Here is a 144179-nt window from a genome sequence, read left to right as displayed (position 1 = left end):
CTTCATCTTACCAGATGTCTGCTGGAAATACAATACAGCAGAGAGGAAACAGTCTCGGAGGTTTCTGGAGCGTGTGGCAGATAACTTCCTGACACAGCTGGTGAGTGAGCCAACTAGGGAAGGTGCCCCACTGGACCTCTTGTTCAGGAACAGAGAAGGACTTGTGAGCCATGTGATGGTTGGAGGCCATCTTGGGCAGAGTGATCACGAAATGATAGAGGTTTTGATTCTTGGAGAAGCGAGGAGGGGAGTCAGCAGAACTGCTACCTTGGCCTTCTGGAGGGCAGAATTTGGCCTTTTCAGGAAAGTGGTTGAGAGAGTCCCTTGGGAGGCAGTCCTGAAGGGCAAAGAAGTCCAGGAAGGCTGGACGTTCTTCAAGAAGGAAATCTTAAAGGCACAGGAGCAGGCTGTCCCCATGTGCAGAAAGATGAACCAGTGGGGGAGAAGACCGGCCTGGCTGAACAGAGAGCTTTGGCTGGAACTCAGGATAAAAACTCAGGAGAGTTTATGACCTTTGGAAGAAGGGGCAGGCAACTTAGGAGGACTACAAGGATGTTGTGAGGTTATGCAGGGAGAAAATTAGAAGGGTCAAAGCCCTACTAGAACTTAATCTGGCTACTGACATAAAAGAAAATTAAAAATATTTCTATAAATACATTAGCAACAAAAGGAGGGCTAAGGAGAATCTCCATGCTTTATTGGATGTGGGGGAGAAACTTAGTGACAAAGGATGAGGAAAATGCTGAGGTACTTAATGCCTTCTTTGCATCAGTCTTTAATAGTAAGACCTGTTGTTCTCTGGGTACCCAGCCCCCTGAGCTGGAAGACAGGCACGGGGAGCAGAATGAAGTCCCCATAATCCAAGGGGAAATGGTTAGTGACCTGCTGCACCACCTAGACATTCACAAGTTTATGGGGCCTGATAGGATCCTCCCAAGGGTAGTGAGAGAGCTGGCGGAAGTGCTCACCAAGCCCCTTTCCATCATTTACCAGCAGTCCTGGCTAACTGGGGAGGTCCCAGTTGACTGGAAGTTAGCAAATGTGACACCCATCTACAAGAAGGGCCGGAAGGAGGATCCAGGGAACTACAGGCCTGTCAGCCTGACCTTGTTGCTGGGGAAGGTTATGGAGCAGATCCTACCGAGTGCCATCATGCTGCATGTACAGGACACCCAGGTGATCAGGCCCGGTCAGCACGGGTTTATGAAAGGCAGGTCCTGCTTGACTAACCTGATCTCCTTCTATGACAAGGTGACACACTTAATGGATGAGGGAAAGGCTGTGGATGTTGTCTATCTCGACTTCAGTAAAGCCTTTGACACTGTCTCCCACAGCATTCTCCTGGAGAAGCTGGCTGCTCATGGCTTGGACGGGTGTACTCTTCGCTGGGTAAAGAACTGGCTGGATGGCCGGGCCCAAAGAGTGGTGGTGAATGGAGTTTACTCCAGTTGGCGGCCGGTCACAAGTGGTGTTCCCCAGGGCTCTGTGTTGGGGCCAGTTCTGTTTAATATCTTTATCAATGATCTGGATGAAGGGATTGCATCCACCCTCAGTCAGTCTGCAGATGACACCAAGGTGGGTGGGAATGTTGATCTGCTTGAGGAGAGGAAGGCTCTGCAGAGGGACCTGGACAGGTTGGATTGATGGGCTGGGGCCAATTGTGTGAGGTTCAACAAGGCCAAGTGCAAGGTCCTGCACTTGGGCCACAGCAACCCCATGCAACGCTACAGGCTTGGGGAAGAGTGGCTGGAAAGCTGCCAGGCAGAAAAGAACCTGGGGGTGTTGGTCAGCAGCTGCCTGAATATGAGCCAGCAGTGTGCCCAGGTGGCCAAGAAGGCCAATGGCATCCTGGCTTGTATCAGAGATAGTGTGGCCAGCAGGACTAGGGAAGTGGTCGTGCCCCTGTACTCGGCACTGGTGAGGCTGCACCTCGAATACTGTGTTCAGTGTTGGGCCCCTCCCTACAAGAGAGACACTGAGGTGCTGGAGCGTGTCCAGAGAAGGGCAATGAAGCTGGTGAAGGGTCTAGAGCACAAGTCTGATGAGGAGCGGCTGAGGGACCTGGGGTTGTTTAGCCTGGAGAAGCAGAGGCTGAGGGGAGACCTTATTGCTCTCTACAACTCCCTGAAAGGAGGCTGTAGAGAGGTGGGGGTCGGTCTTTTCTCCCAGGTAACAAGTGATAGGACGAGAGGAAATGGCCTCAAGTTGCGCCAGGGGAGGTTTAGACTGGATATTAGGAAATTTTACTTCACTGAAGGGGTTGTCAAGCATTGGAACAGGCTGCCCAGGGACGTGGTGTAGCCACCATCCCTGGAGGTATTTAAAAGACGTGTAGATGTGGTGCTTGGGGACATGGTTTAGTGGAGGACTTGATAGTGCTAGGTTAACAGTTGGTCTTGACGATCTTAAAGGGCTTTTCCAACCTAAATGATTCTCTGATTCTATGATTACAAAGAGTTAACCTACTTTTGATAGATGGTCAAAAAGGAAGTACATACTAAGAAAAACACTTTCTTTCTAACTTGATATAACCACCTGTTAACTTTGAAATAAACTTCTCTTCTCCAGGATGCTGCTACAAGTATGAGAGAGGGCAGAAAAAATGATTCAACTTTCAATACTTTAAATTAGTGGAGACTCTTCTAGTTTTAAGAAAGCTGAAGAGAACTTCCCTCCTGAGTAGATGCCTCATGAGACCTCCCTTTCCATTCAGAGCCCTTACCTCTAAGCTATTTGTTAGCAGAAACCTCATACATCCTTCCATTTGAAGCACAGTATTCCTTTTCACTTGGTTAAACCAGGATTTTCAACAGCTGTTGAGGGAAATACAGCTTAATTTAATCTAATGCTTAATGATGGACGCAATACTAAATTTAACAGCATCTCTTGCACAGGACCTTTGGTTCTATCCTTGTTGCCATCCCTTCAAGTCCTCCACTTGTTAATAATGAAGTGAAAAGCAGCAGTGATGGCAGGAGTCAAGGTGCTGTTTAATAAGTCATCTGGCTGCAAAGCTGAAATTCAGGCTCCAAGTGTCCTCTGTGAGTTTATGAAGCACAGAAGGTCTCTAACTCTGAGTGAATAGAGCCCTAAGCCTTTACATGTTAAACACATTAAATGTTTCCAGTTAATTTCATCTGACATCAATCAAAGCTCCACTAAAATTACTCTTGGGGAAGGTGGTGGGGAGGGAGGGGAATGGCAATACTTCTTAGTTGGCTTTCAGTTCTTTGCATTAAGAAAAATCGCTGAGCACATTTGGGAAGCAGGAAAGACCTGTGTCAAAACCAGTTCTTTCTGAAGGCTACGTTACCTGCTCTGCTTTCATTGGGAAAACGGGAGAACAGGAAAAATTGAGTTTTTTACTATACTGTAACAAAATAAGAGTTTTTAAAAACATGCTTGTGGGCTGCTTTTCTAGGCAAGTTCAAATAAAAATACCATGAGCTGACTAACATCCTTCAGTCTGAAGAACTATTAAACTGGATACAGTTCCTTGTTGCCAGACTAAATGGTAGCAAGTTCACTCATTTGGAAAACAACTGAAGCAAGGTGCTCTGAGTTGCCAAGATCTGTCCAGTTATTAGCTGGGCAGTACTTGTAGAAAGCAGTAATTCTTATTTGGTGAATTATCTGCTCACAAATGAGGAAGAGAGATGAAGGAAGGAGAAGAAAGGATACTTTAGCACTTATAAAGAGAAAGCAAGGTGCAAATTACCTCTTGATAGCCTGTTCTGTGGAGCAAATGAAACAGCTATGCATTTAGATGGTATGAAAATGCATTTGAACTATAACATAAAATGGGATGCAAGGCTTGTCAAGGGTCCTTGTTATGAAACTAACAATAAAAGGAGTGATGGAGGTCAGCTTTTTTTGATGAAACTGGGGGAGCTTTAATGAGTTACACCAGCATCCCCATCTGATCACCTACACCATACAGAGAATGAATCCATACTTTCCACTAGTCTGTGGAGAGATAAGCCTCCACTCTGGTCACAACTTTGAGTATTTTAATGTATTTCCCAACTTTCTTATCCTACTGGCTGAAAGGTTTCTTGGCCTGCAAAAATCCCCAGTGGCTTCTAGCCCATCAGCTGAGTTAGCCTGCTGTGGTTCATCCTGTGGTTTTGCCCTCCATTCTTTTTCCACATAGATGCAGTCAGACTTGGTCCCTGTGCTGTTTCACCTGTCTTAGTTCCCTTCATTTTTTTTTAAGTCTCTCCCCTTTAAGAGAAGGGGCTCGCACAAGGAGGTTGGGATATGGCACCTGGAGAAGAAAGCACAGGCTGCAAGAGGCACCAGAGGGAGAAAAGGAGAGGAGGGGCTGCTCCTTGCCTCATTAGGTGGCTCTTGTTCTCTTCCACTGCTGCCACGGTCACGTTACTCCATTACACTCTTCTCTGCAGGTGCCAGTTCCCACTTGACTGTGCCTATATTTGATCTGTTTACTGCATTCACTGGGGCTGACAGCCATCGTGTCTTGTTGGTGCCTCGTAGATCACTTTTAAGTGTTAAATGAGGTATATGATTCTATTATGATTATTCCTGCCTTCCCTCATTTTTTTCCCCCTCAAATTAAAATTGCTTAACAACTTTAATCAAACTCAACCAAGCTCTTGACTAAACTAGGAAATGTTGAGAACATCTCATTGCATTTCGATTTAGTATATTTTAATAGGAAGTAGGAGGTACAGATGCTATTGAAAAGCACGAATAAGCCCTGAGAGACTTGGCAGAATACTAACATGAGAAGGAAAGAGTTGAATGCACAATTCTATAATCCATGTGTTGCCAGAAGCAATGGCCACATGCCACAAGCCTTCATGTGCAGCCAAACTCTATCAGCTGTGCTAACTGCTATAACTAATCCTATTTACTGTCATCACTGACCCTAAAAAAAAAAAATTAAAAAAAAAATAGGGAAGTTACAAGGTCTGAGCTTCAAATTACCTGTATCTTGCCTTTCCAATGTGACTATGTAGCTGAGTGCTGAGTTCTTTGCTAGATGTACTGGAGAATTTATTTGAGAGGGAAGTATTGCCCAGTAATTCTAGAGAAAACATCAACTCACGTATCAGTGCTGAGAGAAGGGTCCTCTGTAGAAATATGTAACATGTAAGCAGAAACAACTAAAAAGTGCTAAGGAGCTATGAAGACTAAGCAAAATTAACCACTTTTCAACAGAACTGCTGATACTTGTATTCACTCTGAACAGTAAACCAATGTCACCTGAGTCAGCTCATAAATGTTTCAAAAGCAGGAAACTCTCTGGCTGTTAAATGGGAGATACAATGCTAAGCATTTGTTTAAAAAAAAAAAAAAATCCAATGCAGATTACTCTGTTCTGAGCCACAATGTATCTAGCGTTTCCTATGGAAGAGATAGTCTTGAGCAGCTCTTAATGGCTCTAGAGGTGACTACTTTTTATCTCAAATTCTTAGGAAGGGAGAATATTTAGTTTTGCATTGTTCAGCTAGTAGTTCAAAGCTGTGTGGAGGTTTAGACTGACTGTAGAAAGGTTTCATGTGCCCTTAGTGTGAATGGAGACCTGGTAGCTCACTTCAGGAATGAAACTGGAAGCTATGGGGATTGCTACTCAAAGGCAGGAACAAGCAGTACCAGAAATCTGCACACGAGGTCTGCTAGTGAAGGAAGCACCGTGCTGTGTTGATGTAGTTGATGTAAGGACAGTTACAGAGTCTAACGCTAGACTTGAAACCTGAAGGGTGTGAGGATGGGTAAAACCCATTCACTGTGGCTGACACAGGTGAGCTTTAATGGGGCCATCTGCAAGGACTGGAGTTCACCTCCCCCATGATGGGTCTGTGCCTCACCCCAACTGCCCTCTTGCAAGTGGGTTTGAACCAGTCTGCAAGTGGGCAGCTGAATTCAAGGCACATACTTCCATTTACATGCAATGGAAGCACATGCTTCCATTGGTCTCGTTCTAATAAAAGAGTGGATATTTTCGGGTATTTTTTTCTCGCTTCACAGTTTATCCTGTCTGTGTTTGGAGTGTGCAATGGCAGATCAGGCTGACCATCCTGATGGCGCATTCCTACCCTGCAAGCTTTCAGTCTTCACTCCCCCCGCACCCATACATCTCTTAATAAATGAAAGTATTCTTATTCCTCAGATCCAAAACATATTGGGCCATAGTCCTTATGTGCTGATCTACTGTTCTGGCTCATCTCATTTAAATTGCATTCTAGCTCAGCTTATTCAAAGGGAAAATGAATTCTGACATCTCTTCTTCATTATTGTGACTGGTGTAAATCTAAAATCTATGTTTTGAATCTTAGCAAAACTATTGGACTCAAAATAGGACTCAACTCATCCTATTATCCATTTAATAGAAAGTAAGTATTCTAAGTGAAAATTTGAAGAATTCTCTTTTTTCTTATTTAGCTTTGGATTTTTTCTCTTTCTCCGTTCAAAAATGTGCCAAATAATCTACTGTTTGTGCACCCTATGAGTGAAACTGTTATAAGACATTGTTATGCTCACCAATTTCTCTCTTAATAGAATTCAGAAAACACGCAAACAGACAGGGTTTCTGACTACTAAATGTCCTATGCGGTCAAAAATGAAACAAGGGGTGAAAAGTTCAAGGAAAAATTAGGAATATAGAAGAAAGAAGTAGGAAAAAAGAGATGAAGAAAACGACTTTGGGGGAGGAGGGAGCCTTTGTAAGTATTCTAGAAAACTGGGGGGAAGAAGGGAAGGGAAGAAAAGAAAAGAAGGAAGCACCAGGAACTGTGTACATTTGCTGTACAACTGTGTGCACAGAAACTGTAAATCAGGGTTAAAGCTGTGTGGATGCCTTTGTTCTGATACCCGATACATCTAAAGGCATCTAATTATACAAAATAAGAACAGCTTCCACTAAGAATCTTTTGCGTTTATTTTAAAGACATTTCTTAAAGAAACTGGAAACTTAATGAGATAGAAAAATTCTCCATGTATTATTTAAAACCTACTCCTCTGCCATCATAACAGTTCACAATACCCATCTGTTCTGCAGTATGCAAGTTTTACTCTGAATGCAAGTAATACAAGCTGCTCTGGCACATTCATTAACTCAACAAAGAAAACAAAGATATTTTCCCAGAAATTACCCCTTGTGTAAAAGCAAGAAGAAAAGCAAAACTTACATTAAAAAAAAAAAATCATCCTATCAATATGCAAGCATTACACTGACACAAGTTTTTATTAATTTATGCATCTAAAAGATCATCCATGCAAGAAAAAAAAGCAACACATGCTTATTCTTATTTTCCAACAGATCAATAGAATGACGCAATCGATTACTGTTTTATCTTAAATAGAAAAAGGACTGATAATCCCATGTTAGTGGTGGGAGTAAACAAGGAAGATCAGGATCTTTAATCGATAGTGTCACATGCAATCTAGTGTTAAATGTTTAGATAATTTTAATTGGTGCACTATAAGCTTTACGTTTAGGAAGGCATAGTTTATAGCCTGTCTATGCTTTATAGGTTGACATTCCTTGAAATTTATAATGGGATTATTTGAAGGAACCACTTCTGGGACACAATAAGGAACATTTTGTTCCTTAATTTGATAGCTCACTGGCTTTTGCACATTCATAAAGTGTCACAGTTCCTGATGAGTTTTGACTTAAACTTTTCATACAGATTTAAAGCTTTCTGTAGAATAGAATAAATGCATTTTAGGATTCCTGCAGCACAAAAGGATATAGCTTAAACAGGAAAGGATCCTGAGGTTGTTCAGAGGGTCTCCCCGCTCCTTCATTGCATGGTTAATCTCAGGTAGAGGTGGGATACAGCTATGAAATATTTCTGTGATGTAGAAAATAACCAGCCTTACATAACAAACTTGATAAATTCATGGTCTCTGCTTCTTACTAAGAAGGAAAGTATGAGCTAAGGTTTGTTCAGAAGAGTAAAGCTTATGCAGACACACATTTACAAGCCTGTCTGCTGGACTGGACTCTTGTATTGGAGACTACATTGCAATATTCCTGCCGTTTCTTAAACATCCTCCAGTTGAGGACTGGAGCAGTTAATGAAGTGAGAGACAGAGGTACATGCAGTTAAGCTGTCCACAGTGCCAGGCAAGCATATAAATGCTTGGTGTGGTGGCAAGGGGAAAGAAGGAGGAGACCAGTAATGTCCATGAACCCACTTTGCATTTACATGGAATGTTGTTAGGGAGGGATGGGGAATGGGTTTCTTAGCAGCTGCAGACCCTTCTCGTGTTTCTGGCATCTGGATGCAATTTCCAGCTTTATGCATTTGGATTGCGTTCTCCTCAACCTGGTGTATGTGAGAAGTGTGTATTCAGGAGAGAGATGTAGATGTCTGGACTCAGAGCAGTTTGCAGGCACACACAAAGGTGATTCTTTTCTGTGATTGTGCTATGTGAAAACTGAAGACCAAGTTTGATAGATAGCCTACAAGGCTTGTTTCTAGTTCTTATGCTTTCTATGTCTCCCAGTTAAAATCTTATTCACGTTACTCTGTGAAGCTTTTTCTAAAGAAAGTATGAGAGGACCAATTCCCACTTAAATTCACATTCCTGTGTCTTTTACAGATAATCCATGAATTTCCACAAATTTGTTCAAGGTCAGTGGTTGTGCAGTCAAATTTTAGACAGTGATTCTGTGTTGTTCTGTGATGCTGTGACACTACCCTTTGAGCAGAGGGAAGGGCAAGCCTTTATGAAGTCCAAGACTGAACTTTCTAGGATAAATATTTTGTAATGGAGGGTTTAGAAGCGGACAGTCAGCATCACAGGTCGGACATCATGGCAGCTTCCCTTTGAATTTGTACCTAGAAGACCACACTTTTGACCACACTTTCAACCACACTTGCCTCAGGCATAGGCTGTGGAGTAATCAGACTAAATGATTCAAGGGTCCTGAACTCTTACTTCACTCCAGTGGTTAATTTACATCTAGAAACCTTGGTACTTTGCCTGATGACTCACTGCTGAAGTAAACCTTTAGGCAGGGCAGTCACTCTTTTTTTAAAAGTAGCTCCTAAAAACACCTCTGCTATGCTACTGGCTACTGGACCCTGACAGATAGAAAGGAGAGTTGGCTGTCTTCTCTCTCAAACTATTTTTGTTTTTATTTTCATTTTTGTAACAGTAGTATCAGCCAAGCATTAAATTATAACCAATGAACCTTGGTAAATTTTATAGGGGACCATGTTCTAAACTTTTCAGGTTTATAAAGAAATTTCTGCCCCTTATAAGTAGACTTTCTAAACAACTTCTAGGGTACTCAAGTTACAATAAAATTATATATATCCTGTTCTTTAAATGTCATCATCTTGTATCTCTAGCCAGGCATTTTGCTGAAAATCTTTTCAGAAGACACTTTGTCTCCCAGTGTGTTGTAAGGACCCTTCCTTTGGTTTAGAAATTGTTTCACATTCAGGCATGGTGGCAGCAGATGTGAATGCAAAGACTGTCTAATAGAATATGTATGAATATGTGTGATGAATCCTTGAAAGCATCCTGTACTGATGAATTACAATAGCAGAAAAAATATAGTCCTAGCTTTGATGCAAGTGGTCACATGGATCTTGCTTTATAATTTATAGCAAAGAGTCTCAGAAAAAAAAAGACTGCAGAACAGGCATCCTCGTAGGGGAATCTTATGTTTGCACATAATATATTTGTGAATTAAAACTATTCATTTCAGGGGAGTTGAATGGGTAAGGTTTTGGCTGTCTGGTACAACTCTGCTAGGAAGCAATGAGAGGGAAGGAGACCTCTCTCCTCTTCCCCCCTCAGTGAGCATGGTTGCCCCACTGCAATGCCAAAAAATCAGGTGATTGCAGTGGTCCAGGGTCAGATACTCTTTAACGGGATGAAGAAGGACAAAGGAAGAGTGGGTACCACCCTGACCTCCACACTGTCTAGTAGCTCAGGGAGCACATATGCTGTAACTTACCACCAACATTATAAATTATTGCCTTCCACAGAAATAATTTTGCCTGAGATGATATTTCCTCATGCCCATGTGTCAGTGTCTCTGTTTGCTGACACCCAGCATGGGAGCTGCCATAGGAAGAAGGGTGTGCTGCATGGGGGCACCCTGAGTTACACAGGCTGTGGTGCCATGTCTGGCTGTAGTATCGTGGCATGGGGAAAAGCTGCTCGGCTCGCACAGTTTACATCAAATTAGGATTAAAGTGGCTTAGTGACTTATTAGTGGCACATAATTAACAGGTAATAAGTGAACTAAATATTCAGGATCAGTATCAGTAATACAAGAGCTAACATTTTGTCTGCTGTTGTGGTTTAATAAACAACTACGAATTCCTCAACAGCCTCCTGTAACTAATCCAGAACAGCTCATGCTCCCCTTACATGGTACTTGCACACCCCTTCTCACAGACACGGGGTTTACAAGCACCCCCTCTCCTGCGAGCATGGGGTCGAGCATCCTGTGGGAGCCGCAGAGGCTGTAGCTTTGTGTGTACCCATGCTGCTCCCTACAATCTGCTCACTCACGCAGCAGTGAGAAAGCGTCCCAAGAATTAACATGCTCACACCTGAGATGAGGGTCCATAACATGAACATAATTCATTGATTCAGCATCGTATTTAAACAGCAAATCTTAATTCCTTCAGCACTCACTTTGTGACACAAATCACCCTTTGCTAACAAGGCACATTTTACTATGTCTTAATATACCAAGATTAATGTTGGAAAGTTCAACTTTGTGCAAGCCATTAGTGAGACAAATTTTTCATTAGTTTTAGTCAACCATCAAATTATACTGAGTAATTTCATAGTGCAGCAATGATTTAAATTAAGGAGATAACCTATTCACTGATGCAGACTAAACTGATCCAGTGTATACCAGCCTAGGCTGGTATAAATTAGCGTAGTTCTTCAGAAGGCAAGGTAGCTGACGTCAACGGAGCTGCACCAGTTCGTGCTGGACGAGCCCATGGCACAAGGACTCCTCCTTGGCAGGGTCACAAGGCTCAGTTGGTGGTCGGGCTTCAGCGTGTACTGCTGGGGGCAAGCTGGAATTAAAGCAGACATCCCAGGGTGGTAGGTGGAAGGCTACAGGCCACAACTTCGTGAACGTGCTTGAGCGTGACGATAGTATATTACTCTGATACAAGCTGGCAGGCAGTCCTTGCCCCCCTTTAAAGGTTCAGGGTGTTTTTCTGAACAGGGATGATTTCAGTTCTTATCCTACTCTAAATTAACAGAGAAGTTGCTGTGCATTTCAGTGGGTCAGACCTTGTCACTGTTACCCTGTTGGGATGGGAGCTTGTTCCACAAACACCTATATTAAAAACAGTAAAGACACTCAGGGGTTTAAACAAGTAAATAAGAGTCAACCTAGTTAACCCTGATACCTGCTAAGACTATGGGTCAGGTAACACTTGTCTCAAGTATCAGACTCTACAGGTAGCTGCTAGTTGTAACTCATTACCCACAGAAGGATAGATCTTGATCCCAACACCCATCTTTTGAGCCATGATTGGATAGATATTAATTAGGCATTCAAATATAGAATCCATCTTTTCAGGAGTTTGTAGAGCAGAGGAATACTCCCTCCCCCACAGCTTTTTGCTTGGTTTCTCTGAAACTACAAAAACCCAAGCCTTGTTGCCTTGAGAGAGTCCAGTGCACCACAGGGACAGCCTTTCCCCTTTGCAGGGATCAACTTAAGTTCTGTTAGTCTGACTGTTTCTGGTTTTGCCATTGCAAGCAAGCCTAGCAGCTCTTGGTGGCTCTGAGCCTGATGAAAGTCAATTTTTCTATTGATTTTGGGGGAATTTAGACCAGGCCCACATCCTGACACTGAAAATTGATAGAATAATCTGTTTATTCTCCTTTGCTATTCTACTGTCTTGGCAGGAATATTCTCTCTATCAAAGAAGAACCTAGAGTCTGAGTTTCAACTCAGGGCTCCCACTGTTTTTTTCTGGCAGAGTGACCCTATTAAATGCACTGAGAGCAGAGAGTCTGTGAACCTTTCTCAAATTACTGCTGGCAGATTAATGTTCCTGTAATTACACTAGAATGTCTTGGAAACACAAATATTAATTAAGAGTATTGACCCAATTTAGAACAGTGTTCAATAGTGTTGAACAGAAATCCTGTAAAAATTAAACAAGATATAATCGTTGGGAAAATAATCTGCATTAGTCATAGCAGATAAAGCAATTGTTAAAGGTAAAGTGATTTTGGCTCAGAATTTATATCATGGCTATGAAAGCCTTGCTAGTATAGATCATGTAATATAGCAATAATAGTTTTTCTAAGTTTAATTTTATGTCAGATTTTGAGTAGCATCAGAAATACATGCTATGTTTTAAGGTATGCTTCAAAGCTCTATGACTCTGCTTCTTTGAGCTATTCCATGGCTGTGCTGAGGTTGGGAGGACTACTAGTCGGTTGACAACTCCATAAATGCAGATCCTTCCATACAGTGCATAAAAGACCAAGTGCTTACACTTGTAAAATAGAAATGAGTGGTGTCTTTTCTAAATACTAGGGATATTTTGTTCTCTTTCTATATTTTGTCCCATAGCTATTTGATTTATGCTGGAAAGGACTAGGAAACTATAGCTAATGGGTCAAATCTCAACTGTAGAGAAAAGACTCTCATATTTAGCCCTTCTTGGCTTCCCCTCATGTTCACACATTGCCTGCTTTCCTCCTGCACAACACCCTGAAGGCCCACTCATTCTCTTCTTACAGGTCAAAGTAACAAGCAAAACAACATGAATTTTTGCCTTAGTGTTCAGTAATGAAGATATGAGAGCACACCTTCAGTTGAAAGTATTGACTATCTTTTTCCTTCCCATACTCCTTTGTTATGCTTTGTACAACAAAATTTATGTATGTTCTTAACTTTGTAGTAAGTACGTGATGACAAGGTTCAGTGAGTCTGCTCAGTGTGAATGAAAGCAAGGATGTCTGTCACAGGTTAGCGGCAGCTACGGGTAAGCTGTGGCTACTCCAGAAAAGTACTCAAGTATCTGTCTGTTCTAACATTAGGACTGAAACAGGTCTTATACCTTTTCTTAAGTATGTGCTTACGTACTTTACTAAATTAGATTAATTAGCAGTCCTTTCATCTGCTTTTTATTACATGTGGCCTTACGATAGAGCTTAATTAAAAGAATGAGATTGTTAACCATATTACAATGCCAAGATTAAAAAAAAAAGTGAACATTTTTTCATTCATTTGCATCTCCTGAACATCCTCTAATTTTCTAAGTTTATATTCTGTATTCAGAGCCATGTATTTTCATGCTGTATCTTCCCCCATTTGCAACAAACCCACAAATTTAAGAGGAGAAAAATCTAGTATAAATACTAAAAATATTCCAGCATGGCTGAAATAAATGAAATCACAGCTTGCCTTGAATATTGTCAGCAAGAGAAATAACCAAAGAAATGTGTGTTCTCTTATCTATACTAAAGCTTGGATTAAGACAACGAAATAAGCAGACCCTAACATTCTGTTCTATGTATATTTTAAAAGCATAATGGTACTTCAAATCAGTATATCTATGTATGAATTCACATCAGATAGGTAATTAACCTTATGCCTCAAAATATTTCAAATCTCCCTGTCCTTGAGAATTTACTGATGGCATATAAACTATTTACATCTTTTTGAATAATTTATCCTGTCCTTCCATTATGCCAAATGAATTTATAATCTTGGATAATGAAGCATTCCTGAGTGAAAGTTAATATAGAGCTGCACCTCCTACTGAGTACAAGCCTGTGAAAATACTTTTTTTTTTATTCCACAGAACTTTATAAATTCTTTAAATGTACTTATCTCAGCAATTCTAGGATCAGAGCACTTGGTTTTGAACAGCTTTTGCTGATATAAAACAAGGTAATCCCATTTACCTCAAAAGAACAATTCCTGATTTTTCACCAGTGTTAAGTCAGAGAATTGAGCCCAGAATATTTAACTCTACATGTGGATCTTAACTTTATTCAGATGCATATTCTATCCCAATATTACCCTTCATTTCATGACATTTAATTAAGAAAGGTCATTTTTCTCTTCTTCAGAATACTTGTAAATATTAAACTGTTTCCCTTATGTATAGTTTCTTCTGCACAAAGGGATTAACATCAGCCCAGTTAAGGTCACTTTAACTAATTTTGTGCTGAAGAAAAAGATCAGAGCAAGCTCCCTAGAATTAAATTTTCCCATGAAAGTTTGACTTTGTGCTTGTGTTTGATGACTTACGAGTATTTAAAGACCCACATGTACGTCTCTCTAGGACGCAAAAATACGTAGGCAATAACTTCCATACATGATTATAAGCCACAAGACAAGCAACCCGCTTTTGTTATTTGCATGTTATTGTTTGTAACAGTTTAATAAGGTTATAGGAAAGAAAATACTACTAATCTTATATTAGTTTTTTAAAATAAAGCCTAGAATAGGATGTAGGTGCAAGTATTTTCTCTTTATTGTACGTGTGCCAGTAGGAATGAATTCTTGATGTGGGCTGGTGATAGGGTTTCTAAGCCCTGAAAACAGATCTCTTTCTTCCTCTGTCTTTCCTCTGCTGAATGGAAGTTCCCTTCAGCAATTTATTAGCTTGTTTGACAGCAAAGCTTACCACCCTCTATGTTCTCCTTGTCCTTGCCCTTCATTTTGTTAGGTGTGCAGTGTTCTCCTCCTCCTTTTTTTCTTTTTCCAAGTAATGAAGATGTATGCTTTTTTTTTTTTTTTTTTTTTTTTTTTTTTACATTTGTCATTTACAGGCTCCTTCCCTTTGGCCTCAAGTTTCCTTTGCTGAAGCACACTCTGTAGGTAAGGCACCAAGATGCTCCATGCTGACAGAAGCTCAGTCTGCTCCATTATTTCTATGGGCATGGCAGGAAACGAATGCTGATGTGACATATAAAAAGTTTGTCAGTGCCTTTCACCATCCCTTTCTGGAGCCTTTAAGTTTTCCAACAGTGTCTTTGTATAAAGGCAGTCTTTGAGATAAGGAAAAAGCGATATCCAGTAATGGTATAACGTAAGGGCAGCAGGAATTTGGTTCCTGGCTCTGATAAACCTCCCTCAATGGGACATGTTGTCAAAGTTGTAAACATTGGCCAGGAAGACAGATAAGGAGAAAGTCAGAAATGCTACTTTTGCTAAATAACGTTATATTTTTAAGCCTAAATTCTAGGAAAGATTGCTAGCAATGGGAAGGCCACTATCCATTCCTATTTTTTTCCACCTAGTATAATAGCATTAAGTTGACTTTACTGACGTAACACATACAACAGCATGCACCAAAGACAAGCAGAGTGTTCCTTGCTTTTCCATCTGTAGTATCTGCATTCAGACTCTCCTGTTACAAGATAAAGATTCAGATACCTCCCACATGGCTCAGTACAGAACCACAGCATTTGACACCTCTTCCCTGTTCCTTTGAATTTCCGTTTCAGAACTAATGAACAACTCGCAGATTTAGAGGTACAACTTCTGAAAGTCCTGGTCTCTAATTGTGCAAATCTTCTTTTCTTTTTCTCCCTTGCCTGGAAGCAGTGTACAAGCTGGTTTGTACTCCATTTCCTCTTTACACTTGCTTGTATCCACTACTGAGATCCAGAGAAGGCTACTTGCTCCCTTTTTCACTACTGCTGATAACCTCACATTTTGAACCCTAGCACTTGATGAAAAATTTACAAAATACTGCATGTAAAACCAAATTTTTTTGCAACAAATGGTCAAATATTGATCACTTGGAAACAGTTAGTTTTCTCTCTCCCCACTCTGGAATTCCTGAAATATTACATTTTTCACGTAATTGCAAAAACTAGCAGAAATGAGTAATGTGATGGAAAAGTAATAAAGCTGAGTAGAAAAGTTCACTTCTAACAGCTGAAAGAAGGGATCACAAGGCTGGATAGGAAAAGGGCCGATACCCTACAGGAACATGTCTCTCCAAGTGATGCAACACTTCAGTAACTGGAGTCAGTTCACAGCTTCCAAAGGGCAGGTCACTTGGATGAAGATTCCAGTATGTGACTTAGAAACATGATGTTGGGCCAAACAAAGGAAGCTTCTTATTAAAGGTCACATTTTGCTTTCTGGATAACTTAATGAGATTATTTTCTTTTCCCCACTCCTGAAGCTTTTCTCAAATGACTAGCCTAAATGGGAGGAAATTGCTGGTTGTTAAATGATTCTACAGCATGTTGTTATTATGATGATATTTTAGGAATACAAATTGGCTGATGGATGGATGGAAAGATGAAAAGAAAGAGCCTTTTTCCAAGAAAAGAGTATCAAGCAGGCTTTACATTTCAGTAATATTTTTTGCCAAAAATGTTTTGAATGTATCATTAGGACTTTTCATATATTTCAAAACCACTTTATTTATTTCATACGAAAATGCACCTGTGAGATTTTTTTCTTCTGGGCAAGTCTTAGTCCTGAAACAAAAGACTTTTGCTGTAAGCTGAAGATACCATAGGCCATGAGTGTGTTCTGCTATTTTCCATTAAATTTAAGATGGCAGTCAGCTGTCAGACTTCTGTTTCCTATTTAACCAGAAGACATAATTCATTCTGTGAGCTGACTTAGAAGTGGATTTTAGCAAGACTGGACAACTTGGATTTGAGGACATATGCTTTCCCTTTTGAAAAAGGTCACTTTGTGCATAGAACACAAATCTCTTTTCTGTTCTTGTTCTTTTGCAGCTTTGGAAAGTGAAATATTCCACAGAATTTGTGGGACTATCTAGAGCAAGGAGATATATCTGACTAATAGTTGTGATAATTATATCCCTACTGTTGTCCTCCTGATGAAGTGTTTCCTATTTACCTATTTTCCCATTAGCTCCTTTAGAGTTCAGACCAATGGATTCTTCAATTTACTATTTTTATACACCATGACAAAGCCCAGGTGCTCAAAGAGCTTTAAAATCAGTAAACCAAACAGACCAAGCCTGACTCGGAGGTTAAGTTATTTTAATCTGGAGAAAAAAAGTCAGCTATGTCCGTTATCTATTGCTATGTTGATGAAATATTTTTTTTTTTCCTACAACAAATGGTAAGAGACAAAAAAACTTTTTAATACATACCTGGGTCATAAATGAATGTGACAGATCCTGTACTGTTAGACATTAGCTCTTTTCCTGGCCTTCAGAGTATGTACAGGTGGGTGAAACTGGTAGTGATATGAAAGGGAATGATATTTTTTTTCTTATATGTGAAGAATTAAAGTATTCCTTAAGAGAAAAGAAACCTTGGACCCTGTTAACTGATTCCATATTGATGGTGGCTAGCGTTTGTTGATATAAACAATCTTACTGATGCGGACAAGGCTATTTGCAGCCTCTTTTGCAGTGGGGCCCTGAGGGTAAGAGCCTCAGCTCAAAAACTGCCCTGGGGCAAAAGAAGAGGCCTGGCAGAGCTCTCTGGGGTGGGGAAGACCCCAGCCTTCCCCCAGCCCCTTGTCAAAGACCCCAAGGATGGCCAACTGCTAAAGCTCTGTCTTGCAGAGTAGGCCTCGGGCACAGCCCCAAAATGCTTTTCACAGGGGAAGGCTTGAGGCGTTTACTGTTATCAGGTTCATTATTTTGCCCTTAGTAAAAAACACCAATAATTATGACTTGTCATTCTTCTGTGAACAAAGTGGCCAGCCTGGTGATATGCAATAAAAATAACTGAAGAAGTCAAAGACAATGTTTCAAAGTAATTTTTATAAAGGCAAGAGATCAAGTGACACAATCTTTCTAGCCACTTCAATAAATATAGGGTGGTGATTAGCAAATAAAACTAAGTAATTGTAGTTTTCTGCTCAACTCAGTATAATTTACTTAAGTATCTATGTCAATCAAAGTTATATTTAGATTGACACCGTAGGGATATGTAAAACCTATTTATTTCTGAATAAATATTTAAAGAGATTATATAAGCAGTAATGTCCAAAGCACAGAGATTTTTCCCTGAAAAGATGAAGATTAGTTATTGATAATAGCCTAATATAAAACTATTCATCTGGATATCTAGAAGAGTCTAAGCATTAATAATTATAGCCCTAGGCTTATGAAACAGAACAAATCCTCCCCCCTACATTAACGTCTGCATTTATTTGCCCTCACAGAGCATCTCCAGTGGCATTAGAAATATCCACTTGGGACTGTGGGATACACATGCACTTCTAGAATGATAGCTGGAAGGCATGCAGAATAGGCTAGGGCATCTTAAATAACATGCTTTTAAGTATTCAGTGCTAACTGAATCCTGTCTTTCACAAAATAAATAAATGCAGGCAAGGGGATAAAAAATGGTTTGGACTTGGGTTGACTTTCTCTAGTAGCTCCCACAAAAACAGAATTCGGAACAAAACCTGCAGATTTCAAAAGTAATTAGGAAGCAAGCCATTTTGTTTTAAAATGTTATTTTCCATATATGTACCAACCCTGATTTTCAAAAGGGAAAGTGGGAAGATACTAATAGTATCAATGCAAGCACAAAATTTTAAACTTGTAAAGAAAGTTAACACAACATGAAATTTTGGGTTGTCCCATTTTGCCAAAAAAATTGAGAATTATCGGCACTGAGACTGGAATTTTATTATTTTAATGTGGCTACTAAAGCAAAAAAAAAAAATTATCATTTCCCTCCTTTTTTCACATTGTATTGTGCATACTTGCTCTGAAATATTATCACTTTCAGAGTTAAGGACAGTAGTATCCTTGTAGTAGCCCCCTGTCAGAAGTAGAAGTTTCCTGCTCTCAATCATTTCCTAGCACTAAAGCTTGTAATGCTTGAAGTGTGTTTGTCTGAAGCTATTCATTTTCTTCAACTCTTTTGGAAGGAGAACTATCAAAAATAGATACATGCAAATGTATCATTTAACTAAGAAGCATAATGCATGTAAAATTTGGCCTTGAGTAAATGATATCAAGTAGGTCATTTTAATCATTGACTTGGATTTTGTTTAGCTCCTTTCAAGTCTTTTTGTCAAAATTTCAGAGCTGTGTAACAAATGAAGGAAATGTGAGTTTTCCATGGCAGAAATTATGATGGCTTGATCCTTCCAGTTTGCTCTCATTCATGCAGAGCACTATTTTGTTCCTGAATCTGATAGTCTCCACATCGGTATGTTTTATTGCTCACTGGCCAGTATCTCCTGGGCATGCTATCTTTTTGGTCCCAATTGTATAGAAATACCAAATGTGGGCTTTTTAGTGTTCTGGATGGACTAAATACCAGATTTCCAAAGCTGTCAAGAACTCTGGATGCTCAATTCCTGTTAAAATTAAGTGCTCTCTTTCCTGTCTGTTGTTGGTATCCAGGACCTGTCTCTTAAACTGTTTCACAAGTGCTTTTGGTAGTTTCACATAATTTCTACTGCCTTTCAAGTGTCAGCTGAGCCTTCACTAGCTGTAGTGATGGTCAGATTTCAGTTTTTCAGGCTGAAATTTCTTCCTAGAAACTCCGTTTTCTGTCATGGCTACATTCCCATTCCCATTCAGGAAGAAGATCTCTAGGGTACACATTTATTTCTTATCTTTCTGAGTAAAACAAAGCAATAAAAACATTTTCACTGCTTTTTAAGCTCTATTGTAATTGACCCAGCTCTCTTTGATGGTTCACGTTTGTCTTAACAAGCACACAAAAACATCTGGGAAAAAAAAAGAATTAACTAACTCAAGCAACATTGCTGTAATACTTTTAATTTACAACCAGATAAAACATAACTTTAAATACCTAAGCATTGTAATTATTTTCCCACATTTAATCCCATAGCATGTGTGTATTTGGAAAGAGGCATATGTCTGGTTTATTTGTTTTTACAATTGTGTCATATAGCCTTTTCTGATGTTTTGTGGATCACAGATGGAGAAACATTGGCCAAGAAGCTGTATATCTATCCCACCAGCCCTCACCTACATGCATGAGTGTCTGTAAAATCTTAAAACTACTTAACTTTTTAATGTGCTCTTGGAATTCTGTTTTCCCATTGAAAGTTGAAAATGCATATCATTTTTAGTAGCATTTAATTATACTATTCCTAAAAGACTTGTGTTTAAAATCAGTGAAACAGATGTTTTGATTCCCCTTCCCCCCCCAAGATGATACCTTATTAGCACAGTAAACTTCCTCTTTATGTGACTGTTCAGAGCTCTTTTCATTATCCCAAATGGACTCCTTGTGTTTAGATAATACACTTACTTACAACCCCACTCAAACCATCTGCTCCTTTTAATGTACTTTTTTTCCTAAAGTAACTTCAGGATTAACCTATTATTGTGATAAGGAAAGGTTGATGGTTGTAGAAAAATAAGAAATCTGGAAGAGATGGCTCCTCTGGCTCCTGCTTAGCTTGCTGCCAACACCAGCCACCAGGGCCTTTCCTGCAGAGCCATCCCAGCCTGTACTGGTGCATGGGGCTGTTCCATTCCAGGTGCAGGACTTCTCATTTCTCCTTGCTGAGCTTTATGAGGTCCCTGTCAGCCCATTCCTGCAGCGTTTGACGTCCCTGTGAATGGCAGCACAGCCTTCCTGTGGATCAACTGCTCGCACCCCAACTCAGTGCCACCTGCAAACTTGCTGAGAGTAACTCCCACCCCATCATCTAAGTCTTAGATGAAGGCATCAGGCAACGTTATGCCTGGTACCATACCCTGAGAAACTCTACTTCTGAACAGGAAAAAGTTAGATTTTAACCAATGGCTACTATTGCTTGAGCCCAATGGTCCCACTGGTTTTCAACTCGCTTGTAATCTGTTCATCCAGTCTGCTTGTCTTGGTTTGACTACTGGGAATCTTTGGGAGATCTTGTCAAAAACCTTGCTAACAAGAAAGAAAATTACATGCACTGATCTCATCTACAGAGCCAGTCATTTCACAGCAGTTAGCTGAGCTGGTCAAGAACAGTTTCCTCTTGGTAAATCCATACTATTCCTCCTCATTGTCTTGTCCTTCATATACTTGGCAGTGGCTTCTGTGAGGACTTGCTCCACAACTTTCTCAAGGAAATGAGGTTAGACTGACCCACCTGTAGTTCTCTCTGCCTTTTATTGAAGATGGTTTGCCACAGCTTTTCAAAAGTCATCTGCCTTGCTATGCCATCAATCAAATATATCGCCAGTCTTGGATACAGCCTGTCTAGTCCCATGGACCTATACGTGTCCAGCTTGTTTCTATAAATCCCTAACTTTATCCTTGCCAATCGTGGGTAGTACTTCTCCCCCCCCCCAAGACTTTGTTAGTACATCTTAGGAAAGGGCTCCATGTTAATGCTTCATGCTGTTAGTGCCATTGATGAACGCCAAGGTTGAAAAGAAGCGCTGGGATTGAACAGCTGGGAGGAGACAGATGGAGTAAGAAGTAGTAAATGGCTGACAGCCATATCAACAAACAAAGGATATATGTTATTTATTTTGAGTTGTTGATGCTGAAGACAAAGCAGATTTAAGTATTTGGGAATGAGGCAGATGGGATGGAAGTGGCTTCTAGAAGCATAGGGAGAAGACAACATTTTACCAAATGCGTATGTCAAGTCATATGCCAACATAGATAACAAAAATAGATATTTACATTTGCAGTAAGTCTGTAGCAGCTTTCTGTGAGGTGGAAAAAAAAGCTTTTCTGTTGTTAACTACTGGTGAATGAATACGCTCTTCTTTTTCCAATGCTCTGTACTTTAAAATTGCATATCTGGTGCTAGAAGTAAATTGATAGAGTTAATAAAAACAATTACAAGTTACACATTATTGTAAATCATCTTTTTCTAGAATCCATATGCTGCAGACATGAAAGACATAAAGTTTTAGGCAGCACAAGATGAACTGCAGTATTTTACCAGGCATTTGACTGGCTTGTGCTCCAGCTTCTGCCACTGACTCTCAGCTTATTCCCTTGTGGACACCAGCCTCTCCCATTTCCCATCTTTCCTTCCTCTCACCAACTATTTAGATGCAGAGGTATAAGTTCTTTCTCAAAATTCATTATACCATGGGACTTTGGTCTTGACTAAGCTGCCAGGATCTATGACTACACAAAAATGTTATTTACCTCTGAAATTAAACACTTTTTAGTAAGAATAAGCACTCTACATTTCTCTACGTTATCTATAGTGGCTTCTCCACACTTGGAGAATACACATCATGTATAGAGCTCACAGCATTCTTCAACGTTGACTACTGTCACTGTAGAGGTTACAAGGTATTAATGATTTGACAAGAGAGAAAAATAAGCCTGATACGTTTGAATCAACTGATCAGTGAATATTTGCTCTAAGATTTAGTGATTTGGGCCATATATGAACGCTTTAAGGGCCTGATGTGAATAACAGGAAGAAATTAGCTGGCTAACTGTATATAATGAGGATAGGAGAGAAGCATATAATTAGATTGAATAGACACAAAACCAGCTCTTTAAAAACCTGCTCATTATTGTTTTAATAGTTGGAATGTGCGTTTGCTGTGGTGGTTGTGTGCAGCTACTGTTAAATTGTTGCTACAGTGAGGTTTTCATTCAAGTCCTTGGGTTTTGTACTTGGCTCTTTTCCCGATGAATTCTTTTCTATCTTAGTTTTAAATATTTTTTTCAAAAATAGCCCCAGAAGCAAAGGGAAACTGAAAAAAAATCTTCTGTGTTAGTCATAGAGGAATATCTTATAATTCCCTAAATCACCTTTTTCCCCTATGATTGTTACGATATTTTGTGGAAAGTCAAAAGCACATTGAGGGATTGCTACAAGCTAGTAAAAGGGTGATGTAGGAGAAATTTTTAAAATGCTGTAAAAGTTACTTTTAAACCATGACCATCAGAAATTTATAGGGTTCTTAAAGAGGCTTCATACAGAGCAGCACATTTTCTACTTAAGCTAAATGTAGTATTTGTCAGAGAAAGCCATTCTCCTGTCTATTTGTATTCATCGTGTTTATATATGCCGTGTTATGCTCTTGCATTATAAAGAGCTGTGTTTTCCCCTAGGTATATCATCCATGACTACTGTACAGGAAAAATAATTGATACTCTCTCTCTAATTTTTTAAATGAACTACAGTCTTACAGATGCAGTCGGGTTTGTAACCAAACATATTGTGCTGTGCTGCAAGAATGGCAGTCAGGAACCAACCTTTGAGTAATTTATGAAAAATCAAGACATTTCCCTAGTATTTCAGAAATAAGAATGTGCTTTTTGTTTCTCAAAAGTTGTCCAAAGTTCAACAATTTTTTTTTTTTCATTTTAGGCAAGTTCAAGGGTGTTTTGCCAACTTTGTAAACAGTCATTTTGCATTTATTAACTTGATATTCTTTAGGTAATTTGAACTACTTCACTGAAACCACCTCCTAATGTTTTGATGTGTAATTGCACAGCAGTCTGCAGTTAATAAAGCACAGCAGTTTGCAAAGTGAACCTCCTAGCATCACATCCATTTTTTTTCTTTCTCTGCGAGGAATCATGGTTAGGACTTCATTTGGGAAGAGCAGTGGGTCTCCATCTTTCTAAGACAAACATGTCACTTTAAAGGGGATGCACGGAAAACTCCCGCCCTGTGCTCTTCAAACAAGTGTATCTCTGAAGACAATAAAGTGTCTAAATCGTTGCATTATTAACGATATACCAAAAAGCCCTCTCTTTCCAAGTGGAATGCTCAGTCATTTAAACTTTTTACTCTGAAATTATCAGCAGCAATTTTAATGGTGCAGCTGACTATAAATGGAGGCAGGTTGCCTGTGGCAATGTCAGATGGGATCATGTCAGGCTGACGACCCTGGCAGTAATCCGGGCTGACAGGTTCCCCCATTACTGCTTTTTCCTCGCTGCTCTGTCGGCACGCAGCGTGATGCAAACAGACAGGCCATGCGCTGCGCGCACAGTCGATGTATTGGCATCGTGCGCTCTGTGTGTCAGTCCTGAGCTCGTGGCATTTCTGTCGCGAAATTCTACAGATTTGGTAAATAAGTTACAGACTTGGCAAGGCCAGCAAAAAGATAGTTTTCTGGATAATGGGATTTAAATAACAGAGAGAGTTGTTTTTTGTAGTCCAGGAATGGTTGTTTCTCAGCTGTGCTGTATTCTGACTTGCCAAGTGTCTTCCCTGTAGAGCTAAACTGCTTTCAGGAGCAGTAACTTGTCGAATCATTAAAATGATGAATGGTAGAGGTAGCAAAACTTAGGAAGTAGCTTTAGAAACATGGGGTAATCTATAACAATTCTCCTTTTCAATGAGTTTGTGTGCTTTTGACGGACACCATTCCTGTTTGTAGCTCTCGGAAGCTGCAGCACTGATTTAGCTGTACTGACTAAAAATAAACCACAAGTCTACATCTCACTCAAATGTGCTTTTCTATATATTTACTGAGTTTTTTACTTTTTTCCACATAAGTCTCAAGTACGTTATTACCAGTGTTTATCTGCTTTGGCATCCTGAATGTTAAAGCACATGGATTTCTAGGAAACATCATGTTAATCAATAGCAAAATAACACATTCAACTTTCCCATATTCAACTACCACTTGATATTAACATCTATAATAAATTTAATGGTAAATATTAGATTCTGAATAGATATTTTAAGAAAGGGATGCTCCTGGTAATTTGAAGAGAAAATCATGGAGAGAAATGGGAAAAGTAATACTTCATAAACAAGGTCACAGCAAAATCTCTCTCTTGTATATAACTCTACGGTCTCTCAAGTCAAATGAAGCCAAATCAGCTAACTTCTATTTTTTGTAAAGAAGAAGTGTATGTGGTGTATAATACATTGCTATCCATGTAGGAGAAGATTCTGCCATTATTTGAGAGAGACTTCTTGTCCTGGTTTTGGCTGGGATAGAGTTAATTTTCATCCTAGTAGCTGGTATAGCGCTGTGTTTTGGATTTAGTATGAGAATAATGTTGATAACTCGCTGATGTTTTGGTTGTTGCTAAGTAGTGCTTACACCGGTCAAGGACTTTTCAGCTTCCCCTGCTCTGCCAGGGGCACAAGAAGCTGGGAGGGGGCACAGCCAGGAGAGCTGACCCCAGCTGCCCAAAGGGCTGTTCCACACCATATGGCCTCACGCTCAGTATAGACACTGGGGGGAGTTGGCCGGGGGGCGGCGATCGCTGCTCGGGGTGAGTGGTTGCATCACTTGTTTTTTTTCCTGGGTTTTGTTCCTCTCTCTCTTGTTGTTTTCCTTTTCGTTACTTTTTTTTCCCCCCCAATTATTAAACTGTTCTTCTCTCAACCCACGAGTTTTCTTACTTTTATTCTTCCGATTCTCTCTCATCCCACCAGGGGGGAGGGTGAGCGAGCGGCTGGGTGGGACTCAGTTGCTGACTGAAGCTAACCCATGAAACTTCTCCATAGTAATTGCTTTAGATAACCTTTTAATTTTTTCTTTGTTCTCTCTTTCCATTCTCTCTTTCCTTCCCCCAGCATTTCTATTCTCACCCCAGAATATAGACTGGTCCCTGTGACTTAGTTTTAAAGTCCATAGAAAGATACTCCAGGGCCATTGCCACACTCTGCATATTGATGGGGCTATGCTAAGTGACGTTATCTGAAGTTCTGATCTCCTTCATTCATAGACTAAGTGCTGAGTAAAGTAGTACTTAAGTACTAATAAAATAACAACTCTGGATTTTTATGAGAATTTATTTAAAACTTGAAAGAAACCTCTCTTCAGTATAGGCATTTATCCTGCAATTTATCTCAGCAGGTTTGAGAAATTGTCCTCACACTTTCCAAAGAATAAGCATATGAATGTTGTTATAAATGTTGTTGCAAAGTCACTCTTGAAGCTCTGAGAATAAAAAGAGAGCCTACATTAATAGAAAGGTTAATTTCCTGAAGAAGCTTCCATGAAATGCTGTCAACGTGTCTTTATGCTGGACATTAATGATCAACTTCCTAGACAGGTACTGTTAAATAGAAAGGTATTTTAGTGCCCTGTGAGATCAGATGGCACTGAGAGGTAGTCTCCCTTTGTTGCACAGAACAGGACTTCCCAGGGAATCTGTACTCTTCGTGTCATATTTTCAGAAGGGCATTTCTGTAAAACTTCCTGTGATGTGGGAAAGTCCCTTTTGGTTGGAAATGAGGCACAATCAAACTTAGTCAGGATTTAGAATGAAAAGTTGATTTTTTTGATTTGTATGACTTAGAGCTCTGGTTAGTGTATGCATTATGATTGGCAACCTTAGCTAAAGAGACAAGATTGAAAAGGTCACAAAGTTATCTGTCCTCTAACTCCAGATGATAAATCCAGGCAATGACTGAAGCAGAGAAGTAGATGGGCTGAAGCTTATCTCGTAGTTTGCTGTGCTGTGCTTCCTATCTGGGGATACAGATAAGTTATAATCACAAGCAATAAAATAAGTCTTCAGGGGATGTGAAAGTTATCTGTCTCAGCATTGTGGTATGTCTACCAGAGCTTCCAAGAAGTCTGAGAGTGTGGAGGTAATCTTTGTACTGCAAACTGTCAGGCATAGTGACGTCCAGCACGTGGAACCCAGTGAAATCTGTTTCCCAGCCCTTTGCCCTGGGGTAACAAGCAAGAGCTCTTCCCAGGGGTTAAAGATCACCTTAATGTGCCATTTGGTGAGGGTCAACACAAACATCTGGCTTGCTCATTTGCTGAGTATGAAAACCAATTGCGAAACGGGAAGCCTGATGCAGAGCATGTGTATGGTCACATCTCTTCATCAAGCACAATGTTGCAGATAGTCAGGAGCATGCCATGGTATTTCTTATATCCTCTAGAAAGCCTGCTCGTCCCATTGTGTCAGGACTTTGACCTTCACCAGCGGCTGGACCACTCAAAGAAGTTTGTGCTTGTTATTGTTTGCAAGGAAGAAGGACTGTCTCTTGGCTTTGGCAGTAGACGAGTCTGCTTTTTGGTCCAGGAGTGCTAGCTTCTCTGCTGCTGCAGCAGCACTTGCTGTGGTTCTTTTTTTTTTAAAAAAAAAGGTTTTGGAGTTGTGGTGATTTACTTAGTCGAGTAATGGTTCATCTCTGCTAGAAATGCATTACTGCTTACTGTGTTCTGGAAAAACAGTATAAATGTTTTTGCATGACATTGAGTAAAATTGATTACAGCTAAGAATGTCCTGCTCGGTTATGAGAAGTGATGGTCTTAGCTCACTAGGATAGAGATGTGCACATTTATATGGCAGGCACAGACAGCTCTAGGGAGAGAGAAAGGTCAGAAGGGGAAGAAATGTGGCTCTTAAAAGATGAATATTTTATCCATTTTACCTGAATTGTACCTTACCCAAAAGCCCAGACAACACAATAGAAAAGAGAGCAGCACCTCTCTGAAAAGAAAAGGCTTTCAGTTCACTAAAACTTCATTTATTATGGGCTTGAGAAGCAGCTGAAATAGGAAAATGCTGAATGGTCATGCTAGGAAGCATAAAGCAGGAAAGTAATTTTTCACTTACTGATTCCATTGTGGTTACCATCCTTCTCCATCACTTTAACGCCTCGAGAGCGCAGGCCAGGAGACCTCTTCCCTGGCACAGTGCCTCTGCCAGCCCTCTTGACCCTCTAGGCATGGCTGCAATACAGATAAGACCCAAATCCAACTAGTTCCTCCACTTCACAGAGTGAATAGCTCGGAGAAATACAGTGTGCTGGAGAGGCGATGCTGAGAGCAGGCATGTCTGAAGCTCACAGGGAGAGTGTGGCTCTTGTCATCAACAGTGATTCCAGACATTTCTCCCTGTCTTTAGAGGTGCTTTTTCTTTTGATGTTTCCTGAGTTATCTGAGCCTCTTTCTGCCATAGTCATGTGCGGATTTTTTTTAATCCAAAGATTTTAATTTTTTTTTAATGTCTTCTCCGATCAAGCCAACTTTGCTTACTTCTCACTGTGTCAGCTGGGATATATGGTGTTAATATCAGAGGGAAATGTGGGCAGCTGGATTATTAGCACCTAGGTATAGTCAAGGTGGTATAATTTAAAAAGAGAAAAGAACCATCTGAAGTGGCATCCATAGATCTCATCACAGTCACAGCTTTTTATAGGAAAATAAACAATGGTTAAAGTACACATCATCAGAAGGGTAAAGGTTAAACATATTTGTGATTTCCATTTTAACACCTCTTTCCAATTCATTAATATGCATTTGAAGAAGGAAAATGTGTACAATGCTTATTTATTTACATGTGCATAGGTGAAGTGTGTTTGCAATGTGTTGAGTCCTGGCCGGGCATAACAGCACTTACACTTCTCTCCTGAACCTAGTCCTGCCCCTGAAATGAGTGATTTTCACCCTTCTAATCCCCAGGCAAAACAAAAAAGCTATATAAAGCAAAGTGGGTGGTGGTTTTTTGCTTTCCTGATTTGACTTGAAAAAGAGATGTAATTTAATTGAGCTGTGGTCAGAAGGGTATCTTTCTGTTGACCCCAGCTGGTTTTGGACCAGGTCCCCTCAGCAGATTGATTATATACACTTCTCTGAAAAATATTATGATTTACTGGGGATTTTGGGATCACAGAATTTAGCACCTACTCTGCAGTAAGTGCACTAGATGTGTCATATAAAGCCATCTGGCTGGTTTCACTGGGCACTGGAGGCTGGTTCACATCCAGCCTACCTGCAGCTCTTCCTCAGGACACAGTGCAATGGTGGTGGACCCCTCAGCTCTTCTGGGAGCCTCGGGAAGGGCCAGCACTTCTGGAGAACTTGCCTATCCGAAGGCTGAATGTCTGCTTGGAAAGGCAATGCTCTGACCATTTTACTGAGAGCTAGAATTCAAAATAAAGTTCTTTTAATAGATCCTGTTGGATGATACATTTGCATTCAGCAATCTTTCATGTAGTTCCATAAATAGTCCACATACAGAAACGGCCCAGAAACACATTTGCAGTTATCTCTACTCAGTTCTCCCATCCCCCCTCTCCCCCGACCTTTTCTTTCAGAGGGTTTGGCAGATTAACCTCATCAAGTTGAACTCAATAGGTACTGCGGCCCTGTGTGCTCAGAAAGGTTGTTCCCTTTTCCAGCTTCATCTGTCAATCCAGTAAGATGTCACCTCTCACTCTCTCTGCCATTGCCATTATAAATTCAATGTCACTTTGCATTGTGTACTCCTTCATGCAGAGCATGTATTTCTACACCCTTCTTTCTAGCATTAAGTGAGTACAATAGTGTTTATATGTAATATGAAAAAGAATTGCTTTTAAAATATTTATAAATAAATTTTATGGACAGTTAGTCAGCAATTAAGTACATGGAACATAAATACTCAATTTTTTCATGGGGTCACAATTAGGCAGCTGACATGAGGAGCTACCTAGGATCAGACTGGGGTGGTGCAGTGGGAGAGAGCTGCAAGGCATCAATGTGAGTCTCAGCAGTGACAGCACTTGGAGGGGAGCAGAGGAGGTCAGAGACATACAAGGTGGCAGGGAGACAGTTAGGAGCCAGCTGGAAGTGTAGAAAACTCTGGGGTCTGAGCTCAACATTGGTGTGATAATACACAGGGGGGTTGAGAGGTCTGGAAATCCAGAAGTACTGTGGAAATTCAGCAATGGAATACAGAGGCAGCTACAACAAGGCCGGGAGAACTTGGAAAGGCTAATGAGGACAAGTTACTAAAGTATATTAAAAATTATGTCCAGGTGAACTCAAGAGTTGTCAAACACACTCCTAAATAGACTGACCCTTTCCTAGGAAAACATGAAAACATAAGACCACACATTACAAGATATACGATGGGATGCTGGTGCAGAGTGATGGTGCATGTATGAACTAGAATAACTAAAACCTTCTCGTGGATTTATTGGAAGGTTTAAAATAAAACTGTGTAAATAGGCAGCAAAAAATCTTCTTGTACCTTGCCACAAATGCAGTACAGTGTGGTTGCGAGTAGGATCTGCAGACAGTCAAGCCTCTGCCTGGCTGTCAATGAGCTACTGGAGGAACGTGTATCTTTTATCCACTCCTGTCCAGACTGACAGTGAAGCAAAAGCTGCGGAAGCTGTAAGAGCAGTAACCTCTCAGCAGCTCTACTTTTATTTCTGATGGCAGGAAACACTTTGAACCAAATTTGGACCAAATCATTCTTGTAACAGTGGATGTGAGAAACCATTTGAATAAAGAAAATAAAATTATGCCAGCTCTTCCCTTGAAGTAAACACCAAACCTTATCTTAATTCTCTGGAGTACTGAGGCTCCTGCCATTACACTCCCTTTCCACAGGTTTGAAACTACATTTTTCTCACAGTTGTAATCCATATAATCCTACTACGTGAGCTTAGATAAGAATAAAATTAGTGACAGAGTATTGTAAGTGGAAAATTGGCTTGTAGCATTCTGCACAAAGACTGGGCACTGCTCGTTTCAGGTTCAGTAGCAGCGTTATTGCAAGACGGCTACCACAAAGGGGTCAGGGATGTTAATTGTAATGAGGTTTCAGTTTCCTCAATGACTCTGGTTTTTCACCTTGTGTTAAATTGAGAAATCCATGAAATACTAATCAGTATTTGCCTTTCAACTTCATTGCATAAATATTGGAATGCTTGAAATAAAAATGAAAAGTCTTTCTGCTCCCAGTTTTTAACATCCTTTAGTTTCATATAATATAATGGCGTTAGAAGTAAATAACTACGTTTTACATTTAATTATAATTAAATTATAGTGCAGCATGAATCAACCCTTCTTTGTGACTATTTTTCTTCTTAGAAGGTTACTAAGAATCTGACTGCATATACAAGTTGTAATAGTTACAATAACCAGATTTGTAGTGAAAATGTAGGCTGCAAAGCAATTTCTACTGAGAGCACTGAAATACCAACTTCTTAAACTAGCACTTTGCTTTAAGGGAAGGTCTGTGCAAGACGTGAGGTGGCGGTGAATCTGTTCTATATGACCACATAGCACAACCAATGGTCTGCACAGCAGTGACAAAATCCTCTCCTCTCTTGCAAAGATGGGACTCAGCATGGCACTACTGTACAACACACAAAATGGTTAGAACAGACTATTTACTGCCAATCTCTCTTCTGGAGTCAAGGAGTTTGGAGAGTGGTTAGAGATGTCTGAGGAGCTTCGGGTTGTTACCTTTCATTTTATTCTTACGTATGAAAGCTAAGAAATGGTGCAGCAGTATTGTCTGTCTTCTGACACATGTTGATCTCTGACAGTAGACCTTCAGCAGCTTTAGATCTGTAAACTCCAAACTCCATAGGGCCCAAAGCAGCTCAAGTCCTGAACAGGTGCTCTTTGGCTCATCAGGCCATAAAAAAGAGGCCGCAGTTCAAAAAAGTACTTTGCAGGTCTGATTTTAATAAGCGTGAATAAAATCCCGTTGTTTGTTCGTACAGTTCAGATGTTAGCTCAGGAAAACCTTTGTAGCCTAGAAGGCAACTGCAGCCCTGAAATACGTGAACGTCAAACATGCTGAATTCCCCAATGCTCAAAGTAAAGCCTGTGTTTAAGTTTCTGCATGAGTAGGTTGCAAGGAAAGATGTGGGGCTGAGATTCCAGAGTGCATTTCACAAAGTGCCAGTAATTCAGATCAAGCAAATATCCAGAGGGTGCTCTGATACTGTGAATTTAGGAGATTTATTTCCTCATTCTTTATAAACTGTGTGTCTCTCTGGGGTTTGGTTAGTGAGTTGCACTGTAGGACACAAATATTAATTATTTCTGGGCATTTTCTTACATGGTCCAAGACAATAATAGATCCATTTTGCAGAAATCTTTAAACCAGGCTCAGGTTCTCTTCTCCTCATGTCAGGAAATCCTCTGTAACTCTTAACCCTTTCATCACTTAACTGCTTAGCCCACTTGATGAATAAAACCAATACTACTTTGAAAAAGTTAAGTGTCTTGGTTGGTTGGTGCTCATTCAGACCAGTGCATTGCAGAGCCAAACGGCTGAGCTTTTATAGTACTAAGGTTTGCAAATGATGCTGGAGTAGTTTAGTGATTCCCAGTGCAAAACCAGCAGTGGGTTGCAGGCTGGAAAGTGCATCTGTCGCCTTCGTTTGAAAGAAAAGCAGAGTGGATGAAAGAGATTACAGCTGTGGCTGTTACCCTCAATGGCACAGCATTAAACCACACTGGAATATTAAGTCTGGACTTTGATCTCCCTTAAACTTCAGTGGTTTTAGGGCACCTCTGTATCCACAAATGTATTTTTGGGGTACCTCCTTGTGGTCTGGCCTCCCTGCCCAGCTGTATCACATTCTCTGTGAAAATAGATCAAAATAATCCTTAAGTGTCTAAGTTATTTAATTGTTAAAAGCTAAGCAATAAGGATGCTTCTGAAAGCTCATTCTGAGTGTATCCTAAATTCATGGATTTGCAGGTTCAGGCTGAGAGGATATTGTGACACTTAAACTGGGAATAATTTAAAATGTTTGTAGTATGAAATCTGAGGAGTCTTAAAAAAATGCAGGATGTCTAACTCAAGCCTACAGACAACCTTTTAAACTCTTTACCTCCGATCACTTCACATTCCCACCGGCTTGCTGGATCTGATGTTATTCTTTGTTATCATATCAGTTATGCTCCCTCATCTCCCTGTCTTCGTGGAGCTCTTACGTGCACATGGCAGAAAAGGCAGAGCGCGATGGCCTCTGCTTCGATCCCGAGCTGAACTGTGGCAACACAGCACATTTCAGTCTGGAGCAGGAAAATTAAAAAAAAAAAAAGAGAGCAAAAAAGAAAGCTGAGATTGTTAGGAGGAAGTGGGCGACCTGGATTATAACTGGTTATAAAAAGAAATTCTGTGTGGGCTGGATCTGCCTTTGCAGTAGATTAATATGTTGCCAGGTTCCCTCTGCAGGTGGCCGGAGGAGTTTGTGTGGCTGACGGGGCCTCCCTGTTCCCACCTTGCTGGATTTTCCAGGTGTTATTGTCCCTGTCAGATGGACTTCATTTAAATTCAGAGCCATCTCTGGTGATACTAGTGCCCTTCACCACCACTGCCCCTGGCCCACGGGGAGCTGGCACCCCACACTGCACCAGCACTTTCCTCTTGCACAACTGCAAGTCTCTAGTCACCCTGACCTCAATTTCTTTTACAGCCTTACTTCTTAAGAAAGTTTTTCTGCAGAATGAAATGTCAGCAGATAACATCAGTGCTACTCCATAATTTAATAGTTCCGAATATGGGTTGGAGTCTGACTCAACATCCTTTTTTAGTAGAGAGTTTAATATTTTGATAATATTTGCCTATAACTCCCGACACTGGGGACTAGCAAGTACAAGAAACATGACTTCAGACACATAAATATCTTACATTCCTCCCCACCATGTTTTTGCCAGCTGTCAGAGGTAACTCTGCTGTATTTGTAATGTCTGGCCCAAAAGGAGGTGGTAGGTGCAGCTGTGCCTCTGGCTCAAGGCACCCACCTCTGCAGCGGCTCCATTTCTCTCTTGGGGAGTCCCTGCGTGTCCGCAGCTGCTGACTTACTGCTTCCATTCAGCCACCTGCATTTCAGGTGGTTTGCCTTAATGCTGGTATTGTCTTGGCTTCTGGAAGGGTAACTGTACTGGGTGAGGCAACTTGTCTTCTTCAGACAAAGTTTTTTGATATCTTTCTGAGAGGAGCCACACAGAAAAAAAGATAAGCAAATGTCTTCCAAAATCCCTGTTTTTCAGACCAGACTGTTTTGAGGATCAGAACTGAAAACGAAGAGATGCCATTTTTCACAGAGCTGTGAGAAAGCTTTAGGAGAACCAGTTTCTCTACAGCCACAATGATCCTTTTTCACTGGAATTTGACCCCTTGGCAGTAAAAATGAACACTTTTGGTTGGATGTGTTCTCAGCCCTAGAATAGATACTACGTACTCTGGAGAAAAAAAAAAAATCAAAAGCTCTTTTAAAGACTGCTTTACCTGTAGGCCTCACTCACAAATACCTATAGGAGGAACCATTCCCCAGCCTTAGTATTTGACCTTCACATTTCGGACCAGGGACAACCCTACTGAAGTCTTTACACTCTTTACTGTAACTTGGAATATCACATTAATTATGATATCAGCTGCCAACTGTATCAATAATGCTATTGGTCATAGGATTCTTATTAATTCCTGTAAGTGCCTTTAGAAATCAAGTAGTAAATGTACTGTAATAAAAGCTAACAAGACCTAAACATTTTGCAGTCACAAGACGCCATTCATATACTTAGTGAAAAAACTTAGGTTCAAAAAGAAGTTTTTGCCTCTGAAGCTCCTTGCTTTCATGAAGCGATGACTGGTGGGGTTACAGGTCGCAGCTGCAGCAGCCGGAGCCTTCAACTCCTCCCTCAAGAGCAGGGAGATAAAATCTTAGTCTTCACATTTAAAATACAGCAAGACACGGTGCAGTGTGTTAGAGGACACAGAGCTGATGGAGCAGGACCTCAGACACGTGCTCAGAGGTTTCACAAAGCGACGGGAGTCCAATGCCTGTAGTTTCCCTTTGGAGCGGCAACTGTCCGGTAGAGCCATCTGCCCCAAGGCTGTAGCAGCAAGACAGCTGCCGTCAGCACCAGCGAGTGGCATACCGCTCCTTTCCTGGCCTTAGCAAGCACTTTTCTCAATTGCAGTTTATGCAATACAGTAAAAACTCTGGACATCGGGCTTTTGGGAAGGCCTCCTTAGGAAGCCATGCTTCCACAAGAACGGGGTGCTCGTAGTGGCGTGCTGTTTTTATTTTCTGTATCAACAAAGAACTAAATGGATTTTGTTACATATAAACCACACAGGCGTATTGTGAGCAAGTGCTGACACAGTAAATGTACCTGTAAGAAATTGAATTGCAAGTTGCTAATCCCTCTCTGTCTCTCCTTTTGCATGAGACTACATTTTTACAAGGTGTAGTTTAACCTGAAACTTGACCTATCTTCCTAAGAAATTAGTTAAATCAATAATTGCTCTCTACTTAGGGACTGAGGAAAAACAGTGGAACTTGCAAAGCTGCTTTGAAATTCATTTCCAGTGAGGTGAAAGCTCATCTTAAAAATTGAAATTTCTCTCTGATTATTGCTGCAGGTAGAAGATTAAAAAACTCTCCTGGTAAGATGGCAGGAACTTGTCACAGCAAAGAGCTTAATGATATTATTTTATTCTCCTTGCCACATTAGTGTTTCCATTTAAACTTTAGCACTTTAATCATTAAGAGATGCACTTTAAGCATTAATTGAGATCAGAATTATGTTTATGTACAGAGCAGCTCACTCTGAAATGACCTTGGCCCTTGTCACTGGTGCATGACACTACGAGTCCATTCCTGTTTCAGTTTTTAAATAGACACAAGGCTAATGTCATGTGAGGATTTGTTTTGATGCACTACTTTAAGCAGCAATTTTTGCCAGAAATGGTAAAATAAGCAGGTTTTGCAGAGGTCAGTAGTTGACCATTGACTTCTGTGGCTGTGCGGGGCTGAAGGAAGCAGCACTGGCTGCTCTCCCGGTGCTGGCTGGCTTAGCTGCAGCGTGCCCGTTCGGTGTCTGGCAGGGGACATAGTGCAAGTGGAGAATTCGTCTTTCAGTGACAAATAAGGGATTAAGATCCCTTGTTATCATTCAGGTCCTTGAAGTACATTTTTATGAATAATCTTACCATGGATTAACCACATCAAATCCACTTCAGGCAATAGCAGTATGCCCCCTCTACCAAGATGATTCCTGTCATTTAACTTGCACTTCTTCCCTCCTGCAAAGTCCTTCTTTGTGCTGTTAATGCAGCCTAATAAGTGTCTGCATATCCATGTAAGTAACGTTGCTCATACATGGCATGAATGTCAAGAAATCTGTGCTCCTAGTAAAATCTCTCAACCATTATAGGATTTGCTTAGATGACAGACTTTATGTGAATGGAAGATATTAAATTTATGCTTCAGCATAGCTGAGTACTTCTTAAAGAGAAAGTGGTGAAGCATGTCAGATTATTTACCAAAGTACTGTAAATATCACCGGCTGCAATTATGTGAGTGCAAAGAAGGAAAATGCATTAGTGCTGTCCTCTTAGCCAAAACCTCATGTTCCCAGCTGTATGCCATGCACTTGATATGGTGCTCATCTAACAGGCTTAATAATTGAGTTGCAACTTCAGTTCCAAAATTAAGGAACAGAGCATATGAACTGTGATAGCAAAATGAGGGATTAGTCCTCTCTGTCTCTGCTTTCTCCCATTCTTCAGTCTTCAGCATTGCCTAGTAGATGTAGCCACTGTACAAAATCAGGGCAAATGGGTTTTAACATGGGGAAGTGGCTTTAGTTCTAAAAAACATGCATCTCATGCAGCAGTAGCTTAAACTGTGATCACTTGGTTAAAATCAGGAAATTTGACTTGCATTATGACCTGCAAAAGATTAAACTTCAGTAAAATTGGAGCAAGTCTTCACAGCATAAGGCAGTGCTCTTCTGAAGTTATCCAAGCAAGCTTTGAGCAAGTCCAGCACTCTGCTTGGACCAACACTCCCTGCTTCTTAACTAAGGTATTAGCTTGGGTAAATGCTAATGTTGACATGCTTATGTGCCTTCTGGTTCCCATCCAAGCTCTGAACAAGTGGCATCTAGTGTAGATGTTGTTACACATCTCTGTGTGTGCTGGGTAGACGACAAACCCATGTGATTCAGCTGTTATGGAGCAGGAATGAGCCAACAGCAAGTTTTCAGACTGAACTGAATCCTCCAAATGGTCGCTGGTGGTAACTCTGAATCTTTGAGAAGACAAATGTGGCCTAGCACTCTGCACAAGCCCAGGGTACCCAGCCTCATGCCAACGCTCCTGGGCAACCAGCTAGAAGGCAGCTCCAATCCTTGAAGCTATTACGACCCATTTTTGAGTTATTGTGTTGACAGTAATAAGTCACAGCTGGATTTTTTCAGCATTGAGATAGTCACAGTAAAGCATCTGTGAATGGCTTCGGACCAGAAGTGGGTCTGCAGTCAGACAACTGCACCCAGCAATGGGGACGTGCCCTAGATGTTGTGTTGGGGTTGTTGTGAACACAACTGGGTGGTTGTTTCAATCAAGCCAACAGACGCTGCCTGAGTGTCTGTCAAAGGTAGTGGGAAAGGCCAGAGCTGCTGGAAGATGCTCCTGCCTTTGCCCAGGCTCCAGCTGCTGCCTCTCCCCAGTGTGAGCAAACGTGTTTCTGCTCAGGTGCTGGCCCTGCTTGATACCATGCTGCCTAACTGCTGTAGTGATGAGGCATATGATGCTTGTGCCCACCTTCAAGAAACTGTGTAGGCCTACTCTCTTGTAAAAAACAAGGCTGGATGAAAAACAGAGAGGTTTGGACCTTTTGATGCTGAGCTGGAAACAATTGAATCAACAAATAAAAATCCAAATTGTCAAACATGCAAGAGAGCTGAAAAACAGGAGGTGTCCTCAGTGTCTTCTCCAAGACATGGACTAGCAATTTCCCTGGTGAACACTGGGTTGAATCTGCATTATTTTGATTTTTCCCTAGAGCCACTTTGTCAAATAAAAGTAGATCACACCTCTGTATAATCCATTGATTCAACAAGGTGAAAAAGCTGAGCACAGCTCTTTCTTATGTTGTCTAGAAATAGCTGCTCAGTATTGGCAGAGCCAGTCCTGCGTTTGCCTGGGAAAGGCCAGAGTATTTTCTCTTGAGCCCTACTTGCTCCTGGCAAATGGCACGCAGGAAATGAGAAATATCCACAAATCTCCCACGTGCTCTGCTCTCCTAGCCACAGCTCACATGGGCAAGGACTGTTTACTGGTTTAATCACAGATGCCCTTCACAGGTGGCACAGCCACCTTTGGAGAAAAGATAATCTTCTGAAGCTAAGATGTTTTAATGCCAAAATCTAACAGGCTGCTTGGAGAGCGCTAACTGGTCCTGTGCATGTCTGCTTTTTCAGTAGCGTGAGGCAGCCATTCCTGAGACACAATAATCCTCAGCACTAAAGACATTTCTCTCTCAGAAGGTGCCATATTAGCTACTATAATTACAAACTTTGCTAAAACTAAAGATGATTTGGAGAAAAGTGTAAATTATTGTATTTTAACAGGACCTCAACCAATTAATAATTCTAACTCACAAAGTTAAAAAGCGCAGTGAGTCTTAAGGTCCCTATACATTCTTATCACTGTCTGGGATGCCCTAAATGTGCACCTTCCAAGTCCATAAATGTCTCAGAATCACTAGAGAGAAAACACATAAAGTGCTGATGGGTTTTCTTTTGACTCTTTAATGAAGCTAATAGACTCGTAAAAAGCATTTGTTAAGGTGGGAGAGGGAGGGAGATTTAAAAAAAGCATTTTGAAATCTAACATCTTCAGAGTTTTTCCCTGAGGTGCTTGGAGGCTTCCTCTGTTCAGAATCACACTGTGGAAAGGGCATCAACAAATTAAAGAGCATCAGTAAACAGATGGAAACCAGTGCACAAAGTAATGTCAGTGCAACTTGTAAGCATTTCCCTGGACTTCAGTTCATGTCTATAATATTGCACAGTGACTTCAAAGGTTTCCAGTATTTTTAGTGGTTGCATATACAGCACTTTCAATTAAAAAAAAAAAAAGCTGAAGCTTCTTCTCTGTTTTAGACTTTACTTTAAACCGAGCAAACTAGCTCAGGTTCTGCCAGCAGTCCAGGTTGCAGATGGGTGGGCAGAAGCAGAGGCTCACGCTGCTGCAGCTCTTACCTTTCTATACCAAAGCTGCCTGGTTTAAAGCCACCACATGTATGAGATGGACTTGCATCTTTGGAGAGCAGAGCAGACAGGCATGCTATTTGCCCAAGGTCACACAAGAGCTGAGCCAACCTTCAAAGGCCTCCCAGGGCTGCAGTCTGCCACATCACTGTAATGCTGACCCTATGGGGGAAAAAAAAAAGAAAAGACAAAAAAAGAAACGAAAAGAGAAAAGAAAAAGAAAAGGAAAAGGAAAAGGAAAGGAAGAAACAAGCAAAACAAAACCCCCAAAGATCCTATTTGCACACCTGATGCCTTTCAGTTTTTAGAACAGGGCAAAAGAAATGCAGTGCAAGCAAACCCTCGAATGAAAACTGATTAGGAGGGCACCTGAGCTGGAGCCACACGCGCCCCTGGGTTTGCCCGGCTGTGCGGCTGCCCGCTAACAAACACGGATGAACAGGTCTGAGACACAGCTGAGAGGGAATGCACTCCAGAAGCGGCGGGGCAGCCCGGGCGGGGGCAGCCAGCCCCGAGAGGTGGCTGGCAGCCCGGGAGGTGGCTGGCAGCCCCGGGCGGTGGCAGCCCCGGGAGGTGGCAGCCAGCCCCGGGCGGTGGCAGCCCCGAGAGGTGACTGGCAGCCCCGAGAGGTGACTGGCAGTCCCGGGCGGGGGCAGGCAGCCCCGGGAGGTGGCAGCCAGCCCCGGGAGGTGGCAGCCAGCCCCGGGCGGTGGCAGCCCCGAGAGGTGACTGGCAGCCCCGGGCGGGGGCAGGCAGCCCCGGGAGGTGGCTGGCAGCCCCGGGCGGTGGCAGCCAGCCCCGGGCGGGGGCAGGCAGCCCCGGGAGGTGGCTGGCAGCCCGGGAGGTGGCAGCCCCGGCCCCGCCGGTCGCGCGGTGGCAGCACGGCGACGCGCTCCGCGCCTGCGGCGGGCCCCGCCGGCCCAGCTGGGCAGCGGCAGCGCTGCAGGCTGCAGCTCCGGTTTGCGAGTCTACTGAATTAAATTGTTGCTGTTTAACTTCCTGCATCAACACATCAGATCTATTTTGGAAACAGTTTCGTTCATTCAATTACTTTAATAGCAGTTAAAATACTTTATGAGCAAAACTGGAGTGGTTATGAATGAGACAGAGAATAATTTCCCCCCTCCGTTTTAGCAATTCAAATTTTACCTAAAGCAGCCTAAGAGGTGAATGTGTTATTCTACTTCTCATCCTTCTCCTTCTTTCTGTCTTCCTCTATTATCATTAAGCATAATTTACGTTGCCGTACTGCAGATTGCTTTGCTGCTGGATGTGCGGTTCTTGCATGGTTATTTGGTTTCATCTTTGCATTTCACTGTATTTAATTGCCACACGGGTTGGTGTGCTGTAGCTGTAGAAGTTATCAGTTTTTCATACTTCTCTGGTTATTTTTCAGTATGGTCTGAAATCTTGTAAATTAATATTTAATTCCCTGCTCTGTTCTTTCTTCCATTTAATTTTTCTAAAAACAAGCAAACAAATGAAAATACCTCCAGTGAAATCTTTATTTCAGGTGTTTCAGTCATTCCTGACAGTGATTTCTGCTGCAAGCATCCCAGCAGCTGATTTGCATTTATTCTGCGACTGACTGTGAATATGGACAACATCCCTAAAACAGTGTTCAGCTCCATAAATATGGCAGAAGATCAATTTCGCTGTATCGGAAGTCTTGCTTTCCCTGATTTGCTGTTATTTGATCCCTGACCGCTAGGATATGCTAGCTAAGGGAAACCAGGCAGATAATGGGTACTTAAAAATTACTAATCTAAAAGCATCTGACAAATTCCCACACAGGAGATTAATGACTGAAGCAAAGAGTTGTGAATGGGAAAATGACTCTTAACTGGCCGCTGATTTAGGATGAGAAATCAGGCTTATTAAAGGAGAGAAAACTTTTAGTAAATAATATCCGGGCTTGTCAGAGATATCTTGCTAAAGTCTGGACCTCGCTTCCCACCACCAGACAAAACCCCGTGGTGTGTGTTTGCACAGGGACATACACGTGGCCATTGCAGAAGTACAATCTTCTTCGCCAGAGCAGCCACTGTTGCTCTGACTTCCCCTGGCCATGAGGCAATGTAGAAGGACTGATTTCTACCTAAATCACACAGCTGGACCCGCAGCGCTGCTGAAATACCTCCCAGAGCGGCTGTACGACCCTGGCAGCGATGGAGATGGGCCGGGCTGGGGCTGCCTGCTCTGGGCTGTGAAGCAGGGGTGGGTTGCAGGCAGGAGTTGCAGACAAACCCGTTCTGCATGGGCAGCTGGGCTCCAGCGAGCGCTGCCGCCGTCAGCTGGCCTCTGCCGCCAGAGCGGAGGGTACGCAGCGTGCCCCCCACCCCAGAGCAATGCCAAGTACTCGGAGTACTGGCAAAGAGCTAGGCTGCTTTGATCCAAATATCCTACTTGTTAGCCAGATCTAGCTGGATCTGAGTTGTCTAAGAGATTGTCTTCTTTTTTCCTCTTTTTTTATATGCTGAAAATTAAAAATATCAGAGAGGGGTTGAATTTAGATCTCACTCATGACCTGTGCAGTACATTACTGCCTCTGCCACTGGCCTTCATCTTTAAGTTGCACAATACCAAACACATACAGGGCGGATTTATTTTCCCGTATGTCTTTCTATTTGCTAACAGTGTGATATAGCCACCAGGGGCTCTTCTCGGTTAATTATGTGATGTAAACAAGGGCTTTCTGCTGAATTTTCAGAACAATAGTATATGACAGACATTTCTCTGCTGTCTTCTAAACTTCCATGCTTGCCTACGTCTGGTGTGAGAAAATGGTCTGATGAGTCCCAGTGCTGACCAAGACAAGATTTCTCTGTTGAGAAATTAGAGTGCTGCAGGAAGGAAGGCCTGCTCCGTTTCTGGGATGCAGCCAAACTTCAGGTAATGTGGTCATAACAGGGGAAGATACTCCATGGTGTAAACATTTTTGATATGCAAAACTTTCTAGCAGTTCATTTAAAAAATAGGAAGTTTCAAAAACTATGAGAGAGTGGTAGGGAAGAGATAAAATTCCCTTTAAAAGGTTCCTCAGGAAAGAGTTACTGCTTTTCAGGCAGACCTATATATGCCTTTGCTGTAGATTATGCAGGAGGCGCGTGCATAGGATGCAGCTTTGCCTCCTTATTTACAGATGGTAGAGTAGTAACTTATTCAGATCCTCCACTATTGTCCCTGCATAATACACAAAATTAAAAAACCTTTTGACTTGAAAATTATAGCCATGTGCATTAATTTTACCAGGGCTGTGAACAGCACTCATATTGGATTACATAAACTTTCCTTCATCAAGTAAAAATGTCTTTTGCAAAGACTCTAATAGCCTTTTCTGGACATGTTCAGAACCATGTTACTAAAGATTACTTTATGTAATGGCCCTTAAAGATCAATTTATATTGAAATATGTTGAAATGAAATCTCTGTTCTTGCGGTATGAGCAGCTTTCAATTCAGTGGTGAATGAAAAGTCAGCTGCCATTTGACATTTCAATATAAGATATGACTTACTTGCAACTTCTTTATCTAGTCTAATGAAAGGCAGATTTATTGTAACATACTGCTCATTACAATATTTTTACTTCAGTCATCTGAGCTTGAAGTATTGAAGCAGATTTCTAAACATGATTTCGACTTATTCAAAGTCTGGTCACCTGTGACAGCAAAAATAGCAGAAACATTTGTCTTTGGCATGGGTTTCCTGAACTATTAATATTTTCTTTCTCTGGTATGCAGACTGCTCCTCCATTGGGACTATGGATGGCGCTGAACATCTAAATCCTCTAGTCTACTGAAGTCTAAATTCCTTTACTCTAGAAGTTGTACAGATATATATATTGTAACTGTTTTGATCGAATAAGCAAAAATCCCACTTACCCAACCAGATTTATCTGAGAGTAAAATCACAAAGATGAGATACCACAAAGTTACTCCAAACATCATTGTTTAGATTTAAAATCTTACTTCATACAAACAGAATATGGCATAGCAAATTGTACTATAGATTATTTATAGAAGTTTCTCATTTAAAATATGTTCTATATAAATGTCTTTAAAAGTGCCTTTGAAAAAGCAAGGCTTGCTCTCAAACCAGCATCATTCTGAAAATGCTGTGACACATAAGATAGCAGGTTTCATATAAGTTGGAACACATACCAGTGGTTCATCGTCTTGAATTTCTATTCAGGTTATTAGTCATAGCTAATCTCACATTTTATAGAATTGTTTCCTGATTCCTTTTCAGTGTTGAACAATTTCGCTAAGTCTAACAAATGGATCTTTTGGGGTTCTTGATAACTGAACCTGAAAAAAAACAGGAAAGTGTTTTGGCAACAATTTATTTGAAGTCAATTTATCTAGAGAAGAACAATTTATTTGATAGCCACCTACTGCAAAATTACAAATGATTATAGAATTGCATAAGATGTGTGCTGCACTGTTGAACTGCAATTGTCAAAAGAGAATTGCATTTAAGCTTATTGGAGGGCACTTACAACTTATTTGATCTGAATTCTTTGATATTTTTATCGTAATTACTTTTTGATTCATAATGTGGTTCTTTAGTCCACATATAACAGCTTCCAGGAGCGGAGATGGCTGAAGAATGGCAATTTCAATTTGTGACATCTTTTGTAGATTTTTCTTTTTTTGTTTCCATACCATTTCCCACTCACACTTTCAAAGGTATTTTTGGAGCAGGATTCTGTCAAAGCATCCATTTTCCGACTCAAGAAGGTCAGACATTTTATTCAGAGTCTCTTTTTTTCTGAAACTGGCCAGAGAAATCACCATAGTACCCAGAAACCTTCTCATCAAAAACTTTAAAATCAATACCCTCCTTTGAAACAGTTTGACTTTAGCAAAGCAACTTATTTAGTTGAGGAAAAAAAGAAAAAATGCAACACAGCACTGAAGATGTTGCAGCCAGCTGTATCCAGAAGTACTGTAGCTGACAGTTTCCAGAATGCAGAATAGCTAGTGAAGGCAAATCAATGTTTATATGATTATGCGGTGCTAAAATGATGCTGTGACTACATTTGAAATGCACCTTTCCGTGTCAGGAAAGAGTAAGCCTGCCAAGCAGAGCATGCCCCACCACTTGATGGGGTGCAGTTCTGTCTGGCCCCAGTGTGTATGGGGAGGCAGGCTCAGGAAAAATCCCAGGCTGGACTTGGGATGGTTGTTTCTCCTCTAACAACTTGTATTCAGTCATTTTGTGGCTCCTGGATTACACATCCTACCAATGTGCAAATGTTTCCTCTTGGGCGCTCTCACCAGCTGCTGGAGGTCGCAAAGAGCAAACCAGCACTTGTGTAATCCTGTTGTTTTCTGGAGATGACTTCAGAAAACTGCTGGGGGTCATCTCAGACATGAGATGTTTCCTAAGCGGTGAAAACCCAGCTGCACCAGAACAACTGTGTTAAAATTTTCCTACATTAGCAAAGATGATAAGTTCTCAGCCAATTGTAGGCTTACATCCATTGCAAAGTCTCCTTCTGCATGACATTAATTGTTCTCAGTGTGATTAACGGTGATTCTCAAACCCACTCAGATAGGAGCTGGGGTACAGAAAGTTGTGATAAGTTTTCAGTGGGCTCCCAGAAATACAAATCATGACCTGGACAAGGTTATACTTGCAGTATTATGACTAAAAGAAAAAATTACAGTCCTTTCTGATATATTTTACTGTTGTTTTTTTTTTTTTCTTCATGCATTAAAAAACCCCTATTCTCTGTTAAAAATCTTTCTGTTACAGAAATACTTGCTATGTGTTCTTATACTGCCAACAGATCAAAATACTGAGATCTTGGTTAAAATAATTTCAAAAAATCAGGTTTTGTACTAGCTGATAAATACTGGTACTAGTTGAAAAGTATTCAAATCAGCGTCAGCTTGAGCTGTGGCTCTTGGAGTCACACAACCACTGCTATGTTGGGAGATGTACTGGAAACAGGACATTCTTTTCCAAAGGTTTCCACAAATATTTCAGAGAATATTTCTTGATCTGATATTCAAGGCAAAAAAGCCCAGTAAACTTAAATGTGGTATCAGTAAAATAGCCTGAAAACTTTTATTCATTTTGCTGGATAGTGCAAAGAAATGGGATGAAGAAATAGCTGCTGCACAGATGAACTCTTTTTAGCTGTCACTTTTTTCTGTATGCATAGTGGGAAAATACTATGTAAGCATTAATTTACTGTCATTAAAATCCAGTGATTTCTAGTTTTATGCAGTCGATGTTGCATGTTTAAGAACAAAACAGACTAAAAAACATCTTCTGAACCTCTTTTGAAGAGATTGCTGATGGCAGGTTCATTTCTGTTTATTTGTTACTCCAATCTAGAAAGAAATTAGAACTATCCCAACTAAAAAAATCTCACCTATTTCTCCAAATGACTGGCTTATAAAACAAACAGATCACGGTTTCTTCATGATAACTTGTAGATGCCTGTTGCTATGCAGGGACTGCCATGGGCTTCATCACTGTGCTATCTGAATACCAGTGTGACAGTGCCTTTCCTCGCCAAAAAATGACGGGGAGGGAAGAAAGCCTCAGAAAAATCAGTGAACCAGCCAGAAATGTGACACAGACACCAAGACTTTCAGGCAAATGGTCTGAGCCACACAGTCATGTCATGCAAAATGTGCTGCGTGGTTGGATAAGGTGAGGTTGCAACATGCATAGGAGACCTCACAGGGGCAAGGGAAATAGCAGATGGAAAGTTTCTCTGTGATGAAGGGCAGAGCAAGGCCTCAGTCTGGTCCTGTTGGACATTATGTTGTCGAAAGTCCCGTCTGTCAGGTTCAAAGGAAAGCCAAAGCCTCATCTACGTATTAAAAGTTGTTTAATGCTTTACCCAAGAGCTGGAGGCCGGACATTAGTGTTGTGCATTTATGTGCCTGGTCTTGCTATGCCCAGCATGTGCATGGGTTGAAAGAAAAGATTCAAAGCCTTTATCCGAGGGGGGATATGATATCTACAGCAATCCCTAATGGCCCATTGCTTCCACAACCAGTGTGCTGGGAAGAGAGGTTACTCAAATAATGCTAATGCCAAGATTAAAATATTGGACGGGGACTGAGAAATTCTGAGTTAATTTTCTGGCTCTGTCAAAAAACAGTCTATGGGAGTTAGTTAAATCATTTAATCTCTGCTCCTCACATCCTTATCATCTGACAATTTTGTATCTCACAGGGCTGTTATGAAATGCAATGCATTAATATGAGTCATTCACATTTTGCAATGATGGTTACCATGTACATGGGGAGATTTAGGCTTTCTGTTTGCATGGAAGCAGTTGTTTGCTCCTGAAGTGTTAGTCACAAAACAGCACTAAGGCAAAAATGCCTATCATTCAGCAAACTGTGAGTAATGTTGTTTCCACATCTGTATCTACAGTAGTACAAGTGGAAATTATTTTCCATTTAAAATGCATTGGTTTTTATTTGTTGCAATAAAGTCAGGTGCACAAACCCTTTGATACCAGAGGAAGGGCTCAGACAGATGGGTCTGTTCGGTCTTGTTTGCTCAGCTTAAGCAAGAATGAAATCAGAAAGACCTTATTATCTAGAGGTGGCCATTAGGGAAGAGGCAAAGTACATTTAAATTTAAAAGATATTTTTCACTGGCTGTATTCTAAGGTTCTGACAAACTTGGACTGAAGGTGGCTCTTCCTGAACATGTAGCTGGACTTGTTATTTATTTGTTTGAAATTGTTGTCCTCAAGTCCTTGATATAAAAAATATGCTGAGTATTTGGCAGTAGGTTATAAGCACATTCTTTAAGAATGTTCATAACATTAAAAAAAAAAAAAATCATGGTTTTGAGTTGTGCAACCCTGAAATCTCTTGGTCTTGACTTGGGGGTAAAGCTTATTCCATGGCTCCTTTGACATTCCCTGGGTATTAGGAACCAAACATATCCAAACCCGAAGGCACTGTTGGGCTGGTGTGCCTGTTTAGTTGCCCACAGAGGGTCCCAATGATGCTCTCCAGCATCAGTCCCATGGTCACCCAAACCCTGCAGCATCCTGAGGTGCTACAGCAGCCCTGTGTCTGTGAGCTGGTGTGATTCTGAAAACAATCCTGCACCCGAAAGGCCATCTGTAATTGAGATAACTTATAGTCTGACAGTGATACATGCATAGAAATAGATGGAGTTTCTTTTGAATAGTAAAGCCCAGACTGAAAAAGGAAATGTTTAGTGGAGGTTAATACCATACCTGAAAGAACGTTAATAAAGGAAAGTAAGAAACAGACTACGCAGCATTTTCTGACTGAAATAAAATAACCTCCAAAACAAATACTCTTCTCTTACTTTGTTCTCAAGCTTAGAGCTCCCGTAGTGTAATAATTACTTTGATGATTTCTGAAGGCGATTCTATTTTTCTCTAAAAATGTTTACAGCCGCATCAGATCTAATTATTCCTGGCTTTTTCTTCATCAGTTTTTCAAAGAGATTGAGCACAAGAGCATTTATCTTTTCAAGATAGGGAGAGAGGAGGAAAAAATGGTGAGGTACCTATCCTCCTGAAATCTGGGCTCTTACATTTCTAGATAAATGAATATATTTAACTAGGTCATAGTGAGTAATAAGGAAAAACTTGTATTTCATCGCCTTGAAATAGACCATTTTGGTCTCTTATTATCATTTATTATTTATTTTAATTAGTCTTAATTGCTGTGACGATTTGCATTTTAATGGATACTGGGATGATTAAGAAGAAAACTTTCCCAGGACCATAATCACAGTATTTCTAGAGCATTGAAATTCAGCCCAGCCACGAGCCCTCGCCCAGCTGTGTCTGCACAGCCCAGCCGTGATTAGCATTCGGCTTCAGCACCGAGGTTATCGCTACAACTGTGGTAAGCGCTTCACCCCTTCTGGCAAAGCATCACTCGGCGCTGTTTTCCCAGTAGACTTGCTTCCCTGCAGGTGCAGAAGAGCCAGTGTAGAGATAGCACTTATATAAAGCTAGTTCAAGGCTTTTATTAATACTGCGACACTGCATTTAAGTGCTCCGTTTAGTGCGAGTCAAGTTTTTTCTGAACTGCCTTTATAGCTTCTCTGTTGGCTACTCTCACCATCAAGGAATCGTATGATAAGTCTCACTTTACTCATGAGTGCCAGAGGATAGGAATCAGTTGCATTATAAGTGAAGAAGCTGTAGCTCTTTAATGTAACTAGGAGCTTTGGGGTTGCTTGCGAGCTGACAGCATTTATGTTATGGTGGTGGAAGGCATAGTCTGAGCTCGTGTCGAAGCTGTAATCTTCACTGTGGTGCAACGTTTGCCGAGCAGCTGGGTAGATTAAGTCTCACCATGAAGCGGTGAGCAGCAGTTGGTATATGACTAATCTCATTTCCAACTAGCCTGGGCACCCCTGCACTGGAGAGCAGCCTCCAGCCTAGAGGACAGCCCTCAGCCATTGAGTATTAGCCCCCTCCCCAAGACCCCATGGGTCAACAAGAAGATGCATCATGCCTGGACCAGCATAAAATGCAGATTTTCGTCAACAGAGCCATAGCGCGGGCAAGGAGCCACACAGAAAAGGTAGAAATAGAGCGATGGCATCAACAACTCTCCAGAGCAGCCCTGGGACTTTCAGGCTGCAGCCTGGCTGTCCTGCATGGAGGGAATGAGCCAGCAGCTGCCCCACAGCCTGACTGGTCTGACACGGCTCTGCCTATGGGCTGCATTCCGTGGGATCAGCCATTATCACATGGACGCAGCCGTAACTGCTTTATAATGAAACACAGCAACACAAAGCTATTTTCTGTGCTTATTTTTAATGGGCTATTAATATATGCTTGATTTGATATACCAAAAATATTCACTATATCACACAATTGGGTTTTTTCAAGTATGTGGAAATTCTTAGTTCTGAGCTTTTGCTGTGAACAAAATTGATTCTATTTTTAGAAACAAAAATTCAAGTGAGACTGCTGTTTCTGTGGGGTTTTGTGGAAGTTTTTGTTAGAAGTCTTGCTGAGAGTTTTTTAACTTGCAACAATTAGTAAGAATCTTATGACTGTAGGGGAATTCTGTGGCCAGGAGGAGAGTTAGTCACACTTAAAATAACTTATTTCAACAACAGAAACATAAATTTCCTTTCTAGGATTTTTACATGTATTTGTGCCTTTGTACAGTAGCATTTGTATTGTAATTATGTATCCTATTATTTCTCTACTGTTAAATTAATTTGGCAGTGGTAAAAGTAGACAGAAGATGAAAACTAATACTGCTACTTGTAAAAAAATGCAATCAGCAGTGCGATAATTCCCTACTAAGTTACTTCAGTCAAATACATTAGCTTTTCAGTGTTAAAAAACAAGCCTATTGTGATCAAAAGGAAGGTAAGACTTGTACTCATATCAGTTTACCACTAGTCTTGCCTTAACAAAGCTGAGATATGAACTTTCATTACAATTCAGTCTATTTTAAGGGAGACAATGAAGAAAAATAGGCTATGTCGCCTGGTTGCCTTGTTACTATCTTTTCTCTCAGTACAGATCAAGAAAATATTTGCTAAAATATGTCGTTGCTTTTCTGTTTGCCCTCACAGCATGAAGCATCATTGCAATTTCTATATTCTTATTACCCAGACCTGGATAGTCTGGCATTTCATTAATCTAATTACAGAAGTCAAATGATAACAGTTCAGCTCTTTATCCTCACAACTTCTGTCTCTTCCCTTGTCCTTGTTAAAAAAGAAATCTGAAGCAAACAAATAGAAGTACAGTTTTACTATTCCCCACTGTCTGCATTACGCTGTTCTGGGAATTCCCACGGTCCCTCTCCATCCCCCTGTGCTGCTCCACTGGGTAGTTCAGCTGGCATCAGGGTCTACACCCCACTTTTGGGAGTCCTCTGCCAATAAATAATTGAAATGCTAAGAAGCTGTGTCACAGCTCCTCTTTCCCTGGGAGGAGTGTATGTGAAAGGAAGGTGGTGCCAGTGGGAGTTGTGCCGCTGACTCCAGCGAGGCTGGGACCTGCTCCCACGCTGCTCTGCCAGCATCCGTTCTCTCCCTCGCTGGTACCTGCCAGTGCCAGGGTGGAGCCGAAACCAAGGCTGCTGGAAACTGCCGTGCTCCCTTATGCATCAAACCGCTATTTCATAATGTGACCTACATTTCTCTGAAATAATTTATAATATTCTTAATAACTCTGAAGCACAATATTAACATGCTTCTTTAAAGAAACCTCCATATGATTTAATATTAATATTGAGGGTTTTTTTCTCTCTCAGCAGTGCCTTGCTGTGCTCAGCAAAGCTCCCTCTAATGCCTATGGACATGCTTGTGAAGGTTTAATGGTCTTATGTCCTCTTTGTCTCGCTCTGTGGTTGCTCTCACGCAGCTGTGGTACCCAGAAGCCAGTGGCACACATTGCCCCCTGTGCCCAGAGGGGAGCAAGGAACTCTCCCAAGGCAAGGCCACCTCTGCTGCAGACACCCATCTCCCGCCATAGCTTGTTTCCTTGCTCAGAGGCTTTCTCAGCACCCACACTCTAAATAGCCCCCAAATCCTTTCTTCTAGGAGATGGGGAGAGGGGCTATCAATGCCAGCTGAGTTTTTAGAGGGAGCTACATGAGCTGGTCTTGGACTGTTATGCCATGGAAACCTTATACCGATATCTACGAGTAAAAGAATGTTTTAAACACATGGGAATACATCCAGCTATTTAAACCCAGGGAAAATATTGATATTATTAATTATTATACAGTACTTTATTTATACAGTACTAATGATTTATACAGTACTTTATTTAGTCCGAGGGAAAGTTTTCTAGAAATCTTGGGTAAACAATCCACAGAAAAAGCCCTCTGCTTTAGCTGGGAGCAGGACAAGGCAACCTAATAGATCTTTTCCATTTCTCACCTCCAAAACCCAGTGCAGTCTATTTTTTTTTTTTTATGTCGGTGATCAGTGGAGCATATCTGTGCATGCTAGAGAAGAGATTGGCTAAAACCATTTTTTACTTGCTTTGACACATACTTTGTCTTTTTATAAAAAACAAACTTTAAAAATTCATGGTTAATAAGAGGCCTCAGATTACTTATAAGCAGTCTAATCAGGCTGTGCCAGTACAAGGCACATGCTTAAACAGTCTCTTCTAAGTAAGGGCATGACTTGCTACTTTTAATGCATGTATCTTTTGCTGTTGGGCCTCTGAGCCTTGACTTATGTTTAATCTTTCTATTAAATTCCCTTCAGACATGTGAATTTTGTCAATGCTTATTTCTCCCACACAAAAATCTGATTATATTATGTTATGTTTTCTTCAGATCTTCACTATTTTGCATGGAATATCCCAGCCCCTTTTTTTCCCTTCCCTCTGCTGGAAGGAAAACCTGGTTTTAACCATGCCTGAAGCTTTGTCTTTTATCCCTCACCAGTGTCTCTCAGACAGCAAATCTCTGTCTGCATAGCGGGTATCCCACCCGAGCCCCTCTGCTCCCCCCTGGAAAGGAGGTCTGTGGGCAGCCTGCTCCAGGCAGGGGGACAAGGAGGACAGGAGGGCTCCAGCAGCCACGGGCAGTCACCCAGGTCCCTAAGCATGCTGGTGTTTCTGGCCAGCGCCTGCAGCTCCACACCACCGAGCCAGGAGCATTGACTGGGGGCTGTTTTCATTGCAAGTAGACCCTGTGCCCCTTTCCCAGGGGTGACCTGCAGCCTCAGCTCGCAGCGGGCTCAGGGCACTCAGCTGCTAGATGGGGCTTCCTCTTTGCTTCCACTAACATGAGTGAAATGATGACTCTTTGGACTGTTTTTTCCACTTTCTGGTTTTTGAATGATTTTCTGTCCAGAGAAGGTGAGGGGATTTTGTTAGCTTTCTGATTAGGGACAATTTAGAGAAGGAGGAGATTAAAAAACCCAGGGAAAACAAATGAGGAAACTAATGCAATCTGTTGTCTGAATGAATGAGAGACATTAAAAACAAGCACAGTGGGTTGGTCTCATGCACACCTCTGGGTCATCCTTCAGCTCCTGGGGACAGGACTGGTGCATGGCCTGGGCTGAGTGTGGTGGTGGTGCACCTCTATCCAGACTGTGGCTAAAACAGCCCTGGAAAGCTTCATACTTGACTCTCTTCTGTATTTCATGTTGGGTAAGAGCCTCGATTTGTAGGTTTATTTGTGTGTTCACTTTCCCAGTTGGTTCATAGTGTGGTACCCGAGTAGCACACAGTTTTTAGAGAGCTCCTAATTCAGAAATGTTTTGTGCATTTCTGTAGCTTTCAGGAGCCATAAAAGAAAACAGTTATCCCTTCTTGGACATAGTTATATTTTTTTCAGAGCTGGGTTTTGATGCCTGCTTTTATTTGTCTTTTGAGCTCTGTCAGTGAGTAAAGCCACTCGCAGTCGGAGAACATAAAAGGATGGGTGGTTTTACAGGTCACATTCAAGCATATGGATAACTTTGAAGTTATCCCTTTGTTGAAAAAGAATGCTTGGTTGGTTGTTGTTTCATTATATCTTAATTACAGACGTAAGTCTGACCGTTAATGAAATTTCTAACAAAAGTAAGGTCTTGTTTGCTTCAAAGGGAGTTTCACACAGAGATGGGCCAGCCAGGAGACTAGGACTAACACAAGGACCCAGTGAGACTGACTTCTTCTCCCTTTACCTACCATTCTGGTAGGAAAAATGCTCAAAGAGCTCCTGTGTACCAGCCCTTACATACCTACACATGCAGGATCTCATCTTAACAGGATCTTGAGGGATCTGGTTCATTATATGTTAAAACAGGTTCAATTAAACTACTCCTTGAGGATACAGAATTTCTCCTACTGTCCTACTATAGGAAATTCCCAATTTAATGATCTCGTTGAACTTCAGCGTAGGTTTATAGTGTGAATGCAGAGAGCCTATCTGTTAACTGACCTCATCCCAGAGACCTGGAAAGATAAATGTTTTATTATCCCTCCCAGTTGGACTCCCAAGAGACTTGCTCAAAAAGTCTTGTTTTCGCAACATATTCATGTATGAGCCTTGAACTAAAAGATAAAATCTATCTTGAATTCACAGGGGAATGTAACAGGAAGAATTGGCACGTTCCAACCCCAATTGTACCTTTTTTGAGTGAGGTGAATATAAGCAAATTCTGCTTTCAGATAAGCTGTTATTGTGAGGGACCTCCCGGAACAGAATAATTACTCAAAATTAACCACTGCATCTAGTTTTAGCCACATAGTTCTCAATCCCTGGTTTACAGATTCAAAGATCTCATCTAAGATTTAACACATTGATTCAGCTTGTGAAGCAAGTTGTTTGAAGTAGCCAAAGTGTTGATTCTTTTCCCTTAATTCTTTTGAAAGGCTAATTCAGTCTGACTCATTAACTAGAGATCACTGCAAATTTGGATGATGCATTTAAGTGGAGAGGCTTGATCTATCTTGATTAAAAGATTTTTTGTAGCTAATGTTTAACCTCTGAAGTTCATACACTGAGCTACAGTTAATGAGTGTGTTTCATTCTCAAATGTTTAAGCATCCTCCCACTTCTTTTTGCCCCCTGAAATCAAAAGGGGACGCTTCCTGAGCTGCAAAATGCAACATTTATGCTAATTTAATATCATTATAATTATTTCACAGTAACTGAAAAATCTATGTGCAAACAGTTACATAAACGACATGAATAAATACACAAGCATATTGTTTGCTTCACTAAGTAAATCAGTACATTAGAAGGATAAACTACTATATTACCTAATTAGCCATCATCCAGGAAGGGCATTTTCATGAGCAGGAAGCCAGGTGGGCAAAAACTGTCCTGGATCACTTGTTCTGAAAAAACATTGCAAGAAGACTGATTAGCACTCATTTCTGATAACTTTCCTTGTATTTGGAGCAGGCAGAGATGTGGAAAAAAAAAATCTTAGGGCATGACTTTGAGGCACAGAAGGGGATTCTACCTGCTTCTTGCATCATCAGCATAAATAAAAGAACATATGCATAAAAACATATGTTTGGGGGCTGTATTCTAGGTTACAACCATGCGGACCAACACTTCCTGAAAATGTCATCTGTGGTGTTGGGAATGCTAGAAATTGGGCTTGATTACAACAAAAAGGGATTACCATGTACAGCGGGGTCTGTTTCCTATGAATCTAATAGGATGCACTTTATAGTGTTCTGTTTACACCAAAATACTTGCTTACTCTAAAAAAGTAAACAGTTTACTGTAAAACAGGCTTCTGACTGTATTGATCACATGAAATGTGGACAGTAGAACCGGGTGAAAAAAGTTTGCAAATAATAAATTTTTTCAAGAGTTTAGCATGTGCAGGAATTGTTTGCAAATTCAAATAAATATCTTCAGACACAAGAAAAATGAAACTGGGCCATAGTCCAAAAGCTTTCAGAGAATAACTCCCAGCAGCATGTGATAGGGCACCTGCGAGGCAGAAATTTTCTCCTCCCTGGAGAATTTTCAAGCTTCCCTGGAAATCCCAAAAGGGTTTTGAACACACCTTTCACATCACTGACCCAGGCACTAGGTGAAGGAGCCTTCTGCTCCTCCAACTTTGCAAAGTTGGCTGTAGGCAGAGGACAGACCCACAGCTGCCTAGGGGTTTGACCTGGTAGGGCTGTCTGCAAGGTTTTTCTTTGCTAAATCAGTGGTATAGCTGTATTGGAAATGACAAGTTTCTCGGTGGACTTAAGACAATGTGTCTTTGTGAGTATGACTGTGTTTGTCGCAGTGGCATTGTCCGTGTGGTGTTTAGGAGGCTACGAAGCACCTCGATAGGGAGCTGACCCAGTGTTCATACACAAGTGAAAAAAGATGTGAGCTGTATGACATGCCACTGAAACAGCCGTCGTAATGTCTTTCTGTAATAGGAAAGGTCTGACTGATGAAGTGAACAATTTGTTGCTTGCTCACAAATGATATCCACTCACTGGCATGGATGCTTTGGTCCTGAAATTTTATTTCTTATTTATATCTCAACAGTTAATGCGTGAAAGAAAACAATAGTTCTTCAATGTGAGTCGTTGGGAAATAAAACTGTGGGAGAAAGCTTGTGTTTGTGTTTAGATGGTCTTGTTTGCTCTTCAGTGTGTATAACCAATTTTGAATACTTCATATTCAGGCTACATTGAGGTTGTCCTAAAAGCCATTGTCAGGATGCAAGTAATTTCATCCTAGAGAAAAGAAATATGAGGTCTGGTTTCTTTTCATTGACTTAAGGGAGTTCAAGTTCAAACAGATTACATGTAAATGTCTGTATTTTGGACATTTAAAGAAAAGGGAAGTGACACCTGCCTGCTGTATCTGGAAACAGATACTTGAGGGTCACCAGCTTGTGTAGCCAAGACAGGCTCTCCCAGGGTCGCTTCCCTGGCCATCCCCATACAGACCTTTGAGTGGTCCTCCTTTTGTTCATATATTAGGGAATACTAATTCCCAGCATCTTGTCCAGCTCTCCAAAAATAAAGGAGCCCCAAATTGTAGCTGATGTAAATCAGCGCAGCACTACTGACTTCCATCAAAAACTGTGCCAGGGATCTGGCTGTGAAATGCTTAAATTGCACTGACGCATGAGTTCAGGGAAGCATCCCTGTCTTCTGCCCTGCTATGACGTGCTTCACAGGAGGCACGATGATAGCAGGTTGTACAAGGGTGACAGCACTAGGAGATCAGAACTTTGCTCATACACCATCCTGCAATGGGGAAAGAAGCTGAAGTTCACGCAGGGAATAAATCACAGGCTTTAGCAGCAGCGAGGTGTCTCTGTGCCAGGCAGACATGGAGTTTTCCTTGCCTTGCCTTTCCCTGCCCTTTCCCTTCTTACGCTGCACCTCTGCTGGGTGAAGTGACAGTACAAAGATGTACGAGACGGATAGCTGCTGCTCTGGTCCCCAGCCACCTTCTCTGATACAATGCTTTTTTTGACAAAGTAGGTTACTAGATCTGTGTATAATGAGGGCAGGGATCGTAGTGCTGCTGCTCACCTGGTGCTTCTGATGCACGCCCAGCGCCAGTTGTGGGATCCCTCCTGAGAGCCGGCGTTACCTGCACAGTCCCCTGCCACGGCCGAGGCACCAGGAGCTGCCTTGTGCCACTCACTAAGCAAAGGCGGGCACCATCTTCCTGCACTCCTCCATGCTGCTAAACATGTGTCATAAGTTTCATGCTAGTGAACCTTCATGTTCATCTAGACCCAAAATCTGAAGATCAGTCTTCTAGTGGTGGGTGTTAACCTGCAGAGCTCTGAAAGATTTCCAGCAGTTCTGTGGCCTCTGTCACCTTCTTTAAGTCTACTGGCAACTGCCTTGCTTTTCTACATGTCACTTCCAGACTAAAATTATTCTGTATAACTCAATATGGTTTTCCTACATACATATATAAAACATGCAAAGATGCATACATAAATATATACATATGCATTGCAAATGTATTTATCCCTGTAACATCACTTGAGAGATGATACTTTAACACTTTCATCTAAGTTTTTTTGCTTATTAGGATATAGAACATCCCTCAGGGCTCTGTGGATGATTTTACATATACATGGCAAAATTGTCCCTCCAGCAAACTGTTTCCTGTCTGAAAGACAAGGCAAACGGATTTAGAATGAAAACAGTAGTAAGCTGAGTCAAGGCTTGCACAAAGATTTTTCCTGATTTCCAGACTCCCAGATTAAGACGCCACTCATTGGATTTCATCGCTGGAAGCCCTGCTGTTGGCAGCACGAGGCTGGAAAGCAGGGCGAGCAGCTCTGCACGGCTCCTGCCGTGCCCCCCAGTGCATTGCACAGCCCCCAGCTGCAGACTGGTGCTTCAGGAGACATCTCTGAAGAAGGCAACCCTGTTAGCAGAGCATCTTCCTCCTCCTTTTCCTCTTATTTTCAGTCCTTCATTTCAGCAGAATTATTAACTCCTGTTCCTGTTTATTGCTTTGTGCTCACTTTGAGGAGAGAGCTGCATCACACCTCCACAGTACCAGGCTCAGCAGTACCTGCGGGGGCTTCCTGCGGGAAAGCAGCTCACCGTCACTGACCGCGGCACTGCCTCGCGGATGTGGCACCACTCTCGGTGTGGCAGCTTTTGCAGAGGAAGGCTGGGGACTGCAGCAGGGGAGGGACGAACGAGTAAGGTGAAATGAAGAGGCTGGTGAGCAGGGCATCCAGGGTGCTCTCCCGTGGAGCTCAAGCTCAGTTTGCAAAGATTTGGAAGATGTTCTAAAGCCATTTTCCAAAACTAATACTCAGAAAAGGATTACAAGCCTGCATGTGCTTCTGGCAAGCAATGGTTTTGTAGTGGTTTCCAAGTCACAGCAAACCGTTTTTTTCATTAAATGCCACTTTCAGCCATGGAGTTGGGGAAAAGTGATTTCTCTAATGACTCCGACAAACCCTGTCATGCTGGGTACTTGTTCCCCCTCCCTATGCCTTGCACGCACAGCCAGATTCATTAAACTAGGGCCAGTTATTTTCCCCTTCAATATACTACACTTACCTTTAAATAGAGGTCCTCTGAATCCCCAGGGGCAGCATCCTTGAGATTTAACTTTTCCTACTGCTAGGGACAGCCACCTTGCACGATGCCTCTGCAAAAGTGATCCTGGGGTTATCTTGTCATCTTTGGATGTAGTGCAGCTACATGTTAAGCAGATATTTGTAACCCCAAATCAGCAATCTGCTGTTGAGAAAGTTAGTGTCAGCATGAAGAAAGGGGACAGAATCTGATCTTTTGCAGATCAGTCATCCTGAATTTGAAAGATGTAGGCAGTGTATTTGTTCAGAGGCAGGTCTGAATACGAGGTGACTTGCTTTAACGTGACTTTATACAACTCTTTGTTGGAACATCAGGATTAGTAGAGGGATGATTAGACTTGGCCAAAATGCATGTGAAACTTGCTTTTTTAATTTTGCACATTATTCTGTATGCTTTGTGTCATCTACGTGCCAAATTTTTACTCAGTCTATAGGTTTGTGAGCTACTTGCATGGAGTTTACTAAAATGTAAGGGTTTAATTATACCCTCATTCGATTCAGTGGGAGTTTTGCCATTGACTTAAATGGGAGCAGAGCTGTGAAAAAGGATTTGCATGCATTGATTTAGCATGCTGCAAGGGAAGGTTGGATGTGTGAACCTGGAGAAGAAGGAAAGTTCAATTTCCTAACAATCATGACGTCCCCTTGAGATCAGATTTCTCCTGTAAATAAATGTATCATATAAATAGGGTATATGGTTTGTTTTGGATCCACAAATATTGATGAGAATTTTTGGCTTCAAGGGTGTATGATTTGTTTCAGATCCACAAATATTAATGAGAATTTTTGGCTTCATTGTGGGAATTATAGAGCTGAATAGACCCCCCCCTTTTTTTTTTCCAAAAAATATTTTGGCTTTGCATTTCAGTGGTGGTTTCCTTTTTATCTAGCAACATAATCCCTGACCTTGCTTTACAATAGCAACACTTTAAAAAAACATCTGTAGATATCCATGTAGCTGAACTTAAATCTGGAATAAGTCGCTTAGGGCTGTATGATTTCCTGCTTTGAAGGATGTAGTGAAAGATAGACCTGAGACAAAGAACAAGAAGCCAAAGCTGCAAGGCTTGCAGCTCTTGGTAGCACTTAGTGTCGCATATGGGCCGTGTGGTTTGCCAATAATCCTGAAACAGCATTCCCTTGCTCAGTTTGCCATCCCAGGAACCGGGAAACATCTGATCATTTTGTCCTCCCCATCACCTCTGCCATGAAAGTCCTGTGACTGCTGAGATGCAATCCTGGATTGTCTTGCAGCGAGAAACCAGAGGATTGCCATGAGATGTGTGGTGTTTTAAGATTCACTTAAAATCTGCTCAGAGGCACTTGAGCAAGTCCCAGTGCCTTAAGTGGGGACTTCAGGTGGGAGTAGGGTGATGGATCAAAGTTGTGTCATCCCCTTGCATGTGGGTGAATGCTACCCACAGCGAGCGTCTGCAAGCAACCATCACGCTGGCGTTCCTTGCCCTTAAGTTGTGGTTTTTCTTAGTTTTGAAAGAGATTGGATAGAAGATGACTGTCACTGCAACCAGGGCAACTTGGCTTCTCCAAGTCCTTTTACAACAAATAGCTAAAAATAAAAGATGAGAGAGCAACAGTGGCTAGAGAGGAACAGATGAGTACGATGACACCAGGTAGCAGCAGTGCCCTGACTCCTGATGTGGAGGAACTCCTCTTCCCTCATCAACCCCATCTGAGCCAGCCAGTGGACCCCACTGCTCTTAGAGAGGCTTTGCAGACAGCACTTGCACAGATAAACTGATTTAAATGTGTTCACGACTCACTTATTTGTATGTGATTAGTGGATACATATTCTGGGAATCCTGAAACGCTGCCAGCTCTTTGTCAAGCTTTTGGGAAACACGTGCACTGCTGGAGATAGCCTGCTGTGTTTTCTGACTTCATTTTCCAGCTTATCAGGCATACAGTGTTTATTCTTCACGGATCTCTCTTGGCAAGTTCAGCTTTGATTGGTCTAGCTTTTCTCCTAGCTTTTTCAGTGGTCCTCTCTACATGGTCTAACAGCTGTATTTGCCTTCCCAAAAATCTCAATTTCCTGCTTTTGCTAAATTCCATATAATATATTGATACTTTCATTAATCAAGCATAAGGAACACCTAGGGCTTTAATAAACTGAGTTCAGCTGTCTCTGAACCTGAGAAAGGTGCTGTCACAAAACATATTATAAATGAAATTAAATTGATAAAGCTGATTACAAATCCAGAGAGTCAGAATGAATAACAGCTATTCCAATTTTTAAAAGGCATTGCTTTCCCTATTTCAGCTTTCATTATATTGGGCTATACATATAAATCTTAAAGTGCATTTATACCTACTCAGATAGGGCTAAATCCTATTTGCCATTCCTGGGTATATCCCAGTAGGTAGCTTATGGCACTTGGGCACTTCCTTCAAATCACTGAGGAGAATAACCTTGATTTTTCTCCTGACTCCATTACAGCACAGGTTTTCCAGCCTCAGCTGGGCAAATGCAGCTGCCCCGGTTTGGGCAGGAGAGGATTTCAGTGGAGTCAGGCAGCTTTCACAGAATTCCCTGGGAGCAGGATTAGGCCATCGAGCGGAGATAACTTGAGGCACATGTTAATCTATTTTAAGGGTTACTCTTGCTTTAATTGGCAGCTGGATCTTTGCTTCTTAACCGCTGAGGATGTAATGACAAAGATAAATGTCACCACAGGACCTGGCTACAATTTCTGACTGTCTGGACTTCATATGAGCTCAAAATCATGTCCACGCTTATGGAAAAAAGCTGTTGAAAATAGAGCATTAACATTGTCATGTTATGGACAAACGAATGGCCCTGTGGGGACAGGCTTCTGACAGCTTTATTTATAATCATTTTGAAACAGTCTCCGAGACTTCTACACAGCTGCGTATGGAGTTACATATAAGACACGAGTTATGCTGGGTCTCTTGTGGTAAATCAAATCCAATAAGAAACACATTAAAATTTGAACCTACAGTTTTCATACTCGGTTTAAACCATGATGATGTTCTCTTCTGGGATTTTCTGGGTGACTAGCATTCTTTAATGCAGTAATCTGTAGCAGGAGAAGTTGCACATGAGCCACTGTACTTTTAAACTGATTCATTGCATTGCCCGCAGCTCAGTGGCAATTGTTCACCATGGGTAATTAAGATGTACTGGAAGATTCCAAGGAGCTGGAGAAGGATGCATCGCAAATGGAAATCAGAAAAAAATCATAGAAAGAGATTAACTGATCATAGCTGATGCTAAAATATCTTTTTTTAATGGAACAATTTATTTTCCAGTTTACAGCAGTAGCTGAATTAATCAATTGCATATGGCTGGCTTTGCATACGGATTCACTGGGACGGACAGACTCGACCAGTGCAGGCAGGGTAACTCCACTGACTCTGCCACTGGTAATCTGGCACCATCTCTCTTTAAGATCTCTGATCCATTTTATTTGCATTTCCTTCCTCATCACTTCTCTTTCCATGCCTGTTGATCTTTTTATTTTTATTACTCAGCCTTCTTTCTAAAACTGCCAACTTTTCTGCTATAATAACCTGGCAGTGTTCAGAGTCAGGAACTTGCCACGCAACATGAAAAGAGATGCACGAAATGGTTTATTTGCTAATACTTTGGCAGACAATTGGTCTTTAGCAACTAAATACCCATCTCAAAATGAATGGGCTTTTTGTACATCTAAGGTTAGGCTCTATATGTTTCTTAGGCTCTGTATGTTACTTTACTGGAAGGTCAAATAACCGAGTAGCTTACTAGCAACACATGAGAAAGCAAAATAGGAGTTTCTCTTTTTGCATCCAGGCTCCTTGATGACAATACTTTTAAAAGCATCTGTGAAACAGGCTGTGAATCAAATAAATATTCATCTGGAGAAACAAATTAGGAACAGGCAGTACCAGACTTAACCAAGCATGCAAAGCCCTCTGTTGATGTAGAAATTAGAGATTTCCATAGTCCTCTGAGCACTTCCCAAAGAGTATCTAAATGTTCCCCAAGGTTGATTTGAGAATCAAAATTATCTATAATAATTATGATGTGGTGAATAGTTAAATTAGATTAAAATAGTTGGATTTTTAAACTACTGTTTAAGATACTTATAGCTACATGCTGGGTAAAATTGTGAAAAGCCTTGTTTATAAAGGTGTCTGTACTCTGATGAAAAACAATAATGGAAAGTAAATCCAATTTGGGCTTTGTTGTTTGGGGGGTTTTTTTGAGTGTTTCTGGGTCTTTTTTTTAAAGATTGTTGAATTAGTCAATTTATATACATATCCTAGCACCAGCCTTCCCAAAAGCCTGAGCTGAACACCAGGAGTCAATGAAGTGATTTTACAGAATTCATTGAGCTTTTGATCAAACCCAGGAAACGGGTTCATTCATGTTTTAATTTCTTCAATTCAGGTCACTCTTGTAGCAGATAATACAGGGATAAGGAAATGCAGTTGTGGAAGAAGTGTCAGACTTGGATTTCCCCATATGACAGGTCCCAGGTGAAATCATCGGGTTTTGTAATGGAAAAGTTACCTTTCTTTTGTGTCTTCTCAGTCCCTTTCAAACACATTTAAAGGACTGTCCTACTCCAGAACATGCTGACTATAGTCTAGAAAAATCTTTATTTTAAGTAGGGTAGTCAGACTGCTGCTTCTTTTAACTTAAATACACAGTGGCTGCTCCAATTAACACTCTATATAGGTAGTTCCTCAGCTGTGACTGGGATATTTTGGGTGTGCATGGCAGCGATTGCCATTCATGTAGGGAAAATAAGTCCAGAGTTACATGATCTGAGGTACAGCTGGCAGAGCTCAGAGGGGACTTACCCACTGTCCTGGACGGAGTTTGCACTCTGTGCTGCTTTCCCTACAGCACCTAAGCTGCTACCTAAGCTAGTTAGTTTGTAACTGAACTTTTCTTTTTTTCAAATATTTTCTTTACAAAATTCTTTACAGACTTATCTGTACACAAATTCTCATTTACACAGAAGAAGCCCTTGGCTGCTTCGAGCTTATCGCAATGTTCCCATTCTTTGTGTTTATTCATAAATTACTGCAAGTCCATCAAGTTCTCCCAGACCGTAGTAATGGCATGATGGTGATTTATGTTTTAACTGTAATAGCAATTCACCAACTGACTAAAATGTTTCTTGTCATGAATATTTTAATGAGAGCTACAGTCTTTATATCTGGTGAAAGAATATAATTTTCAGATGTCTAAAGTTGCCAGATGACATAGTAGAACAGAGGTATGAACTGTTCAGATGAATAAATGTCTAATAGACTGATCAGAAAATTACACTGTAGCCACTTCATTTTATGTTTCTTTGCTGCTAGAAATTTTCTAAGCTAATGACCTGATTGACAAGTAACACTTTGGTGCATTTGTAGGTTTCGTTGAACAAAAATCAGGGAAATAAAATAATGAAAACAAATATATTCACCACTAGCAGGAAATGTGAAGGGACAATTTGTGTGTTCTTCAAAAACTGTGTTTCCCAGGGAAAAAGGCAAAGGGAGTGGGAGTGAAATGATCTGAATCCCCTTTGTGACTTCTCCTATTTGAGCTGTCAAAATTGAGCAAATCACTCAGAGCTACAACCTGGCTTGAGTTACATGGTAAAAGTCTTCAGAGCACATGGGCAGAGAAGTGCTAGGAGTCAGCTAGATAGCCTCCTTGGGGGATGACAGAAACAGGGAGGGATAATGATGGACAAGGTTGCCTTCAAAGTGCAGTGTTTCTGGAGAGGAATGACACAACCCCTGATCTGAACTATCTCAGCAGACACAAGCTGGGCCACAGCTGCTTTTGCATATCCATATAAACAGGGTCCATGAGGACTTCTCAGGGTTGTTGTAGGATATTAGGAATTGATGTTTGTAAAGAACTTGGGAAGCCTTTTTCTCCTATTTGTTTGTGTGTTTCTCACCAGACTCTACTGCAAGAGGCGGAGAGCATAGTCTTTAATGAGAAAGATTTTTCTTTCCTCCTGGTTCCCACTAAAGGAATTCCTTCTCCTTCACTGTTACAGTGGATGAAAAAGGATGACAGTAAAAGTGAGCTGGAAGATGGGTAGCTATCGTTGTAAAGCATTACCTTCTAAGAGTGACATGCACCTTTTAGGAAAAGAGAGCCTGGGAGAGAGGTAGAATAATTTCTTTAGTTTTAACTGAATGGTTGAGATTGATAGCAAAAGAGAAGATAGTTACTGCCAGCAAGCAGAATACCTGTCCACTGGGGGGTAAAAAGAGACCAGCAATCATATATAGACAACCAGGTAGTTACCACGTGACTATAACTGTAGGTCAGTTTGAGTATTGCCCATCCAAACTGATGATCAAAGCGTGAAAGGTTCCGTACGTCATTATTAGCCCTCTGAATCTTAGCACAGTTCATTGATGCCTATCTTCTCAGCAGTGGCTGACAGTTTACTTTTGTACATTTGTCATTAGCAATGCCAATAGGAATTATTTACAGGGCTCAGAAAGAGGTTGGATTTTAAAATATTGAAGTAAGATGAAAAAAAAATTAAAGGGAAATGAAAAAGGACTGATTTGCATATGAATGTACTTTTTATCAGTTTTAAGGCTTATTGGATGATGGTATAAAAGATTAAAAAATGTCCTTACCCACTGAGTGAGAAATGTATTTTATTAATGCAGATAAACTTAACTGAAGTCAGATATCAGGCATTTAAAAAATATTTCTGTGGAGATTTTCTTGCTTATGTTGAGCAGCCAAAATTCAATGTGTTTGCAATCCACTTGATAGTCCTAAGCAGGAGGGGCTGGGAGAAGTGTCCCAACAAACCTCCTGCTCGCTAGAAAGAGGAGGAGAGACACAGGTATGTCTTGGATGGAGGCTGTCTGGGTGCCTAGGCTGAATTTCTTGCTGTCTCAGAGACTTTCTTGTATGATCTGTCTCCCTGTCTGAGTGGTAATGTAAGATGCTCAGGTGACAGACAGGTGGGAGCTAGAAGAAGATTAAATATGGCTAGATATTCAGGTTTTAAACATTATAGTAAAAAAGGCAGGGGTTTAATGTTAGGTAGAAAAAGAAAGCAGATAAAGTGGGGCTTAATTTTTTACTTACTCAATCCCTTTGATCAGACCCACTGGATTTCAGGGAGATGTCTTCAACTTTTCTGAGCCAGCCAGGTTTTTAGTCCAGAGATAGACAGGACAGAGACAGTAACCACCTGGTTACCACTGTTTTGTTAGATGTTGTCTGATCATTGAGCTGGATTCCCCTCCTTCAGAGAGTCTATGAAAGTCAGCGTCAACTGCCTTTCTCCTCATTCATGTGGAGTATTCAGGAGAGGATCATGCTCCTGAGAGTTTGTTTAAATTAGGAGGAACCTGAATAGGCATATTTAGGTCTGAAACCTGGTAGCCAAATGTTCATTAAGCAAGTTTTTGTTATAAATGGGTGGGCTACCTCATGTAGCAGTAAATAAAAAGGTTAGACTGTACTAACCCAAATGGAAATCGTGTTCTCCCTCCTCCACAGGTTGCGCTGGGACTCTCCCTTGTGTCTTCATGATCTGGTTGCTTGAGCTGTATTGCTGCTAACATGCTCTAGTGACTGAGGGCTTCAGTATTTTCTCCTACGTAGAGGTGCTTTACGGTGCCGGGAGCTACCTACAAGCTCTGTCTCTTGACTGACCTACTGCTCACAAGTGATAGGATTTCATCCAGACCTCAGCACAGTGGTGGAAAACACCTCAGTGCCTGGGAGGCAGAGCACTCCTTGGCCTAGCATAACACAGAATACAAGATAATAGACTACATCTGTTCAAAGTCAGGAGTTTTTCCACTAGCTTCGTGAGTCAGACCATGAAGGTAACTTTGAGAAGCAGCAGTTCTGATTTTTCTCTAGACTTTCGTCAGATGTTTAACACAGTGCTTCATTATATTTTACCCATTTTGAGATCAACTCTGCTTTCTAGGAAGATGCTGCATAGTCTTTTGAGATTGCCATTGTTTTTGTTTAATGCTTTCACAGTTACCAAAGCTCAGCATGTAAGACCACAGGTGGGCAATGAGGCATAGCTCCACTCAGTGTCCTCGGGTTATCTAATGGCAGACTTCCCTGGAGAAAATGCTTGGTAAGGAATAGTCCTGGGATCAGCTACGGTGAACAGGGAAGGGAGAGATAAAGGGCTCAGCTAGGCTTCAGTGGCTCTCTATTCCCAGAAAAGCTCAGAAGTGATGAAGTTTAGATGGTTTGGTGCTCTCACAGCCCGGGTAGGGTAGGGTAGGGTAGGGTAGGGTAGGGTAGGGTAGGGTAGGGTAGGGTAGGGTAGGATAGACTTTCTGTGAGGCTCTTTAGGAGAACACTGTACACTTGAACATTTGTCTTGTCCTTACAGAACTGAAACTGCCTGTCCAAAACATGAAAGAAAATTGAAGTGCTTTCTGCAGACTCTGCCATGGGAAAATACAATGCTTGTGATTGCCGCCTTCTGCTACTATTTATGCCAATAAACAGGGGATCCTTTACTAGAATTTATCAGTTACAGCTTTACAGCAGCATTTATTATGAGTGCTTATATTTAGCATGTTATCTTTCAGACAGTCCTCCAAAAATCCTCCTGTTCCAGACAGTTTTGTTAGACTATTTTGTTCTTGGTGGAATAATCTCAGGTTGTCACGCTAATTTAAGATAGCTGCAGGGCCCAAACCCCTTACCTGAACATCAGTCTGCTTGACAAAAGCTTGAATTCTGGTTCTGACCCAAAGCCTTTCTGAAATCAGTCAGAGTCTTTTCACCAGCATCAGGGTAGTCCAGATGTGTCATGCTTGTTTCTCAGATATGCTTTGGATTTGAAGGAAGAACTGGACTCCAGCCTTCGGAGCTTGCATCCCTTTCAGTCAAAAGAGCTCCGTGCTGCTTTGATATGGTACTCTTCCCCCCCCACCTCTTGTTTTCTTGTGGTGCTTTCTTTTCTTTAAGCAGAAGTCAAGGCAAGTTCTTTTTATCCCAGCTGATTTATTTCTCCTGATTTCAAACTGGTATTGTAATATCTTTAAAATATATTAATATGATTTTACCAGGTATTTTTATAGGGCAGATTAACATTTAAAAGACTAAATGTAGTGGGTAAATTGTTAATTATTTGCTTTTCCCTCCATTAACTCTTTCATGGTATTTCAATGGCATGATTTTATACAGGCTTGAGAATAGCTGAGCCTCTGCTTGGGCTTAATGAGAGCTCAGTTTCTGTCTTCAATGGGAGCTGGATCCAGCCCCAGATTCCTCCTTTATTTTGATGTATCATTACCCCCAAAATGATGCATTCCTCTAAAGACAGTAATTGTTTGTACCTTCCAGTTTAGCATTTTGTGCACTTTACAATTTCTGCTTTGTTACACGGTAATACTCTGTATTGCCCATCAAATTCCAAGTCTCTTTAAAAACACAAATGATGTGCATGTCCCAAGCATGAATGGAATGAAGTATGTGAAGAAAATGCTCAAAGACATTACAATAATTTCTCTGCTCCAGGTCAGAAAATTAGCAAAGCTGGGGGAAGTTACAGGGAGAATGTTGTTATTCCCTGCTTCATGGAGGGAAATGGAAAAAGAAAACAAATTGATTTTCTAAGCTAAGACAAGATCTTTGAAAGCAATTTGCCATCATATGATGCCAATTCAGATCTTTTTCTCTTCCCTTTCCTAATTTTTACAATGATATAAATATGTTATTGCCTTGTTCTTCACTGTTTTTATTAGAGCAGCATGCTGGCTCCCATACAGTTATGGCTGAGAACAGCTTTCTGTTTCATGGCTGACACTATTAAGTGCTGAAAGCTCTCACACATTTATTCACAGCATCATGAGGTACTGTGTCCTGTGAATAAGCCTGTTGGACCTCCAGTTCCCACTGTGGAAATGTGACTTGCAGAGTGAGGGAGAAAATGGAATGAAACAAGTTAAACACACAAGGTCTTCCTGGATCAGCTGAGCCAGCAAGTTCCCGTCCCTCAGCTTTGGGGCAGCAATACTGAGGATTGTTAGAGGAGAGGATAAGACCTTGCTAGAGGTGGCACTGAGCGTTGGAGCTTTGACGCGTCCTCCCACGGTGTTTAACAGAGCTGGGTGGTGCCTCCTGGGCTTCTGCACGCCCACGTGTGGGCTGCGTTGCTCCAGCCAAGAGCAGCTCAGAGGTGCAAGGAGCCAGGATGCCACGTGCCAGGTATCACTGGAAGGAGAGAGGAATAAAAGTTAGACCACTGGATCCTTGTGTTATGGTTCCCAATATTTAGAGGCTTAATTTTGAAATTATTTCATTCTTTCTTTCCTAGTTTTTCAGATCATTAAGTTTTGTTAAAATGAGTATTGTGGAAGGGTACAAGACAGCTCTGGGCTGAACACGTCAGGGCTAGAACATTTTGTAGAAAACAAAACACAACAAGTATGTGCCTATGCTCTGAACCTCCAACCACCAGCTCTCCAGCCACCTAAGGAACAGCTGATTCTGAAAGAAAAGCTACAGAAAATGCCATTTCTGAAATCCTGCTGAAATTTCAAGCAGTGGCAGGGACAACAAGAAAGGACATCTAAATGGATCATTATCCCATAGGTATCTTGGCAAAGAGGCATTGCTCTCACAGATTTGTGACATAACCACCTTTGATTTTATTTTATTTGCCCAGAATTGAAGCTGCACCAAAACTTCTGAGCCTTCTTGACACATACGCCATTGTGAGATCGGGGCTTATATCTCTAACATCGGTCAATAGTAGGAAACTGAGCAATGGAGCATGGAATAAAAAACCACCATGAAAAATATTTTGTTTCAGCACTCTTTAAATACTTGCAACTGCTACTTTTCTTTTTGCATGGAAAATGTTTCTCTGAATTGCAACAGGCGAAGCAATCAACAGCTTCAGCACAAAAAATCAGGCAGCTAAAACAGAGAATTGGGTGCAATTTGTAATCTGCACAACGTGCTGAGTCCTCTGCCAGAATACATTTTCCAGAGAACATTTATGTTTATTTATATCACGTCCCCTAACCTGGGATTCCTCAGGAAGACTCAGCAAGCAGCTTTTATCCAACATGACAAAACCATTTCTGCATTTGGGCAGAGAGGTGCTGCAGGGAGGACCTCTCCAGCATCAGAAAGGCGCTATCAGTCTCTGCTTATAATGAAGTGTCGAAAGACAAAAGATAGACTGTGGAGCATTTCAGGAGAGAGACACCAAGACATCTGCACCCTCGCAACACTCAGAGCCCTCTGCAAGTTAAAAAGTGATGCTCATCCTGAGAAAAAAAGGCTTTTATCCAGTAATACTATTTCTAATCAGGTTTCTCTCCCTGCTGTCATGTTGTATCGACCCCTTGTCAGCAGCTGAAATGCAATGGGCTCTGCCTATAGCACCTACACGCACACCGCACCGTTGCCAATCTGTGATAAACTGTTTCCAGGACAGGTTTAAAGTGTCCGCTTGCAGCAGGAGTTGTACAGCAGAGTGGAGAAAAATGAGAAACAGAAACTTCTTTTTTTCCATTAAAATCCTGGCAAATCATTTTATTGCCTGTGGTGTGGAAGACAAATAACACAGGTTAGAGTCTGTCAAGAAATGGGGCAAGTATAGTTCAGAAAAGAAGAACGAAACCAGTCTGGATTGTTTTCAATGCAAAGCAGATGAGCGCTCAGTGTATTTCCTTCAGGAGCCCTGCTCCTCTGCTGTGCTCTTCAGGGTGAGCTGGGCACAATATAGCAATGTGATCAAACTGTGCTGAGGTGACAGTACACCTATTAAAGCAACCCAGATATAGATTTATGCTTAAATCAGTATTTGTGGTCACAAGCCCCAAAACGGAAATGTAATCTGCTGAAAACTTCCTCAAATATATATGTAGCAAACTCAGAGTATGCTCCTTCCACCTGTAACTCCCACTGTGGCAGTGGTAACACTGTTCTGCTTTAGCTTCAGTTGGCAACTAAGCACCACGCAGCTGCTCGCTCACCCTCCCCACCCCAGGTGGGATGGCGGAGAGAATCTGAAGAGCAAAAATAAGAAAACTCATGGGCTGAGATAAGAACAGTGTAAGAATTGAAATAAATAAATAAATAAATAAATAATAATAATAATAATAGTAAGTTGTAGTGAAAAGGAAAAGAACGAGAGAGAGAGAGGAAAAAAACCCAGGGAAAAACAAAAAAACCCCAAGTGATGCAACCACTCACCACCCGCCAACTGATGCCCAGCCCGTCCCCGAGCAGCGATCGCCGCCCCCCGGCCAACTCCCCCCAGTGTCTATACTGAGCATGAGGCCATATGGTGTGGAACAGCCCTTTGGGCAGCTGGGGTCAGCTGGCCTGGCTGTGCCCCCTCCCAGCTTCTTGTGCGCCTGGCAGAGCAGGGGAAGCTGAAAAGTCCTTGACCGGTGTAAACACCACTTAGCAACAGCCAAAACATCAGTGAGTTATCAACATTATTCTCATACTAAATCCAAAACACAGCGCTATACCAGCTACTAGGAAGACAATTAACTCTACCCCAGCCGAAACCAGGACAGTTCTTCAGTGGCCTGACGCTTGGGTATCCACCCCTTATTCTGTACCATCTGTGCCATGCCCAAGTCCTACCCTTTCCAATACATTCCAATTAATCACCACCATCTCTCCTGCTCTGAAGGACTATTATGACAGACGGAACCCAAAGTCATGCACTAAATGAATTCAACGGACATTTTAGGGGGATGGACATAGACTAAGGGAATGCCAATTTGCAGAAATAAAGGCCATCCAGTTGGCTTTAGACATTGCTGAATGAGAAAAGTGGCCAGTGCTCTACCTCTATACTGACTTATGGATGGTGGTAAATGCTCTGTGGGGGTGGTTAGAGAAGGGTACTCTGAAAGACGGGGCAGGGTGGACTGCTGTTTAATTTCCTCTGTCTCCAAGGCAGTTATACCAAAAGCCCACTGGTAACCTTTTGTTGGCTGGAGTAGCTGCGGTGCCTGTTGCAGGGGGGGGCTGGAGTGGCCACAGTGTCTGTCGCAGGGGGGCTGGATGTTCAAAGGGAGGGTCCCCTCTACACATCATGCAACTGATGCTACGTGGAGTAAGTGGGTCGCACTGATCACACAATGGGCTCAAATAGGAAACCCCAGTCGCCCAGGAATCTTGGAAGTGATCCCGGACTGGCCAGAAGGCAAAGATTTCGGCATATTGCCAGAGGAGGAGGTGACGCACGCTGAGGAGGCTCCACTGTACAATAAACTACCAGAAAATGAGGAGCGATATGCCCTGTTCACTGATGGGCCCTGTCGTATTGTAGGAAAGCATCGGAGGTGGAAGGCTGCTGTATGGAGTCCTGTAGGACAAGTCGCAGAAACTGCTGAAGGAGAAGGTGAATCGAGCCAATTTGCAGAAGTGAAAGCCATCCAGTTGGCTTTAGACATTGCTGAACGAGAAACGTGGCCAGTGCTCTATCTCTATACTGACTCATGGATGGTGGCAAATGCCCTGCGGGTGTGAACACCATGTATTTAAGATCACCGTAAGCTCACCAGGTCTGCTTAAAGGGCACAGCTCATCAGCAGAGGTGAGAGCTGCAAAAGAGTTTCACAGGTACTGACGCTTCTACAAATCTGGTTTTTAATTCCAAACTCAAGCTGTGCTTTTTAGACCTGGTTTCACCGATATCATGTATTGCAAGATTTTTTTGTTAAAAAGACCTCACATAGTTATTTTCTTGGGAGAAGAAAAAAAGAAAGTTACTTCCAAGCAATGTCAGTGCTACATCTCTGTGCACATCTGGAAAGCACTTAGATACTATGTAAGGTACAAAAAAAAGTGGAAAACAATGTTTTTTATTCTTGTAGTTCATATATAAAACATATACATATTCTGGTAGAAATAACAATTTGTTAGTCAAGGGCAAAGCAAGCTGCCTGCAATTCTACTAGTTACAGGCAGTAACAATTTATGTCCTGCTCCTTAACGCCTTCATATACAGAAAGTTTATGTACTATAGTCCAAAATCCTGTGTGGCCTAAGGCTTGTTTACAGTATCAGCATTGGTCTACACTGGCTCTGTGCCCAGCTGAACTGGTCCTCCAGCTGTGAAGGTGTAGCTGTGACCGTGCGTGGGAGACTCAAACCCGTTATGTAAAAGGACCCCTTCCTTGCACATACACAATGCAAACACTCCGGAGAACATTCTTTGTATGTGCACATACTTGCAAAGGTATTAGGCTAATGAACTAGAGATAGTTATCTCTGGAAGATCTGTGCCGTTTTCTTCCACCACTGTTTTGAATATTGGGCTGGTGATACCGAATCTTGAATATTCAATTTTGGAAATACCGCATTTTGATTTTTTTTTTAATATTGAACTGGAAAGCTAGTTATTCACTGTGATCCAAACCAGAGTGGCTTTAGAGTTTTGTAGATAATCATCTAAGCCACTTTGTGAGCAGGTGCTGGCTATTTTCTTCTCATTTGGCTTCCACCCCTAACTGTACTTCATTTCTCATAGTACCATACATTGAATCATACACCACATTTTTGTTTGAATTTGCAGCTGCACTGCCATAGTGAGCACACCTGCAGGGGCCTCACCCACAACCAGGCAATCACCCTCATTCTTCATTTCTAAAACACTCTCTGCTTTGGCCACACTACTGAACCTAACCTTGCACTGCTCTTACTGACAGACTCACTGATTTACGACACGTGTCTGATCCCTCCATCCCCATGGCAGCACTGCACCATCCCATTAGCTTATACATGCTGCTATTTCCTCTTATACACAAACCTGAAATCACGATTTCTGTTCCTAATACAGTTGTTCTAATGAGTACTACAAGGTTAACTTGGCTGGTTATAACAGGTAGTAATTGTCTGCTCTTAAGTGGTGATCACAACATGACCATAATGTTACGGTAACGTCACTGCAATGTTATGGTAATATGGTGAGGTCAAATAAGGTCTGTATTACCTTACCTATAGGCAAGTAATTTATTCATATGAATTGCACTGTGAGGCAATGTAATGGGGATTTTACAGCAGGAGCAGTTCTGGGAGAAGTTTAGGAGTGCTCACACATGATGAACCTTTGCAACAGGTTAAAGAACACCTTGACTCCTTTGCATACGCATTGATTGATACATAGGACAAAAGCTTTCATTTCCAGTTGGTCTAATATTGTATGTAATCCATGCACTTTTCTTTTGGTCCTTTGAGGCCAAGGGAAGGGAGGGACTTCATTGCAGATACAGATAAAGTGCTTTGAAATCACTAAGAAAGTCTCAAGGAATTGAACCCTGATACTTTCTGCAGTCCTGATCACATAATCCATCCTTAATTTGAGATGTTACAACTGTTCCCTAAGTTTCTGTTGAAAATGTCTGAAAGCAAGCAGAGGCCCCCCCTCCTTTTACCCTTGGAGGAGGCAGAAGGGACCAGCTCCTCGCAACAGAAATGCCTGTGGAACAGCTCTCCAGAACCAAGGTCCAATTAGCTGCCCATAAGCAAAAAAAAAAAGCTTCCATTATGTGCCAACATGGTGCTTACTAATTGTATGTGACAGTGAATTAATTGTGTTGTGCCTTTAAGCGTGTACAGTACTTGAATGGGAATGGTGACCCTGGTTTTGTTCTTGACACAGTCTGTGGAGTAGATGATTTCGTTGGATAAATACGTACGTAGTGGGACAGCACCAGGCTGTGCCAGGGCCTTCTCAGCCTGGACCGCTTCAGGAGTACACAGTGACCCCAGCTCAGCCACAGTAACCTAGCATGTCTGTCAGGGGCAGGAGTATCTGAAAGATATATATTGTTATTTCTAGATTTTACTACAGTAGGTGTCAAAAGTAAGATTTTTTTTTTTTAATGAAATGATAAAGCTTTTTTTGGTGTTTTTATGCCATGAGGATTCTCCAAAGAACGACTTTCATAGGTACTGACAGATAAACCTGGGAAAATAAGGTCTCCTGCTTACTGCCATACTGGGCAAAGCAGGAGGGGGTGGCAAAGCAAAATGTCATTGCACTTCCTACCACAAGAACTCTCTTTCATCTGACTGGTCGCCTGCTAGGGACTGCGTGATAAATCTTGCTCCCCTGAACGAGCCTCAAGTGACACTGTAGGAATAAAAGTGATCTGGCCCCGTTATGAATGAGCCTAGTGCGTTGAAAGAGGGATGATCAACTGAGTGAAATAGGGGTATAAGAGAAGATTTTGTAGATGGCAGACTTTGTAACTCCTGGCAGCATTTCTGCAGCTGTCCTTGCCCTGAAGCAAGGGAGCCCAGGGCAGGAGTTTTTTATAGTGAATCAGGAAAAAATAATCATCGAAGTAAGTCAACAAAAGCCCATGGATCACACTGAAGTCGCTCTATAGGCACAAAGGATTGCATACATCTGGGAGCTCAGAAAGAGCTTTGAAATGTGTATACCATCGCCCATCAAGTCAGTGAACAGAGATAGTACAAAAATTCAGGATTTGTAGTATTTCAGAGAAAGATTACAAAGTAAATGCAAAAAAACCTAATAAGTTACATTATCCACCAATGCAATGTCAAAGTGAGCATTCAATATTAATGACATTTTAAAATGTACATGTTCATTTATATTTGCTAAAATTGGTAAATCATGTAATAAAATAAAGCAGAATATTTTACCTGCTAGGTGTGAAATGCAATTGGAAAGGTATTTACTACAGTGTAGCCTTTAGTAATAAATGGTTGGAGGAAGTACATCACTCATAAACTTTCCTTGGTGAACCAAGTACTTTCATTTATGAAAAGATTACTGTGGTCAAAATGATCATATTCTGCACAGCAGGACACAAGCACTGCTCTGGAGAATTTCAGCCTTTGTGGAAAAAAAAATCATATTATAAAATGGGAAACCGCCCTCAGTCTGACAGAGAGCTCACCTCTGTGGGTATTTTCTTAGAAAAGATTGTAGAAAAAGATTGTCTGCTTGTAATCATAGTTATTTGAGAGCCTTTTAAATTGCAGAATTCCCTAATCCTGAAGAAAATCAACGATGTATTTTACTATCATCCCCTTTCTTAAATTATATCCTAAGGATATGTTTTTCCACTTTGCCAAGTTAATTCCAAACTATTAAAGAAAAGACTGTTTTTTTCTTTTTATTTGAAAATTCTTAATGTTAGGGTTTACGCCAAGACACTCGGCAAATTTTGCTTTCTGCTTCATTGTAATGTATTCATTCAGCAATGGCTGAAGGAATGGTATAGTAAAGGTGTAGAAAATTCTATGTTTTTCCTAAAAGAAGGGGATAATGTAATCATTTGTAGTGAATAGCAGTTGATAGCCAATAATCACATGCTCATGTGAGGTAAACAAATTATATGTTATCATTAATTATAAAAAAAGTGTGATGTAATGAAAATTCCTGTGATAGGGCAGATGAAGGATAACCCTCATCTATTACAAAAACAAAGCAGAGTGCCTGTAAGTATGTATATTCATTTGTTTGGGGGCCAGGAGGCTCCAGCTGAGGTCGTGGCTGTCTTGTGCTGGGCGTTGTTCAGACACTTGATGGAAGACAGTCTGGATGGGGTTAGAAAGGAAAACCTGAGAGGAGGCAGCAAATTCAGTGGGGTGGCTGGGGTCACCAGGCAGGAGGTGGTAAAGCAGCCATGTCTCTTCCATCCTTCTCCAGTACTCTATTTGTTAATTTTTGTGTTAAAATTCTGTTTCTTCTGAGTTTTGGCAAAATTAGACATCACTTCTCTCAATATGAAAATACTGTTTTATCAGAAATGGTTCTTCAGCATGTTTTGGATGACAAGCGCAGGGTGCCTCTGGGCACTGCGCAAGTCAAGGACTCCTCTGTCTTTCCCACAGTGCTGAACCTGCTTCGTGGCCATGCAGCTGCGTGGGAAGCATGATCTCAAGTACCTTTTTGCATAGAAACGAGAAACTATTTAAAAATGAGATTAGTATCATATAAAGCATTATTGCTGGTTCTCATCTGTTCTACCTTTCCACTTACATTCTTTTTATTGCTGTTAAGCTTCTTACCATGCCAACGTCTTTTAGGATCGTGATTATAAGTATTTAAAAATATCCATGCTGTACTGACTGATATCCAGTTGAAAATAATAGCCTCTTACTGGAAAAATGAAAAGCAGCTAATGTATTATTTAGAGAAACATGATGTTTACTGATAAAAAACCAAGTTTGTTTTCCTTTATTGCAGAATCTGGTCTTTCCTGTTTATTATCTGATATATTTTATCTCTACATGGTACATTTTACCTCTATAAACATAGATTTTTTTGACAATTTAAAGCATTAAAAGATGGGTCTTTAATCTAGAAGAACATGAAATTGAAATGAGAATAATACTTGCTGATGCAGCTAGCTGGTACCAAATCCCATCACTCAGCCTGGCTGTTCTCACGCTCTGTGAATACTCAGATGCTCTTTGCGTTTGGGCATTTTCTTATTACTTTTCTTAGAAAAACCCTTATAACATCCTGCCAAGGCTCGCCACTTTCTGGAGTGTGCAGGTACCCTCCTGCACTTGTTCAGACTTGGAGAATAAGGCTGTATTTAAGGAGAGGTTTGGCACATTGCTCACCTGTCTCATTCTTGGGTGCTTATAAACCCCAAAGAAACCCAGGGCTGAAGTCAAGAGGAGCTGGTCAAAAAAATCATAGTGGTTGCATGGAAACTTGCTGAAGTTGCAATAGTGTAAAATAAGTAGGAAGTACAAGTTAAGGTAACAATTCTTTGGATGTAAGGATGTAAACAAGGATGTAAACAAGGATGTAAATACCAGCCTCTACATGCTTCTCTCATAGCCGTGCAAGGCAAAGCTAGAGTACTGCTTTCCTTCTTCACACAGTATGGGGAGGAAAGATGTGGGAAGACTCATCTCCTCCGGTGTCAGCTTGACTTGCACATCAGGACTGGCCCAGCACAGGAGCAGTCATCAGCCTCAACAAAACGGCTGGCGCAATTGTTATTCCCACAGCGAGGAGCAGGGTTGCAGAGCAGGACTTCCCAGGTGTTTCATTTCCAGTGCCTCTGTGATCACTTTGCTCAGCATTGCTCACCATTTATCAGATGCAATCCTTTGAAAAGGAAGAGGAATAAAACTTTCCTCTAATTTCCACAGGCATCAAGGACCCTATGGTGTCAATCAAGGATGCATAGCTGTGTGCCCCTGAGCAAGACAGAGATCAAATAGTCTGATGGGACGCAAGGGCTATAATGCAGCCCCTAGGAAATGGCAGCCTCAACTCTGAACCTTAAATTCTTTGGTGCATGTTCTCAAAGAAGCTTAATTTAAAAAACAGGTACAGCTGCCAATGATAAATAGTACAGTATGTTCAGATACAAGCCTCAATCTCCATTATAATATTTTTAAGAGGTCTATTAGCAACATAAACACTCATGGAAATAGTCTTACCTTTTGCTGTGTATCTGAATAGATCCCAGACTTTGTGCTGACACCTGTCTTTGCACCCAATCATGAAACTCAGCTCAGGATTTTTTTTAATCTTAAATTAAGTGAAGCTCATCTGTTTCAGAGTAGGTTTCTTTTATTACTTTAATTCATCTAAATCCAGATCACAAAGCAAAAAGGGAATTTTTTTATTTATTGTTAGAAGCCTAAAAAGAGGCTCATAGGAAGATCCTCTGTGTTAAAAAGATGTAGTTTTAGAGTTCTGCAGAGAGAATCAATAGACAGGCTACAGCATGGCAAGTAACAAATACTCACTGTCTTTCACTTAAATTAATTACTCTGACAAAATAGATCCAATGTCTTTCCACACTGCAGACTATTTTCCCCAAAGCATTGGCTGTGTTGAAATCGTGGACATCCATTTGGAGATTCTTCATTAATTAACATGATCTGCTCAAGCCTGGGCTGAAAAATTCAATATCATATAACAAATCGTCCATAGCTGGGCTTGGGATTTGATCTTGCAACTGCTGTTGGATTTGTACTGAATTGAGAGGAAGTGAAAGCGGACGTTGGCCCTTAATTGACACTTATGGTGAATGTGCACAATTAAACCACGAGACATATTCTGCCTGATGCATGTAGATAGTATTCAGCATGTTAATGTTACACAAAAACCTTGAAGGCTGCTTGGTGGATGGCAGACGTGTACCTTGAGCTCCCTCCCTGGAAATGCAGACACGTTCTTCAGCTATTTCAGAGCAGGACAGCCATGCCAAAATATTTGATGCATTTACACCTCCTCAAGAATCCTATTATTTTCTGTAATTGAAACTGTATCTGAAATGGTTTGGGTGGCACAAAAGAGTTGGAAAAGCAGTACTAGATACAAGAAAGAGAATGTAATGCTAAAGCAAGATGAGGCTGGCTCTGGGTCATGTAATAATATATCATTAGCTATCCTAACTGACATAAATGAGAGAATAAAAATGCTATGTCTCAGTAATAGTTGAAAGAGGAGAAAATACCAGTTTTTTCAGGAGCTTCTGTACCTTAAGGCAAATTAGCTTTTTAATGCTTTTCCTTGGATTGGGTATTAGTTTTTTCCCCATTACATGGCTTAATAAAAACACGGTGCGCATGCCACTGAGTAGTACTGTTCCAAAATGCTTTTGTGTCAAATAAATTAATAACTTTTTAGGTTCTCATCACATATCTTCATGAGCAGTGTCTTCCCTGAAAATTACATGCAGGTGGACAAGCAAACTAGGAAAACCTGACTGAGTTGGGCAAGCACCTGAAAATCAAAAGTTCAGTTAAAGCTTAGAAAAGGCCAGAGGCTTAGGAAACTGGAAGATGCAATTAATTCCCAATCTGCTATGACACTTTAAAAACAATTAATGACCACACAGTCTCAAAAAGACTTTTCAAAGAGCCTGTGTTAGCTGTGGCTCCACACAGGACATGGTCTAGGCAGGGCCAGCCAGAATTGTGTGAAAATGACCTACACGACTGGGAAAATCAATGCCCAGAAAATAAATGGATGGCATTTCTCAGTAATACTAACAGAAGATTGCAAGAGAGAGTTAGGTAATTTTCTGCATTTGGTTTTCACTATCCGTCTCCAGATGACTCCCAATAGGGAGTTAATTAATTTAATATAAATATATGGGTATGAACAGGTGAATAGTAGAGGAACTGGTTCTGTCTGCAATCAGAACAGTTCAAAATGTTTTGATATAAAACATTGGATATAAAACATTTGATATAAAACATTTTAATGCTGGGTTCCATCTAAACAAAGCAGACATTTCAGTTTATTCTATTTCCTTTCGTTTTATTTTTTTTGCTATGCAGTTTCCCATTCCGAATATCCCAGTTCAGAGGAACTCAAACCATCTTGCAGAACTATACCAATTCATTGAAACCTCCATGTTTCTGAAACACATTTCAGAAATACATGTTTCAGTAAGGTTTTCTGTTCTGGATGTTATGACTTGGAACAGCCAAAATTATATAACTGAAACAAATATTTTTCACCAGATGAGACCAGATTTTATAATCCTGAAGCTTTCATTAGAATGGACCTTCTAAGTTGCACCCAGTTCTGCATTTCCAATCATGTGCTCACTGTTCAATATTTCCATTCAATTCCATGATGCACTTACGGCTCCATTAGTTTCTGATTTTAATCTCTTCCAATCCTTTTCTAGTCCTTTAACATACCCCTTTGGGTATTTCATTCATCTCATGCTTTCTCAGCATCTGTGCCGTGATGAGATGGCAATGCCACAAGGTGAAGAAGCAGTGAAATCTAGAACATCATTGCAAGAGCAGATGACTTCAGCATGTCAGCTCTTCCTATTTTCCTGCTTATGGTAGGGAAGATCTGGTGAGCTGCAAATACCGAACATAAGTTAGTGGCAAGCTCAGCGTCTGTTTGGGCTGACCGCAGTAAACGGTGGTGGGTGCAGGCGAGGAATCACACCTTTAGAAGTCAATAAATGTCATTAAGGGTCTCTTCTTCTTATTTATGTGACAGTTAAATGTACGGGCCCCCTGAGTGTGTGGAAACAGGATCAATGATGAACTTCAGTCCACACAATCACTTCTTATGTGAGACATAACCTTGGCTATTAGCTCACAGATCAATCAATAACCTATTATCTCATGAGCTAAGAAATAAATACTGCCTCAAGCCACTATTAATTAGAACAGCCAGGGAGGTATAGACCAGAAGATATGTGATGTTGTTGTTCCTGATTGTTTGAAACACAGAATGAAGCTGAATTGATAGGATTTGGTTTAGATTTTTTTGTTTGTTGGTGGGGTTTTTTGCTTGTTTGTTTGTGTGCTGCTTTGTTTTTCTGAGCAGGGAAAATGGGTCTTTTTCTGATATGATCCATGACTACTTTTTAAAAGATCAAAATTTTGATGGTGCAGAATTGGTTACTTTCCTTGACTTGAAGCAATTAGGTCTGTGATATGTTCATTACAAATGCGGAGGAAATAACAGCTTTCTGATAATAATGTTTTAGTGTGTGGATCCAGGAGTCAGATTTTCAACAGAGAAAGACTTTCGTGTCTTTTAAAGACCAGTGAAAATCATTGGCAGTTGAGGACTGTCCTTCATATAAAAGGGCTAAATTGTAATGCTTATTAAGTCTTCTTGCTAGAGTCAGATCCTTGATTTTAACATGAAGACTTAGGAAATGGTTTGCTGAAGAGCCAGGATTTAAAAAGAAAGCTAATATGTTTGAAGATAAGTTGATAATGAAGTTTAACTCCTGTGCTTATTTCCAAAAGGAAAGTTATAACAGAGCTGTGTAACTACAGAGGAAAGCAAAGCAGAGCAAGATGTGAGCGTTACAGGTTACTTCAAAAACCCCTCCAAACAAACACAACAAAAACATGAACAGAAGTGCAGTCAGCCCACTCTTACAATAATAAAAATATTTCTCAGTGCTAGCAAAAAGAGATTCCTGATTATTAATGAAAGACAATATTTTCTATTGCTATTCCTGTTTTCATATCAATAAAGTCAGTGAGTAGTCATGTTGTTCTAATATAAATATTCCCCTGTTCGTTGTCACTGGTCCTGAAGCCATACAGTTTCTCCAGAACATGAACTTCTTGACTCCTGCTCTATATTTTACTACTCTCCTCTGTTACACTGACTGTTGTGAATTCATCATATATTTACCAATAACTACATGAACAGTTGCAGCAGGATGTGGTCTGCTGCAAATACAGTCAAAAAAAGTTGGCTACTTCATCTTTGCTAGCAACTTTTACCAAAACTAGTGACCACCCCCAGAGAATTAAATAGGTTGAAGATACAGCATTTGTATATGTGCTGCACATTTATAGAACTTTGTCAATGGTTAGTAAAAGGCTTAAGCTGTACAGCTTTTGGTTACTTTCCTAAACATTTTCTTTTGAACATGATTTATGGGACAGTTGTTGCAAGATGAAGCCTGGAGAAAACACATTACTCACAGAAATCAGGAACAATTCTTCAAACAAAACCTCCCCATCTATGATAAAACCAAGAGCTGACTGGTCTGCCACTAATCATAGAGGCCCAGGCTGAAGATGTGACTGATGCTGGAACAAGGTACCTACACTCCTCTTTTACAGGCTTTCTATCCCAGTAGTGTGTACAGTGTGTCTTTCTAAACTTGCAAATTTGCATGCAAATTTCTAAGGTGGCTCATCAAAACAAGTGATTTTGAGCTACTCTCATGATGGCTATTGAATTTATACATTTAAGTCCTTCTTGATATCAGCTACAGATCTAAGAACATCTGAAGAGACATCTGGTTGTTCCTGATCTTTGCACACCTTCCTCTGAAGTTAGCTTTTAGGCTTCATAAACAGTGCTAAATTCTTTATATGTGGATTCTTGCTATTTCTTTACACCCTATATCAAGGGCAAATGTAAAGTGATTTTATTCTTTTTTAATCTATGCAGTCAAGGTACAATTCCTGCAAACTTTGTTCTATTTGCACTAGCTAATAAAGATTAAGTTTAGTACAGCTCTGCACATTTCATTAAAGTAAGGCATCCCCTCATGCTCAGGCTGATGAAGTCACTCTTTTTTCAGTATCAGGCTGCAATGGGAGCAGTACCGATGCAGCTGACTCACACCGAGAGTCACGGGGATATCTGCTCCTGGCTTGTCCAGGTACACAATTTCCACAGTGCCAAAAAAGGTAAGAGGCTCTGGCTGACATTGTTTTTACACAAGTGTTTGAGTAGTTATTGGGAAATAGGTATCAATTTACTTATATATTGTCAGTCCCACTAATGACAATATTTGGACTTAGGGTTGGGATAAATTCCACCGAGGTCCCAGAGTTTAATACTCTCTGTGCTCTACAGACTCAGAGCTGGTCAATAAGCAATCCTGGGCATGATGACTTGGTGGATTTTAGGCTCCCTGAATATGACTCCTTTATTATTCTTTAGTTGCTTTGAATCTCTGACCCTTATCCTTTTGAAAAAATCCAGCTTGGATTTTACAGTGCATTTATTCCAGGAAATTAAATTATTCTGAGACCAAACATTGTTTTAATTTAAAGGAGGAAGAGCTGGCCTGACATAACTGGCACTGATCAATTCAGGAGAGCCAGATTTGCTGCAGTGTCATCCTTGATACTTTCAGTTTCTTCTTAATTCCCTCATTATGTTTACCAGGCTTGTGGCAAATGAAGTCTGTTGTTTTGCTGTCAAAATTTTTCTTAAAAAAGCTGGTAGCATGAAAGCAATTGAAATAGTGACTGCAGCCTTTTGAGTCACCTATTAATTCAGTGAGGATTGGAGCTATGAAACATTTTATTTGACCTATGTGTTCTTACTGTATAATCCTCTGTGGGGCTTGCTCTCCAAGACAGAAAAGTCAAACCTATGACATGTATGCACAAAGCACAAGGAAAATGCATGCATTTATTTACACTCATGCATACACGATGATAAGTCAATCATGCCAACCAGCAAGGAAATCAAATTCAATTTAATATGTGTAATCTGCATGATGTGAAAATCCCTTGTGAGTATCCCTGTCATTGAATTCAGTCTCAGCCTGAGTCTTTTCAATATTTCCTCCATTAGCCCCAGCATCGCCGCAGGCAGGGCCAGCCCAGGCAGGAGCCCAGAGAAACCAGAACAGGGCTAATTCAATTTTTCAAGCCTATTTCTGTGAAAGGCACAAGGCTGCTCTATAGAAGAAGTCCTACTTTTAGCTCCTGAGGCTTCATCCATCCATGACGTGTCTAAGAGAAAGACAGGCAGAGGCTCAGGACAAAGCAGGACCAGCTCCGGGAAGCTTGGCACTGAGCACAGCTATCGATGGAACAGGGCTATGCCCTGCAGGTCAGTGCAGCATTTTGACTAGTGAGGGACCGGCTTCTGGGCAAAGATGGTCAGGGACGGATTTGATTTGGCAAGAAGGCAGGCAGTGGGATGAGGCTGCATCTCCTGAGCCACCAGGTTCTTCTCTGAAAAGAGTTTATTGGTGCTGAGTGACAAAAGGTTTATCACAGCTGTGTATTTTCTGTTCCTTTCCATTATGTATTGCAAAGCTGTTGGATTTATACCTCCATATTTTGCATATCACACTTCTTAGATCCCTGAAGATCTATTGCCCATAGTAATACTATCAATATTAATAGCAAACAATCACATTCTTCTCTGGTGAAGGCAGGAAGTTCCTCCACGCTTTTTTAGGGATTCCTGAGCACTAATTAACATTTATGTAATACCAGTTAAATGCTCCTAATTCCATTGTAAAGGGTAGCTGTTGCACAGTGAATAACACTGCAAAATTTTGGCCAAAGATAAGCAAGGTGAACACCCACTCAATGAAAAGTGTTACATGATGTACAGTAACATTTCAGTTGGAAGCCCTCAAACAGTAAATTACATAGCACTCATATCTCTTCAACAAAATGTACTTTTCAGTACTCAGGAATTTCACAGTGGATACATAAATTCAAGCAACCTTTAAATTCCTTCTTCCTGTACTCATGTGGGTGTGAAAAGTCAGGATGGGAATTTCTTTTGCAATCATGTCAAGTGAGGAAGGAAAGTTGATACATATTTATATGCATACACATGCATAAACACCATTTAGCTGTTTCAATTTGCACTTCAGTAAAAAATCCTCTGACTATGAAAATTTTGTTTTCACTGCCTCAGAATGAAATCTGTCTTAGGAAATCATCGATCTGTAAGAAATCAGCTATCTGCCATTTATCTTTGAAGGCTCCTCAGTGCCATTATAGACCTGATCTCTCAGCGATCCTTTTTCTCTAAGCACCTAAACCCACCACTCAGAACCACTGCTACTGGTAAAGCAGATGATGCTTTTCTTGCAGCCTTCAGCACCCACCCTTCCCACTTAACACTTCATTTCTTTTATCATCCTAATAAAAAAGGTGCAGGATTTCTACTGAGTGCTACAAAGTTTCCTCAGTGCTTCTCTTCTGCAAACTCCTGTATCTGCAAATGCCTGTATCTAATCCAAGGCATTAGGTGACCTGCCATCGATCATAGCACTGTAATTGGCTCTTCTGGTGCTGCTCAGCATCGCTTGCCTTCCTCCTTAGTGATGAAAGAGAACCCCGAGGGCCTGCAGCTTCTCTCTCAGGCATGAGCACATCAAGTGCACGGACTCTGGAGACTGGGCCACCCGGGGATGCTCCACTTGAGATGTTCCCTGTCAAGCCATAATCCTGAATACAAATGTCCTCAGGCGAACCTGAAATACCTTCTGACTGTTCTGTCCCTGAGGACAGGGAGGTTTTAGACACGGGATGAATTAAAAGTTTGAATTAACTCCACTTGGGGTCAAGCAATCATGGGAGTGAAAGAGAAGAACTGTTTTTAATTGCTCGTCACAGGTGCTACATGCCTGATGATTAAAAACAAAACTGGAGTTGGTCATTTATGAATAAATATTTGACCTTTCTGCTGCTAAAACCCAAAAGGTTCATGTGACTCAAACATGCAAAGCAGTTCTGATACTTGGGGAGCATCAGATGGATAAAAACAAGCTAGCAGCACACGCTAGAACAAATTTTGCATTACCCATATATGAGTCAGACAACACGGAAGCACATGGCTCACAGGCCTCAGGAATAACACACAAGATCAGGTATTACCTGGTGTCTGCTAAGGACAGGCAAATCACACAAGAAACTGAGAACATCAGCTCCTTCCCCACCTGTCTGTAACGGGGAGCTCCCAGGCGGGCTGCCAAGTGAGTGGCAGCCGCTGGAGGACTCACATCATAATACTGAAATGTCAGAACTTTTTGAAATTATAAATGACATTTGTAACTCAAAAAGTGTTGCTGCCAGCACTGGGAGTGCTACATCGGCTTCTAAAGGAGTGACCACATGGATGGAAGTTAAAAAATACTTAGGTGCAAGAGAGCATGACTGTATTACATCCATTTTATACCATGAGAAAAAATCCCAACCAACCATCTCTACACCTCTGAAATGCCAGTGTCACCAATGTGAAAGCCATTACAAATTGAATCATCTGCGAGAAGGAACCGAAATAGAGTGAAATGTGATTGAGAACTGAGAACTGTTTAGAGACTTTTTATTTGATGTCTAAAAAGCCAAAAATTCACAGTAAGGATGAAAAAGTGTGTAACTTCAACAAAGGCAAGCTGAGATCATAGAGGAAGTAAGACAAAAAAACAGCAGTGAAACTGTAACAGATGGAAAGCAGGCGACTGTGAAAATTGTTAGTATATATTAGCAGCTAGGAGCTATCTATGAGAAGGAGAGAGGCTAAATGACACTAGCAGGAAGTTTTGAGCAGCTGAGCTATAGGAACCGATAAAAATGACAGATATCCTGGCAATGGTACATTATTGCATGAATTCAGGAGAGTTGTCAGTGGTGATGCAGTGAAGATGAAGCTGAGCTGGCAAGAGAAGCTTCAGGTCCTGCCTCTCGTCCCAGGGTGGTTTCTGGGTTTTACTTAACAGCTCTTTAAAGTGACGTGTGTAAGCAGTGTTCCCAGCCGCAAGTTCACTTTTCCTTGGGTAATGTACTGACTGCTAAGCCACACAGCTGTGCCTCCTCAAAAGTCTGCCCTGTGAATCTCTTCTGCCCGATGGGTCCTTGACTTTCTCTGAATGTCCTATGAATGTTGCATTTTCTTTGGTCCATGGCAGCAAAGCATTGATGTGATGAACAGCTACCTGCTTCAAGAGAGCCTGCTGTATGGCTTGGGAGGTAGGGCTGGGTTGGAGCTGGGGGAGGAGGATTTGTGAAGGAGCTGTGCCGCTTCCCATGCCACTACACCAGCTGAGTCACAAAAAATGGATGCTGATGCCATCTCTTCCTCTTGCAGCTACGCTTTAAAATAAAGCAGTAACAAATCCTGTTGCTGCATCTTGGGCATGATTTGAACGGGGGTTAGGTTGCAGCCAGGCTTGTAGCTGCTCAAGCTGACTTATGTGCAAGGCTGGCAGCACGAGAGCAAAGGGAGAGCTGGGGTTTGGGGTGAGAGGTTCTGTCATATCCAGATACTGGGGCATCAGTCCTGAGCAGTCAGCTCGGTCTTGGCTGGAGTCAGTCACATTTACAGTGACTGTAAATGTGAACAGTGTAACAAGGTTGCAATACTATAATGCTTGCCAGTGGTCTTTAAAAAGTGAGATAAATCTCATTTTGACTGCACACAGCTATATGTATATATATACGTATATACATGCATGTGGGTGTAGCTGTAGAAAAGCATGAACATACACAGAGAGCAAGCATATATATACACACTCAAAATCATTATAGGCTCTTTTTTGATCAGTAAAGAAAGCACACACATACAAAGACTGAGAATTCATGTAAATTAAGTCTTTAGGCAGTGCACAATAGAAGGAAGAACAGAAGAGACCAAAATCTGGAAGGAAAAACAAAATAATTATACATCCATTATAAAGTCACGGAAGCTGGTTCAATTCTTTAAATACATATGGCTGGTGCTAATCCAGCAGTACAGGCATAGGTAGAAAAGATGCAGGGTTAGTTTAACTAGAGACAGTAAACACAGAAAACCACTATTCAAGAGGCACCCCAGTCCTATCAGCAGTCCCAAGGTTAGTGGCATTTTCTATTTTAAGCATAGAGGGAATCTCACAGGAGAGAGCATAATCAGATGAAAGTGTAAGCCCTCCAGACAATAAACAAGGTAAAGATATAAATCTGGTTCTGCTGCCCTACTGAGGCAGAGCTCTCATAGGCAAATCTTTTTCTTCCAGTTTAAATTGGTCTAAGTGGAGCAGCATTACTAAAGAATTACCATGGAGAAGAAAGTATTTCCAATCTGAAAAAAATGCAACATTGGTTCAACAGAGAGGGCTAACTCAATTTCTGCCTTAACTCCGAAATCTTTTTTGGAGATCTGGCTACCCAAGAGCGCAACACCTCGCTCCGCCACAGCTATGTCTGAGAGCACGGCTGGCAATGCTCAGCCATCCTCTCCTTACAGCACGGCTACATCCAGACTCCTAAGAGAGGTTTAAGTCATTGATTCAGTGTTTATTTTCTGACTATGTAACAGTGGTCTCCATTTCCAGCCACCCTTAGGACTTCCTTAGGCCCCCCCAGGTGAGCTGGGTGTCTCTGGCCCTCCTCTCTCGCTGGATACCTGTAGCAGCACCAGAGATTGCTGTTTACTGCTATTCATTCAGAAGACCTGCCCATGAAAATAGTGCATAAAATAATAAAAAATTCAGTAAGCTTTCAGAAAGAGAACATTCTTCATCTGTTTAGAAACATCTGGACATTTCAGGAGTCCTGCTAAATTTATGGAGTCTACTCAACAAACCTAAGTTTTTACTCAGGGGTAAATAAGCCATTCTGGGGGCTTTGCCAGGCATCTTCTCTCCCTCTCTTGTCTCTACACTATGAATAATGCATCTTCACAAAGCGCAAACCAGCAGCATTAGCTTTTTGTGTCCTTTTGTATATTTTTAGGAGCTCCTACTCTCTGTTCCCTGTTACAGAGGGGCCGATGGCGATGTGGCACTCACAGCCAAGTGGGCTATAAGCCCAACAGCCCAGCTCTCCGCCACACTGGTCCCACAAGCAAGAACCTTGGGCTGCCGAAAATAGCATAGCTGCGCTGATTGCCGAGGAGCTGCTGCTGGGTACGTGAGGTTAGCCATGGAGAGGCAGTGCTGAAGTCTGAAATGTAGGACGCTGGCCGGGGATGAAGTTTGTTCTTATTTAAAACTACTGATGTCAAGAGAGAAACTGAAAACACAGTCTATCTGAGAAGAGGTTAAGAGCTGAGCTAAATCTCATGTAACAAGAAGAGGTCGGAAATATATGCCAGGATCTCAAGCTCTATAAACACTTCCCTACAGGAAAAGGAGAGGGAGAAGGAAAAGGAAGAGGAAGAGGAAAAGGAAAAGGATTATTTTAATCCCTTTTTCTAAATATTCTCTCCAAGAAAGAATCTGTATCTAAAAAAAGTGAAAATGTCATATAATTTTTATTGAAACAGTACGGAGAGGTTGTCTTGTCCTTCCTTTCCCCCCTCTTTTTCTCCATCCTTTTCATACCTAGGCTCATTTTAAACCATCATCTGCCTTGCCAAGGCCCACGCAATGGCCAGGGTCCGTGCAACATCTCCCTGCTCTATGCCAGGTGTAGCAGTGACAGTTGTGAATGTCCCTTTTTTTGCCCTCATTCAGAAGAGCCAGTCATTCATCTATGGACACCACTCATGAAATACCCATGAGTATAAGCATGGTGATACAACCAACAAATACTCCACATGGTAAAGGTGACTGTCATTCTAATTCAATAATGAATTGGCTTTCTTTCAATTTCTTTCATGAGAAACCTATTTTCCTTTGGCAGAAGGATGGGGTAGAGGACACAGACAAGTATGAAACCCATCCAGCTTCAGTGAAATGCACAGCGAAGCCCCTGCCGCTTCCCTGGGGCAGAGAAGATAACGGCTGGCTGCGGTGCCAAGCCCTGGCAGTGGGGACAGAGAGGCAGCCGGCATCTGCCTCAGGCTGGGGAGCAGCTCCCTACACCAGGAGAGTCCCCAGAAATTTAGGGCAGTTGACACAACTCATGGCTCAGAGCTGCCCCAGCTGAGCACACGCAAGCCTTGCCCTTCTGGCTTTCACAATGCAGTATCTCCCCACTCACCTCAGATCCCTTTCTGGATTTAACCCTAATGGACCAGGGTTATTTTGGTTTTGTCTTTTCTTTATGAGCAGTGCTGTTATGAAGTTATTTCTCAGACTATCTTCACTTTTTACAGTATTTTTTTCTTCAATTATATTCCTCATCATCTTTTTATGCAGGAAAAAAAATAGCAAATCCATTGGGGTTTTAAGAAGTGCTCAGAATTGGCTTCACTTTGTTAACATTGGTAGGATTAGATTTGCTTCAAAATCCACTGCTTCTGAAAAATGTCTCTCCTTTATGTATTGTACAAGTGACCCAAGCCTTACTCTCCGCTCTTAGAAAAGCAGTCCCTGAATAGAGTAAAGCAGCTGGACTTTGGCAAAGAAGAAATTTTCTTATCATTTATGTTACGATGATGAGACACAGGATACAAACAGGTTAATATATTTTTTCCCAACTTGTTATTTGCAATCAGGGACAAAAACACAGGGAGTCATATCCTGTCATACTGCCTTTGCTTTGCTGCAAATACCGTCTAAACCCACATAGTGATTAATAGACTATGAATGCATGGGTTTAACTGGTAATTATACATATTATTTGCATAGCATACTTCAGCCCATGTTTATCTTTCTTGCCTTTAATATTTACTTCAAGTAGAGACAGTAGGTAATTAGTCTCATAAAACTTCCTTATCTGAGCAGATTCAATTATAAAGGATCAAGAAATACTGAATTCAGCTTTGAGTTTAAGTATTTTTAAAGCAAAACTATAACATCTCTTTTAAGAGCCTGTCAGTCTTCATTAAGGACTAACACATATTTCTGAGCTCTGCTTGCTCAGAATTTCAGCTCTGATTTCTCAGCCTGTCGCAAGCGATGCACTTACAGCAGCATGAAGTTGTGATAGCCTGGCACAGAGAGCAGGGTTGAAGCATCAGACATTGTACCGTTCCTGGTATTAGCCTATGCCCTGCTCTACACAGTTACAGAGAGGATTTGTTTTCCAAGTCCTGATCTAGACCAGTGCGCTGGCTCTGAAGTGCCAGCAGCGTTAGGTCAGTCCCATCTCTGAGCGAGAGCATACAGACACCTGTGAAACAGGAAAGGATGGCTGCTTCTCTTTTAGGATTACTGGTCAGTGATGCATCAGTAGATTTAATAAATTCCTTTGCTGCAGCACAAGTGATCTCATTGTGCTAGAGCAGCGAGTTTTGAATAGTCACAGGGAGGCAGGGGTTCAAAGGCTTCAGGAGCCCTTGCAGCACGCCGTGGGTGGCACAGAGCCAGCCTGCACTTGCAGCCAGCTCAGCTCCCGGCTCTCTCTGCTAGCAGGCAGTAGATTGGCATGGTCCACCTTACCGCTGCCTATTCATGCTGCCGTGCATAGCCTGTGGTCTCTTTCCATGCTGAATCCCTCAGCCTAGTATGTTTTACCTTTCTGATGAGCTGAGAGTTGTGCTGGACGACAGCACACCCTCCGCACAGTCACAAAACTGAAGTCAAGCCTAGTTACCAAGGATCTGATTTCAAGGAAAGAGAATAAAATGTTAAGCAAAGACCCCCTTATGCTAGAGATAGGGCATGATAGTTTTATACCTGAAAAACTTCAGATGCATAAATTCTGCTTTGAGGAGCATGCTGTTTTATTAACTCCGTGAAAGACTTGAAGCCATTGGAGAGGGGGTGGCTGTCTTTTAACCTGCAGATGGGCGTAGCTGCTGCCATTTCCAAGAGGGAGACGTGCAACACATCTGATTGCAGCTACCTTAGAAAATGGGGCATCTGCATGAATGTGATAATTTTCTCTTTTCAAGAGAAAAGAGAGGAAAAACACAGGCTGGAAGCAGAATGACTGGTATTTACCTGAGCTCTGTGTTCATGGCTCAGTTCCTAGGCTGCACATACTACTCTGTTTCTAAGAGGTAGAGCTGTTGGAAAAATAAAACACTCTAAAGAATGAAGTCCAGCTAGATTTAATTTCTCCTTTGAATGAAAATTTGTGTTTTTTTTCAAAAAAGGAATGTAGATCCTAGTGCTTTCATAAGCAATGGGCATACCTACTCCCTTTCCTGTCCTCAATGGGTAGATAAAAAGACAGATAGACAGATAGACAGACAGATAGATAGATAGATAGACAGATAGATAGATTATTATCAACAGTTCTTTGCCACTTGGGACCATAAATATTTCCCTCTGAGAAGCTGGAAGGTGTTTTAGCAGCTGTGAAGATGGATAGCAATTCCCTGGGGGAGAGCAACCCTCAGGTGTACACTGACTGTTACCAAACGCCTGTTCCCAAATCTCTTCCACAGCCACCACTGACATCCAGGCAGCTCTTGCTGCGGTTAAATCATCTTTGAACAGCTGTATTCTTGTTGGTGTACATGGAAATACTGTGGTATCTCAAAGTCACTGGGACTTTTGTATCACGCATTGCACATCAGTCACATTTATTTTGCTGGTCTTCCACCAGCAAACAGTCTTATGAGAAGGGTTTTTCATCATATAGGTTCAAAATAGCATGACTTCTTCCATTACAGTGCAAGTATCTTCTTTAGAAACACTCTGGTTGTATTTTCAGGGTACATGGGAGGTGGCAGGAGGAACAGACTTGTTTTCCACTGCCCATACAAGACTCCTCTGTTTTCCTGCCTGATTGGGTTTGGTTTTGCTTCCTGGCATTTTGTTTTGCTCAGAAGTGGGTTTTTCAGGGGAGGGGAGATGTAGGTGTACTGATGCATCTGTGTTTCACTAGTAGAAACTAGCAGATGCTTTCAAATCTCACAAGAAGGAAGGCAGTGTGACAAATTCAAACTGGAAAACATCCTTATTGAACAACCATTAGAAAAAAATATAAGTGGTATTCAGGCTTGAAGTTAAAGAAAGTTTTCTAATCCCATTGTCCTTTTAGGCAGGTCTTTGTAATATCAGTCCAGACTACGGGAAAGTTATAAGTGGATTCTCAGAGAAGTCATGCCTGAGTAGATTATGAGTTTCTCCATTAAGACCGATGGAAAGATGGCATCAAAAGCAAAGGTACTGCATTCCTTTAACTAGCAAGCCTCTTTCAGAAGATAAGGTTAAGCTTATTTCATAAACATTTGCCCTAGGAAGAAGGTGCAGCAGAGTGAAGTCCTGAAATGATAAGGGACCACTGATTTTATGCATGCCTGTCATCAAAACTGAAAATAGTTTTTGGGTCTTGTTCAAAAAAGAATTTGATGCTCACATATATGAGGATTATCAGGCTTTTTTGAAAAATCTTTCTGTACCCAAGAGGGGATTTGTTTTCCTGCTCATTATAACACCAACATAGAAGATACCATGAGAGTAAAAGTCCTAAGAAATTACTTTCAGGGGCAAGTAAATAAAAGGGTCCCTTCTAGAGTTTGCTATGAGCAGGACAAAGTTGATGCTCAGAGGAGGGGTGGGAAGTGAACCTCTGCAGCTGGGTCAGAGGCTTCCTTTCAGAGGGAGGAGAAGGCAAACAGGACAAAGATAAAAATCCATACATTACTTATTAAGCCATGTATCTCTTTCCTCTCATTTAAGAAAAATGGTGGAAATCCTCTTCATCCAAAGGGGGAGAAATCCCTTCCTCTCATATTTTGGAGATACTGAAATCTGCGTGGAGGTCCGTGACCCCCGGAGAGAGGCATGTCTGGGAGGGAAAGGAGAGCAGCAGAACTGCTTACCCCCATCGTCCTGCCCTCAGGGGGTATTTATATACTGCCAGTCACCATCCTATCAAAGGCAGAGTGTGTTGGCCCAGGAGCTCCTGGTAGAGACAGTCCAGGGAAATTCCCCGCTTGTATGCAAAAATTGGCACAGAAGAGACCCAGGTCTTCACAGGTTTGGTCCTTCTCCTGCACGTCCTGCCCCTCAGCTGCACCAGGACCAGGCACCCCTGGCAGAGGGAACCGAGCTGCAGTCCCCTCCTCGGTGATGTCCTTCTCTAAGCGCTGGATCAGAGGCAGCCATAGCACACCCGTGCCTGGTGTTGATCCTCCTTGAGCCCAGAGCCCTGAACACGCTGCCTTTGCCCCAGGGCACGGAGCCCCCCGTAGCATCACAAACGGCAGCTGGGCCCTGAGAGAAGCACTGGGAAAATCTTTATGCCAATTGCAATTAAAAACAATAACTCCAACCCAAAGCTATGAATTGATAATTGGCAAGCCAAAATCGCCATTGTCTGTTGTCTCGATCGCAGTCTGTCTCGCCTTTGTCCTCCTCATTTTAGCTTTTGCTCTCTGACTCTAGCAGTGCTGTTCCCAGGTCGATATCTAGCAAGATCTAAATCAAAAGAGTCTCCCTCAGCAAACAGGAATTTCATTCAATCCATTGTATTGCTAACATTTTACAGGCCGCCATGACCTGCCAGTGATGGCAGTGGCCAACAAAAGGCCTGTAACAGCACGGTGCTCCAGCGGCGTTGCACTGCACCACTGCTGAGCTGCTTTTGGAAGCAGCACACATGCACTTGCAAAATGCTTTAGGTGCAGGCAGGTGAGGTGTATAGAGTAATCTTTACATTTTTAAGCCTCAGATAAATTCAGGTCTTTGTACTTACCATACAACACAATCCAGTGAGGAACTGGCATCTTTTTTTGTTTAAACATTTTCTTCTGAAAAGTCCAAGACTCCTTATTTTTCTCTCCAGGGAGTCTGAATGTTTTCAAACCTTGAAAATAATATGATTAAGTCTTGAGACAGGAGTATACGCACAGTGATGATTTTTCCCTTTTTAATTTTTTTTTAATTAAAAAAAAATTATCTCTGGTAAGCTGTAGATGTTAAGTGTGGCCTGTCCTCATTGCTCCAGCATTTCTAGCCCTCCTTGCACTCTGCTGGCCTCTTGAATTTACTGTTACCCAGTCACAGGCAGTATCAGAGCTAAAAGGTTATGGTGAAAAGAAGTATTTCTGATTACCTCATTTTAATATGGTGTTTCTGTGATTCTTCAATATAAAAAAAAACCCCAATGAATAGAAACTTTCAGTTTATCTTCTCTACAATAGTGACTTCTGTCATTTCCCCATGTTTCTCTAATAAACGTTATATTCGGAGGTATTCCCTCTGAAGCTCAGATTCCTGTTGTCCTTCTTGGAAGGAGGAAGGTAGAGAGGACTAGTGTTTCATATCTGGATGGGTCATTACCCTACATTTATTTAATCTATTTACCATCTAACATTTTATGTGACTTTTTTGGCAGGCCAGAGCAAAGTTTTTCAATGACCAAGAAAAACCATGCTGGGGAAGAATGCTAATACTACTCTGCCCTTGATAGGATGGTGACTGTCAGTATATAAATACCTCCGACAGAACGACAGAAATCGCTCTGCTATATTTACCAGGAGCCCTGGGCCAACACGCACAGTGGTGGGAACCCATCTGCTCTGTTGCATTCATTTTATCAACATGCTACTATTTAACAGCTGAGGCTTTTGTAATGTGTTTTTTTAGCTTGGCGTGCGCAGTGAACAAGAGTGCCTTTAATAGCAGCATGACAAAACCAAAATAAATCAGAAAGGTGAATTGTAAATTAAAAGGTCTAGTGATTCATCTGATGAATCATATAAAGGAACAAATTAATTTAGGTATTACTTAACTGCTTAGATTTCCTACTACAAGCCTGACATCATTAACTGTGTGTTAATGAGTCCTCTCTTCTAGTGTGTGCAGCAAACACCAGCAAGGAGAGGAGCAGGGGAGCTGGGCAGCTCGTGATTTGAGGGGCTTAGGGCTCTTGTTGGGGCATGGAGACGGTTTTGATCAGAAACGGGGGCAGCTCCAGAAGACACCGTACAGATCCAGCTCCTCTGGATGCACACTGGCCTGGTGGGAGGGTGGCGGCTGTTAGAGGGATCTGCCAAGGCTAACATTTCTAGTCACTGCATTTCGGATTTTTTTTTGTAATCCTAATTTATACTTACCAGAAGTTATTACACACAATACTACTGAGCAGCTGCCTTTTCCAGCCTTTTCATTTTGTTTCCCATGACGCTGTTTCATTTTTCTTTTGTATATTTGCTCACATAAACATTTCTCTCCCATTTCTAGAAGTGAGACTTTTTAACCCAATGTTCAAAATTGGCCACTGGAACACTGGAGCCAACAGCTGACCCCATATTTCCCTGAATTCAGGGAAGGTCTGAATTCAGATAAATCTACCTTGCACCTAAGTTTGAAATACAGGTCAAACATCAGAGTTTATTTCTGTCTAAAACTTTACCTAACGCCAGTGCCAATATGTGTCTGTAGGTTGATGAGAAAATGCAGACTTACCTTTCATTTTCAAACCAAACTTCTCATACTTCCCATTGCTCCAGATGCTTTTGCCTATCAACACCTCGATGCAGAAAGGCCCTAAATACTTATTTAACTTCAAGCACGTGTCTAAATTCACTGGTGTCTATTGAAGAATTTAAGCATTGTTCTATTAACAGATCAGGGCATTAATCTCCATTATTAAAAAAATGTTAATCGAACTCAAGGCACCAATGTTTTCAACTCTGTGTAGCTGTGTGAGAGACTGGAATTCTTCTTTCTGCAGGCAGAGTATCAGGATGGACCAACAGCAGAAATGAAAGCTCTTTCATCCTTTCCATAAAGGCAGTAGTATTTTCCCCCTCCAAGTATTATGCATTAGACCCCCAAAAAGGAGGCATAAACACATTGTAAAAAAAGACAGCTGTTTTAAAAGCCTGTATTCCCAAAGATAGTCCATGAAATATATTGGTGTGAATTCATAATGTCTGAGCAGCCTCAGCTGAATTAAAGACTGAAAAGAGGGCTATAGCAGCAAAATATAATTTCAGCATTCAAGTTAGCCAAACAAGGCAACTCAAGGTTTAAGTGGTACTTTATGTTCTTAACATTTTCCATAGCAACTTTCAAAAACACAAAGGTAAAATAATCATTGTTGCAGAACAACAGATTTCTCTCAGGGAAACTGTTTCATTCACTGCAAACTTCAAGTCCAGCTGGGTATTTTTTTACAGCTGTGGCTTTTTCTCCCCCTTTGGAAGGCTGCAAAATAAAGTGCTGCTGGATAAGTCTGTAAGCAATAGCAATTTTATGATTTTTTAATATTCCGAATAGTAATTTATTTTAAAAATAAAAAATGTAATGATCATGTAATGAACTTAAATTAATGTTCACTTTAAAACTCAAAAAAAATACAACTTTTATCAATGAGGTGTTACTGTTGTTCCATATTTGTATGCTTTCTGGAAATTAATTTTCTGGAATCAGATGGGTTTGAGTTTGACAGAATAAGCACAGTTTGACAGAATAAATTTGACAGAATAAATATTTCTACAAAAATGCCTACAGAAATTATGCAACAGTAGTTCATTTGTGGTTTGGTTGTCCAATATTTGTGAAGCCTTTGATGGGAAAAAGGGGTAGAGGTAGAAAGAGGGTCTAATTTAACTAGTTTTCCAAGCTGTCTCTGCTGAATTTGTGCACCCTACCAAAGCCAGAGGATCAGTGTATAAACTGTGATATGCTTTTAAATCAACTATCAACCCAGAACAGCAGTCCTGTTCCAGGATATAACTTTAATTAGCTGACACAAACTTTTCCCCCAGTTCATCACACTCAGATTCCGTGTGTCCTCAGCTTTCACCGGGTTTCTTAAAGATGAGAACACCCGTGTGCTTGTAAAAACAGAGATCTAGAGTACGAGGGCATTGCTGAAGTCTAGTTAAAGGCAGAATTTGGTAATTTTGACCTTGATAAAACTCCTCCTTCCTAAATGTAAAAAAATGTGTATTAAGCACAAGGTAAGAGACACCTTGGAAAAAAAATATGAGCATGAAAGTAATCTTCCGTGTGTTATGTGAGACCCAGGTGAGAGGAGCAGCAGGGAAACGGTGCTCTGGAGACAGCCGTGGAGCGGCACACGCGGTGCCCCACGCAGCGGAGCTGCCGAGGACAGGGGCTGCCCGGGGCACCTGAACCCCAGCCCGCCCGCTCTCCCAAGTGAAGCAGCAGCGATGGTGGATGTAGCAGTACTCAGGGTGGCAGCACGCTTTCCCGGTGACTGATAGGGCCTGGGAGCTGCGAGTCCTCGGAGCGCTTCAGAGAAGATCCTTAACCTTGTTTTTTTTTGTTTTTTTTTTTTTTGTCAGGAGAGTCAGCATTATTTCCTTCATGGTCACTGCTGAACACTACAGAAATCCATACCCACACTGTGATTAATGGCTCTTTAGTACCAAAGGAAGGGGTTAGATAATGCTTTTAATCACTGTCAAACTTCATAATTTTCCCACTTTCTTTTCCTGTCTCCTGTGAAGCTTCTTCACGGCAAAACCTAATGAAAGCTGCCACTACATGTTGGATGGACTTGCAAGGAACTTCAGATTATACATATCATACCTTTAGCCCACCTTTCCCATGTAGCTACTGAAAACTGAGCATTGCAGGTTTGTGATTCTTTGTAAAAGTGTGAGGAATCAGGTTCTGCCTGTTTCTGTTCCTTGGGTGGGGGAAAAAATAAAATACAGAAGTGGAAAGTAATAGTGGCCTAATGGCATAGACAATGAAGGTCATCTTCTTCCACAGCTGACCGCAATAATTAGTTTCTGGCTCACACAGCATTTGATGTCTCCTTCGGCTTGGATCTTCACTCATATGTGAGAATCACCTCAGGATGGGGTTTAGGTTTCATAAAGTATGAAGATGCAAGAAATTGCAGATAGTCAACAGGGCTGAGTTTTCACAGATTGGCTGATTCCCTCGTCTCTCGAGATCAGTGAGAAGCAGCCTCAGACACAGCTGTGGACACAGTCCTGCTATGCCAGGCTGGGAGAGAGCCCTGCATGCCCCGGGCCACCCTGCCAGCGGCCACCCAGTGCAGATGGCCAGCAGCCACCCTGGGGTGGACACAGCCTTGCGTGCGATGCCGCTGCGGATCAGGCATCAGACCCACATCTTCAAACACAGCCAGACATGGATTTATCCTGCCTGACTTTGGACTCCCTGCTGGGATGCGAAAATCACCCTCTGGTCCCTGCAGCAGGGAGAGATGTGTCTGCAGCGAGCAACTCAAAGCAATTTCTTTTGCTGTTTTTTCCATTGGTGTGGACTACATCAGGATGCCAAAGACAAACACGTCTCAGGAGGGCTGTCTGCGCACCTACATGAGTACATCCCTTTGAACCTGTAGTCCCGCTGGCTTTCAAGCCTCACCGTCCACTTGGCTCCTCAGAGGTATAGGATGGGGCCGTTATTCCCTTAGCCTTCACTCGGCATCCAACGCTGTGCTCAGGGAAGCCAAGGATGCTGCAGCATGATTATTTAATTTGGAGCTTGGCCAGGCTTCTGCCTAGCCCGGCAATGGGAAGACAAGTTCTCGCTCTCACTAACAAATAACTGGTAATCAGTTATTTAGTTTTTCAAGGGAAGGCAGTGTAGAAACGCTCCCACTTTTTAGCAGTTTTGTTGTGAAATTACTGGTTCCAGTTTTAATTTTCGCACTTGCCACCATTGACCTTGTGAGTGTTTTCAGGGAGGGAGCCAGAAAACCGTAACTCTTTTATATGGCACACATTGAACTTACTCCTTTCTAAATAATTCCTTTTTGATTAAATGGTAGTGGCAGAATGTTTGCAGAGTCTTGTGAAACCTCTAGGTTGTTTGTTGGTTTTTTTAAATATAGATAAAGACATGATTTCTAACACTGAGAAAATATTTGCTAAAACCCAAATTTGTGACTAAAGTTTCCCATCCTCACGCAATTCTTCATTTTCAAAAGCATGTCTGATTGACTGAAAGCGGAAAGCCATTCTTAAACTTCTAAAAATTTGTAATAACTCTAATTGCATTTTAATATTTGATATGCTTTATAATTGTGGAGAAAGCATTGACATCAATGCTGAGCCTGATATAACTCTACCATCCTTTACAATACATGAACTGCCCTGCAAGAGCATTTGTATGATGACAATGATAGTTGTAATTACCCATGATCTGAGAAGGACAGTAGTGGCATGTTTTATTCAAAAGACATGAATCATTAGCGCCTTCCAACAGCCTGTAGAGAATGAGAATATTTATTAACTGTAAAAGACTAATGTCTGCTCTCACAGGCTTTCATTGGTGCCTGCTCAGGTCAAATCTGTGTATGGACTGTAAGGAGACACAGCCAGTCAGGGAAAAAGATAGAGAAAGCTACAGTAAAGCCTAAAACAGTGTCTCAATAAACCATGCACACTTTAAATTTAGCCTCGTTGTCTTGGAGCTCCTTAACGATGTTCACTGAGTACTGTGTGCATATGTGTGTGTGTGTATACATATATATGCTGACTGCAAATGTCCTGAGCACTTTCTGCAGTCAGTTTTTAACCTTCACATGTCCCCAGCTAGTTAACAAACATATTTGATATTCCAGCTTTAAACAGCACTGATGGTTGATGTTTTCTGGCTGGACACATAGGGTAAGGAGGGTTATTTCTATTCCCTGCCTGACATATGCAGTGACTGGTGTCCAGGTTAGTACAAGGGTATGTTTCCAGTAAAAGGGCTGCAGGTAGGTGTCTAAATACAGTCCTGCTCTGAAAACCCAGTGAGTAAAATAAATACCTTCTCAGGCAGAGTATATAAGGCTCCCTGGTGCACCCACCACCTCCACTGACCGTGCCAGGCTGGCTCCCTGGCACAGCCTGGCAGGACATGGCAGCTTGCCCTCACCCCGCCAGCCCACCGGCACCCGGGGAGCGCACAGCCCGAGGACGCTGTTACGGGACCAGTGCAAGGTCCCTGCCGCCCGTGGTGCACCACCAGACATGTGCGTGACGAGTATGAGCCCTCCGTCAGACTGACTCAGGTTTTCTCATCATTCAAAGGCAAACAGTTAAGGCTGATCTTTATAACTCTCCTAAGATATTTTTGCATTTATGGTTTGTATTCAAAAACAACCAGTGGTGGAGTACCGTGCATTATACCTGTGTGTCCCCATCCCGTGCTTCAGTGCAGCTGGCTGATGAATGGTCCTTGCAGAAACCATTATCATTTTTGCCAGTGTGAGAATTTTGTCCATAATACCCTGAGATATTTTATCTTATTAAAGGCTGGTTTGTGAGATTGAAAGCATTTTTCCGTACAACTGATGTGGATGAAGTGCACTCGCATCCACGAGCCTATTAGCATGTTATTGGAGAGCTCCTGTAACTGTGTGCTCCTTGTGCCGCCAGTGGCAGAAACTTTGTGGAAATATCTCGTGGTATTAAAACCCAGAGCTATTCAAGCACTGTGACCTTTTTTTCTTGAAAACTTCATTGCATTAAGGTGGTACCAGTAAAACTGTAATATTTCAAAGACCGTGAAAATGGCTTGAAAGGAAGTTAAGGGAATATATTTAGGCTGTGCTTTGTCATTTCTCGTGGAGATCTGAGAATAAGGCACACCTGCTTCCAGCAATCCAGCTGAAATGGCCATCCAGGCTCTCTCGGTAAACATTTTTAGCAAGAAGACATGTATGTTTCTAGGAACAGCATGTCCCCAGGCAGCCACAGGACATCCTGATGCCACTGCTGTGGGACCAGTCCAGGGATGGCACAAAGGAACCGTTCTCCAGATGCTGCTGACCCCAGCTGCTCGAGATCAGGTCAGGCTGACATTACCTTCTGCCATCTCAGACTGAGTGGCTGACAAGGGTGACGTGGAAATTTTTGCCTTCAGTTCAATGTGGTTCAGGTCGGAGGTAAGAAGAAGTCAACACCCTGTGAGCTTTGTTGGGTGGCCAAGTGTCCAGCAATGCGTTGTCTCAGCCTTTTGGATGCTACAGGAATCTCTGCCAGCAGGACAGAATTAGCCTGGAAAACAACTCTGTTCACCTTGAGAGGTGGTTTCTCCCACTGCTCCCAGCTTTCCGGTCTCCCTCAGCATACAGAGACATGGTTGTTCACTGGGCCAGGGTCAAGCTGTGCTGGCCATGCTGCCCTGCATGGTGCCTGCCTCAGAGAGGACAAGTCACCCCTGTGTCACCCAAACCCACTTGTGCCACAGGCAGGAGCTGTAAGCAAGTTGAAATGGCCTCTGGAGGCTGCAGCAAGACCCTGTCAGCAGCTGGAGGAAAAGCTGGTGGCCTGATTGCACTCAGTAACCATAACCATGACCGTGTGGTGTCCCTGAAGGCTGGAGTGAAGCAACACCAACTTGGAGCAACGGGGCAGCCCCGATAATCTCCTTCCGGGCCTTCTTCTGTGCAATTAGGACCAAATTCATAAACTGTACAATTTTGGCTCTGTAAAAAAAAGCCAAAAAAAAGCCAAAAAAAGTCAGCATTGATCTCGTAAGTGGGCTGGGGGCTGCAAGGGACCCCCACATGGGCTGCTGGAAGTGCTCTTCCTCTCCCCCCTTTGAGTCCTGCCTGTCCTGCAGCCTCAGCAATGCCCGTACATGCCAGGCAAAGCTCTGCACGAACTTTGCCTTTGTCCTGGTTTCAGCTGAGATAGAGTTAATTTTCTTTATAGTGGCTGGTATGGGGCTATGTTTTGGATTTGTGCTGAAAACAGTGTTGATAATACAGAGATGTTTTAGTTGTTGCTGCACTAGTCCAGGACTTTTCAGCTTCCCGTGCTCTGCCGGATGCAGAAGAAGCTGGGAGGGGACACAGCCAGGACAGCTGACCCCAACTGGCCAAAGGGCTATTCCAAACCACATGACGTCACGCTCAGTATATAAAGCTGGGGAAGAAGGAAGGGGGGGACATTTGGAGTGATGGCGTTTGTCTTCCCAAGTAACCACTACGCATGATGGAGCCCTGCTTTCCTGGAGATGGCTGAACACCTGCCTGCCCATGGGAAGGAGTGAATGAATTCCTTGCTTTGCTTTGCTTGCGTGCGCGGCTTTAGCTTTACCTATTAAACTGTCTTTATCTCAACCCTTGAGTTTTCTTACTTTTGCTCTTCCGATTCTCTCCCCCATCCCACCAGGGGGGAGTGAGTGAGCGGCTGCGTGGAGCTTAGTTCCCGGCTGGGGCTAAACCACGACAGTCCTTTTCCACGACAGCACAAATCCAAAACATAGCCCCATACCAGCCACTATAAAGAAAATTAACTCTACCTCAGCTGAAACCAGGACAGCCTTGCAGAGGAAGAAGAGGCTCACAGGGTGTCTTTGAAGACAGGATCAAAGCAGCGAGGAGCCATATGCTCTTTTGATTCCTTAATGGGCATTTTTCGTGCTAGCTCCCCTCCTGCCTGGCTGTCACACCATGGACACATGCTGCAAAAGCATTCCTGGCTTCAAAGCCCCCTCTTTGGCAGTCTGTTTTCTTCTTCTCCCACTGAGCTATTCCTCCTGGTAATGGAGGGACCATTACAGCTGCTTACCTGAGCCATCTTCAGGCAGCACCATAGAACACTCTTCTTCATCCAAGATACGACAGGCAGAGTTGGGATGGGGGGACCCCCTCTGCGGTCCAGCCTCATACCAACCCTTCCCATCCTCATGCTTTGGAGAGCACAAATAATCCTTCTTGGCTAAGAAACCTCTTGAAACATGTGGAGGAACCCATCTTCCTTGTAACATGTAGAGGAACCATTCTTCCTTGTGTGGCAGCTCTGGAATCTGTGAGGGAAAAAGAAAAGACAGTTCATATTCATTGGTCAGCAGCCTCTTTTCTTTTGGGTGCTTTGGGGGCAGGGGATTATCTGATATTTAAGGTCTTCTTATGGGGATCATTTTCTTGACATACCATTGTGTGGGGAACTTCACTGGGGAAAAAAAGGCGGCTTTAAAGGCAAACAAACAAACAAAAAACCCATCTGACATTATAAATTGAAAATTCAGATCAGCTGAAAGAATTTTCTACTGGCAGTTGCTATTTTAATTATTTTTTTTTCTTTTTTTGCTATAGAATTTGCAATGGAAAAAGTCCTACAAAGTGAAAAGCATTGAAATGAAAGTTTCTGCATGTCATATACTTGGAATATTCAGATTCTTAAATGCAGGAGTTGCCTTTTCAAACTATTGTAATTTCATTTTCAAATGTATTTCATTTTTTATGTGTAATTTCATATTACTTATTTACCTGTCAGTAATGATACACTACAAACTTGTACCGGATTTTGATAAAGAAATACATCTAAAAAACCCACTGATGTTTGAAAGTAAGAAAAAAATCTGTTTTAAAGCATATTTTTGAAACAAATTTTGAAAATGTGAGGGTCTAAGTTTGAAATTCAAAGTCAATTTGAATGACTAACTCAGTCCAACATTTTCACAGCACAGCTTTCTTCCTTTCAGCAATGAGAACAGGCTACAGCTGACATGAGAGGAAAGTAGAAAATTCTCCAAAGAATAACATTGTAATTCATCTTGAAATAAACATTGAGGGTCTGCGACTGATTCCTGTAACAGTAGTGCAAAAAAACCCCAAAGATAGCTGGAAGATAAATAGAAGCGGTTGAAGTAATCTATTTGAATCTATCATGATGCTGTTAGTACGTATTGATATCTGACAACCAGCAAAATAAAAATTCCTACTATGACATAATTGCAAATGCCATAATATCACCATATTTTCTGCCTTGTTTCTTGGAGAAAAAAAAAAGTATAAACTTTGGGATTATAAAAAAAACCTTTATAAACTCAGGATCTGTAGAAAATTCTGATTAGCTGCAAATGTGAAATGAAACAAATGTCCTTGGTGATACCCAGCAGACATGGAGTTGTGCACAGGATCAGCTCCTTGCTTGGAAACCCCTCTCTCAAAGAGGAAACGGGAGCAGCAGATCTGCTTGGTCTAAGCAGACTAGATCACCAAGAAGCCTGTGATAGCTGGAGACAGCATCAACTCTTATCATCCTCTGTGAAATAAAGCCCGTGGCGATGCCCATAATTGTCCTCCACAGGTATGTTTTGAATGGTGACTGCACTCTGCATGGTAGGAAAGGGCTCAGCTGCCCTAGAAAACCAGTTTGAGTACTTCTTCCAGCAAGGGCAACCAGAAAAGAAACCACTGAGATTTCCTGGCTCTGCTCTGGGGTTAGGACACCTTCCCTGAAGTCTGGGAGGGGAGCTGAAAGCCACCCCATTTTTCTGGGGTCAGTCTTAAAGATTGCCTGGCTGAATGCATAGAATTTTTTCCTCTTTGACAGAGCAAATTATTTTGATGTACCGATAACTCATCTGTTGAGTCTAAAGCTTTGTGAGGGCCCAGAGAGCCACGAGTGCACTATTTTGCTAAAAAATACACTCCTAATTAGTCCTGTTTATTAAGAAGAATTACATATCCTGGTTGGAGAACTGCACATCACCTTTGGAAAAATTGTGAGGAAAGTCAGCATTTTCTCTTTGGGTTACAACCAACCCTTTCGTAGTTGTGGTAGGAGGCAGGTGATGAAATATCAGCTCTTGGCTTTACCTTGCTTAGTGACTGCTTTTGAAACTTTGTGACTTTGTGTCAAAACCTTAATGTCATTTGAACACAGTTTTCTGAATTTAATTGACACAAACACAATATAGAAGAGTTCAAACATGCGGGAGGAGACAGGAGGAATGACGGGTAGCCCCTGATGGACTGCAAACGCATTAAGGCTTTGTGCTGAGTAGCAAGAATATCACTCAGGAGCGGCGGTCATTGCCAAAGGTCCCTTTCAGAGTTGCCTTCCCTCGGCATCCCGCTTTGTGTGGGAATAGAGAATAGTAACAACACAGCATTATAAAAGAAATAAATAGCTTTGTAAGTGTATTGTGAATGGAGGATGACATGCTAGGGATGTGCAGTCATAAAAGCGATTTAATGATTTCTTTCTCATGAAAGAGAGGTTTTTAGGGTTCAATTCATTCCTGAGCTTATGACTAACCACATGCTCAAGAACATAAATAAGTCTGCCTTTTTTCAGGAGATAGATATGCGTGTCCTCAAACCCTGTTCATTACAGGTATGCAGCAGCATCACCCAGAGTAGGTACTTCAGTTTGGCAAAACTGTTCTTCCAGAAGAAATAGCTTTGGGGATGCACGGCCACCACCCTTCTCAAAATTAAAGGCAGAAAAGCTTAAATGGTTCTTTAAGCAGTGCAAGTCTCCATCTCCCCTGGTTTGTGTAAAAACCTTATTACAGACAGAGGGGCAGGGAGCAGGTGAAACCGGAATCCCTTTCTGATTCAGCCACTATCATTTGACTTCACTGCTGTTCTCATCTGCCTGCTGCTGGAAGCACCCCTCAGTCCAGACCTCTTCTCATTACATAAAGTTTCCCCTCAGAGAGTTTGACAGCATCCCTCAGCTTCTAAAAAAAGCACCATCTTTACATTTTTTCACAAATAAAACGGATAGCGATAGGGACATGGATGGAGACAGGGGTTCCACCCTGCGCTCTCTGCCCTGTGCCACTGCACTGCAGCCCCTGCCAGGGCACTGAAACCCACCTCTGCCAAAACGAACTGCTCAGACTAACCCAGCTCCTGCAGCCTGTGATGGGTTAGTGGTGGCAGAGCTGAGGTTCCCCAGGGAGGGCTAAAAACCTATTGAAATAGTTATGCTAAAGCCATCAGCAGGAAAGGGAAGTAGATGTAATCTTCTGTTCTCTTTAAGGTACTCATGCCCGATCCATTGACTTAATAATTTAAATATGCTGTAGAAACGTAAGAAAATACAAATTGGCACATGTAATATTAATTATACTTGATGGTACCTTCCACCAAAATGGTGCAAATAATGGATTTTGTTTCAGTGGACCATACATGTTTCTAAAACTGTTTCAGACTTACCTAATGTTTTCATTCAACCTGAACAGAATATTTTAGTCCACTTTCATAGTATTTAGGTTTTTTTAACACTCTTCTTAACATTTAAGTAAATTTCAAGATATTTTATGCTTAATAATTTGAAGAATTGAAACCATTCACTTTGAAAATACATAAATGGAGCACTTAGACATTTCCAAAAGTATGAATGACTATGATTTCCACTGAACCTATTCACTGAATACTTCCTCACCTGGGCAGCTAGTTCAGTTCCCTCCCCCCACACACTTTTTTTTTTTTTTTTAGAAAAGAAATTGGAGTCCCCAAATTCATCAAAATGTATTCACTGCCCTACTTCTGTATGTATAATTCATTTTTCCACAGATGATTTTTTTTTCATAGTTTTACCTAAAAACCCAAATACTGAGGAGAATGCATTCAGAGGATCTTTTGATGATCTTGTCTGGGACTACTGCTCTCTGATGGACCTCTAAGCCCTACCCTTGGCAAAGCTCTTCTGAATGCGCTTTCCTGGGGAGAAGCGTGATTGTCGATATGCTTAACATTGAGCATATGCTTAAGTGCCTTTCTGAGTTGCTGCCAAATGTCTGTGATGCTTTTATCACTGTGCATTGTCCAAGTTTAGAATTTAAAAGAATAATTTAATGGCCGGCGCATCACTCGGCTTTGAAGGCTGCACAGCTTGCCATCAGCTTGTGACGAGTTCCCAGCTAGCTGCTCGCTCCCGCTGCTCCAGGAGCTCTGTGCATGGCCGGCTCATCAAAGCCAGCAGCTGCCAAACCATTTCCCAGCCCCTGATGCGAGATCAGTCTCAGCCAGGAGAGGTGAGCACGAGGGGGGCCACGGCAGCGCTCTGCCAGGGGCAGGCACTGGGCACCCCAGGCCCCTGGGCAGTAGCTGATGTTCTTGCACCTCTTTAAAAGTGGGCTGAGGGCAGGGCACTTGTGGTGTCCCCATGGTCTGGCCTTTCCCCTCGCTCCCCCTCACTTTCTGGATGGGTAAGAACTGCCACATATGCAAGAAAAATAAATTAGCTCCTTGTAAGTTATCAGAAGTGCCTCTTTCTGCTGGATCCCACCACATCAGGATTTCTTGTCACCCCCTTCCACCTCAAGGATGCAGGTCATGGTTGGAGGCACCACCGGGTCTTCTGCTCTGGGCAAGGTGAAACTGTGCACCACCTGAACACCACCGCTCATCTCATCTTCTTGTGTACCGCCCATCTTAGCAGAGTCTCTGTCCTTCCAAAGTGTTTCCTGAAAAAGCACATGCTGGGGTGGCAGGCAGGTGCTGGGGCTGCGGGCCGGCCTGGCATGGTGGGCTGGGCAGGACGTGGGAAACCACTGCACACAACGGGATGAATCACCCAATGCAAAAGATAAGTGTGAGGAGTGATGAAAGGTCCAGACAGGGCTGTGAGGGATGTCTGGACTTCACGGGTGGTTTAGGGGGAGCTATGCGAGAAATGGCCAAAGTGCACAGACAATTGAGGAGAGCACTGGGGACTTCTTGGGCTGCGTGACAAGGGCACAGGGCAAGGGCACAGCACCGAGCTGTCTGTATCAGTGATGCTACATAAGGCTGAGGTTACCTAGGGAACAGTGTTGGAAAAACCAGATTTGGGTATGGGTGTAGCAGGACGGGGACTAATGGGGAAAATATAATTTGGGGCCATTTGGAAGGAAATTGGGGTGGAAGAAAGGTGAAAAGGAGCAGTGAGAAGGAGAGTTAAGGAGCGGAAAAGGGGAAGTAAGGTGTGCAAATTATAGGTTTGGTGCAGTTTTGGGGTCCCTGCCAGGTACGGTCACTACTGCAGCCCAGATGAGGAGAACAAACACAGCTTGTGCTCATGCCCACACCATGTGTCACACCTCCTTCTGTGGTCACGAACCAGGGAAGGGGGGGGAGTGCTGCCTGGGGAGCAGCTGGCTTGGGCATCCTGCGACCCCCATGCCAGAGCCTTCTCCAGGCCTGGCGGCATCGACGTATCCACCACTGCTTCATGGCAGGTTATTTATATTTCCTTCCTGAAAAAGTCTTTATTGTAACTTTTGACTTGTTTTTTAAAGAATTGCTAGCTTGACAGAAAACAGAAAAAAGAAATGAAAATTCAGGATCCATCTCATTCATATTTGCTTGCAAATAACAAACACTGTGGAAACACTACCCAAGCAGAACAGAGATTTATTTTCAAGCGTGTGAGCAGTTTAAGGTCATTTACTTAAAATTACATTCAAGAAACAACGGTGATGTTTCTGCATTGCTGTCTCCCTTTAATGCCACTCTGCATTTAATCCGTCTTACTGTTCAATAGAAATAGCTTACTCCTACGTCTGAGTAACTGATTGGGTTAGAGCTTGCATCTCAAACACCATCCTGTCACCAGCAATGAATGCCATTTTTAGATCTCTCATTCCAAAGAAAGGTCAGTCACTATTATAAACAGTAGAAGGAGAAAATAGTCAGTCCAATGTTCACTTTATCCTTTCTCCAGCTTTTAAAGGGGAAAAAACAATCACCAGTGTGCCAAGGTAATTTCTAATATTTTAATATAGTTACACAGAATCAACAGAATCTGGCAATAAGGTTTTTTTCTCAAGAAGTTATTATACATTTCTGACAATGGCACAGTAGTGTTGTGAAAGGACATCAGATAAGAAATACAGCTGAAATCTTCTGAATTTTAAGTTCCTTACAACATTTTTCAGAAGAAAAAAAACCTTTCTCCTGGAAATAAGAATAATAAAAAACGAACAACTGAGCATTAACAGAAAGCTACCAAGTATACTCAGCTTTCACTTTATAGGGATTCATCTAGTTTATGGGGAAGTATCCTTCAGGGTCTGGTATATTTAATTAGAAAAGACAAGCCCCCTCAGAAGGTGCGTCCCCCAAGATCAGGACCAGTATTTTTGGTTCCTCACCTCTCTTCAGTGGCTCTCTAGGAAGCCTATGGAGACCCACCCTTCAGCCTAGCCAGCTAAGGTATGAGGCCAAAGTGGGGCCACATGAATACCACCGATGGGTATTGGTGGAAATTCATAGCGGAAATTCACTGACAAATGTACTTTAAGATGCCCAAGGTTTTCAGGGAGCTACAGCTGAGCTCTTGGCTTGGACAGTGGAAGATCTCCAGTACCTCCACAGCCAGTTGCTGTCCACATTTATTGAAACCTTCCCAGCCAAGCTTACAAACTCACTTACTGACTTTTCATTTGAGGTTTTAGCATTTACTTTCTTTTTTTAACTTTCTGCCAGCATCCCCTAAGGTTTTGGAGGTGATGATCATGAAATTACCCAGCACTTACCTCCTTACAGAAGAGACAACATGCAGCTGCATGGCCACCGGCAATGAAATGTCAGTATGAATTATTGTCAGCTGTTTTTGTAGAGATTTTTGAGTGAAAGAGTGAGAGGAGGATTCGGTGAGAATGCTCTGTCATTACAGTTTGGGCTGAGAGCATATAGATGCAAGCCTTGTGATACACAGAACAGAGCTCATTATTCATCATATAAAATATTCCATATGAGAAATAATAATACAAGAAATAAACCCATTACAGCTGTATTTATGGTTGTGGCATACACTTTTTGTTACCTAAACTAAAAATACCCATAAAGGAACTTCATAAACCTGAAGACAGAGGAAGAAAGTTCCATTTTGGGTAACTTAGAAATAATTTGTCAGGCTTAGGGCCAAAAATAGGGGGAAAACAAAAAGTACAGACTGATCTGCCTGAAGTTTTGTATAAGATGATTTTGGTTTTGCATGATGAAATCAAATAAACACATTACATTGTTATCACTTAGGGCTTGAAATGCAGCAAATGTCCCTGGAGCTCCTCTGATGCCACCTGCCATGAAGGAAACATCTCTCTCATGTCTCGAGCCCAAGTGAGGTAAATCAGCACTAAAAGAGATTCCTTTCTGGCATATTGGACATCACTTGAAAATACAGCCTGGGTAAACTATATGAACCAACCTTATTTTCTGTGAATGCTATTGGACACAACAGTTGAGGACATCTCTATGGGGGAAACATCAGCTCTGCTGGACAATGAGCAACTTTTACTGGGAAAATAGCTTACCTCATCACTTCAGTGTTTCATCACATGTTAATTACATGCTTTTCCCCCTTTGGTTCTTATAAAGAGCTCAGCCAGTGCCCATGCAATTTCTTCATGTGCACTATTCAAATAAATTACTCCTGAGAATGAGAACATGATTGTTGCAGGGAAATTTTGAGCATTTGGGAGGATATTTAAATTCTGGTCAAGATCTGGCTCTTCTTAAGTATTTCCCCTCTTTTTTCTACAGCATGTTCAGACTATTGTCTTTATCCTTTCCCTTGCATTTTTCAAAAATCTGTTTTTTTCATTTCTCTAGATGTAAATAGCCATTCAACATATTAGACACTTTAGTGTGCAGTGAGTTGTGATTCTGGCTTTATTTGAAATACTGGTATATTCAGTATGAAAAAAATCTATAGTTTCAGCTATCATTTAGTAAATAGAGTGTTAAGGAGGAAATAAATAGAACTCAGACAGGATCCATTTCTACTTAAAATTGCCTTTTGTCTGGAGCCTAGGTCAGCAAGTCACACACAGGCGCAGTATGTAGGGGTGACACCACCCCCTTTGTCCGAGGAAAACCTCACCTGCTAACGCTGAGCAGTCTGGGCAGTGATTCGGTGGTAAATTATAGCAGAATTTAGCTCTGGATAGACTCTACAAAGCAAATTTATTCAAACCCTTTCATATTGAAAAGCCTGATTACCGTTTACCATATGATGCCTTTCTATCACTTCAGAAGTATCAAAAGGCTTTATTGTAGATGAGATCAAATAAATATAGCAAAAACATGAAAAAAGAGCACAGTCATATCCTGACTGATAGCATGCTCCTACAGACTATTGCCACCAGTTGAGAGTATGTGCCAATATTTTTATGAACCATCATTATAAAACATAACTGAAGCAGGCTGGAAGAAAACAGCAACCTAGAAGTGGTGTTTAAGAAAGCCCTGGGAAAGGAAAAGAACAGAAAAGGAGAGCTGATGAGCTGAATCAGCATGTGGGCTGTAGCTGGAACAAAAGGATTCTTCAGTTCATGCCAAAAATACTCATCAGTGCTGCTGCTTTTTTAAGCTTAACATTCATAGGTGACTTTTCTTGTTTCTGAACAGTCTTGTGGGAAGCCGCATGGGTTCAAGATGGGTGGCTGTCAGAGCACTCACCTTCTGCTCACTTTAAGGGTTTACTCAGGAGAAGAGCTTGCTCCTCGGTGAGCAGGGCGAGGTGGTGCCCTCTGAGGCTCTGTCCTGCCTCAGGACCACCCTGGGGCTCTTCTCCAAGGAACTCCTTGCTTCTAAATACAGTCCAGCCCTTTTTCTTCCTCTCTCTTCTCTGTTCTCAGTGCTGGCAGGTCCTCAAAGACAGTTCAGCAAGATCAGCATCTGCTGAAGATCCCAGTTGCAGAGGTATCTTCCATCTAGGTGGCGTATGACCACAGTCTTGTGGTTTAGGTGACTCATTACGCAACATTAAATATGATTAAAATGACCAAAAAAATCACAAGTGACCAAAAGAATATTTTTCTTGTCACATAATTAGGCTGTAGGACTCATTATCACAGGGAGTCACTGAGCCCAGAAATTTAACAAGCTTCAGAAAGGACCGGGCATATGTATCACTAAAAAGGGAAAACTAAAATCATCAGACTGAAGAAATTCAAAGAATCTTCTCAAGTTTCAGGTTTAAATGAACATTTAAGAATTAGGGACTAGAAAGAGGTTTGCCATGGAGGCAAACATGACACCTACCCACCCTGGAAACCTCAGCAGGATGGTTGACTGCAGAGCTGAAGAAACAGGTCTGCTATCCAAACTGTGCTGCTGCCCTCTGTGAGCTTTATGTTTCATCTAGTAGAGAAGTTCCTGGTATCAGTAAACCAAGGAAAAAATGGACAAAATGAGGGAAGGCTACAGGTAAGACTAATTATTTTTAAGGTGTGGATAGGAAAGTGTACACGTCTAAGTTCTCACAGAAGGAGGATTGCACCCACATTTCCTATGGCCTTGGCTGGTCATTTAGCAAGGAAGCAGCCCGTTAATCCTCTTCTCCTTCTGCTGTGTGGTAACAACCTGGATAATATTTTTTGCGGTTGTCAATGTAATGCATAGCCAAACTCCTTTGTGCCTTCAGAAGGCATCAGGACATTGACATACATCAAAGTCCCATGCGTCCGTCGGCACTGCTCACTGATTGTAAATGACAGTAGGTTTCCTTGAGAAAATCACTTGGGAGAAATGACCCTCTTCTTAGATAATATATAGGTGACTCCATGCCACGTTTGTTTATGTTTTTCTTAGCTGTGGTAAACAGACCTGAGTTATAAAGCTGAAGCTAAGCTCGCTTTTTTCAGTACTTCAAAGAACATCACCAATAACAATCTTTTAGAACCTGAACATGCTTGATATCTTGCTAATCCTAAAGCAAATAGATCTAAGGAATCTGCAAGCTGAACCATGCAAAAAGTACAGTATATACACTTGCAAAAATCAAGGTGTCCTTTTATTCTTCAGCTAGAAGACCAGTTTTTGCATCTGAGCAAAGTAATAATAATAAAACAACGATTTTGGCCTCAAAATGTATTTGCTTTTAAAAAATGAAACCAGCTTTTTAGTTAAGTAACACTGCTCCCTGGGAACAGGCACAATCTTTGGTGTTAAAATGACATTTACATGAAGTGTTTCCTCATTTAGGGGCATTTAATTGCCTCAAGATTATGAAATATAAAAATTAATATACCCATACAGAAAAGCTGAGAGAAAATAATGTCCTTTACTCCATGGCTTTGCTGATTATGGGTCAGTAGCAAATTAGATTGGGCTCTAATTCTTCCCCAATGTGAAAAGAATTCAATCAGTTACACCATGAGATGATATTATTAATGCAATCACAGCTTAAAAGAAACCAACCCTAAAGGGAGATGCCAAAATGAATTCTTCATGTAGTAACAAAGGAAGCCAGAAGACTCATTCACGAGTCACTTTTGCACTAAATACAAGCCTGACGTTTCATAAGCTTCTAAATAAGTATGCTGCAAATATTACAATTTCTATTTGTGTATCTAACAGTTGCTAAAGGCTCCAAAGGCTTTCAGAGCATCATGAAAGGAATGTATTAGATTTGGTGTGACACCAAGTTACAAATATAAAATGGGAAAGTATAAAATAGTAAATTATTTCATAGTATGTCCACCACTCAAGCATTCAGGTACTTTTCCATCTTAATTAAGAGGCAACAAATTGTAAAAGGCTTCAAGGAGACATTTAAGTTTTCCTAATCAAAGCATAAAATTAATCTGTGGAACACACTACTGCATGGTAAACTAGTGATCTTTTCAGAAGAAAACACTGAAAGGGTCTGAAAAAAACAATTTAGGTTTTCTGTCCCTCCCTCTCCCCTCGAAAATGCGGATTTTTTTGAACCCAGTCCCACTTCCGAAGGTGCAAGAGGGTAGTGCACCCCCCAGCAACACCAGCTCTCAGACTGGTACGCATCCTGCCAGAGTCCCCTTTTTCCACCGCAGCAGATTCCAAAACTAATCAATTCACAAAGGCTGTAATGAAACGATTACAGAAATAACAGGCAGCTGTGGAAAAGAGGGCTGCGAGGGCCGTGGAGAGGATGACTGTCCATCCTCCTGTCCCCAGGCAGACCTGAGCTCCCTGGTGTCCAGGGAGCCTTGGAAATGACAGGGACATGTGCTTGCATTAGCCTGTGTATGCAATACTGTATCAGGTTTTGAAACTGCAAGATCATGATGTATAGGCAAGGTGGTTTAGGTCATAGTAGAGGTTTCTAAAGTGTATTTGTAGTCATTTGTTTTCCTCCTCCTGCTCAGTTCTGTTGAACTGGACTCAAAGCATTAATGGAGCAGGATTTTTATCATCAAAAGTATGAAAATTCATATCACTAGAACTGTCTGATCCACATTTACTCTTTAAATATAAGGGGAATAATGCATTATTGCATAATAATAAGGCAATAACAATCATGATGGTGTATAAGCATTTTCCAGGCATTCATTTAGGATGCCATGCACAAACTATCAGCAGCTGCCTGATACTGTTGTGTTACATGATCTCATGAGCCTCGGAGTCCAGGGCCTCCTGCTCCAAGTTGGTATTTCAGAACAAGGAAGGTATTTGCTGTTTATCCACATTTTTGTTATGAAATAGCTTATTAGATTACAAAAATGAATTGGTTACAATCCTGGTCATGGAGCCTTTGAAACCAACGGCAAGGCTTCTGCTGACTTTAACTGAAAAAAACTCCAGGTTTTGAGACACCGTTGCATGATCTGCCGAGCACAGGCAAAAAATATGGATGAAAGGATTACAAAGTATTTGTGTTTAATTTTGAAATGTGTGGAAAATCACCTTAATGCAAAGAGTCAGCAAAATGTATATGTACCACCTGACTGTTCAAAAATCAAGGTTAACTTACATTTAGGAGATTTTTATAAGCTAAGGCTCCATCCAGGCACAAATTTCTCCGCTGTGCAAAGATTATGGTTCCTTTGTAGGTTCCTCTTCTTGTTTATTCAGGATTTGAAACAGATATCCAAGAGCTTTTTTTCCCATTTGTGACCCAACTCTTGTTCATACACAAAATATACAGACATGATTTTTTAAAATTTCTTTGTTAGCTATTTTCCTGGTTTTGTCTGGGATAGAGTTAATTTTCTTCACAGTAGCTAGTATGGGGCTATGTTCTGGATTTGTGCTGGAGACAGTGTTGATAACCCAGGGATGTTTTCGTTCCTGCTGAGCAGCGCTTACACAGAGTCAAGGCCTTTTCTGCCTCTCACCCCACCCCACCAGCGAGTGGGCTGGGGGGGCACAAGAAGCTGGGAGGGGACACGGCTGGGACAGCTGACCCCAACTGCCCAAAGGGATATCCCACCCCCTATGGCCTCATGCTCAGCATATAACGCTGGGGAAGAAGAAGGAAGGGGGGGATGTTCGGAGCGATGGCGTTTGTCTTCCCAAGTCACCGTTAGGCGTGCTGGAGCCCTGCTTTCCTGGAGATGGCTGAACACCTGCCTGCCCATGGGAAGGAGTGAAGGAATTCCTTGCTTTGCTTTGCTTGCATGCACGGCTTTTGCTTTCCCTATGAAACTGTCTTTATCTCAACCCATGAGTTTTCTCACTTTTCCCCTTCTGATTCTCTCCCCCATCCCACTGCAGGGGAGTGAGCGAGCGGCTGGGTGGGGCTTAGTTGCCGGCCGGGGTTAGACCACGACAGCTATATTTAACAAACACCAACTGATCTACATATTTTGAGCAGCGTCTGACCTGTTGCCTCTGAAACACATGGGAAGATTTCCCCTTGGCTTCAGTCGATTCCAGACACCTATCATTTTGTGTTCAGTACTAATTCTTCTGTGACAGGATGGGTCCCCATTTGGGGTAGCCACATGTGATACATATTTGTTAAGTAATTCTTTGAAATAAAATATGAATTCTTTTCCCTCTTAAACTTATTAAAATTTAGAATGGTAAAGCTTCTAACTTGCTTCTCCCTGCTGAACCACTGAAAGAGATTAGAACATAAATATATATGACATCCGCATTATTACCAAATACATTCATTAACAGCAATGCTATCACAGTGAATACCAAATGAATTAACAGTGACAGGGCAATAAATTAAAGTGTTTATACATTTCTTTCTCACAGCTTACAAACTCAAGATTTATTCCTGACCTTTGGTGTAAAACTTGATGATCACTGGTAAACCAAACATGATACTGTTAGTATTCAGTGCCACAGCTGAGACCTTTTCACCCTGGAGATGTAACAGATAATTTTCTAAGAATGTCTTTGTGGATTAACTTTAATTATCCATACTTCATGAAGGATTAATGTCAGTAGGAAATAAGCTCATTTCCATTCTGGACTCTTCCCAGTTTATTCTTGCCATCTCTGTGATGCTGTGTTTACATGATGTTGTGTCTGTTTAGAAACTTATCACTTTCTCCTTGTTCTCGGGCAGTCCTAGCAAGGGTCTGCCACCAAACATCTCCTCTGGGCTCTTTGGGTTCTCAGGTGGGCTCCAATGGTCTGAAGACACCTGAAGGCGGGATTTAGAGGTGCAACAGGGACCAGTTTCCAGCTTTTATACATCTTGTGTATTTAATCTTGTGGGGGAAAAGAAAGTGTGTGTGCCAGTCAGGTTTCAGGCCTAGTCCTTTTCATTTTGTTAGTTGAACTTACTGTCTCGCTCTGGGTCAGTAAGGAATTATTTTTCCAAAGGAGCAGATCTCAGCCTTTTTCTGATAGAAAATCCTGAAACAGAGGTGCTAACCCCTATTTAACAGTTTTGATATTCTGAAAATAGGCTTGCTTCACTTCATTAGCTGCCATGTACCTTGAAAGAAGTCCATAGACAGAGCAAAAAGCACAGCTTGGGCTGATTAAGGTTTCCAATTTTTGGACACAAACAACAAGCAAAACATCTTGGCTAATGCTAACTATGAGACCAACAGTGAAATATGTAGGTGTCGGAGTCATTTCAGGTCAGATGTTTGCTAATGAGAGGGGAGAAATTGGGCCATTTCTTCCATGTTGGGCCAGTGTAATGGTTCTATAACAAATACACGGGTGCAAAACCATCCTGACATCGGGGCACTTATTCCTGTATAAGAACAAAAACCATCCTCAGAATAATATCCAGCTGCCTAACTAGGAATGAAAAACTGATCTGAATTATGTATACATGCCTTGCACTCGTATTTGCATATAAGCCTAATACTGCCACCACCTATGTGCAAAGTACTGCAAGAAGCACCAGCAACACCTTCAGCAGCATCAGCTGTGGGCTGCTTGAGCACAGGAACACCTTGGGAGAAAAAGGACCCAGCTCACCCATCTTAGTCATTCAGCTGTTAGGTCTCTCATGTAAGGTGACTATTTAGGGGAATAGCTATTTATTTTTCCCGTCTTCTCGTCTTTGAGTTTGTTATGATCAGGCTAAATCATAAATCCTTCTCTCTAATCCCAAACAGCCTGCAAAAGCCCTAGCTTCAGTCCACCTGGTCATGGAAGGAAAACCTGATGGTGGTTAGGGACTTTCTTGGTGACATTTATTCTTATATCTTTATTCTAGTGTTGTTGAACAGTCACACCTCAAGTAAGGTGTTCCCAGGAGGAGGGGCACAGGGGAGGGAATGCACAATGAAACCCAGGAGTTTACACCTAGTCCACTGCAGAGGCGAGCTCTGCTGCTTGAGAAGCGACCAGCCCAATGACAGTGCTGCCCTCAAGGTATGAGCTGAGCAACAAAACAAGGTCACCCCAAAGCTCATCTCACAAATCGCTTCAAGCTATAGGCTCTTCAGAAGGGATAGGCGAGGAAGGAGAGGCGGTGGGGTGGCTCTGTATGTTAGGGAGTGTTTCGATTGTGTAGAACTCGGCGGTTATGACGATAAGGTCGAGTGCTTATGGGTAAGGATGAGGGGGAAGGCCAACAAAGCAGATATCCTGCTGGGTGTCTGTTATAGACTACCCAACCAGAATGAAGAGGCAGATGAAGCATTCTATAAGCACCTGGCAGGAGTCTCACAATCGCTAGCCCTTGTTCTCATGGGGGACTTCAACTTACCGGATGTCTGCTGCAAATACAGCACAGCAGAGAGGAAACAGTCTAGGAGGTTCCTGGAATGCGTGGAAGACAACTTCCTGACACAGCTGGTAAGTGAGCCTAGCAGGGGAGGTGCCTCGCTTGACCTGCTGTTTACAAACAGAGAAGGACTGGTGGGAGATGTGGTGGTTGGAGGCCGTCTTGGGCTTAGCGACCATGATATGACAGAGTTCTCAATTCGAGGCAAAGTAAGGAGGGGGATGAGCAAAACCACTACCATGGACTTCCGGAGGGCAGACTTTGGCCTGTTCAGGACACTGGTTGAGAGAGTCCCTTGGGGGACAGTCCTGAAGGGCAAAGGGGTCCAGGAAAGCTGGGCATTCTTCAAGAAGGAAATCTTAAAGGCGCAGGAGCAGGCTGTCCCCATGTGCCGTAAGACAAACCAGCGGGGAAGAGAACTGGCCTGGCTGGGAGCTTTTGCTGGGACTCAGGAAAAAAAGGAGAGTTTACCACTTTTGGAAGACGGGGCAGGCAACTCAAGAATAGTACAGGGATCTCATCAAGTCATGCAGAGAGAAGATTAGAAAGTGAAAAGCCCAGCTAGAACTCAATCTGGCCACTGTTGTAAGAGATAATTTAAAATGTTTTTACAAATACATTAACAACAAAAAGAGAGCCAAGGACAATCTCGCTCCCTTATTGGATGCAGGGGGTACATTGCCACCAAGGATGAGGAAAAGGCTGAGGTACTTAATGCCTACTTTGCCTCAGTCTTTAACAGTCAGACCAGTTATCCCCAGGGTATTCAGCCCCCTGAGCTGGAAGACAGGGACGGAGAGCAGAATAAACCCCCCATAATCCAGGAGGAAGCAGTTAACGACCTGCTATGCCACCTGGACACTCACAAGTCTATGGGGCCAGATGGGATCCACCCGAGGGTACTGAGGGAGCTGGCAGAGGAGCTTGCCAAGCCACTCTCCATCATTTATCAGCAGTCCTGGTTAACAGGGGAGGTCCCAGACGACTGGAGGCTTGCCAATGTGATGCCCATCTACAAGAAGGGCCAGAAGGAGGACACAGGGAACTACAGGCCTGTCAGTCTCACCTCGGTACTGGGGAAAAATATGGAGCGGTTCATCTTGAGTGCTCTCAAGAGGCATGTGCAGGCCAGCCAGGGGATCAGGCCCAGCCAGCATGGGTTTAGGAAAGGCAGGTCCTCCTTGACCTTTGTAGATGTTATCTACCTGGACTTTAGTAAAGCCTTTGACACTGTTTCCCATAGCATTCTCCTGGAGAAACTGGCTGTTCATGGCTTCGACGGGTGTACTCTTCGCTGGGTAAAGAACTGGCTGGATGGCCGGGCCCAAAGAGTGGTGGTGAATGGAGTTTACTCCAGTTGGCGGCCAGTCACAAGTGGTGTCCCCCAGGGCTCTGTGCTGGGGCCAGTCCTGTTTAATATCTTCATCAATGATCTGGACGAAGGGATCGAGTGCACCCTCAGTCAGTTTGCAGATGACACCAAGTTGTGCGGGAGTGTTGATCTGCTTGAGGGTAGGAAGGCTCTGCAGAGGGATCTGGACAGGCTGGATCAATGGGCCAAGGCCAGCTGTAGGAGGTTTAACAAGGCCAAGTGTTGAGTCCTGCACTTGGGTCACAACAACCCCATGCAACCCTACAGGCTTGAGCAAGAGTGGCTGGAAAGCTGCCTGGTGGAAAAGGACTTGGGGATGCTGGTTGACAACCGGCTGAATATGAGCCAGCAGTGTGCCCAGGTGGCCAAGAAAGCCAATGGTGTCCTGGCTTGTATCAGAAATAGTGTGGCCAGCAGGACTAGGGAAGTGATTGTCCCCCTACACTCGGCACTGGTGAGGCCGCACCTCGAATACTGTGTTCAGTGTTGGGCCCCTCACTACAAGAGAGACCCTGAGGTGCTGGAGCGTGTCCAGAGAAGGGCAACGAAGCTGGTGAAGGGTCTGGAGCACAAGTGTGATGAGGAGCGGCTGAGGGACCTGGGGTTGTTTAGCCTGGAGAAAAGGAGGCTGAGGGGAGACCTTATTGCTCTCTACAACTACCTGAAAGGAGATTCTAGCAAGGTGGTCGGCCTCTTCTCCCAAGTAACAAGTGACAGGATGAGAGGAAATGGCCTCAAGGTGCATCAGGAGAGGTTTAGATTGGATATTAGGAAAAATTTCTTTACTGAAAAGGTGGTCAAGCATTGGAACGGGCTGCCCAGAGAGGTGGTGGAGTCACCATCCCTGAAGGAGTTCAAAAAACATGTAGATGTGGCACTTCAGGACATGGTTTAGTAGGCATGTAGGTGTTGGGTCGACGGTTGGACTAGATGATCCTAGAGATCTTTTCCAACGTTAATGATTCTATGATTCTATGAATTTAAGCGGTGGCAGGCAGAGGGCCCGGGCAGTATGGCTGTGGGAGACCTTCCTCTGCTCTGCACTCCCATGCTTTTGCTCTCATGCCATCCCACCATGCTGGAGGGGAACTGAACCTCAGCTGTGCCCAGGTAACTCAAGTGGCAAAACCCCACCACAGCGTGCAGGCAGTGCGTGGGACGGGTAATTTGCCTGCCTCTCCCCTGTGCTGTTTTGTCCCTTACCTCCCTTGGCTGTTCAGGCGTTTGGACTCTCTATAATAGCAGGACTTAAACGTCACTGTGATCTGCGTGCCAACACCGGCTCAATGAACAGCTACAGCACACAGCAGCACTAGGAAAACAAACTGCTGTTGCGCTGCCTGAAAACGGCAGCAGTTCCCGAGTCCTGTGGCTTTTGTAACTCCTACGAACCAGAGCATGCACAGGTAGCATGGGGCACTGTGGAAAGGCAGCTACATTATACCCAGTCCACTGGAGCCCTGGTTTTTCCATAGAAATGAGCTATGAAATAACCTGTCTATTAAATATGTGAAAAACATGAATTTTCCTGTTAGGTAGCTGGTTTTTATCTTTCTTTACATAAATGTTTATAACTGCATAGACCCTTCATACTGTCTATGCTGGGCTGTGAGTCTCTGTGCTGCTACAGGTATGTTTCTGCGTCACCAGAATGTCCTGGGAAAGACAGCTTTGCCTCTTCAACACACTTTTGGGGTGGAGAGTGAGTACAGACAACAGGACTTTGGAAGTGAGGACACGTCTCTCCTCAGAGGAGAGAATTTTTCATGCTCTAAAGGATCACTCTGGGTTCAGTTCAAGCTTTATGTACAGTTTTGGTTCAGGTTTACCCTTTTCCCTAGCTAGCTGGCTTGGCCTGAGGAATAAAATATGTGTTCAGTGGCCTTGATCATCCAACCTGTGCTTTAATTCCTGCCCTAGGAGGACTGTAGATATAAGCAGTAGGTGATCTGCAGAATTATCTTGTAAATATTTAAAAGTATTTGCCAAAGCCAGCCCGAACTTCCTAGGGTGGTTTTGCTCTAATGCTTTTCTTTATCTCTCTTGGCTTCAGATAAAATGTCAGCTTATGAACTGTAATAATAGCCTTTCCCTTCAGATTTATTTTTTTCCCCCAGTTTTGATCTAAAAAATTCCAGCACTCAATAGGAAATTTCTCACAGGGAAACTTTCTATGATAGCTACAAACTCTTACAATATCTTTCCGGCACAGCGCCTGTAGCAAGGAACCGCTGCAGCCTTTCAGCAGCTCTTCCAGCCCTCACAGAGCGGCTGCGATGTCTCCCCGCATTTTGCCTTGCTGAACTGAGCCTGATGATGGCAGAGTTGCTTAGCTCCAGGCTGCCTTGCTCTAAGGCATCACTTACAGAACTGCCTACAGATGAACTGATAACACTGATGCCATTTGAGCCCCCTCTCCTTTACAGCAGAGACTCTCTAATCCACAGCAGTATTAAAGACACTGAAAAAGTGGGGGGATAAAGAAAAGAAGAAAAAAAAAAAGGGAGAGAGAAAATTAAAAAGTCCTTCACTCCAATGTCATTTCAGTAGACCAAGGTCACGGTGGGGCCGGATGCTGGTTACAGCTCAGCTCAAGGGAGCAAAGGTCTCTGGAGGACTGATTGCAAACAGTTCAGGCTGCTCTAATCTCCACGGGCTGCTCACAAAACGCAAAACCATTTCTGGGGACACCTCCAGCATCAGGGCAGCCAAACCGCCTTTCTTCCTCTGCAGCCTTTATGTTCTCAGCACAGGGAGCTTGCTCCTGCACCAGATCTACCCCAGGCCTTGGGGGATGATGTTTTTAAAATATTAAAGTATTGAAATAATATAAAATATAACTAGTAAACAGAAATGCAGGTACAAAAGATGCCACATTTTTAAAAGGGATATAATGGTAAGGAACTGCAGAGGATCTTCCCTCTGATGGTAAGGGCCTTGAGAGTTGGGTCCTGAAGCAGGGACACCATAAACATCAGTCATTTATGCACATTCTGCTCACCAGCACAGGATGTCTGTCTTTTGCTAGACCTCACTGCAATTTTGCCTTTTTCTCCAAACGTTTATTTTTTTGCATTGTTTTGAGTTTCATTTAATTTACTTATTAAATGACAGCCTTCTACAGAGCCTAGATGAAGCAGGTCACAGAATTTCTAGTAATGATTTCACAGACTTGCAACCGTTTGAACAGAAGAGGCATGTGTAGGCACTGAAATAAATTCCACTGAATTGCCATCGCAGTCCTCAGTCTGCACCGGAGTCTGTTTAGCACTGTACAAGGAGTCTCCAAAAAGCTTTGTGTGGGAACCTTCCAGGAGTTTTTTTATAGCTAACAATCTTGCTTAGTGTTACTGAGAAAGCATGAGATTTGCTGATAACATTGCTCTCTTATCAAGTCCATTTTCAAAACACCACAAGTGATTTGGCAGAAACAATACCATAATAATAAGCGATAATCAGAAATTGTAAGAGGATAAGGTAAATCTTAGAGAGTTCTTGTTATATATACAGACCCAAACTGTGTTCAGAAAAGAAAAAAGAAAGCGTAAAATAGAAAAGAACTGAAATACATGAACACCACCTGCTAGCCACGTTGCATGACTATCAAGGGGCACAAGTTACACAAACCTTTTCTCCTGACTTAAGAGGGAGCTGATGTGTTGGGGGTTATTTCACTGTGTCAGTGAGAAAGCTCCTGCAAATTTTTAATGTCTCCCTAGTCCAGAAAGTGGAAAGGGTCTACTAGGCAAGTTAAAAATACCCTCGTGAGCTCCTGGTCCTGCCATGAGGGAGCACTGCTGGGACAACCCAGATGCAGGCAGCCACGCACATGTCAACTGTCACCAGTGCACAGAGAAGATGTAGCCCATTACTGGAGTTCCCATCTGCAGGCTGGGTTTGGCGCGTGTGCCTTCTGTGTGCTGCACAGCCCAGGCATGCCGGGTCCCCTCCAGCTGCAGGTAGATGCGAAGCCAGAGGAAGAGAAGGAGAGGCTTTTCCAGCTGAGAAACCTGGCTGGTGGTTGCTCTCCTTTGGCAGATCTGCCCTTGACTCTAGTTCTAGTCAGGCAGCTCCCTGCTTAATCCCATGGCTTCAAGCACTTTCTAGGTGAGTCTACTTGATGAACAACTGGAGACAAGGTAGACATTAAAGCAGTTTCAGGAACGGAGATGCTAAATTTGTCCTTATGGTATCTTAGATGGAGCTTAAGGTGCCTGTGGGCAGTTCCCTGTAGCTACGCTCCATACAGAAACCCCTGGCTGTCCCCGGAGGGTATGTGGAGCATGAACTGCATCGAAGACTTGCAGAAGCCACTGCTGGCTTCAGGTGACTTCAGGCACTGCCTGATGTCTAAAGAGAAGAGGATGAGGAAGGTGGAAGGACACTACTTTAAGACCAGCGCTCAGCTGCAGTATCATATCTTTGCTGGCAATGGAGCGCAGCTCTTCTCCCCAAGGTCTGTGCTATCACTTACCCATTTGTGTGCTATGACTTGCAGTCTGTTCCCTCCCAAGAGATGTGCTAATTTTTCTTGAGCAAGAGGCACCTCCTGCAGCATTTGAAAGGTCTCAAACAGAAGCTCGATGCCAAAAGCAGGAAGTGGCTAGAGAAAACAGTGGTATCTGTTGCTAGAATCGATTAGGATTTGGGGCAGTTAGCATTTCTGGGTCTGCATTGCAAAGCATTCCTTAAAGTCTGGGATCTCTATCCATTGAAAATAAATAAATATATAGAGCTATCTGTGACCCGAGCTTCAATTCTGAGGGAAGCGACTGCCGTAGCAATATACTGTTTGCTTGAAATGCAATTGAATCTGCACCCATGCTTCCTTTGCTAGGCTGTGTACTTGGCTTTCCAAGTTTCACAGATGCTAAAGAGAGTGAATGAGCAGATCTTCTTAAATCTCTCTTTGAACTGAACCCCCCCACACACACACACTGGCCTTCAGATTGTGCTCCCGATTACTTACGTTTAGCTTGCAGGTTGGGAACTCTCCAGTATTCCTGACACTGGATCGCAAATGCTGCAAATAAATAATTTCTTTTTTCCTTTAAAAGGCATTTAACTCCAACAATATACAGCTGCAGCCATGAATGACTGGAACTCATTCTATAGAATATGTTTCCCAGTCCAAAATTAAATTTGCAGTGCAATGCCTCCACCCCCCCAAAATTACTTGGCTAAAGTAGTAGCCAGCTGAACAAGCAAAAAAGCGCAAGAGGATTAAACCAAATATGCAGCTCAAACAGAAGAGTAGTTGAACCCTTGAGCGTTTCAATACACAGCTGATTCAGCAAAACAGATACACATTCAAATGAAGGATATCACTGAAAGAGAAAACCAGGCAGCTTAATCAATAAAGTGTGCAGCCTGTCCTGGTACAGGAAAAGCAGCAGCTTAACAAGCCAAACAGAAAAATGAACTGAAAAGAAAAAGAGTCATAGCAAGGAAAAACAGTGAAATCAAACTATGTGAGCTTGAACAGTTTCACCCTGCACAACTGCATTAGAAATCCTCAAAGGTGGCACTGTAGAAATGGGCAATGTAAAATATTCCAGAGCTGCTGTTTCCCAAGGAAAAGCCCTACTGCTTTTGCCGGGACCTTAAAGCCCAGTGGGAGGCGCATCCAGGAAAGGTAACTCATGGAGATAGGCCACTGCCACATACCTTCTTGGGACTAATCCTTGCAGTGTGGGACTAGAGAAGCTCGGAAAACAAAAGCATTTTTTTCTCAATCACATAGGAAGTGGGATATTATTTAATTCAAGATTGCAAGTTTATTATTTTCACCTAGATACAAGTTGTTTTATTATCGTGGACAGATTTATTATTCTCTGTGAACTATGCAGAAGTGGATTTGATTCACAAAAATATTTTTACTTCACTGAATGCTTTGAAAAATGGTATGCCAACACAGTGCAGCAGAGAAATTGTTGAAGAGATTCACATTCTCATACTCACATCCTCCTCAGAGGAGATTCTGTACTCCTCACCTGCCACAAAAGTTGGGCTGTCCCAGCCGCACGGTATTGTTCCTTGTGCTAGCCTGGATATCAGACACTTCGTAAGGAGAGGAGGGCTTGCTCGGGAGGTGCAATGTTTGTCAGTATCTGTGTCCTTGAGGTTTGAACACAGACAGAAGCTGCTATTCCATCACCTTCCTGCCAACAGAGAAATCTGCTCAGAGAAACCTTCTCACAAGAGCAAACCTTCTTCACAGAAAAGTAAACAGGAAAGGCTGGGAGAGCAGCTGATTGAAGGACATGCCAGTGCACATTAAAATATTTGCTAATTGCAAATATATTGTCCCACTGTGCTGCCAGCTCCAGCTCTGACTCACATGAAATGTCAATTGGCTCCAGATTGAATTTTGTGGTTAATAACCTCATCACTTGCCTACCAAATCTGCCCAGAAGAGAGGAGACTGCAGTAACGCCGAACACTGATTTCTGCTTTCTTACTCTTGTTTCTTCCCTTCTCCATTTCCACGTTATATTGGGGTAGTTATGATCTGCATAAGGCAGGCTGCAATGCTGAGTATGGCCTGAAAACCTAAAGAGTGAACTAATATTTAGATTTCACTTGCAGTGTTAGGGAAGAGCCTTGCTGAAGTTCATTAGACAAAGACCATGTGCAAGATTTTGCCATTTGTCCCAAGTTTTCTAATCAGCACAACATTGCCATGAATGAAGAGGCTGGACATCGCCCAGCAACCTGTGAGCAATGGGCAGATAGATCTTTCCAAGCAAAGGTAAAGCAAAGTTAATAAGTTGAACATGTCAGACAGAAGAACTGCTTCCATGAGAAAAACGTTCACTCACATGAGTTAAACATTCAGGACTGGTTAAAAATCACAGTGTGAAAATAAACAGAATGAACACTGGCTTCTGATGCTTGGGTTTGGGTTGCGGTGTTTATAAGGATAAAGGAACATAAATTCCCACCTGCTGATTGAAACTCTTTCCCTTACTGTTTTTGGATTACTCCTGGGTTCAAGTACTGGAGAGATGTTAAAAGAGAAATGTTTATTAAAAAGAGAGAGAAAAAAATGTTGGAAGCAAACCAACAGAGAAACAAGGCTGCCTTTCCAATAACAAGGAACTAGCAATTATTGTTCAAATCAGGTTCATATTTGGAATTGTAGTTCTAATCCCATAAAGTGTGTAATTTCAGGCACATAAATAATCCCCGTTTTTAAGGGGATTTAAATTTCACTGCTTTGATGGGCTGGTGATATTATAACAGGAAAATGGTAAAACTAAATGACTGCTACCATTTAGCAGTATGTATTTATTTGACTTGAGAGTTTAAAAGGCTGTGTTTTTCATAGTGCTTATCTAACCACCCACTTATTTTTTCTGTGTTTCTGAATCTAAGGAGGGTGCTTACCTTCAGCAGGACAGGAATGTGGTTTCAAAAGAGCTGATCAATATTAATATTGCACAGTACTACATATTGCCTCTATTTTGCATAAACTACATTGGAGAACCAGCTAATGTGTAATTTATGCACAAGAACATATCTGAATCCTTTCTGAATATGGGTTTACAAATCTTCCTCTGTTTTAAATCTTCAAACCGTTAAAACTGTTCATTAAATATATTGTCTATACACCTTTTTCAACAGTTTTGTCAGTGTGTGTGAATTATGCATAAAGCCCACAGTGAAAGAGATGCATAAAACTGCAGTTTAGCTAGGTAGACATAAACATTCAGCAAACTTTGTTTAATTAGTCACTAAATCAGTCATTATGCCTTTGTTGACTGACTGATGTTTTTAAAGTATTACTGACTCTTCTTAAAATATCTGCCTTTGTCATTTGTTATTTTAACAAATATTTGATGCCATAATCTGGTGCTTAAATATCCACTATTGTAATTCAGTGCTAATGGCAATGCTGAGATGACAGAACTATTAAACTGGATACAGAGTTGTCAAATTTTAAGACAGCAAAATACTCACCTGTGACGTGTAACATATGGCAGAAACCTGAGAAAATCATCAGCGGAGTTAAGAATAAATAGAAGCTGTGTTCCCTAAAAAATATAATCTGACATGCAAACATGGATAATCTTGAAATGTACTTGACAGTCTGTGATTTGAGTCAACAGATTATAAAATCAGAGGCATGCAGTACCGCGTTTTCAAATAACAAATTACAGCATAGCTCTTAATGCTGAACTTGTGTGTAAACAAGCTGCTTTTTCTATGTACTATGTAAAGAGTTCGTTGAAATACTACAGCTAATTATGCTTCAATCATTTACAGAGTCACATGTGTTTATCCAATTTTGATTTTTTGGTGCCCATCCCATACTTAAGCAATTTTGATGTGCAGTGCTTAAAATGACAGTGTTTATTAGATGCTTTACTGAAGTAGTACAGAAACAGTCGCTCTGCCTGTACGAATAAATCACCCAGAGCTGCAGCATATTTCCCAGCCCATGAAGTGTGCACCTTAGTTATCTACTCCAGTGATCTCTTGGGGTTAGAAAGGCTCCTTACAGCAACAGGAAACAACTAAACATCTTAAACTATTTCATTCCCCTTATCCTGCATTCAGGTCAGGGATGGGGTCCCAGTACACTGCATACAAAACATCAGTGTCATCGTCTGTTTGGGAAAGACCATTACTATCATCTAACCTGGCTGCTCCTCGAGAAGAGAGGAGCTGTTTCAACTCTTCATTCAGACACTTTTAAGAAGGCAGGATTTACAGTTTCCCTTATCTAACATTTCGTTTTACCATTACATTTCAGGACTCATCATAGCAGTACACATTATCCAAGAGTTACATAGTTTTATACATAGAATCAACGCAAAGAAGGATTTGGGAGATTTTAAAAGAAATCTGATTATATAGTTTCTTGCTAAGAAGAATCACGAGAACAACTTTGGAGCAGCTGCTTGTTCCACCTGAGACTCCAGCGAGAGTCTCTTCCCTGCTCTGCCTTTACTCTCTGCTGGCTCTGAGCAGACCCAGACACACAGCAAACCCTGTTGGACAACAGTTGATGGATGTCTTCATCTGATGAATGCAGCAAATCTGTTTTGGTACCTTGATTCTGTGCTTTAGATTCAGTCCAGTCACACGATATCCCTCCTGCCTTGTAGTGAACGATGCAAGATGGATACAGATTTGCACAACACACCGCTCCCCACTCGAGAAGAGGGAAGACATTTCACTGTCATTTAATCCAATACCAACTGGATCCATTCCAGTATCAGTTATTCATTTAATTGGAGACTTTCCAGCAGGAGAAGGAAACGTTCTGCCTCCTGTCACGCACTTCTTAGCAAACACAGATTAGAAATGTGATCTACCTGAATTAGCCTTCCCAGAGACAATTCTGCACCTCTCTACTTGGGCAAGACTGAAAGCAGATGACCAAACTAAGCATCCCTCAAATAGCAATTCCCACAGGGGCCAACATCAAGAGCATCACTGGGAGATGGCGGCAAAAAGCTAAATCACTGATGTTTGACATCATGTTGAGCGGTGCCCAGTGTTTGGTACAGGTGCTTGGTCTGAGGCAGGAAAGGGAGCAGTGGAGTCGGAAGCGATGCACCCTGCAGCAGGGAGGGCTGCGGTGGTGCCAGGAGCCGCTGTGTTTTCCTGCTTTCCTTGTAACGGTTTGCGTCTGTTAACAGGGAAGTCTATTCACACTTACACTAAAGCCTTTACCACTGTTCTGGGAGCATAAAAGCATCTTAAAATGAGTGGATATCACTGTTCCACCAATTTAGAACTACTTTTGACTGTCAGAGTGGTATAAAGGAGTTTTAGTGTAAATAAGAGCATGGTAGTAATCTGATCTCTTATCCGTAGGGGGGCCGATTCTCTTCTCATTTACATCAGTTTCATTTTCATATAACTCCATTAGTTTCAGTATTTATTTTTGCATGAGTGACAGCAGAATTATGCCCAGCATAATCACACATGAAGTGTAAAAATCCAACTTGACTAATTTCTAAGTATTAGCCACAAATGTTAGAAGCCAAAGCAGAATCTCAATGAAGTAGTCTCCCATTCTGTTCTTATTCTTTTTTCCCCCTCCATATCCAAGTTGGAAATGCCTCCAAGTTACAGAAGGAAGTATGAAGTGGGAGCCAAGAAAAAGTAGTTAAGACAACCTGGCTTCTACTCAAATATTCTGTTCAAATAAAACTAGATTTGAAGAGACTGCTTGGGAAATTGTATGTTCTCTGCGGAGTTCTGCCTTGTTCAAAATGAGAAGGAATAACATCAGCAGTCTGAGAGCACCTTGGTAAGGCGAGGAGCTGGAGACAGTTATTCAACCTTTCAAATGATGAAACACTGACAGGCAACATTTTGCCCGTCTCTGATTGCTATTGGTTGGGTTGAGTTTTTATAGCTCTGTACATGATGAAGAAAGCTCGGGAAAGGGCAAAGTTTTGGAGAACTCCCCTCCAAGCTCTGTTATCATCCATGACAGCAGGTGATGGAGCTAGTGGTCAGGAATAAGGGAGACGGCCACAGCCACGTTTTGGTACTGCTCCTGGGAATAAGAGGGGACCAGGAACCATGGTGTATCACCCAAGGTAGGGCTCTGACCTTCCTCCTCAGACCACAGCTTTGTAAGTGCCAGTCTCAGTCTAAACTAGCACAAGCAGCAATTTATCATGAGCTATTTATTGACTGTCCCCTTTACCTAAAATTTCAGGAAACAGGTAAATCTGGATAAAGTTGACTTGTACCATAGAAATAACCTTGCATTACTGACTCAAGTAATGACATATTGTCTTTAATAAAGTTTTTTTGTTTCTTTCTCCCTTCAGTTTTTAAAGAAAAAGCAATGAGCCCCTCCCACAGACAACAGTTACTGTGGGCCACAGAGCACAGACCCAGTGCAGAGTTTATGGGCTTTACAATTTCAACAACCTGTTTTTCTCTCTTTTACTTGTGAAATAGCTGTTCCGCCACCATAGTATTCCTGAGCTGGTACATGTCTGAACTGTGCTGTCTGATGAGGTATCCAGCAGTTTTTGTGTCTAACAGCGATCATTGCTTTCAAAAGCCTGCCCTGCTAAGTAATAGATAAAAGATGAACCATGGTGTGGTTTCAGTTTTGAGCACTTGATAGACTGGAGCAACAAGTGTTATATTTTCCAGGGTGTCAGAAAGAAGCAGGAATACAAAAGAGGAATGGAGGAAAGCGGCAAGAAGAGGAAAAAAAGAAAACGGGAAAGAGCCTTGCCAAGCAGAAGGCATGGAATGGAAACTTTGGAAAGTATTAAATTGCATTGGTACACACTGGTGTCCTGCAAAGCAACAGATATTCCTGTGATGAGTGCAGAATCCCAATGACTCGCCTCATGGGAATGACTGAATCCTCATGCCCTCCACCTATCTCAGCACTTCATTCCAGCTCCCATTTATATTCCTTGTAAGTGCAATCACTGGACAGCCTTGAAGTCTTACAAATTACATGGCACTTCCTAAATCAATCCATTAGGATATTAGCATTTTCCCTGCCGAGGCAGTAACAAGCAGCAGTGAAATTTGCCTTATAACTGCCTTGTAGCACTTATTAATACAGCTACTTGACAATTTGTCATAATCTTTTTATATCAAAAAACCAGCTATTTCTCTAAAATCAGGGGTTTAATTAAACATTAGTTTTCTAGATAGCTCAGGTGGGGGGCTGAATGCAGAACATTCCATTCCATTTTTCATCACTTTCATTTTACATTCACTTTTCCCATTTTAATCATAATAATCAGAACCTGGCAGGATTTCTAAAATCAAGCATAATGAAAATTAATTACTAAAAAACATGTTTGATTACAAACTTGAAAAATTCCCATAGCTATTTTATGGATTTTTTAATAATTCAGAGTGAATCTATTTTTTAAAAGTATGTAAATTGAAATTTAAATTAACAATTAAAGAAATGTTAATGACCTTTTTTCTTTTTCTCTTTCTCTCTCAGACTCACAATCTTTATGTGTATATATATATATGTAAAAGAAGAGATATAGATGGTAGGAAATACATATTTATTTCAGAAAGATTAGAAAAGCACGTCTGTATTTTGTGAGTCCTTCAAACGTCTTCGCATTTCATCTTTGGTTTGCCTCTTCTTTCCTGCCAATATCTTCTCTTTTGTTTTTGAGAACAGTAACAAAAATAGAAATACTCTTTAAAAACATCTAGCTATTTTTAATGTTTTATTAATATTTACCAACTCTAGTCCTGTCTTTCTGCCATCTGATGTGTCAAGATTGCTCTGTGTACCTCTGATGGCAGACATTCTTTTCTCCAATACACTACTGGGTTGGGTTACCAGCAAAGACAAGCCTTTATGATACCCATGAAAGATTCAGAATGGTAAATGTCATCAGTCTTTGAAACCAAATATATGCTAAATGCCACAATAGGCAGGGGAACAAAGACTCATTTCTTGTTCAGATAAGAGATTTCAATTTTTGCTTTTAGAAAACGTTGCATGAAGTAACTAGGTCAGAGCTATGCTAAACCCACACTTCATTTATCTGTGTGCTGCATAACAGTTCTGTTTAGTAGTTTAGATTTGACCTGGATTAAATATGAAGCTCAAAAATATGATTAAAAAAAAAAAAAGAGACATGACTTACCACGAAGCCAAAGCTCCCATGCTAAATATATGGCCATCTTCTCCTTGCCGTTCAGTTCAACACAGCTTGTGGTACTCATGTCCACAGGTGCTGCAGCCGCTGCAGTCCTTCCCTCAGCTGCAGAGACCTGCAGCTGGAAATGGCAGGCTGGGACAAACACGTCGTGTTCGCAAACAGGAATAGTGTTTTCCCCTCTCTGGAGTTTCTGTGCCATAAAATTTAAATCCAAAAGCATACTGAAAAGAAAGCAGCAAGCCTCAGTATTAGCTTTATTTCTGTAAGACTCACATTGATTATTATCTCTCGCAATGTATGAGGAACGTTTATGCAAGGATCTTAGCATGGGCTAAGAAGCCTGGCAGCAGCCATACAACAGCTAAGAGCTCAGGTGTGGTGATAGGATTGCCATTAGTGCCTATTTGAAGTCACATATATAAAAAGGAACAGCATGGAGACACGTCATCCCATCTGGAGAGCTGGAAGACACTTGGGTCAGCAAATGCAGGCATGTCCTGAGGTTGGCCAGCATGCAAGGTGTGTCCAGCCCCCAGGAGGTCACCCATCCCCTCCACTGGAAGGGAGTCCCTGAACTCGATCACTATAATGGGCCATTGTCAGTGCAGTTACCCAGAGCCCGCTCTCCTGCTGAAGAATTAACACTTTGATTTGTAATTTCCAAAAGAATCAAAGGGTGCTTGGTGAAGAATTATAGCCCTTTCTTTGGACCAAGATACAAATAGGGACTCATATGAGGCACACAGCTCTTACAGAAAATTATTGAGGTAGATTCACACCAAAGGTAAAAAGTAAATTACAATTGGAAGTCTCCTAGTGTGGATCATTTCTGAATGTGTACTTGTACTTACAATACCCAGAAAAGCTGCCAATTCTTTCCTTTCTGCAGTACCATGAGAGGCAATCAACCTTGAGGCATCCAACAATAAAAAAAAGAACAAATCCTTTTCTTTGGAGAATGATTCAGAAACCTTTAGCAGGAAGCGCAAAATGTTTTGGTATACATGGAAGTGGTCTGAAAAAAAATGGGTGTAAATAGCTGATCAACATTAATTATAATACCTTGTATACTAAGACGTTATGTGTTTCCTAGGTTTAGTAGCTGCAATAAAACTTTTCTGCACCTTGTAGATGGTTCATTTTCATGAACCATCTGCTTTCAAGGTGGTTCCTTCCCAGCATCTCTCATTAACCTACTGCTCCAGGTCCCAGACTGTAAAAGACTCTGCAAATAAAACTCAACAGACCTTTTGTAATTAAAACCTTTGTGCGAGAGGATAAATGGGGTGGCTTTCAGCTGTCAAACTGGACCTTCCATGCCACCAATTTTTTAATTTCCTATGCATTTTAAGGATATTTCAGGGATGTGTAAATCAAGAGTAGGGTAGATACATGCACTGGCTGCTTACATTAACATGACTCTGCTGTGCAAACGGAACAGGAGTGAGAGCAGCTTTGCCTGCTTACCAGAAGTGAATTAGCATTGAATAAAAGACCTATGCAAATGCCCTCCACTTTGTTCCAGCCAGGGCACATGAACGAAGGTGGGACTAGAGCCCACCAGGCTCCTTTTGTGCCACCTTTATTTGTCTGTTTGGCCACACTGCCCAAGAAGCTTTTGCAATGGCCTTCAATGAAAAGCAAAGAAATTTACTTGTCGGCAAGCAGGATTTGCTTCTCCAGTGCACCAGCCTTGAAGATCTGAGCACAGGCACTGTGGACACAAATCTGCCTTATGTAAGAAAAAACTGCAGTAGTGGCATTTTCACTTTTAATGCATCATCTCCAAAATTAGGAAATAAATCATGTTACTAATGGCCTTTTAAATGATATATGCTTATATGTTATATAATGTATAAGCATTAAAAAATACTTTCTTTTCCATTTTTGGGGGAGGCAGACAGTTTTGCTTGTGATTCAGACAAGTTTACAGTTTCTTCCCTAACACTAAAGTAGGAATCTGCAGCTGAGAGGAAGGGGGAAAAGTGTTCTTCGTATTCTGTGATGAGACGTTTCTGAATTAATCAATCTCCATTGTGGTTTTGGGGGATTGGTTTGTTGCTTTCTTGCTTACAATTAGCTGAAGGTCTGCCAATTAATTATCTGAGTCCTAATCTACCGGTCTCCCCAAAGAAGACTAATCAAATACCTGGGAACGGAAATCCAGCATTCTCCCAAGCACTATAACCCATGGAGCCAGCAGAGACAGTGGTTCAGTGGTACAGCTTTCCCACCTGCCCTTTCCCAAGAGCTCTCTCCAGGCTTCCCCTTCTCTCTCCCTGGCCAGCAGGGGCTCATTAGCTCAGGACCTTTTGTTGGCATCCCCAAATGCTCCTCTATGGCTAACCTTTTCTCTGCCTAATTGTCTAGGTGATTATTTTAAGTTCAGTTAAACACTAGAGTAATTTCTTCACAGGTTGGGTTAAACTTGAAGTTGATTGTTTTCTTTGCCAGCCCTGCAGCAGTACTTGCATATTTGAAAGCATGTCCATTTTTTCCAAGCTCTGTTAGCTGGTTGCATAAAACATATTAGCTGTCTCTTCAAATCTGACCTTATTGTTTTCTTTTCTCTGACAATTCAGGCTACATCCAGTGGTCTGAATGTCAGCTTTTGCCCACTGTTTCCTCTTTCTTGCCTTAAGGTGGCTTCCTGCTTGCTGACTGCTATTCTGAGACCTTCAGAAGTTTCTCCACTGGTTAATAAAACCTGGACTGAAAGTGGACCTTCTGAATATGCCCTTTGAAGCCCACATAATTAAAATTTAATTATGATGTCTGACTATAAGCAGATTATAATAGTAGCATTCAGCCTTGCTCTGTTGACATGCCATGATTTCTTCTTTCCAGTTAGTAGTGACTATCCAAAAGTCATGCTGGGTAATTCGTTGGGATAGGACATGCTGTTAAAGTATTTGCTTCTTCACTGAATAAGCACCATCTTAATTAGAGCAAATCCCTAAAGACTTACCTCAGCAGCTTTCTTAATTAAATAATTATGGGCATCTCCTTTCAGTGACAGGAACCAAGGAGTTGTAAGAATGATGGGTCATTAGACTTGAAAGACTCAACCACCCACCCCATCCCTGCCCCGCCAACAAAAAAGAAAAAGGAAAAAAGAAAACCTCCTCAGGAATTTAGTTTTTTTCATGCAAAAAGAGAAGACACCAGGAAACAAGAATTTTTAAATAAGTCAAGAGGTGACTAACCATTGGTACAAATGCCCAACAGAACAGGAAGATGTAATGTCTCTCTGGAAACCTTACCATAATCAAACACAAGATGCTTCACTAAATGCAGGAGTGCTGGCTTGAAACAGGTAAGATCATATGGTCCTGTGTTTCTTATTAGCTATAAATGCAATTCATTTTCTTATATAAGACCTATCTGAGACATTATCCTAGAAAAAGATGTCATTAGCAAATTAGCCAGGTTCAGCACTGGAATTTAATGTTCTCGTCCTCAGGATAACTGTGATTCTCAACATGTGGGAGTACTCCAGAAATTCCTAAATCAGTGCCTGAGTGACAAAAGCAATGAACACTTATAACTTATATAGGATTTTTCATCAGGAAATACCAAATGGTATTCATGAAGGAAATGTACATGGTAAACTTCACCTTACAGATGGGGAAAAGAGAGGTCCAGGCAAGTGCAGTGACTTTTTAATGGCTACCCCCACCCCACCAGAGCTACTGACAGATCCACTCCCTGTCCACTGCTCAATTTAGTCGCAGAAGATCATTCTTTAAGTTCACAAAAAAATAACAGTCATTGCCCAGTGATGGCAAAAGACACCAGAGAATCACAGTGAAATGAAGACGTGTGAAGATGAACAGCAAGCGAGTGCTAAGGAAAGGTCAGTACAGGCTTTCTCATAATATTTTTGCCAAGAAAGAAAATCAGCTGTGTCCTCCCCCAGTCCTTAAATCTGATACTACTTGTTCCCAATTCAAACTCCTTCCAGGATATTTGATTCAAACACAGTTGGCACTGCTGCATTGCCTGAAGCACATTCACTTTCGAGCTCACATTCTTCAGATTCCTTCATTGCAAATGAAATTCATTAGTGATAGACATTCAGGTTTATAATTTTTTTCTGCATAATCATTTTACTCCAAGACAATGGCTGGCACTGTACACACTTAGATGAGAAGCTCTCTGTTGTAGGGGTTCCCAGCTCTGCTCATGTACCATCACCAGGGGCCAATGTCCATGCATCCAAACATTCCCAATTTGGGAACCCCAATTATAATCTATTTCTCTTCTGGGATGTGAGACAATGGGAACCATTTGTGGATCCCTGGGATCTGTGAGTTGTAAGGATGTCTACAGAAAAGACACTCTGCCCTGCCCTGTTACTTTGGTTTCTATCTCTGGAGAAAGCTCAGCTGCCAAGGGTTTCTCTGGCTCACCCTGTAAGTCTGACTGTAAGAAAACAGACTTCTATTGGCCTTGCACCCAATATTACCACAAAACCTAAAGCTGGATAGTCAGCTGAAGTTAAAACCTAGAACTTTTTCTTCTGGAGAAGCCTCTGCTCATATCCTGCTTCATGCTGCTGTAACTGAGATTATTTCACCATCACGAGTGAGTGCAGTTTCAAAAGCAGGGAAGAACAGACTAAAATAAAACAGAACAGGGCCTCCAGCTGGGAAGCTGTGCACGTGAAAGACAGGGAAAGAGATATATGCAATAAAATAGCTATTTATCCACAATAAATATACTTTTAAAACATCAATTAGAGCTTGTCATTACAGGACTCCTGCATCAGATGCATTTCAGGCAACTAATAATTATTCAAAACATTTTTGTTAAGTTACTTTTCATTAAAATGTTCTCACCTATTGGGTGTTTAATTAGCACACAATAAATTATCCATTTAAACAGCAATTACTGTCTTTAGTCAAGTGCATTAGAAGCAGTTATTTATGGACTCTTGATTATAATATATCCAAGAAACTCACAAAACTACAGTGTGTGCATTTGTGTGTGTATATCATCACTGCTAAAATAATTGCAATTACAGGAGGCCAGTCAGCAAAACGCAAAAGCTGGGCTGAAGTTCTCTGAAAAACTAACAGCTACACGACCTTTCTCGACAGCACATGACTGGCCTAGTTTGCTGGAGGAATGAGAATTGAGGGACCAGCCACTGAGGTGCTGGTGAGAGTTAAGTCAAATATTCTGGATCATATAAAGATATAGCATAAAGGGCAATGGTTATGGGGCGTTGACTAGAAAAATATGATGAAAGGTGTAGCAAGAGAATTCCAAGTCCAACGCCAGTGACTTTTACCTAATCTGCATCTACCCATCCCTGTGGATTTTTGGAAGAAAAAGTGCATATGAACCATCAGCTTCCTGCCAGGACTCTTCCAGAGTGGTACATGTGATACCAGTACCTCTGCTCTTCTGGGATGCGAGTGCTTTGACATTATTAAGTTTGTGAGTGGCTGTCATCATCATCTGTTTTTTAAATGAACCCCAAGCGCATATCCGCACAGCGTTAGCTGAGGTGCTTCTGCCGTGAGGAGCTGCCAGACACACCGTGAGGCCAGCACGGGAGGTGCCATCCTTACCCCAGAAGCTGGCCTGCTTATTGGGGGCACCACTGCATGCTACCCCAAGTGTCCAAAAGTGCTAGGCAAGGGGACCGGTGCCAGCTGTCCCCTGCCATTGTTCACTGCACCATGCCACCCTCTGGCCGAGGCTGGAAAGCCGAGGGACGCTGTGTCATGGAGAGCTGCTGAGCCAAAATTTCACTCTTGCTGTCATATTGTTCTTGTCATCCTCTTCTGCAGCCCTCTACAAAAAAGGGTCAGGTACTTATTTGTTAATTTATGAGGAAAAGCCAAGGCTATAATTACCTTTATCTACGCCTCTACTCCAAGCTGAAATATTACAGGCTCTCAGCAGGTGCTCTGTTCAGAAGATGCAGAGCAGGAAGCACTTTGAAGCACAGGAGAGTACCAAACACAGGTGAGGAGAAGAGATTACATGAGCAGAGGCAGGCAAATGGTGTTACGGGCCAGGGAGGTGGCCAACAGATGACACCAGCAGCCCGGACGGGGCAGGAGAGTCCGAGGACAGCCTCGCTGAACGCAAGCAAAACACAGGCAGGCCACATGCTTGGAATAACTGCGCTGGCTTTGTGGCCACAGCAGATGCTCTCCCAACAGGCAGGCAAGGGGAGATGGTGTGAGAGAGATTTCTTCACCTGTTTTAATAAAAGATGGGCGTGCTAAGCGATGGGAGGAAATCCCCGGCCCACCGATGGCACAGGGAAGCTTAATGGCCCCATGGCAGCACAGCAGGATGCACAGGATCCAGCACGGCTGCTTGCAGACAGCTCTGAGAGACTCCTAACATCTCCACAGGGATGAGCATCATCCTGAGAGGCGGAAAGCTTCAAGTGAGGACTCCTAAAGTTTCATCCCCTGAGCACGGTGTCAGGCAAAAAACCTTAACAGCTCATGTAAAGAACAGTTTAATGTACAGCAGAGATGATAACAAGAAGTCCCCTTAGCTCAGAGGATCTCATAGAGACCCTCCTTCTTTTTTCCCTTGACCAAGTTTATAAAGCTGGTCATGATGCTCAGAAGACAAAAGCAGAATATTTAAACCAGCGTAACATCCACCAGTGCTAGTGAAGTTAAACAGGTTTATACCTCTGTACCTTGTCCCCATCTCCATCCTCCACACTTCGAAAGCTAAACTAAGCTCAGTAGATATGCTGGTTTTGGCTGGGATAGAGTTAATTTTCTTCATAGTAGCCAGTATGGGGCTATGTTTTGGATTTGTACTGAAAACAGTGTTGATAGCACACTGATGTTTTAGTTGTTGCTGGGCAGTGCTCATACTAAATCAAGGACTTTTCAGCTTCCCCTGCTCTGACAGGTGCACAAGCAGCTGGGAAGGGGCACAGCCAGGACAGCTGATCCCAACTGGCCGAAGGGACATTCCACACCATATGGCCTCATGCTCAGCCTATAACACTACAGGAAGAAGAAGGAAGGGGGGGATGTTCGGAGCGATGGCGTTTGTCTCCCCAAGTTACTGTTACGCGTGATGGAGCCCTGCTTTCCTGGAGATGGCTGAGCACCTGCCTGCCCATGGGAAGGAGTGAAGGAATTCCTTGCTTTGCTTTGCTTGTGTGCATGGTTTTTGCTTTCCCTATGAAACTGTCTTTATCTCAACCCATTACTTTTCTCACTTTTCCCTTTCTGATTCTCTTCCCCATCCCACTGCAGGGGAGTGAGTGAGCGGCTGGGTGGGGCTTAGTTGCCGGCTGGGGCTTAGTTGCCGGCTGGAGTTAAACCACGACAACCCTATTTGTACATGCAGGGACAGCGTGTGTCTTATGTCTCCTCCTTTAACTTAACACCCACCCAGCCTGTCCTGAGCTATCAGTTACCAATAGCTGATAACACACATGGCTCTACACTCTGTTATGCCCGCAGGGGTGAAAAAGCTATGCCCAGAACATCCTTTTACCTGCAGATGGGAAGACTCTTTCGTCTTAGTTGTCTGCCCATGTTTACTTGATGAAGATGTAAAATTTGATCAGACTAAAACACCCCCCTGGAGCAAATGCAAAGTACAAAAGAGCACAATTGCCAAGTGTCGTATAAACAATGAACAAACATATTCACATGTAAGCAATTTGGTAAAGAGGAGGATTTGGAGATCTATGAAAATAAACAGGCCTAGACCAAGCTGCAGACATAATTAAATCAGTGAAATGAAATATCAGATGCTGGCAGCCCACAAACACGTTGATGATGATAATAATAATAGGGACTCAGTGGATGAAAAGCAAGAGAGAAAATTCGTCCATTAAAAATAGTGGTGAACACAATGAGGACCATGTGATGAAGAGAAGGGCAAGTTACACAATAATTTTAAAAATTTGTCTTTTTGTGAAAGGGAGAGAGACCTTCTAAGGCAGTCATTTCTTCTGCATCAGTGAAGGGTAAACTGCCAGCCTTGGAAAATTCAGCATCTCTAGACAATAAGCCAGACTCTCAGCCAGGCTCTGAACTTGGCACATCTCCTTCACTCACTTTCAAAGAGGTACATTAATTGGAAACAACTAGGGAGCTGGATCAGTTTATAAAAATCCAGAATATGGACCATGTACTACAATACCCATTTATCCACCGAACAAGCAGTTCATGGGCATTTTCCCTGCTGGGAATAATTATGGATTTACGAATAAATTTTATTCCCATTATAAATATACTGGGAATAACTATAAATAACATAAATTAGGGATAGGAACGATATATACTTCCTAGCAGGGCCAATTAAAAAATCTGCATGTCGAAAAATATCAACATTGTATGAAATTTATCCCACTGAAACGCATAACTAAATGGAAATATTTGTATGAGGAAGTACAGACCTTTGGAAATCAGTGTTTGATTGAAGACTGATGGTGGAATCAGGCTACTTTGTTTGGCTAACACACATACACATCCTTGGAACACCTTGGCCATCACTTCCTGATATTTACAATATTCCTCTTTCCATTCACAGGCTTTTAGCAGCTGCTGGACACATTGCCCTGGGAAGCAGCTTCAGCATCAGCCACGAGACCACAAGTGGGGCAGGGTAGGAGGCTTTGCCTCAAGGGGTGCACCTGCCTGCTATAGCTCTATGCACACATATGCCTCTCTTAAATCAAGTACCATGACAATAAAGAGCATAAAAACATGATGCATGAATATCTTTCTAAGTTGACAAGGAATATACATCATTTAACCTGATACTTTGTTTTATTCAGCTCATCTACCATTTGGGATTTGCTTGGTGTTTCTGATAACACAGAAAGTAAATACAGAAGAGATTCTGGTTTCCCTGTTAACATACTCAAAACGCCATGAGATATCACCACCAGTGCGCTGGGGCGAATGCTGTTGTTAAGGGGTCAGGATGGAGATGAAGCGCTCAGATTGCCATTGTCAGCTGCAGTAGAAAGGCAAGCTCTGACTTCTGCACCCCTGTTCATTTCTGCTCCTCCTGTAATTTTATCCTCCTACTCGTGGCAATTGGTATGTAAATCATGGCATCGTGTCTGACATCTGCAACTGAAATGTCAGCCAGCATGAACTGCTGTTGCTCCTCTGGGCCCAGTGGAGACACACTGATTGACACTTATTTAGGATCTGGGGTTAGTCTGTGAGAAGCACCCTCTGCTGTGCTAATTGCTTGTGCAGAGCCTCGTACAATGGAGCACGAAGCTTTGATCCTCGGTTAGGAAGCTACCAACATATTAAAAATATGAGTAATGTTAATGTATATGATATGTTATCATGGAATACTTGAAATCAGCGAAAAGATGAAACAACATCTGCTTCATCGAAGAATGAAGGAGCTCTGTGCAAAGCAGCTGTTTAATTATCTAGCACTATGTCATGTAACGATTTATGCACCATACTCATAAATTCCAAATCAGCTCAGGGAGAGGTGTTGCTTTTAGGAGCTAAGAAATAGAACTAGCACAGACATGTCTTGAATTGTCAGCTTTAACATAAATAAATAAATAAATAAATAAATCTAAATAACACCTGCATTTCCTTCCTATCTTCCAAGTAAGATACTCATCCTGAAAACTCCAACATGTAGCATTTTTACTCAAGCTAGTCAAACCAAAGCAACAACATCTTTGGGATACAAACTTGCAGTGAATGTATTTATCACAACTTAATAAAGGCTATAGCATTAAACTAACCTTTTCAAAGTTCATAACAGTAAGTGCACTAGCTCTGGGTACAAGCTTCTGAACTGATGATGAAAAGACTTGATGAAGCCTGACTCCAGAACACCCTCATAGGTTTTTAAATAGTCTTTGGAACAAGGAAGAAAGTATCATTGGTTAATGATCCAAGGAATTTCCAAGAAAAGTTAAGTACTAAGAATAAGAGTATTTTTATCATTTTTCAAAATATTTTCTTAAATTTGAGTGACAGTAAAAGGGAAAATAGGTCCATACAGCAGTCTTTATATGACTGATGTAAATGCAAGATGGGTATTTTTCATGTTCTGAAATATTGCACATGGTCAGTTAGGAAAGGTCAGAAATTTACCTGATGAAATAGTTTTGTTGAAAATCGCGGTCTGCAAGTCCAAAATATTTCACGTGGAAGATTTCTAGATAGACACACTGTTGTGGGAACCAAACGAGCCAAAAGAGGGTTCTGTATATCTATGGCAGACCAGCCTGGCAATGCAGCTCAGGTCTGGTGCCTGGGAACGTTCCATGGCTCCATTTAATTTATTAGGAGGAAAACAGCCTTTGAGTCCAAGAACCATATCACACAGGACTTTGATTTCCCAGGTTATTCATAAACACTTAGAGGCTGCCATTCATCCTGTATTTGACCCAAGGTAGCTGAGAATTGGTTTGGGTGATAAATCACACAGCAATTTGAAATGCAACTGCTTTTGGCTCTTGTGAAGTTGTATAAGCTCACTGAAATGAAGTCTTAAGCAGGAGGCTGCAAAGCAGTGGCCCATCAGAAAGCCTAATGTGTTTCAGTCTCTCTTCTTGCAGACTTCCCAGCCCACCTGAACCAAGACGTGTCAGATACAGAACCAGGTTTACAGAGCTAATGCAGGCTGTAAAGTCAAGTCCCTCAGCATCATGTTTACCATACTACCTTTAAAAATACCTTTCTAGTTTTGTCTGATCATGCAGAATTTTGCAGTTTCTACAAATTTATGGACTATTTTTCCCTTCAGTGTGCTGTCTCTGTTGCCCAAATGTATTCCCCCCTAGATCTTACCCTCTTCTCATTTCAGCCCCTCTGTACTCTTTTTCCTGTCCGGCCCCCCTCTGCAATTACTATTATTCCACTTATTGTAATTTGTATCCCCCTTATCTAAATCCACATGAAAATAGTGTGGAACCAATATGTTTTCCTGAAAATATTTGCTACAAATATGCCAAAAGGATCACATTCCCTGTTCTGTCTGTTCCCTTGAGGACACGTACTCATTAATTTGATTTCCAGCTTTCATTTTTTTAAAGGGAACAAATGACAATTATTGTTTACTTTGAAGTGTGATCTTTAGCATGAATAATTCCCCAAAAGAAACATCTGCTATGCAGATGAGTCGTGACAGCAGACAATATGCTTCCATATTTTGCATTCATACTTGAGTGGCAAGAACTGGGACTGGGACTGACTGTCCAGCATCACAGTGCAGTCCCAAGAGGCTAAGATCACTTCTCAAGAGTATTTCTTGGCTTTTGGGGCTATTTTGTAGCATTTTCTGGTGTTTTGAAGTGGGGTTGGCCCTGACGCAGTATCTCTGTGCCTCAAGGAGGGCATGCGCACATGCCAGCTGCCAAACGTTTCTTGGCCTTTTGGGAGGTGCTTAGCCCCAAAATAACCTGCTTGTATGTCCAGGGACCCTGGACACCAATGTTTTCATGTATTTTGTCTTTAGCTACATCATGCACTTCCTATTCAGCACATGAAACAGGTTTCTGCCTGTGCCCAGCAAAGCTTGGCTGGCAGCCCATTGATCCAGCTTGTTAAAGCTACTGTCTGCACACCTGAATGGATTTTAACAACAGCTGGACCTGGGCCAAAACTTATCACCTAAATTCAAGTCCAAACTTTTCCAAACTTTCAGGCCTTTTAGCATCCTTGGCTGACACTTTCTGAGCTGGCTGGTAGATTCAGACTCTGTTTTCATATCCTTATTGGTACACATAATGCACTGCAAAATAAAGATCAAACAGAAAAAGATCAAGTGTGCTAAACTGTGAGCTCTTTATGAAAGGAAGGAAAGAATAATCTTTTTCTTTTGTATGTCAAATAGATCAAGTAGGAGTACACAGAACATTCAAGATACATACGAAGCAAAATATCTCACGGAAAGGGATATGGATGAAATAGATTGCCTAGAGGTAGAGTGGTCTCCATCACTGGAGATCTCTGAAGACAGGTTAGACAGACAGCTGTCAGGACTGGTGCAGTTATCCCATTTGGAAGGGGAAGACAAGATGACCTCTTGAGCCTGGAATTTTATTATTTGATCTTTTCTAGCAGCAGCTCACTTTGTGCTGACACAGGAGGGAGAAGCTCATACTGGAAACATCCTCCTGCAGGAAACTCCTCATCTTTCCTCACTTTTGCTTTACCATATATCCACTGCTGACCCTTGGAAGCCGTTGCTATCTCATGACTGAACAGATAAGGAAGATTTGTCATCATCTAGTGCAGAAGTGAGATTTGATCTCTAACACCTTCAGCAGCCTACCAGCCCTCAACCACACGACCTTCCCATCCCACCCTGTCCCCCGAAAAGAGCCTGGCAGGAGATTACAGTTACAAATTTCGATTTTAAAAAGAGTGAGAGAGAAGAGATGGCATCTATCATATGCTCTTTCCTTTCTATTCGTACTCTTCTTCAAAAAGAAAGTGACGGATATTTTACCTTAAAAACTAAGCTGGGTTAGTAAATACTAACCCTAACTATGTGACCATGAGTGCACTACCTTAGACCACCTTTATGCAAAGTGTTGTAGTTGTGGTTAGGAGTTTAGATGCCTTATAAAGCTATTTTCCTTGACATTTCCCAGCACTCCATATATAATTGTCAGCAGCCACAGCACATCTTCAGGACTGTGCGGTACAGGAACCACGGAGCCCCACAGGCTTTGTTGAGAATATGTGAGAGCTGGAAAACCCTCAGCTCCCACAGAATTTGAATGGGAGTTTGCAACACAACCTGCTTCACCACCAAATACTCAATATTTTTTCGATCGTTTTAATACTTGTTATTTTTCCCCTCACTATTAGTGCAAAGTGGCTATATTTATGTCCTACTACGTATGAAAAATAGCAACACTTAAAGGTAGAAAGTAAATAAAATGAGAGGCATACAATATACACAAGCACACTCTTACCCTTTATTAACAAGATGGAAATCGTGCAATAGGAAATATTCCTTATTGCCCATAACAGGGTGCAAATCTTCCAAATTTTTTTGGCTGCATTTAATTTTCTTTCCATTTAAGAGACTAGGAAGAAAATCTAAATCCTAATGGTTTGTAAAGTGCTCTACCAACACAGGGAATTGCAACGCTATTTGGAATACACATGAGCAGTTAGAAAGCTGCTGAACATACAGATAAGAAAATGTCTTCTTTTTAATGCTCCCTATGATCCACAACAGCCCATTTTCAATACAAAGCCGCCATTAACTAGGTATTTCAATATACTCCTAGCATTGTTAGAAGGTATGTCATGGAGCTGGATGTTCTTTATTAAGCTATGAAAATGATCCTCTCTCTCAGAAAAGAAACAGTACAAGAAACACACAAACCCTGTTTACAACCTGATAGCAGAGTACTTTATGAGATTCATCTTTATGAGATTTTGAAATTCAAATGGCTAAACTGTTGAGCTATCTGAATATTTGATGTCACAGGCAGATGCTGCGGGAATAGATCCTCATCTTACGTAGCTGGTGTAACCCTACTGACTCTAATGTACTTATTTACTAGCTGAATTGTTTACTTACTTACATATTAGCTGAAGATCTCAGAACCTGGTATATAAGGTGCCTA

Source organism: Ciconia boyciana, chromosome 13, assembly GCF_034638445.1.
Source record: "Ciconia boyciana chromosome 13, ASM3463844v1, whole genome shotgun sequence".
NCBI lineage: Eukaryota > Metazoa > Chordata > Aves > Ciconiiformes > Ciconiidae > Ciconia > Ciconia boyciana.
This window is presented reverse-complemented; position numbering follows the sequence as displayed.